This window comes from Cinclus cinclus, chromosome 9 (genome assembly GCF_963662255.1).
Source record: "Cinclus cinclus chromosome 9, bCinCin1.1, whole genome shotgun sequence".
Lineage (NCBI taxonomy): Eukaryota > Metazoa > Chordata > Aves > Passeriformes > Cinclidae > Cinclus > Cinclus cinclus.
The window spans coordinates 28,890,435-29,023,450 of record NC_085054.1 but is presented as its reverse complement, the minus strand read 5'-3'; the positions used below and the strand labels follow the sequence as shown (position 1 = coordinate 29,023,450).

At 46.5% G+C, this 133,016-nt stretch overlaps 3 protein-coding genes across 3 annotated transcripts; 2 read left to right on the top strand and 1 right to left on the bottom strand.

The window, feature by feature from the left end:
* The first annotated feature begins 31,196 nt into the window (after positions 1 to 31,196).
* Positions 31,197 to 64,146, top strand: CCDC148 (coiled-coil domain containing 148). The gene is made up of 14 exons (XM_062498608.1): positions 31,197 to 31,251; positions 32,822 to 32,943; positions 35,812 to 35,915; positions 36,511 to 36,593; positions 36,750 to 36,913; positions 37,173 to 37,268; positions 37,360 to 37,541; positions 42,625 to 42,763; positions 44,608 to 44,814; positions 57,230 to 57,370; positions 58,630 to 58,748; positions 61,238 to 61,355; positions 62,832 to 62,975; positions 64,000 to 64,146. The coding sequence occupies exons 1-14, from the start codon at positions 31,197 to 31,199 to the stop codon at positions 64,144 to 64,146; spliced, it is 1,821 nt and encodes a 606-aa protein (XP_062354592.1).
* Positions 64,147 to 66,324: 2,178 nt separating this feature from the next.
* On the bottom strand, positions 66,325 to 73,472 carry UPP2 (uridine phosphorylase 2). Its single transcript, XM_062498033.1, has 8 exons — positions 73,447 to 73,472; positions 72,743 to 72,860; positions 71,496 to 71,654; positions 69,327 to 69,441; positions 68,549 to 68,758; positions 67,176 to 67,322; positions 66,623 to 66,773; positions 66,325 to 66,574 (listed from the first exon to the last, which is right to left on the bottom strand). Exons 1-8 carry the CDS (start codon positions 73,470 to 73,472, stop codon positions 66,325 to 66,327), a joined length of 1,176 nt encoding a protein of 391 aa, XP_062354017.1.
* Positions 73,473 to 88,532: 15,060 nt separating this feature from the next.
* On the top strand, positions 88,533 to 132,016 carry ACVR1 (activin A receptor type 1). The gene is made up of 10 exons (XM_062498137.1): positions 88,533 to 88,641; positions 114,783 to 114,856; positions 115,408 to 115,674; positions 116,149 to 116,366; positions 118,746 to 118,845; positions 119,599 to 119,745; positions 121,615 to 121,890; positions 125,303 to 125,500; positions 129,539 to 129,669; positions 130,622 to 132,016. Exons 2-10 carry the CDS (start codon positions 114,805 to 114,807, stop codon positions 130,754 to 130,756), a joined length of 1,524 nt encoding a protein of 507 aa, XP_062354121.1. The 5' UTR covers positions 88,533 to 88,641; positions 114,783 to 114,804; the 3' UTR covers positions 130,757 to 132,016.
* Positions 132,017 to 133,016: the final 1,000 nt, after the last annotated feature.

Here is a 133,016-nt window from a genome sequence, read left to right as displayed (position 1 = left end):
GAAGATGCAATTCAAACGTATCTGTTTTCAAGTTCCTTCACAAAGCTGTCAGAACACTTCCAGGTAGGAGTAGTTGCCACTGGTTCCACCCTGCAGAGTGCTGCTCACCTAAGAACCAGGCAGGGACTCACATGTTCAAGCTTCCCCCAACCAAGTGACTGAAGCAGCTCTGCATTCTATCTGCCAGCCTGCAGAATGTGTTTGGATGGAGAGGCAGCAGATGACAACTTACCCACTTGCAAAGATGATGCAAGCAACTAAAAATGGATTCTGTGAAAGATGGCTCCAGCATTTACAAAAAAGGCAGGGTTTGAAGTTTCCAGATGCAGTACAGGAAGATACTCCAAACATCACACTAGAGGCTAGCCACTGTGTTCAGAGACACGTTTTCTTTGTGGATATCAGCAGTGCACAAGTTCATGCGGACTTAAGGATGAAACCAGGAAAATAAACATGTTATCTGATGAAAATATGGAAGAAACTGACTTCAGAAATTGCAGGACAAAAACCACCTGCACAGTGGTGCAGACCGAGTCTGGTAGTCAAAAGGGAAACCTACACACACCTGATCCACAGCCTGGGAAATGCGAGAGATGTGTTTAACTAACTTACCACTAAATTTAGCCCATTCCTAAGCCCTTTTTCTTTACAAAATACTTTTTTTTTTAACTTATAAAATACAGGTCCAAAAACCATTTGGTACTATGTCCTGATTAAAATCTTAAAATGTACATTACCCTAGCTTTTGATAAACATATTTTTGTTACAGTTCCTAGGAAAAGACAGTATTTTCTTTTCTTTTTTTTTTTTTTTTTTTTGGCTGATGGCTACATACTTTAACTTCACCTCAGTGAGCAGGCCAGATTCTACATCTATAAATACCTAGTTGCAACATGCTCACAAGACTAATATATTTTATAGCTTTTAAACTAACCATTCACCAGAAGGTATCAGACACATACAGCAAGGCAACCATTTCAAATAAAGACATATTTATAACCACGTCCTTCAAGGCCTGAGGCACTGTCTGTAGCTCACCTGAAAAGAAGCCTCTGTCATCTGAAGGATGTCTGGAGAGCATTTACACTCTGAAAACGTATGAAGTACGAGACGCTAAATGGCAATACATAGAGTTTTCAGTGGTTTAAGTCAACAAGGCTCCATGACTTCTAAGAAACAAGAGACCTCAAATCTGAATCTTCCCTCTGGGCCATCCCACATCCGTGCTGCTCTGTTGTGCTGAGGTATCCAAATCTACTGCCACTGAACACAGCTTCATCAGAGCACAGTGCTCAAAGGCAGCTCTCAGACTAGCAAACAGACAGCAGATTGATCTCAAGGGATAAAGTTCAGTCTCTCTTCTATCGCAGACTGAGGGGGAGGAGGGACATGCAGCATCACAGAAGGATTTTAGGTTTTCCAAACAGACTGTCAGGTGACAAGGACATTCATCAGTTACTCATTCAACCATGCACAGAAGGATAAATTCTCAGTTTGCTGTTGGAATAGATGCAATTAATGTAGGTATGAAGTCCTTCAGAACGAATATCACAGAACGACATAACCTGCACACTGACAGCTGGGAACCTGCAGCACAGGTGTGCTGTGCTGGCAGCACTGCTGCCCTGCACCCAACTCCAAACTCACAGCTGCCCCATCTCCCACCTGAAAACTCCTACAAACAGGCAAATGGCAATTCAAATGAGAATGGCTGCTAAGTACAAATATGACCACTACCAACCACAACAATGGCTACAGCTTCTGTTCAATTTCTACTTGTATTTTCTCCTAGCAAAATTATTGCTGAAGTGTGACTGTGTTATTGCTAGAGAGAATGCTCACTACCAGACTTGCCTCAGATGGAAAGATCAGCAACCCAAATCTATGTTATATGCCTTTATAAAAGTATGCTTCTCAATTCTGTCATATAGCATATTTGAATAAAAAAATATTATACAAAAATTTTTCTCAGTGATAAAAATTATCAGCTACAACCCCCATTACAGAAGACAGCTGGAGAGTTACATACTTCCACAGCTGCCCCTGTTTGGATAATGCAGTTTTTGAATGATGTGGTGTCACATGTATCCCTGAGACAGTCTGGAGCTGGACACTCAGCCTCAAACTCAACCTTACCAACCTCAGCCAAATGACTACTACAGAAATGTCAAATTGTTGCCTACCATAAACATAGATTGAGGAATACCATGGTTTTCCAATAAACATGGCTTTGGATTAGCAAAAAATTTTACTATAATGAAGTTTTATCAATTACTAAACTGCAGTTTACTCTTCCTTTGGCCCTGAAATAGAACTGCACAGCAAAACTGTTTGCTGCCAAGAACACTTCTACCTGCAAAATTTACATTTAAGCAAATGAAGCTCTCTCCTCTTTTGTTCTCCAAGCTAGAAGCTAAAACCCCCCATTAAATGTAGAAGCAAAATAAAAGAATTAGGCAACAAGCATTTGAGTTTTAAGGCCACAATTACCAATACTACCATCAGTTCTCCAATATCCCAAAGATTATTAATATTTTTCCAAGTTGTGTTTGATTTTGTTCACCCTTCAAAAGTGAAAGTGCTGGTAGTAGGATTACACGTAACTCTATAGAGAATTTAGTATTTCTACTAATGCTTTATGAAGAGATGAAGAGCTGTAAACACCAAAATTTATATATTATATCACATTTAGAGGAGATCAAGGACAACTGAGTAATTTGATGAAAACCAGAAAGAAAGATAAATGAGCCAATGTTGATGAACACAAAATCACACAACTGTTCCCATCCAAATGACCCATATGCCTTCCCGTAGCAGGGGTGACAGAAACACAGCTACAGAATTAGGCAGACTCAGGTTAAAGTGTCTGGCTAGGTAGGGAAACCTTTTTCAGACGTGCCAGAGGGGAAAAAAGTCAGGTCAATAGTACATTAAATAATGTCAATAATTGTAGCCACACTCCAAAACAGACATCCACAGTGCAAAATGTAGGCAATCCAGCATGCAGCAACAAAAAAAAAATCTGAGAGACAGAAAACTATATATTGAAGGAATGAAGATTAAGTGTGGGAATGGCCAAGAAGCAAAATAAATACTGAATGAAGGCATATGGTCCTTTGCTGATGCTCAGTTAAAACAAGGAGGAACTTAAAGAACAGCATTCACAGGCTTCCTGCTGTGTGGCAGAACTGCATTTTTATGCAGCACTACGAGATCCTAAGATGCGATTTTCTTCTCACAGTGAAAAAGATTTCTTCCTGTAAAATCTGCTAAAGGCGTGCAATTTTGTCATGAGATGGCAACACTTTGCATCGAAGTTTACCAGTTAGAGATACAATTTAGATAGCTTTCCTGCCTGAGTTCCTGAAAGACTGAAAGTATGACTCAAACGTATTTTACAAGCTAACATCAAAGCAATTTCAAATAGTTGTCACAACACCAACCTTATTTCTACCTTTTAATTCCCTGTCCCTTATTCTAGTCACATGCTAATTACTGAGCAGGGCAATTAAGCACACCAAAACCAGTAGCAGGGACTAGAACTTCAAGTGTTAGGAAAGAGCATGGGTTTGTTTTATCAAATCTGCCTAATTTTGTTCTCTGACAAGAGCACTACAGAAACACATTTCGTGTAAAGTCTTGACACTGCCACATGGGTTTGTGAGACGCAACCAAGAAAGGCCAGGTGAGAGAGCTGGGGAGAAGAGAGAAGAGCAGGGCACCTCCCGAGGAAGCTGAAGCCAAGGCAGCAGTTCCCTTTCCTGGGAAGTGGGCTCTGCCCCAGCTGTGCCCAGGTTCCCTGGCACAGCACAGAGGCTGGCACTTGTCAGCAGACCTAGCTCACACAAAGCATGGAGTGGTGGGCCAGCACACAGGGGTCAGGAACTACAGGGGGATCCAGCTTAAACAGCAAGCTCAGAACAGTTTACCCCAAGACACCAGACACCGAAGTTTGTTCATCGACCCCAGTAATACCCGATACCCAATTTGGTACCACCTCCCACACAAAACCCTGCCTCACCCACATGCCAGGTGATAACAGGGGACAGAGAGTCAAGTCCTGTATTGAAGCAGACACAGCAAAACAGCAGCTCTGAGGAAAACACACAGCTAGGAGGCCTGTAATCCAAGCACCTTCTTGTGGCAAAGAAAAGAGAGGGAAAAGAAAAACAAGATATCTTACTGATCCCTCCTGCTTCTTTCCCATTTCGCACTGCATTGAAAATGCACAATCTTCCCAGACTGCTTCACTAAAGTTTTGTGCACCCAATTTCAACCTGGATCAATTGAAAAGTCAGAAGAAAGCAACCAAAGCAATGCAAATTTAATGCAGAAGTTGCCTGTATTTGGATATAAAGCAGAGACTTTTGGGAAAAGCAATAACAGCCAAAATACTGAAGTCACTGCCGGAAAGACAAAACAATAATCAAGGATAATATTTAAGAGCTACAGCTATCTTCTTGCCAGTATCAGACAATATAAATGACATTAATTATTTAAGTGTTGCTGTCTTCTCTAAATGGAATAGCAGGGTTCCTTTTTGGCCTTTCAAATTCAAACACACACAACTTTTTAGATAATTTCACAACTACACAATAGAAAAAATTAAATGTTCACACTTAGGATTTAGATATGCCTGATAATTACTACTGATATATTTCAATACACAACTCTACCAACAGTGAAGATACAAACTCAACCAGTTATTTTCATTGTGCTGCAACACAGATCTCAGAATGAAGGGTTTAAAAGGCAGTGATCAAAAGCAAAGCCTCTCAGTAACAAGGAGGGAGTTGGAAAATTATGCAGTTTAAAGTCTTAAAAAAATACAACAATTAATTAGTGTTTTAGGGGATTTCCACTTTCAAACCTGAGAAAGCCTGCTCCTGCTTGCTCTCTGCAAGCCCAGGAGAACATCAATACACCTCAGGAAATACACTCCTGGATGACACCAGCAGAAAAGAATGCACTTCCACCACTTGCAGGATTGCTCTTTATTGCTTTTTTATGCTTACGGGGTAATTGGAGTTAGAGGCATATCTTTCCATTTTTAGAATATCTTGCTTCAGCTCCATAAGAATATTCAGTACCATTTCAGCTGGCTGCCCTTTCTGGGCTGTGAAGTGCAGCAGAGGAAGCAGCAGAGCACTGGGAAGGAGCCCAGGCCAAGCAATGCCCCTTGGGCAGGACACAGCACTGAACCTGTGGGGAAGGCAGGACTCCACTAGCACCCATTACTGTACTGCAGAGGTTGGAAATACTTGGCACACAAACCATGTATGCCACCTAAAATGAACCATTTCAGAAAGGTGCTGCAAGGCAGCTGCTAGTTGTCTTTTCAGTATCACAACGATAAATTACAGATGCTAACAGAATGCATATCCACCTAATTGCATTTGCTTGCCTATTTGTGAAAGACTACTTCAAATCCAAAATTTTTAAAATTGAGCTTTTCAGCAATAGCACAGGAGTTCTACAGAGGTTCAAACTGTTGGGTTTTTTTCCCCCTTTAACTTAATAAAGGACATTCGCTATTACTTTAGTTCTCACATAACCTGAGAGGTAAATCTGCAAATACCAGAGCAAATGTGAACATGCCCAGCAAGGAGGGGCAAAAGTAGGCTCAAAAATCTAGCTTCCACATACTGTGTTTAAAAGAACTGTGTAACACTGCAGTTCTTCTGTCAAATTAATGCCCAATAAAAACTTAATAAAAAAGCCATATATATGTGTATATATAGTCTGCACATAATTATTTCTTCAAATAAGTTTTTCAAAGAAGTTGCTTCTTAAAAATGGCAAATACATTTTGTAAGTTGTTTCTCAACAGTAATGTACCTGGTTAATTCCAAGTAACACTCAGCACACCTGAGGAATACTGTCAAAATCTTTTTTTGTATGTTTGGAAAGTAGCCCTCAGCAAGGTCATTAATGCAGACTTCAGATCAGTCCATTCTCATACAGAAGGGTAAACATGCACACACATTACCTTGTCCCATTTTTATCTGTTCTTAATACTGATGTTGCTGCTGCCTGCCTGCCAACATCCTCTTGGTGAGCCACAGGAAGGATATGCCCAGGACTAAGCAAGCAGTCCCTTGTCATTCATGGTCATCTTAAAAGACAGCATTTACTTAAAATGAATGGCCACAGTACCCTGCCCATGTGTCTTGGGGTACCATCCTGGAGAGCTGCTGTCCTTGGGCACTCGGGAAGCTGAGCACAGCTGACTTGAGGCAGGGCAGCCACCACCCAAGCACAGCACCAGAGCTGAGCAGAACCATGCCATGGTGATAACCTAGCTCAGAAGCCAGGCTTCCACCCAGGAGTGCTGTCCGGCCCACACAGGGTGCCCCAGTACCAGGGATGGCAGGAGCACCGTGGCACTGCTGGCACACCTGTGCCTCTGGGGCCAGGCCTGGCTCTGAGCCAGGAGCAGTGCCAGGGAGCCAGCCCTCACCTTGGAGAAGCCAGTCTGGTACTCTTTCAAAACCAAGATTACTACCATTACTACTCCTGTCCTGCATAGGAAGGAGAAATGAAAAAATCCAAAGACAGGAAAAGGTGGTAGAGCTGGCACAGGACAAAGCTCTGACACAAGACTTTTTACTTGTTCTGTACCTGTCACCAACAAACACCAAGTGAGACAAGCCTTTAGACTCCATTATCTATCCTCAGTTAAGTCTTCATGAAAGTGGAACTGTTTACTGGAATGGCAATATGAACTGCAGATTTTACTCTGAATTCTAAAGAGCTGATGAACAAACCTCACTGACAACCTCTTTGCAAAAGACTGAAAAACTTGCACTGGTGCTGAGTACAGCATGCTCAAAGCTACCAACTTCCAATAGAAAAAAAGGGCTTCCTTTGTAAGCTATCATTTCACTGTCTTCACAATAGACTTCTGCCATATCTGCAATTTATTAGTCACAGTCTTAATCCATCAGTGAATTGTAAGATCCACTGACCAAAGCAAAATTCAAAGGATAGGAACAGTCATGTCACCAAGAGAAGACATAGGAGTTACCCCTCTGGAGGCCGTTCAGATTTCTAACTGGAGTTGCTTCATGTAACAAAGGATGGAGGTTACAGCATAGCCATTAATGCTGCTCAGTCAATCTCCAGCAGTGGAGAAGAGAGACCTGCTAGTAGTGGCCACTCACACTTTGGGGTGTGAGCTATATTAGAAAGAGATACCACCAGAATTTTGGTCCTGTAAGATCCAGCTACTCTAGAGATCAATGGAGGCATGAATAACCAGCACAGTGGTGGGGCACAGCTATTCATTTAATGGATATGGTGACCAAAAAAAAAAAAAAAATTAAAACAGTTAAATAAAAAAGATTACTCAGCAAACTCAAAGCCTAAAAGACAGAACAGAAAAAAAAACAGTTGCCAAAATTGTCATGGAGCACATCATTATGGATTAATTCAATTTCTAAATGGAAAGATAATTCAAGTAGGCAGAACTGTAACTTAAGTGGTGCATTTGAGAAGAACCAGTCTTACAAAATAAAAAACAATGTGGTGACATGAACCAGTTGGACCCAGCAGAGCTGATGCTCCTGCTCCCAAATAAATCCATAGCTATCCAAAGCAGTGCAAGGGATGACAGTGACACACAGAGGCATGCAACTAAGCTAATAGAGGACTCCTTATCTGGGGAGCATACCTACTTTTAAAAGAGATACAAATGCAAAAGAAGGTTGACATTCCCTTGCTAGCCTAAGGGGAGAGGAGAAATCTACCTGTCTGCTGTTGGTTTCCAAGCCAAATAATAATGGAGTTATGAGAAAACTAGAGACAAGCAAGCCAACAAGGGCTTGCTAAAGCAGCACAGAAACTAAGAATGACAGAAAGGTCTGTCTGCAGAGAAAGTACAGCCAGATAACAGCCCAGCAGGTACCTCAGACTAAGGAAAACACAGTCTCTTGTCAAATGACCACGATTATGTATGCAGCCTGCTTAAGGGAGGAAAACAAAAATGTAGAATTAACACAAAACTCCATCTGGAGAGAAGTTTCTCCACTAGGAATTCCCTTGTGATTGATCATATTTAACACCAGCTAAACAACAGACCTTCCTTCATATCTTCTAAATTTGGGAGGTTTGGTAAGCCAGAAAGGCATGGGGCATTAATCTTGCCAGTGCTCTTTACCAAAGTCACAGAGAGCAACTAAAGAAGCTTTATGTGTAGACAGCAAGGTCATCACCAAGAGGCGACTGGAGAGAAGAACACAGCTGCTCCTGAGAGATGGGCACAGTGATGGCACATACTGCTGTAGAGTGCACAAAAACACACTTCCAGCAGAGAATCTCAAGTGTTGCTCCCATTAGAATGAAATGGAAGTTAACTCAGCACCTGGCACAGGCCTTGTTTCTCACATTTGCAGCTGGTTCTGCTGGTCTGCCTGAATTCAAAGGCTGTCATGATGATAAAGAAACAAAATCCTCCTTTCTCATCACCAGGAACCTTTCAAAATAGAAACTGAGAAGATACTGTTTTCTATGAATGTTTGCGTGTAAAAATAAGGATAAGGAAACATTTGAGAGAAGACCAAATAGGTCTTAAATCACCATAAATAAATTTATCACTGTAACTATAAATTAGGAAATTCCCCAGTGAAATGAACATTTTGGAAAAGTAAAGAAGTGTAGTGAATATTTGAGATTAGAATTACTGGTGGCTATTTTCTCCACTGCTGTAATTGCACTGTTAGAATCCATAGAGAAGATTTCTATCATACTGGTACATCTGACTTATTTTTTCTTATTTGTACAAATAAAATCAAGTCTACCTTAAGGGGAGTCAAACCCCTTTAATCAGAGTTAAACTAGCAGCAAGTAGCTGGCTCCTCCAGGATGTGTTTACAAGGCAGTACTGTTTTGATTCACATTCTGCTGGCATCTCTGCAACTGGAAAATGTTAAGGTCAAATCAAGGTGATTTGCTTGCTTTCCTCCTATGGTAGGGCCATTTCAGGTAGGAGTCTATAATAAAATATACACCTGTATCTTCATACAGTAGCTCAACTAAATGACAAGCAGAGCTATTATTTCATTTAGCACCCACCCCAGCACTGCCAGGTACACCTGCACACCCACACATTCAGCTTCCACCTCATCTAAAGAACGAGCTGCCATGTGAAAACCATTAGCTCAAGTCACTGTCTCCCTCCTCTAGTAGAGTGTCAAGACTTCACATTTTGGTTAAAGTTCACCCATGATAAAGAGGGATTTGATCCTGACTGTCCAGTATAGGAACAAGCCAAGGCCACAGCTGCTCTAAGCCACCCAAGTGAGTATCACAGCTCTAATTGTGCCATGATGAACAATAACCTGGGGGAGATGCTGATTGTCGCTACCCAAGTCACTCTGCACACACACGTCATCATTCTCTTTGAGTCTGCGACGTAAACCCACACAGATCCTACACTGCAGGAAGTCTGACAGACGTGCTCCTTCATCTAGCAGAAGAAATGATCAGTGTCAGCCAGGTGAGAGGCACAGTCACTGCATCTCCTAACACACACTTTGAGATAAAAAAGGCAAAACAGAAATAAACCCAGGGATTAGCACCACCTCAGTTTTACAAGCCCACTGCCAGTATACTGGACAAGACTAATCATATGAAACACCATCTTTTGTTTCAAGGAAAACTGAGTGAAAAACTGATGCACACCTAAAGCTGAAAGGGTGCCATTAGTGTTCATAAATCTATGAAGTTATAAGTCTTACAAATTCAACACATCACACCAAACTGACTCATTCATATTGAAAAAGTCCACTGATAAGAAGTCTGAGCTTTGGAGCATCCAAGGCTGTCCATCAGAAAAGGCCTTTGAAAGGCACACTAAGTCCCCAACACTACAGAACAGAGAGCTGCTCACTCCATGCACTATGTGATTCATCAGCCAAGGCATCAACAAGCACTGCATTTCAAAAAAACAGCATATCCTCAGTGACAAGCATTGTGCTCTCACTGAATTGTGCCAGTTCTGACACTGGAAAGGTCCAAGCACACGGTAAACCCAGCTATCTAGAAACCCTTCAGAACAGCTCCAATGCAGCAGAGCAGAGATCCCGACTGACAGGGACTGAGCAGTGGGTGTTCTGCACCCCGGGGCTCTCTCCCAGCCTCCACAAGGGAATGGCTTCACAAACACAGCATCTTCCAGTCTGGAATTACTACATTCAGCTAAATTATGGGAATGTAATTGTAAAGGAGATAAATCCCAGTTTACAGTATCTTTTTAAAAGTTGTGTAAAATGGAGAAATACTTTGAAGGAACACCAAGTATTAGCTGATTCCCAGAAATTTTTTTCTCATGTTCTCTAAGGAATCTTTTACAAACTCTAAGTACAAGTGATTCTTGAAACAAAAGACAATTGCAGAACAGTGGTTATTCATCTGGTGTATAGAACCAAACAAAACTCAGTTCTGAAACACAGGTCAAGCAAGATTAACAGCTTTGAATTTCAACAGACTAAACTCTTCCATAAGGATTTTCACCTCATACCTTAGTGTAAGAAATAATAAAATCCATTGACAAGTGTAAATCCAAAAGACAGCAGTACAATGGGAGGGTTGATGAAATAAATACTGTAAAAATTTAGAAAGAAGCCTGTTTAGACACCACAAGTACACCCCTGCTCTCCTCCTGCCCCAGGCTGCTATAAGTTGTCAGAGCACAGGCTCTGGGACTGGTTGTTAATTAGTTCCTGGGCATTAGCAGCATGACATAGCAGAGCTTTCACATGCAGTATTTATGTTTGTACTAGGGAAAAGGACATACCACCCTTGAATTTCTGGACTTACAAGGCATATTTGCTTCCAAGATAAAAATCTCTGTTCAGGCTATAATTCTGTGCAGGATGCAAACCATTTCAGTCAGCTAGAGGATAGTTTTAAGTCCGGAGATCAAAGGTAAGGCAGCCTCCACGAGATCCCATGCAAGGAGGGAAACAGCCAAACACAATCCATGCAGCAGCACATCCTGTCTCCCCTTCCTCCAACATGTTTAACTTTGCCCACTGAAGACTTGGAAGTGAGACAGACATGTCAAATATTTGGAAAGAAAGCCCTCACAGGTAGGTGGCTGTTTGCCATGCTGACAACAGTCACAAGTTCTTCCAAAGGCCTGCTTGTGTCAGGGAACCTGGGGAAGGAAGAACCCATTACCAGTTCCAAGAGAAGCAAGGGCAGCTCTGGAAGTGACCTGCTCAGAGTTAGCAGTTCTGTGAGAACATTCCATACAAGCAGAAGGCAGCTGTTGGCCTGTGGAACGAGGCTTTCCTGAGTGCAGCCCGGCTGAAGGAAGGGCTGTCTGAACTTTCCACACTGGGACACTCTTCCAAAGCACGATCAGTCAGCTCCCATGCACAAGGAAAAAGGTCATGTTTGTGCCTCAAAACACAGAGAGTGTCTGCACAGCAGAATCCTTTGTTTTCTCCATGCTCAATCACAGCACAAATTTGGAGAACGATCAGTTTGGAAAGACAGGATTTAGTAATCTCTGGGCAAACAGCTCCAACCCTGAGTGAAAAGCAGAGGATTCCAGGTGTTCCTGCACCAGCCCCAGCAGCCAGCCTGGCACAGGGGCTGTTATTTGGGTTGGTGCAGACTCACCTGGGCTTCCATGCAGCCACTGGTGCCCTGCGCTGGAGCTTCCACAGCAGCACACAGACCTGACCAGCACAGCCTTCACCACATGGGCACTTCTGAACTGGGAACAGCTGACCAAGTGAAAACATCATCCCACACTCTGCACTGCTGCACATAAAGCACACTTTTCAACTTCCTAAAAAAGCCCAAAAAATACTGGAATATTGCCACAGTAATACTGGAATACTGCCATAGTAAAATATTTTTGTTCTGTTGCAATATGACTCCTGTGATGCATTGAGATTGAGAGAAAACAAAGGAAAATTCTGGGAAAATTACAATAATTTGAATTATCTTTGCTATCTAAAAAAAAAGTAACTTTCTTTAATATTTCAAAATTCAGTCTGAAATATACCAATATTTATATTATACATTAAATCAACATACTAGTAATACAAAACAATTTAATAATACCGTATTAACTAATACAATTAACTGTATCACTAAAACAGCATTTGCTAGCATTCTAGCAAGGCAAATTCTTAAACTTAAGCTTGACTTCCTAAATCTAATGCACTTCACAGCTCCTAAAAGCAGAAAGCTGCGATTCAGGATATCTTCTTTTGTATCTACAACAGTAAATAAGACATTTAATATCTACCCATTATGAACAGCAGTAAATGCATTAAATTTTATAAAAACTGTTCTCCTCCTCCACTGTGTGACATTTCCAGACTGGATCAATGCAGCAGCAGCTCCCAATGGACAGTGGGTGGTTCCTTTCAGAGCACTCAAGTTGGCCAGAATAAAACTCAGTAGCTCATCAGACAAATCCAATCCCTGGATTCCACGTGCCTTGCTATTTCAACACTTTTAAACTGCATATCTTCAGGATGGGTTTTTTGTTTTGGGATTTGGGTCTTCTGTTGTTGCAGTTTTTTTATTTTTATCTCAGTGTCCATACATGACAAGGTGATTTTCTTTCCTGCTTAAAAATAACCTGTGTTCCACAAGTAAATTAAAAATCTCTGAATGTAGAAAGACTGACGACGTCAGCCTGAACAAAAAGTATCCCACTACAGGCAGTGCTCTCCACCAGAACTTCAGAACTTCCTTCAGAATTGTCAAGTTCTTGAACCACAGGAAGTTTACCTGCCAGTCTGTCTAGTCTATGAAGAACACTAAACTAGGAATTTTTTTTAAGTATCTTCTGGAAAAGAATGTATTTAGTGACAGTGAAATTTCCCAAATCTCAGTGTAAGCTGTCGCTATGATTTATGCTAAGGAACAACAGCAAAACTAACAAACCTCAGAATTTTCTTTCTTTATGTGATAGTCCAAATAATGCAGAGTGATGGGCGCATCTCACAAGCCTACAAGAGATTTCTGGGTTCAATGCTTTTTCATCTTCCATCCAAAATATAAACTTGCTCCCAGGAACAAGTGATGTACTGTGTCAGTCGTCTCACTGCCAATATTTTCAATTTCAGCTGAAATATGGAACTGGGTACTTCAATTATAAGGACAAAGCTGGATATGAAGGCTATGGACCAGCAACAGGTGGCAAGTTCTGCAGTGTATCTTCAATTAGGGCTGAATCAAATGACACAGCCCAGCAGCCCAGGTTTAGTACTGGACCAAAGCATGCTGGATTAGGTGTGTTTTAAAAAAAGGAATATTCTTGGTATCTTCTCCAGTCATTTAACCAGTTTAAGTTTTTCCTTTCTGCCTGTAAGTTCTATGGAGCATGGACTTCCCCCTACTTCACTAGGGGCCACATCCATTTGGAGTTTAGGCACTGGTATGATACAAATTAAACCTCCTTTCCCAATATGCTATAATTTCAATACTGCTGTGTTATTTCTTAGTAAGAATATATGGTAATTTTGTTTCTAAATAAAAACATGATGAAAATACTAACTCTTTCTGAGAACTGCTTCCCTATGTACCTTTAGATACCACATAAGACTCGAGCAGGAATTATCAGAACACAATTGCTGAACACCATTACATAAGCACACCTGTACACAGAATATCTCCAATTAACAGTCCAGTGCTCCACTTGTCCAAGGCCACAGAAATCAGTTACATTACATATACCACCTTGGGTTTATTTTGTGAAACATATGAAATGCTTCAGCTTTAAGCTTGTCACATTGACATGGAAGTTAAAGAACTATCATTTGTCTGAAATTGTTTCAGAGATTTCACCAATCAGATTTATCTGTATGATAACCAACATGCCAATACTTAATTCCTGGGCTACACAACAGGAAGTTCTGCCAAGGCAAGACAGTGAAGAACATGGGTTTGGAACTGAAAAGGTTTCCTGAAAAGAGCACCTAGAATTCATTGCCTGCTGCTGCCTTCCTGGGGAAGAGGATAGAAATCCACCACAAACTGGAAATCTTCTGTTCACATCAGATTTCTAGCACAGATGGCATGAAGTAAGATCATATAAAGCAAACTAAGGGATAGACTAGGTGCTTGCTATTTGGACACATGTAATGCAAATGCTCCTGAGTACATTTATAAACATCTGATAAAAGCATAGCCCAGATGATAGCCTTTGGCTTGACACACCACAGACAGAACATGAGGAGATTTTGATAAGAAGATAAAGACAGGAAAAGTTTTTGGCTCCCACAGAAACAAAGAGAAATCCAGAAAAAATTTAATGCTTCTTCCTTGCTCCTTACAACTGGACCTCATAGGACAAAAGAGGATATTTGGCATCACACCATAGCTCCTTCTTTTCCTCACTTGCTCACAGACTCTGCTACTCCTTGCCCTACCTGGCACTAGGAAAACTGCCCCTGCCTTCAGTCCCTCCACCTCCTCCCAGGACATTCTCCCTCCTGCTGCCCCTGAAGCTGGTGCCAGCCAGTCTAAAGGCATTCCTTGGACCAACCTGATGCAGAGCTACCCCTGTGCCAGCCAGCACAGGTACCCCAAGACAAGCAAATCGCATCAGGGCTCCCCTATGCCATGCTCCAAGATGTAGCTCACTCACCAAGGAATGGCAGCCTGGTGCCCTAAACACCTCTGCACAAGCTCAGTAAGCCCTAAGGGCCAGTTTAGCCCCCAGCCTGCACAGGGGCTGTGAACCACACATCCCATAGACCCTATAGCCATAAGGGAATTTCATTCACTGCCCACAACCACCAAGCCATGGCACAAACAGTAAATATATTAAAAATCCCCCCACTGAGCTGTGATGCAGAAAGCAAGTTTCAACTTGTACACCTTCAAAGAATTTACAATAAATTCCTTTCTGCTCTTTAATAATTAATTTATCACAATACCAATCAAAACATTAGATTGACTATAATGTTAATTGAAGGTTCAGAAAAACACACTACATTTCAGTTAGAACACTACATGGGGGGGTTAATTTTACTTTTTTCTTGAATAATGGTTTAATGACTCTCAAATACAGTAAAAACCCTCAGTTTCATTTTCTCCAGTAAAATAAAGACATACTTTATATTATTTCTAAAAGCAATTAAACAGGAAGTTGACTGGTCTTCAATTCCTAGTGCTAGGTAAGAAATCTCTAAAATGCTGTGCAAAGTAAAAAAAAAAGGGGGGAGGGGAGAGATCTGCAAGAGATAGTCATGAAGACATTTTGGAGAAAAACAGCAATGTCTTTTTCTTAATATATTAAAATTGCTTCAAATTAAAGTAGGAAAACACACGTATAACAAAAGTATGACTTTCTATTAAAGCTCTGCTAAAATGACACCTTTTTTAAAGATTCCATACTCAAAGAACAGATTTTCCCCAACTTTACGAGGTCATCTTTGTTCTCCTGTAAGAGTAGGATGCAATGAAGAGGACCAGGGAGATGAAGACAGCCCCAGAGATTGTGCATGAATCCCAGCAGCCAAAGGCTCTGGCAGGGAGGAAAGGCAAGGAGAGGCAGTAGTCAACTGGCCAGGCTGGCCCCAGTGTCCTGCCCTCAAACTGGCCAGACTGGCCCCAGTGTCAGGCTGGCCCCAGTGTCCTGCCCTCAAACTGGCCGGGCTGGCCCCAGTGTCAGGCTGGCCCCAGTGTCCTGCCCTAGCAGCAGACACCACTACTCTTCAGGAAGGAGGGCTGACTCACAGCCCACGCTGAAAGCATAAGTCTGTTCTGGGTCACCTCCCTGACCAGGGACATACAGTGGCTGCTCCATCGCTGAGCACCATGTCCTCCAACCTCCCATGGCCCAGCTGAGCTGCTGTAAGACACCATTCACAGACCCTTCTCCTCGCCTTTCAATGACAGAGTTGGGGACTCCACTATCAAAGAAGAAAAGAATTCATCTCCTGTGAAAGTGATGGAGTCCTTCCTTCCTCCTGAAATCCAGGCCTCTCTCATCTGCCTTGAAATAAAGGAGAGAGGTACTAAGTGCAGCAGGGGTCTGAACAGTGCTGCCAGTTGCAGAGATTTAACTGACAAGACACTAGGATTTTCTTCCGTGCAAGCAAAAGCTTTGGGAAAGTCACCAGAGGCAGTTTTCGGCTGTCTTTATCCACCTCCTCCCCTCCCTCTGCAAACCTCCCCCAAGCAGAATAAATGACTATTCTGTTTGGATAAAAGAACATGAGAAGTTACCCAATGAACTAGGACATCTCGCAGGCCTTAGGAAAAGCAGCTGAGAATCAGCAAAGCTCCCAAACATGCCCAGAGACTGCTCGATGCCATCATCCCCTCCAGCTCCATCCTGAGTTCTGCTGCCAGAGCCAGTACAGCCTGCTCCTCGGGAAGGGCCATTTCCACAGGCCCTGGCTCTGGACTTGGCTGTGTGTTCACTCTCCATCTTCACCAGAACTGAACTGCCTTGTTGTCAGTAACATTGCAATCAAGGCAGAGGCAAGCAGCAATAGTTACTGGCCATGCCCAACAGCCCTGTTTCATGTCTGGCTTTCTGGTCACTCACACATAAAGACATGCCAGGCCTTTCTCTTTTTCCCACCTTGCTACTGAAGTTGGAACCAGTGTAATTTCAGACTGACAGTAGATGCCATATTCATAAGGATTTGGCATCTTATTTTTGCTTGAGGAAATAACCAAACACCAAACCTAACCAAAAGTGCTGAAAATTCCAGAATTCTGACCTGCACCACCACTGGCTCCTCGGGAGATGTCCACACGCTCGTTGTACAAGGTAGCAAAACACGTTCTGCCTGTAGCAGCTGCTGGCAGCGGTGTCCCACACAGCCCTGGCACGGGGAGCTGCTGTTCCAGCAGGCAGGCTCCCACCACCTACTCCCGCAGCTCCGGACCCAGGGGGCACCGCCCGGCCCCTCGGAGCAGGGTCCCAGCCTGCCGGGATAACTCTCTGCTCTGTTCTGCTCAGCCATGGGAGTGGGGGGCACTGCCAGGGTCCCCCGGAGCAGGGTCCCAGCCTGCCGGGATAACTCTCTGCTCTGTTCTGCTCAGCCATGGGAGTGGGGGGCACTGCCAGGGTCCCCCGGAGCAGGGTCCCAGCCTGCCGGGATAACTCTCTGCTCTGTTCTGCTCAGCCATGGGAGTGGGGGGCACTGCCAGGGTCCCCCGGAGCAGGGTCCCAGCCTGCCGGGATAACTCTCTGCTCTGTTCTGCTCATCCACAGCAGCTCTGTGTAACCGCCCTGACACACTGATGAGACTGAAAATGACAGAAAAGGAACAGAGAGCAATACAGACTATGGCCAAAATAACAGGCTCACGACTATGCTTTTCCTGACAAGTATTATGAGTCCTGTTTGCTTTTCTAGGGGACCACATTACACTAAGTATGCCCTGGTACTGAAGTAAACTGCTCTACTGTTAAGCTCGCTGAACTCCCTGAACTAGCAAATGCTTTCCTGCATCAAACAAATAATCAAATATTGCAGGACTTGATTATTTTCAGAATCACAATTAAGGAAACAAAAATAATCCCCATTACAAAATTAAGACATTACTCACACATTCCTATCATTCAGAATATCTTTAGTTCTTCATCTGTACTAAATGTACTGAAATAATCTGCATAAAGTCAAGCAGAAGTACATTAAGTCCTTATTTACACTTTCTGTTCATTTAAAATGCAGCTTTTCTCCAAAATCTTCTCTCAGTGCATGCACACTGCTACACTAAACACCAAACATATTACTAATTAAGATAACTATTATTTGTACATAGCATATAGTATCACTGAATATAAAAAAATGCCTCAAAATGCACTACAGATACTATTTTGCTATTGCAAGAAGCGTATATAAAAAGGTAGTGTATCCTATAACTCTCCTTGTTTACACTGTGTGACTGAATTCAAGTGTTCATTATAAAAGGATCCTGCATTACTATTGAAAAATGCAAACTCCAAAAGGTGCTATCTTGTTGACATTCTAAAAAAAACTAGAACAAATTCTCCCCCCTCATTGATGACTCTCAGAAAATTTTATCCAACTGTGTTTTAAAGCAGAACTTCTGATATCAGTACTGCTATTTATGCTGAACATCTAACAAGATGAAAGGGAAAAAGACACAGTTTTCACTGGAAAGAGACTATCAGCTTTCCTACCTTAATTAAAAATATTAATAGCATCTTATTTCAGCAGCAATAGACCACTTCACAAGCAATTTCAACAGAAGGAGAAAGTTACTGCAATCTACCTTTCCACAGTCAGGTTACATTTATTTGCATATAACACTGTAATGTTTAACAGAAACATTACAGGATATAAATGCCAACAAAAAGCTTTTGCCCCCAAAACACACTCCCCCCACTTTAAACATGATGAACATGACTGAATTACTGTCTCTTCATAAACTAAACAAGTACATTTAGTAGGTTACCACATTTTTATCACAATGAGCAAACTATTTGATGTTGACCTCAAAAATACAATTAGTTAAGGGGAAAACAATATCATCCTTGTCATCTCCTAATCTCAAAAGTCCAATTTATCAAAAAATTGACAATGCTGAAAAAAACTGAAAAGCCAGTTTGTGCAACAGTAGTGTTTCAGTCCAACCACACCTTTTCCTTCAAACACTCCAATCTGGAAGCAATGACTAATATAAAACTACCAGGGAGCAGGAGGCTAGTTAGGGAAAAAAAAAGTACAAAGGTCTATGGGGCAAACAGAGGTAGTGGAGAAACACTCAGTTCCCTGCCCCTGAACTGGTGATGCCTCCTGAGCGTCAGCCGGGAGGAGAAACGGACCAGAGGGGGCTTGAGTCATCAACTCTGTTCTTTCTGTGCTGAAACAGCCTAGGCTCAGCATCAGCATTTATTTTATTGCTGCGAGACTTCATTTCCCAGCTCTCCCAGCCCGAGCCACGGCAGTCGCACTCGGTTACCGGCACCTGCAGAGCACTTTCTGTTCTCGCACACACTGCAGCGTACCCGAGGCACGGCCGGCGGCACGGCCACGGCCAGCGCGGCCACCTGTCCCCGCGGCCACGGCTGTCCCCTGCACGTACTGCTCCGCTCCCAGCCCCGCGGATGGCATCGGAGACGGGGGGAGAGAACACCGCCAAAAGTTACTACAGCCCCAAGAGCCGTGCTCCCGGTGCGCGGGCCGAGGATGCTCCGCGGCTCCCCGGTACTCGGCGACGGGAGCGCGGCTCCTTCTGCGGCCATGCGGAGGGCGAAAAAATCCGCATTTGAGCCCCGTGCAGGGAACACGGCGGCAGCGGGGTCAGGGACCTCCGGGGCGGCAGCCAAACCTTGGGACTCCCGGGAACACCGGGACGGGCGCCGGGCCCCGCGGCCGCCCCGCGCGGGCACACCGGGCCCGGCGCTGCCGGCTCGTCCCGCCCGCTGCGCCGACCCCGCCGTCCCTCGCACCGCCCGCCGCGTCCCCGCCCGGCCCGCGCGGCGCTGCGGGCACGCCGAGGCCCGGCGGCCCTGCCCGCTGCGGCTCCGCCAGGCTCGCAGCCCCCGGCGCGGCGCCGCGCACACCCCACGCACGCGGCACGGCCGCGGACACCGGCGGGCCCGGGCTCCGCGCTCCCGCCCGGCGCCCCGCAGCGCCCGAGGCAGGGGCCGGGCGGCGGCACCTCCGCCCGCAGGGCCCCTCCGGGCGGCTCCGCCGGGCTCCGGGCGGCCCCGCGGGCACGGAGAGCGGGCGGTGCTCCGCCCGCGGGTCCGCCCGAGACGACGGCTCTTCGGCACAGATGCGCCGGCGGGGACCGCCGCCTCGCCTCGCCTCAGCTTCAGCTTCACGTCCCGCACCGCCCGCCCCGCCGCCCCCTCGTCTCTCCCGCGCGGCGGCCCCGGCCCGCGGCTCCCCCGTGACCCGCACTCACCGCGCGGAGCGGCCCCGCGGCCCCGCCGGGCGCGCCCGCCCTACCCCGGGGTCTCCATGGTGGCGGCCCCGCCGCCCGCTCCGCCGGCCCCGCCCCGCCCGCGCGTCGCGTCACGCGCCGCCCGGCCCGGCGACCGCCGCCATTGGCCAGGCGCGGCCTGGGGCGGTGCCTCATTGGCTTCTGCCCCGCGTTAAACCCGCCAATGGCGGCGCGACTTGAGGTTGCTGTGGTTACCGATGCCGTGTGGGGGAGACGGCGCGAACGGGACGGGAGGGGACCGACCGACCGACCGACCGACCGACAGACAGACAGACAGACCCATCCACTGACCTGTGCCGGCTCCGCGGGGAGCGACCTGGCGGAACCCGTGCTGTGACCGGGACGGCTACGCCGGGCGAGCCCGCTGGGACGGGAGGCACCTCCGGCGCCACCCGCCGGACCCGTCGCGGTGAGCGTCCGAGCGAGGCGGGGGCGAGCCGTGTGTGGGTGGATGGAGCAACGGGTTGTAAAATGGCCGGTGCGGGGTGCCCGCGATGGCCGGGCGTGCCCGTCCCGTGGTGCCTGTCGCCTCCTGCCCTGCCGGAGCGGAGCGGGGAGCAGCCCGGAACTCCGGGGGCTGTGCCGAGCCGCAGAGCCGGACCCTGCGCCTCGGGCTCCGGGACGGCCCTGCTGGGCCAGGGAGGTTGGACCGGCCGACAGCCTGCCCTGGTCCTGTCCCACCCGTCGCATCTGGGAGCCCGTGACCCGCCGTGTCCCAGTACCGGCAGAACGCACAGACCGCTTACACCCGACGAACTAAGCCCAGGTGTTTGGTAAAGATAGGAAAACACTTTCATAGTGTTTTAACATCCCACCATTTTAAGCCGAAGTCTCTTGATCGCACGTGAGGAATTACGGATGTAGAAAAGAAAAGCTAGCAATCCTGAAAGCACTGTAAGACATTTTAATAACAGACTTTAGGTGCGTCAAATGCTTGATCAACTTTTTGCATCCCACACTTGTCCTGATCTCGCCATCTCGGCGTGCCTCCGGGCCTGACTGGATCCATTCCTCTCCTTCCACCCTCCCGAACAGACCGTTCCGGTGTATTCCAGGCGTGACTTTTCCATTTACTTATTCCTCTCCTCCCGCTCTCCCGCCCTGCAGGTACGATAGCGATCGACACTCTCCGCTTCATTGAATGACACTGTAAACGGCTAAGAGGAGCCAAAACCGAGTGGCCACTTGAATCAGCAGCTCTTGATGTGTCAAGAGGTTGTTTCATTCACCCTCTTCCCCTGCTTATTGATACAGATGCTGTAGACAGCCCGCTGTAGCATGAAAAAGTATCCACGTTGTGTCTGTTTTCTATCTAGCTCAGATTTTCTGTTTAGTGTTTGATGGGGTGGACCACAGGTTTTTTAGGCAAGAGGGCACAGAAACTCATGATGTAGTTTAACTGGTGCTAATGCTGCAGGTAGAACTATGTCCTTCCTTAGCCTGTGCTTAGGAGGGAACTGCAGGTAACAGATAGGCGGTAGCTGAATATGGAGAGTCATCTTTAAACTCATATAGTCCTTTCTCTGAATTTCCCACTTGGAATTGGCTACATGGAAGCAATGGAGGCTGTTGGTAAGACGTTTAATCTCTGAGGTTTATGTTGTTATTTGTATAATTATTTGTATATTGAGTAATGCAATAGAAACTCCTACATTCTGATGATATCCACATGGAAAATGCTTGGCAGCTGTAAACAGAAGTCTTGAGTCCTCATTGCTCTGAAAAAATCTCATGATTCATACCATGTGAACTACGTATATTACCAAACCAGAATGGTGGTCTCTGTCTAGGAAATGGGAAACAAGCGCTGAGGGGAATAACAATAGAAACTTAGTAAAATAAAGAGTAACAGGTGGGAAATCAAATGAGAGCAAAGAACTGGAGTAAAGGAAAGATGAAATGTGAAATGACTAGATCTAGAATAAAGGGAGGAGAAAATCTCAAGATGTGCGAGAGCTGTGACCTTCATTAGTTGCGAGGTTGCTCCTACTAAAGGTGTACTGGATTAATTTAATTTGTTTCAAATCAGTCTCAACTGGTTTTCACCTGTAACTTGGGTATTATTATATATTCACAGATAACAGCTTTAGGGAAATGAGGATGCTTACTTTCCCCCCAGTGACTGGAACTGTTCCTGGGTGTCACTGTTGGGGCTGCAGAAGGCCAGGGTGACAGGCAGGACAGGGGAGGTGGCACAATGCCATCTCCAGGCCTTCTGGGTTCTGGCTGCTTCCAGGTGCCCTGCATCCCTGTGGAACCAGGCATTGCAAGGTCTGTGTGTGCTTTAGAGTTTCCCTTTGGGGTGAGATGGGAAAGGGTAAGAAATACTGTTGGGAAGGAGCAAAGGATCTTGAGTTGGTTTGTTTTGGCACAGAAGAAGTAGGAGGAATTGAAAATAACATTTTGGGGTCCTGTCAGATTTGGAAATATGTTGAATGACTGTCAGTGAGGAAGAGCTATTTAATTCTGTCAGTATTAGTCATACCCTCATAGCTGGTTTATTTGTTTTGGCACCCTGAGCAGCCAATACATTATGGAATTGAGTTCTCTGTGTCCCAGTGCAGAATCCTGTCCAACAGGGATGACATAGGCTATGGAAAGGCACCCTATTTTAACTTTCCCATGCAAAGGGCTGCATGGAGGGTGAGTCTTTGATTTATTCCATTAGCTGATAGGGGCCTTTGTCAAACATACATTTAAATTCTTGCATAACTTTTTGAATCAGCAACAAACAAGTACAGTTTCTTTTTATTCACCCTCTTCTGGATGTGACTTGGAAGTGAGATGGTCTGTTTCATTCTCATTCAGTAATCCATGATTCCAGTATGTTTGCAGTTTGTAACAACCTGTCCCACGATTTCCTTTGGGACTGTACTGGTTTCTCTTGAGCCTTTAATCTGACCATAAACTGATACTGCCTGTGCTCATCTTCCAGTGCTTTGGATGACAATGTTGTTAACAGGTATTTGCTAGTTGTTTTGCTGCTGTTGCACTTCTTCAGCATTTCCAGTCATTAATGTGGTTTTTTTACTTTGTTTAATCTGTTCTGAAATTAATCCATATTTGAGTCTTACTTTGCATATATGTATTCCACAGATGTTCACAGCCCTTGCAGAACACTGACATGCATATCTTTTAATTTTAGTGGAAAACATCAGTCACAAAAACAGTGCTGCTTTGTTTCTTGGTGGTATTTTTTTGTTTTGTTTCTCTTTTTTTTTTTCTGCTTTTTGTTTTGTTTTTGTCAGTTTGGTTGGTTTGTTTTGTTTTGGGGGGGGTGTGGCTGGGGAGCGTGGTTTGGTTTCTTCTGGAAGCTATTTAACGCTGCCTGCTTTAACTGTAATCTCTTCCAGATACTGAAATTATGAAGTTTCAGGGGAAAAACAAAATCTGGAGAAGAGAGTGATGCTTGCAACAAGCTAACACAACCCCTGAACAGCTGTGTAGTGCTCACAGGCGGAGCATATATGGGGCTTTTTCCTCTCATTAAAACCTACAATTTTATTTCAAAATTTAGTGCAAGCCATTGTGTGGATGTCACAGCAACTCAGTCAATCACAATACAATTGATTTCAGCTAATTTTGAATCTGTGATTTCATTCGGTATAGAATGCACTAAATGTTCTCCTACTTTTAATTGTTTAACTGGGAGTTAAGGCAGCTAACAGGTGTGCTCCTGAGGAAAGTGGTGAGCTGATGTTTTGCTTTTTCAGTGAGGGTTTTTATAAAAGTGTTCTGTTTCAGACAGTGCCATTAAAAATTATTGCTCTGCCGTGGATAGATATTACTCTTTCCCTGTGGTAAAGCAAAATATTGAGGAAAAACTATTGGATACTGACAGGTTTTTTTTTCACTTTCTAGTTTTCTTGCATGGCTTTGAATCATCAAGTAGGAATATTTGATTGTAGATGGTGCACAATGCTCAGCCTGTGCTCTGGCTCAGGCCCAACTGCCATGGGAAGGACAATGATGCCCTGTAATGAGATCTCCAGCCAGCTTTCCCGGTGCCAGCAACAGGATCCTGCAACTGTGTAGGATCAACTGCGCATTACAGGATGGATCTAGCTTCCCCAGAAACCTCCCTGGCACATATGCCCGTATTTTTTCAGCTGGATCAATTTTCCTGAGCACATTGTTCCTGCCTGTAATGCCTGCACCAAGGAATGTGCAAGCAGCCAAGCACAGTGGGAGTGGCAGGAGCAGGAATAGTTTTGCCCTGGATGCCCGTTTCAGCAAATTGTAGGGGATTTGAGGAACAGCAGCTTGCTGACCAGTAGGGTAAGCTCGGTAACCTTTTCTTGGCAAGCCCCAGGAATCCTGTCCCAATATATTGTTTCAGCTGGTAGTGTGGTCCCAGGAGTGCGTTGTGTTTGGGGCAGCAGGAGGAGGGATGTCCTTAAGTGACCTGTGCTGCTGCAGCCAGCTAATAGTGAAATTAAGTTTCATCAGGTGTGCACCTGCGATTCAGGGCTCCTCTAGGATGTTGCAGCATCTGGAAATAGGCAGGCAGCTTGGCAACAGCCAAGCGGATGGTTTGGAGAAAAGATGGCAGGAAATGTCGAGTGGGATGCCCTGTAAAGACAAGGTCATCAGGTGTTGGTCTGTTCTGTGGGCTTTCAGGTCCTAAGCTTGTAACTGTTGTGTGAACAACCTTAAAAACACAACCAAAGCCCACAACAACTCCCCCCGAAGGCCACAAAGAAATAAAACCCTCACCACCTCAGCTTTGGGCAATGCAGGTACTTAGATCTGCTCAAGGACAGGGGGAGGTCCCCTAAAATCCTTTGCAGTTTCTACAAACTGCTACAGTTGCTGAACAGAATATTACCCGTCTTCTTACTAGTTTGTGTATGAGGCTAGAAAAAATGTTGAGAAGTTAACCAGATTGTAATTCTTACCAGAGCAGGGAAACAGAATATCAGACTGAAATCTAGAGATACATTTTCTTCGTTGCCTCCTTATTCAAAAGTATGTGCAGAAAGATTATTTGATGTATGTTTACATACTGTACATTTCTCATGGCTGTTACTGAGAGGCCTCAGACAAGGATGAGTTGCTTTTTGTAGTAGGATATCAGACAACATTATGCAATAATTTAAAGTGAAGTTGTGCCAAATGCTTCCCTGCACATAACTTTGGGAATTTGGCTTAGCAGAACTGGCAAAAGCTGTACAAAATGATACTGATGCTCCTGACAAAATAAGCTGCAATGGGTCCTAAATCACATGAATTATCTGTCCCTCTGGCTTGTCTCTCATGGGCTGCAGACAAACGTTCTGCTCTGACTCCCACGACACTGCTCAGACAGAAATCATCTGGGCTAGCTTAAGGTTCAGTGACACAGGGCAGTTGGTGCCAGCGCTACCTCACAAGGTCCCTCGGGGTCCTCTCTGCCCCATGGTGTTTGTCCTGGCTGTATGTCCCTCCTGCAGTGATGTGTGTAGCTTTGGCAGGTGAGATGCAGAATTGCTCTGAGGTTAATCACAAGTCTGCAAATGGCTGCATCTCCACACAGCCACAGCTTCTCATAGCTTAAACAGGCAAAAGGATCTTGGCTTAAGAAGAAATTGGACTTACTCAGACAGAGTCATATGTTCTTGAAGCACTGTTAATCTGTTCTGCCAACAACGTAAACTAAGCCAGCTGACTTGTGCCTGCAGTTCATTAGGAAATGTGTGTAGAAATTGGTCTGTCAGGAGAGCTGTGAGGAAGAGGCCTCCAGCAGTGGGGCAGGGAACAATTCTACACAGATTTGGGTTTGTTAAGTAAAAAACATCAGTAACAAAGCTAGCAACATTTTGAAAATGGGGGTAGGAGGAAGTGCTTTAATTAAAAATGCTACACAGAAGGCAACAGTAAACACAGAGGCATGTGTAAAAGGGGATAACAACTTTAAATTACCTTTTAAATTTTTTTTATAAGGAACTTGACTCCTGTTTCCCTTCCTGCTTTGACAAAATCTGATATCTATCTAGGTATAGAAAATAAAGCTATCATGATTCTCGAACTGTGTATTTCCAGTTGTGCATTTTTGCAGCAATGAAAACAAAATCACAGTGTTTGGTTTATCTGAAGAGCAATGGGGCTGTGATTTAACTGGAATCCAGATATGTTGAACAACCTTTTTAAGTTCAGTCTTCAGTAGGTTTTTGTTGTCCTTTTTTTTTTTTCTTTTAAAGTGACTCAATGACTTTGACCTGCTCTGAGCTTCTTTAACTGTCTTCCACTGATCTTCTGCTACTACTTAATATTGACTGTTTCAGTATCTGATGGTCAGTACATGTGATGCTCTTGCAGAACACACTGTTCTGCTGCAGCCCCTTCTGAAGTCTAGCTCCTTAACTAACCCTGCCTGTAAAATTGCATCCTGAGTCTACTTTCGAGTGGTGTTATAGTGGAATTTGTCTCTGAAATACCTGTGGTACATGCAAATCCTGCCTCCTCATAAGAAGTGCAAAACCCAGGTCCTTTGTTGTATTGCAGGGAACGTTGAGTCTCTGCGGTTTTGTATTACAGCATCTTTGCTTCTGTTGTACCAAATGAATTCTGTAGATTTAAGTGGGGTTTTTTTCTGATGGATGCAGAGCAGCGGAGTGGTGAGTTGCTTACTGCGCCATTCCAAACAGCCTTTGCACAGAGCCTAGCCAATAGCAGGTGTGCTTTACAGGCCAGGCAGCCACAGGTCAACTTAACTAAACGTTTATTATTTCTTAAGTCATGGAGAAAATTGTAGGGTCCTATAATGAAAAACTCAGCCTCACATCTTCCAATTATTCTTTCATATATTCAAGCATATTGTTTCATTTTCCAGCTTTTGTTGTACACGGAGGTAATAAATAGAAATCTAGACAGAAGAGTAATAAAAACAACATATGACACAATTCTGCTAATCTCTTGTGTTACAGAAGTCTGTAAATGATGCCTCTGAATTTTTGCCTTTAGCTCAGCAAAACTGGACTTTGTCCAGCCACATGCCAGGAATAACCCAGAGGAGTTGGGGCTGTTCCATCCCTGGAAGTGTCCCAGGCTGCACAGGGCTTGGAGCAGCCTGGGGTAGTGGAAGGTGTCCCTGCCCGTGGCAGGGGGTGGAGCTGGATGAGCTTTAAGATCCGACCCCAAATGCTCTATGATTAACTACTCAAAGCATCAGAGCGTTTCTCATCTCATTCTCTTTCATTTACACCTTGCAGTCGCCAGGTGTGCTGACTGCAGCAGGCCAGCTGTGTTTGAAAAGGGATTGTGCAAGTTTTGTTAGAAACAAAACAAAATAAAATGCCACCTGACTCACTTGAGCTGAGGTGACATGGGTGATTTAATTTCCTACCCTTTTTATGTCAACCTACCAACTTCTAAAACATTTAGTTCCTTTTTTAAATCTGCTTCTTTCAGTGCTTTTTATAAGTGATCCTAAAGTTTACTTCCTACTGTATTTTTAAAGAATATTCCAAGAATGGAGGGAGAGTAGAGTTCCCCTGTGATGTGAAGAGCCTCAGAAGGCAGATGAGCTATTCCCTGCCCCTGCAGTGTGACAAAGCAGTCCATGAAGCTGATTGTTTTAAGTGTTACTCAAATTGATCTTCCTACTTTGGATTAAGTTTTACTTAATGAGGAAGTAATGAGATTATCATAGACAAAAAGGACTATGTCCCTTTTGGGAACATAACATTTCTGAGACTTGACTTTATTTCAAAGACAGCTATAATTCTTTCTTTAGGGGAATGAAAATTTAAATTACAATCAAACAGTGGGATTTTTCTAGCAACTGTTTTGACATTAAATGATAGAAGTATTATACTGTGTATTTTCTTCCCGGGGAAAGGATTGCCTGCTGCAAGATTAACACATTCTGGATGGGTGCCATTTTCAGATAGTTCAACCAGGAGAGAAAAGATCTGATTAAAGGATCAAGCTCACTATTTGTTTATTGTTTGTACTCCCCGCCCGAACAATGGGAGTGAATCTTTGCCTTTTTTTCCCTAACGATAATTAGGATCAGAGGGTTCAACAACTGCATATTAATATTCCTTTTCTTTAAATGAAAACATGCAGTAGCTAAGCAACTGACATTTCCATTAAACTTTAAAATCTTTCAAAAGACTTTCCACAACATATTCAAGACAGAGCCAGGTATTCAAAAGAGAGCACAGAGAATAAGGGAGTTCTGTGTTTGGGGATTTTTTGAGTTTGTATTTTTTAGGAACAGCTGCTCTAATGTATAATCCCAGTTCCTGTTGATGCTGTGTTCCAAGCTCTCAGGAAGTCTGTGGTTCAGCTCTGTATTCAGTGGTGTACCCCCAGTAGTACATTACTTGAGCCATGGAGAGGCTTGAGTGTAACACCCACTGCCACAGGATTCCTCATCCTTCCTGCACACAAACCCGAGGAGTACCTGCTGTACTGCCACTGGTGATGCTATTAAACTGTGTTTTGTGGAGACTTGATTCATATTATTGATTTTTACATTTAATAATGTGAGTGATTTAAAGCACACACAGGAAATTATGTTTCAAAAGGCATGTCTGGGTCATTGAGCACTGTGCCTTCCTGCCAGAAATCCTTCTGCCCTCTGCTTGATGAGCAGCACTTTAGCTGGGAGGAAAAAATGGCATTGGTGACCCGGATCTGCAAAGATTTATGTATGCAAACTACTTGTTGAATCAAGACAGTGGAATTGGGTGCTTTTAGAAGCACTGGTTAAAGTCACTGGGAGCACTCCCTGGACTGGAGCTGATTCATCCCTGGGAGCACTCTGTGGCAGGCACCAGGCTTTGCTTCCTCCATGAATGTTGACTGACAATGGGAGTTTAATTTCTATTTAAATGAAAGGAAAGAGGATCTTGCCTCCATATTGGCTCTTCCCATATGTAAGAATAAACATAGGTCATAAAAGAAGACTCCAGCAAGGGCTTACCTTAAGAATGCACTGAAGAGTTTGGTTGAATTGGAGATGAAATCTTTTAAGAGATCACAATTTTACTGCCTAAAAGAGTTCAATGAATAGTGAAGTACTAAATTGTCAAAGGAGCAGAAACAGAGAATTGAAAAACCTTGTGCTTTTTACTGTTGCTGAAAGATTTAGCTGTGGTTGGCTGTAGGCAGAGCTGACTTGAAATTCTTGGGGAACAGATGTCTATGTACAGGGAATTTTGCTTGGTGGCTGATTGATCTTTTGCACTTTTTAAAATACATCAAGACTCCCAGGCTAGAGTCTGCAATGAAGTTTGAGCAAAGCATTGGAGCAGGGTATTGGAATTTGGGCTAAGATGGATTTTTACAGTATTGGAGAGGCTTCTAGGTACATCTGCATTAAAAGAGAATTAAATTTAACTGGCAGTGCTTTTATAATTTTGATTAGTACATTTGCTAGTTACTGAAGATAAAATGTGCATTTATATGGATCTTGTCCTCTTCCAAAACCATCTTAGCTTTCACTTTCAGTGTTTTAGTGCAGTCATAATGTTGAATAACAGAAAATAATGCATGTGAAAGGCTGAGATAAAATACAAATGTATGACATCATTGTGGAAGAGAGAAGTGGGTTGGCTTGGGGGGAATAAGGACCTGGTTCATCAAATACAGTAGCCCTAAACTTACAGAAAATGGCCAGTAATTTTTTTTTTTTTTTTTTGCATCAGTTCTGTTTTTGAGATGTATTCTCTTGGTTCCTTTTGGAAGGAGCTGAAGGCCAGGTCAATATGTGTGAAGTTTTTGTTCAAATATTGACATTAATCAGAAGCATATCAGTAGAAAGAAGATATTAACAGTTTGCCAAATGAACAAATAAATAAATAACCCACAGGGATAGCTCTGCTGCTGCTAATCTTACTAGTATCCATAGTTATTTTTCAAAATGGACAACATGTCTTGTGTTAGAAGCTTGTCATTTAAAGCTGGCCAGATGGACCCAGATTAGGATGATGGTTCCCAAAATGTGTAATGCAGGAGAATGACGCTGGTGTGGCAGCTGCGCAGGGAGCAGTAATAAAAGGTTTTAATGGAGAGAAGTGGTTCTGATGAATCCAATCTTCTTAGAGCTTTTGAGTACTCCCAATTCTCCATCAGCGTTATTTTTCCTTCATTATATGGTGAAGATGAGAGTCACTGTAGTACTCCCTTCCCAAGTTTATCAGTAGAAGCAGTGCTGAGATGCTCAGAAACCAAAATAAGCGGGCCTGAGGAAGAAGCAGAGGGCTGGATGCAAGCATCAAACAGCTCACAGGAACGTACATTGTAAACTGTCTTCAGCTGCAGTCTCACCTTTTTATTTGACTGACATGAATAGCTCTGCCAGAGTATTCTCCTTTACATCCCTTCTGCTGCTCTTCCTTCCCACCCCTGGAATTTGTAGGGATAAACTAGTTCATCTCAATAGAACAGTGAGGAAATAACTCCACAAATGAATATGTTTTGCTGTTCTATTATATGCTGTGTTGCTGCTTGCTGTGGGACCAGGCAAATGTCAAAGGTATGACAAAGAGATGGAATTCTGTGTGTATGAAATTTTGGCACAGTGTGGCTGGGTTTGAGGGAGAGGGTTCCTGGGCAGCCTTGCTGGACCTGACCTTCTCTTTCTGGTGTGACTCAGCTGTTGATTCAGTGAAGCTGAAACACCTCAGGTGGATCTATTGCTTTTATTTCTGTGCAAGACCTGGGATGACACCAGTACATGCTTAATTCAAAATAAGGGGTTTGACACATAAAAGACTTTTTTTCTTTTTCTTTTTTTTTTTTACTGTGTTGTGTAACTTGTTACATCTGAAATATGCTCTTTGACCCATGGTGAAGTGGATACTTGATACATGCTGCTCACCAAGAGCTGAGCCACTGCTGCCTGAACAACTGACCTGGTTTCACAGGTGCTACAACAAAGGGGGTTAAAGGCAATCTCCAAATATAAAAAAGAGTGATCTTTTCAGGCTCAATTTCTATAAAGCAAAGAACACCTCAAAGGCTGACCTTGTATTTGGATCAAGGGACTCATATTTTCATATTTTAAAAAGCACAAAGTAAAGAATAAATGAGCTATGCCACAGGATTACAGATTCATCAAGGAAATAGTATTTTGTTTTCTTGGCTGCTAAATGGTATGAGGCACAGGAAATCTCTACTAAAGTAAAAGATAAACCTGAGGAATTTATGTCTAACTACATTTTTAGTGAGATATACCTCTTCTCAGAAAACAATGGATATTTTTGAAAGTGTTTTTAGATTGCATCTGCAATGTTGGTATTCTCAAAACCTATGTTTGTTTCTCGGCAGGTCTTAAAAAATGCATAAAAAATAAAAATGGGTGGACTGGACCATGGAATATTGTTTTCAGATCATAGCATTAGTGGTGGAGGTATGTATGCTATTATATTTAGGCTTAATTGTTTGCTTGACTGTTTATGGAACACTCTGCCATTAATAGCCTCATATAGGAGCTGCTATGGCACTCTGGTTATGGTTTGACTTGGAAGGCACCTTAAAACCCATCCAGTGCCACCCTGCCATGGCAGGGACACCTTCTACTGTCCCAGGCTGCTCCAGCCCCAGTGTCCAGCCTTGGGCACTGCCAGGGAATCCAGGGGCAGCCACAGCTGCTCTGGGAATTCCACCCTGTGCCAGGGCTGCCCACCCTGCCGGGGAACAATTCCTTCTTTAGTCCCTGTTTGTATCCACTCTCCTGTCAGGTCCCAACTGCTGCCCCTCGTGCTGTCACATACAGATCCTGGTGAAGGAATAGATCCTTTCTGTTTCTCATGTTAACCCCCTTCACGTGGTGAGAGGCTGCAACAAAGTGTCCCTGGATTCTCCTCCAGACATCCCCACCTCTCTCAGTCTGCCTCCACAGTACAAGTGTTCCATCCCTCTGGCCGTTTCCATGGTCTCTGAGCATGGTTTCTGTGCCTCTGTGCTGGGGTCCTGGAGCTGGGCGCTGTTCTCTGCGGGGTCCTGGTGCAGAGCAGAGTGCCAGAACACCTCCCCTGGCACCCACCCAGGCTGGCTTGCTGGGCTCCAGGGGCAGTTTGCCAGCTCATGCCCAATCCTTTTGCTCTCAGGGTACCCAAGCTGCTCTCCCCAGAGCTGCTCCCATCCATTCAGTGCCCAGTCTCTGCCTGGTAGGGGCGCTCGGGAAAATCCTTCCCCGGCGAGGCATTGTCTGGAGATTGTTGTCAGGCTTTGTGTAGGCATGCAGCAAATGAAAATCCTGGGGGATGCTTGAAGGAGGCTCCTGGGCTGGCTCTGCAGGATTTATTTTACCTTTTTCCACCCTCTTAAGCCACATGTCAGGTACAGCACTTCAAACAGTGGGTTTAGCAGGGAATGCAGAAACATAATGACCAGTTTCCCTACTAAAGAAAACTAAAGCAGAGGTTGTAAGGAGATGGCCATTCCTTATCCCTGTAAGCCTCCTAGCTTTTGGAGAACGATTATCCGTGCAGAGGGCTTCTCTAGTGCTAGGGCAAGCGTTCAGGTACTGCATTTACAATGGTAATTGTACCTCAATTTTATGCCTCCTAGAAAGAAAATACTCCTGATGCTCAACCCATAGGTTGCAATAAACATTGAAGCAGTTTTCCAATCAGTGCAAGACAGATGCATTTATTGAAACTTAGGTATTTCTGAATTAGAAGTCATTACCATGCTTGTAAACACAGTTTAAAATGAATTAATAACTAAATTCACATGCAAACTATACTTTTCAAATTAACTTTTTGTAAACTGACAACTGGTTATAGTTTCTTATATAATTTCTACTAGTTTATGTTTGTTTCAAATTGTCATTCACTATCTTACAATATTGGTATGAAAACATGGAGTGTTGAAAACATTGGCTCTTATTTCTATCTATAGAGCTTTCATTCTACACCTCGCACTTGAAATATATCTCAATAATTTGAAATTACTTTGTTTTATATGATAACCAGACGATTTGGTGGTTCCTGCAAGAAATGCTCTTTGCAGCCAGAAGTACAAACCTGTTGACTACAAACATCTGTATGAACTTGCTGCAGAGGCAAAAATGGTCTCTGCACCAATTCAGTTAAAGGTATGATTTTTGTTTTGTTTTTAATGTGAATGCTTTTGAATTTCAGTGACTGTATTTCTTGTCCCCGCACCAAAGACTCTGAGAACAAATAGGGATCACAAATTTCCATAACAACGTTCAGCCAGAGGGGGTCAAATACGAAAGTTTATCATAGTTATACTGTGATTTGGATGTGTTAATGTCAATGTGTGGACTTTCTTCAGATCAGGGATGCAAAATATGTCTGGATTCTACTTCCTCAAAAGGCAGGAAAAATTAGTATTTTACTGCCTTGAGGAAATTCACCTAAACTTATTACATAATCTTGTTGGCAATGAAGAATTTGTGGGATTAAATGGAAAGGGAAGGCTGACCCAGGAAAAAAAAAGCCAAGCAAAATATATTAAGTGAGGATTTCCAAAAGCCAAGCGGAGGTAGATCTTAAAAAGATTAAAAATGTTTAATAGCCATAAAATGTAAATGTAGAGCAGACAGATGTATAAATTGGTGTAAAACATCTCAAGGGGTAAAGGCTAAAGGAGCCTTATTTAATACTAGAGATGGGTGTCAGTGAATGAGAGAAAAAACAAAATACATACTTTACAATATTGCTTCCTTTAGTGCATGTAGGTATCATATATCAAAAATTCTGGCAGATATTGCTTCATGGATTGGCAATACCAAATTCTACTGAACACATTCAAGTTTTATTTTTTCATCTTTCTTTTGTTTTTCCACTTTCTCAAGTGTTTTCCAACTGAGTAGGTAGTAAAATATATTTGGTGAAAGCTCCAGGGAGACTAATATGTGTTCCACCTACTACTTTTTGTTGCTGATTCAAGCCATTCAGATTTTGAAGAGCTGGGTTACTCTTCCTTTGAGGTAGAACCAAAGAAACAAATGGTAAATCAGTTGCTGACTGCTTAAGGAATAAAAAGACAGCACAACAGGGAAAAAAAGGGTAATATTGCAGCAGCTACACATGAATGCTGTTGCTATAAACTAAGTTCAAGAGCGTGTTAAACTATACATGCTAAAGTACTTCAACTTTTGTTTCACTTAGTTTTAGAATTGTTTTGAAGGTGTAACTATTTTCCAATTGCTTTAAATACAGCATTCTGTTTGCTTAAGTCTGATTTAATGTAAGAGTTTTCATATTGTAACAATAGAAAGAAGTTAACAGTAACATGTTCCATGAAATAGAGGAAATCAAGAGGAAACTGCAAGTAACTTTTAAAATGTGATAACATGCAAGCAGTAAAAGAGACATTATCTTTGATTCAGAAGTATTGTAACACAGTGGCTGAAAGCATGGCACAGGTGTGTTCAGGCTGCAGAGCAGGCCCACAGGCAGCTCCTGTGAACACCTCGTGTCCCATTCACACAGTTTCTGCACAGCCTCTGCTGTAGCTCCTCACCCAATACCGGTGCCAAGCACAAAGGGCCGGCCACGTTCCAGCTGGGCTCGTTCCTTGTGTGAGTGCCTAGGAACCAGGAGCACTGACCAGAGCTCCTGGGCTCACCTGGCAGGTGTGTTTCTTGTGTCTCAAGTAGGATTTGGGATTGCTGGGTGGTGGAAGGACTGGGATTGGAGAGTTTGCAAGTCTTTCCTTGTCTGTGTGAGTGCTGCAAAGGGCAATTCTACACTTTTTCCTGCTGGTGTCCCAGCCCAGCTGGGGCAGTAGTGGGAACATGCTGGATGTCTGTGGGTATCTCGGTCTCTGTGTGGGTCTCTCTGTGTCTGTGGGTGTCTCTGTGTCTCTTTCTGGGTATCTCTGGGTTTCTGTTTCTGTCTGTGGGTGTCTCTGTGTCTATCTCTGCGTCTATCTCTGTGTCTGTGGGTGTCTCTCTCTCTCTCTGTGTCTCTGTCTCTGTGGGTGCATGTCTGTGTTTCTGGCTGTGGCTGTGTTTGCTCAGTGCTCTTGTGTATGTGGACACAGAGGGGTCATGGTGGGTTTGTGCAGCTTTACCCTGGTCAGGAGATTGCAGGTTGTTTCCACCTGAGCCAAGTGGAGTCCCAGCATTTTTGACTCGGAACGTCACTCCTTTGCTGAAGTAGCTGTGGAGGGAGATGTTTATTCATTTCTCACTGTTAGGAATTAAGACAAGACTTTCCCGTGTGTTTTTGCCATAGACGATGTATGTGCATGCAGGGGGAGCTGGGAGGGGAGAGGGCTCTGTGAGGAGCTGTGGGGTGCAGGCAGGAGCTCTGGAGAAAAGCATGGCAAAGTAGCGCACAGAGAGAGGAAAGGAGCTTTGTCCTCAGCATGCTCGAGAGCCAGAGACAGTCACAGTGGCAGGAGGGTGAGAGGAAACTTCTCAGGAAACCTCTCCCTTCGTTGTTGGCTGGCCAGAGTCATCTTCCCCTTCAGCAGTCTTTCCCCTGGTTTAAGCAGGAACTCCACCTGCTTCAAAAGCAGGTATTCCTATTTTATCCAAAGTGTGAAGCAATGTTTTTGTGAAAACAGTTTGAGAGCCTCTCTAATTGGACAGATTTCATAAAAAGCTTTTTTTTTAGTAATGCCCTTTTGAAATACTTCTTCTTGACATACTTTCACTCTATCATCATCCCACATGTAAGAAAGTAAGTTTTTCATTCTCGTGCTTATCTTTCCTTAACTTTTCCTCCAGGGACATTGGGATGGGAAAGGAAAGAGCAAAACAGACTGATTTTTTTTTTTCCACTTTCTCCTCTCATTAATTGTGATTTGAAATGCAACAAACTTATTTAAAGAAAATTGGTTATATTTGAGCCCATTTTTCTTTAGAAAAGCAGGGTTTTTTTAAAAGCTATTAGGTTCATCGTTCTGTATTTGAAAGTTTCCTCGTGGAGGAATTTTGTAAAGCTGTTGAATACATTCAAAACACAACTTTTAATTTTCCCTGCAGATTAAAAAAGCGGAGCAAGTTTCAAAAATTAGCAAAGAGCAAATGCTGCTGAAACAGCATCGACAAGTGTGGTGGCAAGAGTATAAAAGACTGAGTGAGAGAAGGTAACGGCTGAGGGATCTGAGTGAGTGAATACTAAAGCGACTTCAGCAGAATTTTTGGGCTGGCATACTTGATTCAAGGAAAATTGAGGAAAAAATGTTATAGTACCTGCTCTGAAGGTGTTTTTGTGTGGGGAATGAAGGTTTGTGGTGCACATGGAGGGGGGGTCTGTGACATGAAGAGCTCACCTGGGGGCAGGGAGAACAGGGCTTGCTGCTCTCGGAGCCTCTCAGGCTGGGCTCGGAGCCGTGCAGTTCACCAGCAGCATCTGAAAACTTTGCAAGAGTACCACAGGTGTCTTTGCAAAAGTACCAGAAATTTTCAGATACTGTTCAGTTCCTTTAGAGCCTGTCTCTCAATGTGTGTGTTGAGGTCACACCGCAGAGGATATTAACAGTGCTCTTGTCTCTTACCCTGTGTACTCAGCAAGAGCATTGGTGGCTTCTTTACCATCTTTGTGTCCAAGTTCACTTCGTACCTTCCCAGGCAAAGACTTCCCTTTTAAATGTAATTATTGGAGTATTTGAGTATTCTTACAAATGTAATGAATAAGAAATTTAAGCTTCTGCAGAATACATTTAATTTAATTTCATTCAGGCAAAAAGCAGAAGAAGAAATGAAGACTTTTCTTGATAAAGAAAGCCATAAGAGCAACGTTTTTTTTAATTTGAGGAACTTGGGTAAGAATTTTTTATTAATTTCTTAATTATTTTTTGATAGTCAACATTACCTTGATTGTTTGTTTGAGTTCTTAAATCCCTTCCTTGACAGGTTTAGATTTACAGAGCACAGTGACATTTTTTTGTGTGTTTGAGAAAGCTTTCTGTTTCACACAGAGCAGAAATTGTCCAGGGAGTGGGACACTTATCAAACAAATGCTTTAGCTCCTGTCTGGCAGCTAAAGGAGGATTTGAAGCTCAAACTGACTAAAATGCAGCATTACCTCTCAAAAGAATCTTGTCAGAAACCCGAGATCAATTCAACTGAGGTGTTACAGCAGGTTGGTAATTTAACTTTATTTTTACAATTTATTACCACCATATTCTTAGCATTTTCTTTTATTTTTTTGGTGGAACTTTGTGTCTATGACACACGTGCAATGTGTGCCATAAACCCTGCTTCTTATCATGCTGTAAATCTGTACAAGATTTAAAAGTCTGTACAAGCATAGTAGTGTAGGGCTGGAAGTCTGACTGTTTCTAAGAGCTTTCACATTGTAACAAGAGGAAGAAGTAACAGGAACATGTTTCATGAAATAGATCAAATTTATGAAGAAGCAACAGAAGGCAATTTTGGAAGACCTCATCCTTGAAAGTCTGGTTTTGGAAAAAGAGATTGAAGAGTTCAAAGACAATGTAAGCTTTTTCTTATAAGTTCAAGTAGAAGTTTATTGAGGGGGTAATTATGATGCAGAGTAGTGTCCTGAGCAGCATTTCTTCACTGCAGGCATTAGTGCATTCTTCTGAAGAGAAAAATGGACTTTTCCTGGCAGTTCCTGCAGAGCTGCTGTCTCTGGAGTGCCCTTACCCTGACCTGAAGACCTTGGTGATCGAGGAGTACCAGGAGCTCGCCAGCAGCTACTGGGAGAAGATTCAGGAGGTGGATCAACAGCTGGAAGCTTTATCCAGGTACTGACACATCTCTGCACATCTTTTGTGAGATCAAATGTGTACCTGCAGTGTGACCTGCAAGCTGCAGGTGCTGTGGTGGGCTCAGCCATCGCTCTGGCTCTGCTCTGTGCAGAGCAGTGGAGGCACTCCCAGCCCTGAGCGTGAAGCCAGTCTTTGCAGGAGTTATCAGCTGAAACAATAAGCAACATGTTTGGTGGATTAAGGAACCAACAATCTGGCATGCATCAAATGTCCTTTCATATGCTCTTGCAGGAATGGAAATTACTTCTTCTGTATGATAATTACACTAGCAAGATCATGACAGAAAAGTACAGTCTTTCCAAGACACACTTCCAGAGCTTTCATCTATAAAGCAGAGAAAAAGGTCCAATCTTTTCACAAATTTTGGATCACTGTAGTAATTGTCATCACAAAGTAATGTAAAAGATGTATATAGCTCTGATTCAGATAACAAAAAGGAGAGAGATTTTTCTGTAAATAAAGATGTTTATTGAAAGAGCAGTATTCATAGTGATCTAGAAAACTAATAAACCTGTATATTAATAGTATAAAGCTTAGCCTTTCTGCTGAGGCTGTCTGGAGTCCAGGAGATACTGAGTTGCAGACACTGGATAGCCTTTGAACTCTTTTTGCTGTCTCCTGATATTCCTTTGGATGACTTCAGGTTGTCAAAAGACTGAGGAAAGGGTAGGCCAATGGAATGGTTTGGAGTAACTGGGGAGAACAGGAAGGTCCCTGAATTTCTTTGGTAGAATAATCACATGTTGCTTCTAAATCTGTGTTCTGTACACTCATGCAGTGCAGTGATTTTTCTGTCCCTGCTGCTGAATGAGTTTGATGTGCTGAAATGGGCTAAAGATGCTGAGTGCCATAGAAAGGGATGTTATGATGTACTTATTTTTTGTACAGGTTGTACAAATATTCTGTATCTTCTTCTTGTGTTACCTGAAACCCATATGTTATTACTGGAGCATCCTAGCTGTTAGAACATGATACTTATTAAAAATTGTTTTGATTTATCCTGTATTTATAGAATTTATGAAGCCACAAATGGCATATTTAAGCAGTTCTTTTGCTGCTCTCTGTTACTTTGTTACAGTTTCTCTTACAGAAGAAGTTTTGACAACCACAGTGAGAAAACCTGTGACAAATGCTAAATCACTAAATATGTACAAAGTCTTTCTAGTGGTTTTAATCAAAATTGTGTCAAAGTTTGTGATCAACAGAATTTTGATGAAAATTCATAAATTAAAATCCTTGACTCACACAGCATGTGTGCTACTGAATAATGGACAGATGTGGATATAACAACACAATTTATGAAAATGCTTGAAAAATCTGCTGTAGTATTTTCACTGATAGGTATGAGTTTAGGTCTGGAGCTAGCTGATTTTGCACCAATAAGTAAATAATTTCAGGACTTAAAGATAAAATACTGTATTTACAACGGAAAGAAATCAGTTGTAGCCTGAACACATGTGCAGTGGCACTTTGAAGGAAGGAGGTTGTAATCTCTAGATGGGAAAAACACAGTGGATGCAGCTGGGGAAGATGCTGGTGGTGGGGCAGGAATCTGCTGGGGCTGTCAGAGGCTGTAGGGCCATGGACCTGGTTTGGGCCAGTGTGCCAGTACTGAGAACTGGAAATGCAGGGAATCATAAATGAACCTTCAGCAAGCATCTCAGACATTTTATTTAAAGCTAGACCTTGGGGGCTTTTATTAGCCTTCTGGTCTCCAAATCTTTAATGTATTTATCATTTATGTTCCAATGATTTTGTCCACAACTGCATTAAAAATGAGTTTTCAATTAAAAATAAAAACAAACTTTGTTCTTATAGCATGGTTTTCTTCCAGTGTACTGCTCTGTAAAAGACTCAACTCGGTTCTTACATTTATATTGGCTAATTTTCAGGGAGATATTCTGAGTTTGTAAAGTTACAGCCTTGTGATTGAAGTATTCTATAATTCATCATGCTAGCTGTGATCCAACTGGCACAGATAATGCTGTGAGAAATGGAGTGACATGTCCTTGACCTTGGTATGTATCCCCTGATTAGTGCAGCCTTCATGAAACCTTTGCAGTTACTGTCATTGCTCGGTACCCAGGGACACCAAACATCCTCCTTTAATACATTTTTTTTTCTAATTTTTTTGATTTGAGAAGTTGCTCAGTAGCACATGATTCTATGGTAACTTGGTCACTTCAGCTGGGTCACTTGGTCACTTCACTTCCTCTGTCATCATATGTTGTACGTATAGTAAAGAAACCTTCTCTTAATACTCTGGCATTGCACATCCCATTTTTTATCAGTTCAGACTGTCTGGAACAGAGAATTTGGAAAATGCACATAGAATGTTCAAAAAACAAACTTTAGAATAAGATAATGTTCTGGGTCTGGTCTACTCTGTGTGATTTTCATTCACACTAGAAGGCCCATTGCGGTAGTCATTGATTTGAGAAAAGGAAGAAGAGCTTGTTGGTTTTTGTTTTGTTTTGTTTTTTTCCCAAGCCTTATGCAGGATTATAATATTTTATAATCCAATTTAATTTATTTTGATGTTGCTGAAACACAAATTTTTGTGTTTGGGAAATACCCTCGTCCTGAGCTATCCCACAAATTGTGGAATTGGACTGATGTGTGTTAGGATGATTCTTGAAGCACTATTATATTTCTTCCACAATTTCCAAGCATGTCTGATTTGTTTAAATCACTGAATGATGAATGGAGTATTGCAGACTCAGCACCGCATCCTCTGCAGTATCCTTTCAAAGGAATGGAAGCGGGGGACAGTCCCAGCCCAGGGTGTCTCTGGAGCAACAATGGGCAACAATGGCCATTATTAACAGTGGGGGACTGACTCACTCGGTGCAGGGTGGCACCGTGTGTGCTACTGTGGCACCGTGTGTGCCTGCAGATCCTGTGACATGGTGGCAATTAGTGTGTGGGTTATGGTGGCACTCTGGCACAGTGGCACTGTGCGCGTCGCTGTGTGCCTGCCGATGGACGCAGCAGTGCCGCTCCCCGGTGCCGGTCCCGCTGCTCCGGCACGGGCTCAGCTCCGCGGGGATTCCAGCGGGGATTCCAGCGGGGACAGGAGCTTCCCTCGGAGCAGTTTGTGTTCCTCGGAGTGTGCAGAGCCACGGATTAATGCTGGCTGAATCTGGTCCAAAGGAAGCAGCTGCCTCAGGGCTGCTGCGTGTAAGACGATTGCTGTTACAGCGCTGAATCAAAATAAAGGTTGTGCTGTGATCTGGTACAACGCTGCATACAAGGGAAGCAAGTGCTGCATTTAAAATTTGGGTCATGCATTCAGCCTGGCAAATGTTTGTCAATATCTTGACAGTGTGGAAACTTGATAATACCTTAAATATTCACGTCAAATGTGTTGACAATTTTCAGACTCGTTTTAGATGAGATATTCCTTTCTGGAATTTTACTGAGGTGTAAGTGAAGTGAATATGCTGGGCTGGATCATGCTTTTTTTTTTTTTTTTTTTTTTTTTTTTTTTTTTTTTTTTTTTTTTTTTCCCCAGTATTTGTCTATGGACAGCTGACAAAATCTCAGCACAGCTGACAAATTTTGGCGCAGCTGACAAAACAAGGCATTGGCAGTCAGTTTGTCCCTACTCACAATGAACTACTTGTAGCTCTCTCTCCAGCTGATTGCTCCCCAAAGGATCTCCCACGAAAACTTCTTGTTTTGAGCAGTGCAGAGGTTCATGGTTAGCTGGCCATCAGAGGAAAATAAATCAGAGGCAACTTGTCAGAGGTGTGGGATGGAGGAGGCAGGACCTGGTGCAGCTGCTGGGGCACCTGCCCGGTGTGCTGGTGGCACAGGAGGGCACCAGACAGGCCACGGGACTGCAGCATCTCTGCTCCTCCCTGTTCTCAGGGCATGGTGTAATGCTCCCTGACCAAGATGTGCCTTACTCTGCCCCACTCATCTTTGCAGGCAGAGCTCTATTAGTTCACCAACCTGTATGGGCAGAAATGTCCAAAACGTTACAAAACCAAATCTCAGCTCTTAGAACTACCTCACTACTGTCACTGAAGTGACATCTTCAGATGTCAGCATGTGATGTATGCCAGGACTCACAGAGGATGATAGTTCATTTCTTTAATGGTGGATCATGAAGTCTAGTTTAATTACATGTGAGTTTCTCACAAAAATCGCCTGTTTGAAGTATCTGTTCTTTCTGTCTGCATAAGGATAAGGTTGTTCCTACACTCCACTGGCTGCAGTGCAGTGGAATACTCAGGCAGTGCTGCTGGCTTGGGAAGACCAGGAGCTGCAGCAGCTGGAGGCAGCAGGAATTTGGGGGGTGGGTAAAGTCTCATGACTGCCTTCTTTTAATTATCCCTGGGCTCTTAGTCACTTCTGAAACCAGGTCACTGGGCCAGAGAGACCTTTTGGTCTGAGTCAGTGTTGCTGCTTGGATGTTAATGCTGACAATGACAGCCTGACATTAATCCCTTAGGGCCAGGAGTTCAGACTGAGGGTAAAACTGCAGCCCAGCCTGTGGTATCCTTTCAGATGGATGCTACTTCTCACTGCTCTCATTTTCTGAGACAGATGCATGCAGGCTGATTACTACAGCTCCTACTCTAAAAAATGGTGAATCCTATGCCTGCTGATGAGTTTATGGCTGTTAGGAGTTTGCTAAACTAGATCTTCATTTAGCTGCATGCAGGGATTGTCTCTTCATTCATTCCCTTTTGATCATTTATTTGGTCTCAGAGGTAGAGTCTCATCATCTTGTTCTCTTTCATACTGTCTTTTCCTTGTGGGGTCACTGATTATCCATTACTGTGGCATGTTTGAGAAACACAGTGGCATTCCCATTAAAAAGCCAGATTGGAAACAGAACAATTCACTCACATGATGACATGGCAAGTGTCATATCAACAAAGCAATGTATGTTTGCTTTATTTTATTAATCTGATTTTGTCACCTCTGACCCTACATCCAGTTTACAGCCTGAGAACTGTGAGCCCACTCAAGGCTGGGCTGCCCAGAACCAAACTCCTCCTTTTCAGTGGTTAAGTTATACTGGATGGATTATTTTGCATTCCTGTAGGAACAGTGACTGGAAGAAAGAAGATCAGTGGGTTTTCCAGATTGTTATCAATCAGTACCCAAGTTGTCTTCAGAAGAGGAGGACTTTGTACCTGGATATGCTGCAGAGGTATCTTCCCCACAAATCCAGGCAGGAGTTGGTCAGTGCTGGTTTATATATTCGTTCAATTATACAAATTCTTAAACTATGTAGTGAACAGTTATATTAAAGAATGTATGTTTGTTGAAATTTTTTCATTTTAAAATTTATTAATTAAAAATTTTATTCTGCACAGTAAAGAAGAGATATCCCTGTTTTCAAAATGCAGGAATTTTAAAACTTATCAACTCTTCAAAACAAGCATTCAGTAGATTTTATAGTATCATAGCCAAACTCACAAAAATAATTGTTTAGTGTTGCTTCTGCTGTACAGTTTTATAGCTGTGTTCTGCCACTCTGCTTCTCCTGGAGTTTTTATTTTTCATGAGGACGTACAGTCTTGTTGCATTGCCTAGGAATCGTTATTTTAATTGTTCTGTGGCACACACATAGCATGAAGAGTGGAAAGTTATCTCCTACTCTGAGGGAGAGCTATTTTTATATAAGTAATGCTTTCAAATTGATTGCTGATTCCTCTTGCACTTCACAGTGAATAAGCACATAGCAGCTAATTGAGAAACCCATTTCAAGGCCAGAACACTTCAGGATGTCATAAGGAAAGTAGGAGGCTTTTTTTATCTCTGTCTGTATTTTTAGACCATCTACTTCTCTGTGTTTGAGGAGTGTCTAGTGCAAAGGAATGACAGTGAAGTGATACTGATAGTTAGCCAGAGTTTTATTAGAAACAAAGTTCTTGTGGATTTCAGAAATTTTGCCCTGGACTGAATAGGGCTGGATAATCACATGTTTTGGACAATGCAGGTATGTTTTAAGCACAGCCACTATTAATGGGTCTCCATACTTCTTTGTAGGTTCATTTAAAATTTAAAAACACTATATTTATAAATCAAATTTCTACATTGAGCTGATACCTTTTGGTGTGTGTATTAGCATGACAACTATGGAAATGTTAAAACCCTGCTAAGAATCTGTTCTTGGAGTATGTGTGTCACATTGGAACAGCAGGCTGGAGCCTTCCTCACCTCCTTCCCTCCCTCCCTCCCTCGAGGGCAGCTCAAGGTGCAGCTTCAGCCAAGAGCTGATAGGATTATCTGTGAGCCAACATCCACCACTGCCCTACCAGAGGCCTGGAATGAGCATCTGGGATGGTCCCCTTGACACCTCTGAGCAGCCAGCCATCTCCAGAATCTCATCCATCCCAAGATATTTTGGGGATATAAGACAGGTTCAAGACTCTACTGCCTCATTCTAGGCAGTCTTACTTGATACTGCTTCCATCAAAGTGTTGAACCTTGAATATCTTCATGAACCTCACTGAATTAGGCCAAAGCAAGTGGATTTTGGATTAAACATTCCCTGTTTTTGCTAGGTGATTACTCTGGTGCTGCCACTGTGCTGATTGGTGAACTTGGATTTTATTTCCAAATTTCCTGCTAGGAAAGAAGTGAAACTGATTCCCCCTGTACTGCTTTTGTACAATTGCTGTTATTGGTGCTCTATTTCTCTGCAGATCAGAATTTGTAGGAAAAGCCTCATCTTGCTGGAAGTGCTTGACATCTCTGGATATGTATTGAAGGATCTGCTTATGTGTTACGTCCTTGAGGGCAGGGGGGACCACAGCATTTCATTTATTACCATTGCAAAAGCACAGCTGAACAAAGAGCAGTGGGCCAGGAGGATGCTGTGATGCTGCAAGGTGTCACTGCCCAGGACACCAGGAGATGGTGACATCCCTGGCACCTTGCAGAGTGCACAGGGCTGTGCTGAGGGTATTGGTGATACAAGAACTAAATCAATGACACCTGAAGTTTGCAAAAATGTCTAGGATTTTAATTTTATTAATGAATAGTTTTTAAGCCTTTCTGAAATGCCTTCCTCTTTCAGGTTGTTCATGAGAAGGCTTGGGATCACTGCCATTCCATCAGGAATCAGCGCAGAGCCTTGCTGCTAACCTGGGCTCAGGTCAGGAAAGCCTTTGTCCTTAGGGCAGTGGCAACTGCTGCTGAAGCTGCTGCTGCTCACGAGGCACAAGTGGTGCTGGCTGGTTCCAGGCAAAAGCAACTGGAGATCTGTGCTGATCTGAAAGCAAAGGTATGTTTGGTTATAAATCCGTCACTAAATCTGTATCTAACAGATGCATTCAAAATGAAGTTTTTTACACCAACACTAATCTGTTCTCAGATGAATAATGGATATGTCTGCCCTTGTGTTTATTTTTAAGAATTCTTTTTAAGGCATGAATCAATGGATCCTGTAACTTGTTCGCCCTTGTTATAGAAGGTTCACAATATTCTGATTTACTGTGGTAAGATGTGAAAAAAGATAAAAATACCTGTGTGGTTTTGGTAGAGCAAAGTGGGAGGAGGCTGGACACAAGAGGAAGATGTTATGATGTTCATGCCTAAGCTGTTTGTAGGAGGAATTCCATTTCTGGGCATGAGAGGCATGTTAAGATTTGTTTAAACTGCTCTCTGATTTTTGACTTGCACAGAAATGAACATCTGAGAACATTCATGATGTGTTATTCTCACTTTACCAATATTCTCGCTGCTGTGCCCTCACTTTTCATTGAAATACTAAAACCTTGATTTAGGTTTTCTACGAGAAGTAAAGCATGGTAAAACCTGTTCTGTGAGGCAGGATTTTGATGCTGATGCTAGTTTTTAATTAGCAATAACACAAAGCCCTTCTGTCTTGTGTTTTGGAGCTGTTTGGCATAAGAAGGTTTGAATCCAAGCAGTTTAGGGTTAGAAACTGCCTGGGCATGACTGAGTGGGGAGTACCATGCTCTGACTCCTGTGTCAGCCTTCCCTTGAGCCAAGGGCAGGAAGGAGTGGTTCTCTGGAGCTGAGGGGATGTTTGGTGTTTTTTTACCCAGGCTTTCCTTTCTGGAATGCCTGTGTGTCTCTTACCTACTCAACCTTCCAGAGATGGAAGGGCCAATTATTCCAGAACTGTGAATTTGAGTCACCTTTTTCCCCTTTGTTTCTTGTATCTCCTTCCGCATGAGAAGTAACAAGCTGGTTTTGGAGTGCTTTGTTGTCTCCATGTAGTTTAAGATTCTCACAAATACACTGAACATTGCCTGAAAGTTTTTTGGATTTTGACCTCCTGTTTCCAGGAACTCTTTGAAACTTAAGCCTATTAGGCCTACACTTTTCAAGGGTGACCTTCAAAGGCATCTTTGTTAAAATGTTGAACATTTGAACAAAACCAACTCACCTGTTTTTCAGAAAAGAGGAAGGAAAAAGGAACATTTCTTTCATTAAAGGAGGATATCATTGTGACCTTGTTTTGAAAGGGCTGGAGGGTGGAAGATGATGTTGGGCACAGAGCTCACTCATTTTCAGAGAAATTATTCTCAGTGTATCCATGGGTTCTGCTTTGGTCTGATGGGGATATGCATTTGAGAACTCTTAGTTTGCCCAGTTATAGTTCATTTTACAGACTAGTCTTTCTACATTTCTGAACTTTACAACTACAGAGTGTTGGACATGGAAAGCAGCTGCTGGCAGGTAAAAGGGAGCTCAGTCCAGTACCATTTCACACAGGTAAAACCCACCCTGAGGGGGACCCATAGGCTGGGTAAAAAGGGAGTCTGTCTCTGAGGGAAGAGAGTGTGGAACTGGAAATCAGGGATTAGGGTTGTTCTTCCACCTTTTCTTTTTCGCCATTGATTGACTTAACATTTTGCATTTCAGTACATTTCACATCAGGAAATCTTACTTATTTCCTCTTCCAGAGGGGCAGTGTAGCTGCTACAATGATTTACCTGTGAGTAAACCCTGGGTGTGCTCGTGAGGAGTGCGTTTGTCTGAGAGGGGCAGAGATCTCCTTCATTACAACAGCAGGTTTCAGAGAGAGCCACAACATTTATGGTGACCCCACCTGTGAAAGGAACTGATGGCACACACATGGAAAGAGATGTAATATCTGACAGGATGTGCACTGGTTTAGTCACTGCAATAACCCCACGATATCACCCAACTTTTATCCAGTTCTCTTCCTCTGTCAACAACAAGTCAAAGGGGCAGCAGACTGACTAAAGAATACATGATTTAAAGCTGGTTTAAATGCACTAGAAGCACCTATGCCATTGGTGACACTCTGGGCCTTGTGACTGACAGGGAGGGATAATTAAAAGGAAAAGTAGCAGAGAAGTTAAATTAATATTTATAGCAGTTTCTACTTGGGGAAAGGACTTTCCAATTTTTTATTCCATCTTCCATCTCACAGAAGATCAATCTGTGTCCTTAGCAGAATTCAGAGTCCCTAAGGAAGAACTTTGGAAGAACTCAAGAAGCTCAGGTGAAATAAATCACGGGGGCCATATGGTGGCCATCTGAAGGAAATAAAATGTGAAATGGATAATGCTGGGGAGGATACACCGTACATTCTTAAAGAGTAAATGTGCCTGTACACATCTTTAACACCCCTGTTTGCCAGGGGAAAGCAAACAGAACAAACCCTGAGGAGTTGCACTTTGATGGGTGATCAGGGGTCACTCAGGTCTGCTGTGCTTTGTGCTGTGGGAATCTGATCTACCCAGGGCTCTGCAGCAGAGAGAGCCTGTAAAACAAATTCTCTCTATAAAATTCCTTTTCCTAAACAACACAGAGAGGCAACATTTTCCATGTTGCAAGGTAGGTAAGGCATGAAGTGAAGAGTGGTCTTTGCAGAGGACTGGGAGGGTGCTGCCTCACAGCTGGGGTTTGAAGTATTTGCTGTATTACATCACAAATTCAGCTGAGGTCTGCATGCATTCCAAACATTACTTTTCTATTGAATCTATCTTTGTAATCTGGTACTTTCCATCTTCATATGAAATTATTTTAAAAGAAGACTAGAGGGAAGACCTTCTGCAGCAGACATTAGGGCGTGCTGCTTGGGGGGCTTTTTCTTACTCAGCACAAAGCTGTGTGCCTGCTTGCCTTTAAAGCTCTCTTCCCTTTGTTTTGTGCTCCAGGATTAATCCCCGCTCCAGTGATAAGATCTTTTGCAACACATTGTGAATTTTGGGAGAGCAGCTCTTGCATTTCTTATCCTGGCAGAAACGAAGATAAATTAATTTCTAAAAGAAAAGCATCAGGTGGAATTAACAGGGGTACTGCAAATTGTATAAAGCATCTTGCAGACTGTTTTCCTTCTCTTTTCCTGTATTGTAAGAAAGGATGTGACAGTAAACTTAGGAAAAAATATTTCCCTATTCAGCATGGAGTCAAATCACTCGTTTAAATGCTGTGACTATCAGAGGAGATCAGCATTGAAGTATTACAACTGAATGTAAAAAAAAATCCACACGGGCATGACATCCAGTTCTTTGACTATAATCTGACCATTTTGAAGGAAACTTTTAAAAATAATAAATATTTTAATAGTAAGCTACTTAAAAGAATGGTTTTCTTTTTCAGAAGTGTTGTCTATTCACCACTGAGTTGAGCCATCCATTTGTTTGGCATAAAAAATACAAGGAAGTTATGATAACCTAAATTTTAAATATAGCTGCTCATGTTTGTGGTGAACTGAAGAGCTGTAGGGTGCTATAGTATATCTCCAAAGTGGATGTGAGCAAGTGTCTAAGACTATAACATTCATCAAAGATGAGCCAGCCTTGATTCAGTAACAAGTTTTCAATCCAGACCTAATGAGTCTAGGTTTGATAGTCTGAGGTTAGCACAGCACTGACATGTCGTGTCTTTTGGGTCAAACAAAGCTGATGCACAATACATGTGAAGCACTTGCAGAGGTTGTTTGCCTTGCTTGCCCTTCCACCATTGTTTTCCCCGTACCCTGTTGTTATTCCTGATCTGTCCTCCTCCTGCTGGAATCTCCTCCCACTGCATTTCTGACATTTGCCTGTGGCTGCTCTGGGCAGGCCTGGAGTGCCTGCAGATCCCTGCACTCCAGGGAAGCTCCTGGGGCCCTTTGCCAAAGCCCTGAGCACATTCCTTGGGATTCCTCCAGGGACACTGGCACAGATTGGTTCTTGATCCACTGGGCTGAAGCTGCAGGCTTTTGGGAGCAGGGGCTGCAGGGTACAGTGCATGGGAGGAGACCATGGGCAGATTGGTGAGCTCTGAGATCCAATGGAACAGCCCCCAGCAGCCCAGAAGTTCAACTGCTCAGAGGAGCATGCAGGGGCTCAGCCTGGGCTGTGACCTGCTCCATACCTATCTGCTGGGTCTGCCAAAGCCTGTGAGATCTGGTGTTTGAGACAAGCACTTCTCTCTCAAAACTGCTTGGGATTGTCCAGTGGTACCCAAAGTTGCTTGAGGATGGATTACTAGACAAGTAGCCAGCTCCTGCTAATGGTGGTTTCTTAGAATGATCTTCTTCAGTGAAGAAAGTGACACCTCAGGCAAGTAGAGCTGCACCAGAATTTTGCAGTTGTAGAGGATCAAAGGAGCTCTCCTCCATATGATGGCAGATGGGTCTAGAAGAGAGAATTCTGTATCTAAAGGAAGCAATTTAGATAAGTAGTTGTAAATAGAAATGCAGCCTACTTAAGGTTATACATGTGTGAATATTTAAGCCTATGTAGTATTTACACATGTCAATAAAATGTTGACATTCCCATTGTCAAGAGCAGAAAGATGTTCTCAAGAATGCTGGATGAGGAAAGAGAGGAACTACAGGGACAAGCTGTGAGAAGTAACTGTTCACACACTTGGACCAAAGATGATGTGACATGCTGTCAGCCCCAGGGATCTGACATTGCTGCTGTTCTGGATCCCAAATTTTACCAGTGCTGATCAGCCCTTGGGGCCAGTTTCCTCACTGGAATTGGTTTGTGGTGTTCCTCCTCAGGCCATAACTGAGGGTTGTGCTCAAGTGCTTTTCTTTCATAATCCTTTTTCAAATGTAAACACTTATACAATTGAAATATATACAGAATATACAACAATATTCTGCTGATGATCGAATCAGTTACTTTTAGCCACTTCTCTGGTATTTATTTTTTTAACCTCTTAGAGGCAGCCTGTGGCGCACAAGCTACTCAAGGCTACCAGTTAAAAATCTGTTAGGGATGTGAACCTCCATTGTTCTTCTAACCAGAGCCAGAATGAGTTTATCTTCTGAGATCAGCAAACTTTTAAATGTATTATTTCATAATTATCCTACTGCCAAATGCTCTAATGCTGCCTTAATTCTTCTCCTAGGTCTTGCGTAGGCCAGTCAGATGCAGAAATTTTTAGCATTCATTGCTTGTCATTCAAGACCCTGTGGAGTCTGGATATGATTCCATGTGCTGCTCTGAAGTTTTCAGGGTTGAAGAATTCCCAGTTTAGACAGAAAGGGGCAGATTTTTAGAGCTGAAAGTTCCTGGAACCTTCAGACACCACCTGTTAATGGCACACGAGTTTGCTGTGGACAAGATATGGGTACCTGCTGATGTCAGAACTTCTCACCTGACTATGTGGTCTCAGGACTGTCCAGGAACACAAGGAGTTCTCTGCCAGGACAGGAGAGCTGGGTTGTGTTCCAGGGAGAAGGAGCCCCCTCCTCTCTGCTGCCCAGCTTTGGCTTGGAGCAGTTCTGGCTGGGGTTTGTATTTACTGCTCAGAGTTTGCACAGGTTTGAATGCTGTGAATGTCATGGACCCCAGAGTTCTGAGCATTGAACCACAGACAGCAGGACATGCCTGGGACTCTGCCATCAGCATCTGAACAAAACATGTGAACAGCACTGGCTCTTGCTGAGTGTTGCTGCTTGATGGGATATGTGATATGGAGCCTCTGTGCAAACCTGAACTTCTTCCACCTCCTTCTGCAGTCCCTGACGTGTTATCTTTTTAAAACCTTTGTGGCAGTTCAGGAGGTTACTGGCACCTGAGAAAAGAAAAATTATACATACCACACTTAGAAAAAAGCACTCTCAAATTTAAAAAATGATGGCTTTTTCATATTGCTTGGATGAATTTGCCCTCCCCTGTAAGAATTCAGACTCCAGGGAACTGTTCTTAATATACACTTTAATTTTTTCCCTTTTATAAGCTCCAGTATTCACACCCTGGGGCACCCATCTCATTAGCTTTCCATTTAGGAATAGATGCATAGACTTCCTATTCTTATTGTATTTCCAGAAATAACACTGTTAATATTTTATATTTCAGTGTGTGATGGCTTTGAATAGTACAAATCTTTTATTATTGCCAGTTAACACAATTACACATCAGTAGCAGGTCTCCTATACATCCCGATTTCCTTGGCAGTATCAGCTTTGTTGGGGCACAATTTGCTTGTGACTTCTGAAGTCTTGGCAAGCAAATCCTACCTGGAGATGTGTGAGGTGCCCCCTGCACTCTCCCCAGTGCCTGTGCTGGGAGCTGCTGGGACTCCTGCACGTGGGCATTTTCCATCGTGCCCCCACCCCCTGTGTGTGCCCAGCACTGCAGGGTCAGGTTCTATAGGTCCTGGCAGTGCTGTGCCTTGTCCAGGACCAGCTGCAGCAGCTCTGTCCTGTAGATGGGAATGGCCACAACTCCATCCCTCACCTTCTGCCCGGTCCTGGCACACAGGGAAATGTTTGAGCAGCTGAGCTGGAGTTTGTATTGAGGCTGAAGTTGCAATCCTACTATTTCTTCTGCACGTGACTTCTTATCACTTAATCACCTTTTGCATCTGCTTTCCTTTTTTCTCTTTTTCAGAACACACTATGAAGACATAGCTCTAAAATGGCCATTTCTCTATAAACAGGATTCCTTTGGTGACCAACTTATTCTGAGGCTGCAGCCCTTATTTTAAAAATGTGAAGGCAAAATGTTATAGCTGATGTGGTTTAAATCCAAATTTACAATTGAGAGGCATTTTTCCCTCTCTGTGCCTTGTGGCTTCCATCTGGAAGAATGAAGAGGTGTCTCTGGCTTGCCATAAATGGGATAACTCTCAATTCTATATTCAGCAAGACCCTGAGCAGGGGAGATGATGATGCAGGGAAGCTGGGAAGGGAGGAAAAGCCTGGAGCTGGTTTGGGCAGCAGATCACTGTGGTTATCTGAACATGCACATTTCTCAAGATATATTTGGACTCTGTGCTGAGAACAGGTGAGCAGCTGCAGCAGGGTTGGAGCTGACTGAACAGTGCTGTGGAAGGCGGCGGTGCTGGATCTCGTACAATGCAGTGCTCTTCCTTCCCAGAGCTTATTTCTGGTTCTCAGTGACTGCTTGGGCTCTGCCTGGACTGCCCCAAAAGCCGCTGGGCTTGTTTGTGGTCCAAGGGTACCTTCAGTACCATGTCCTCCCGACATGGAGCTTTACCACCCAATTGCAGTGTTATCAGTGCTTGTAGTGATTTTTGTTTTAGGTGACAAGCATAGCCCAACACTGAGCTCAGGCAGCCTGTGCTGGCCCTGTGGGGAGCATGGTACAGTGCTTTGTGGCTCCTGCTCACTGGGACCTCCCACCTGCTCTGTACAACCTGGAGGAGCTGTGGGACAAATATGGGGAGACCTGTGTTTTTTTATGCATGGGTTTTTAAAAATACTGAATTCCTTTAAATAGTATTTGAATCTCTAGTCATGTCATAATCCCATTTTGCTGTTTGTGACCATGCAGCCCTGACCTGCAGCTGTTGTGTTTCTGCGATCCCACCATGAACAGCCTGGCTCTGTTCTGCCATGGGCTTCTATGGCTAGCCAAATTTTGTGGTTCTTTTTTGTAATTTCTTCTACCATGTACAATCTTCACTTGTGAAGTTACTTTTCTTGAAGAAACCCCCTAATTTTTTTCCCAGGGATTCTTAAAATAAGTTGTGAATAATCTGAAGAAGAAAAAGAAACTTGCAAACCACAGTATAAATGAAAGATGAGAAGAAGTGATTCAGAGATTAATAAAATTCTGGGAGATTCTAGGAGAGCATCTAGATTGTGTCATTTTACAAGGTTGAAAAAGTGAACTGGAAAACATCAGAATGGGGATCTCAGAGGATTTTCCTTTTATGCCTTCAATTATGACAAACAGTGCTGGCTTTATTACAAAATTACTGGGAGTTTTGGCATAGAACTCAGATTCTAGAAGCTTAGTATGCCTGTGTGGCACAGAGGGATCTGAGCTCTGGACAGTCATTTCTGACACTGCTCCTCCTGGGTCTTTGCATCCTTTTGTTTCCTCGTGCAAGTTTTCCTCCATTTCTAGAGGCTGATGTTGCCTCCTCGCTCTGGCCAGCTGCCCTGTGCTCCTGTGTGAGGAGCTTGATGCCACCTCTTGTGCCACCACAGGCAGCTTCAAGGTCTGTTTATAACAGATCACGGCTGCTTGAAGAGAGAACCCCACATGGTGCAGTGGTATTGTGCATTGTTTTGTCTTTAAAATAGTTATATCTGTAACACTGGGTGAATGGTAAATACATTATTGCTATTCAGATGTTAGAGTGAAAGAACTAATTTATTACTTTAATTAGTTTGTAGTGTACTTTACATTATTGTAATATGCAATACTGAAATAATGAACTGGAAAAAGGTGTGTGTGCATTCTGTTCAGCATAGCAATTTAATAATTCACTTGGCAAAATCTCCTCTAATATTACATGAACTATGAAACGTACTTGAAATGCCAACTGTAATTAAAAACTTTCAAAACTTAATGTTGGCTGTGCTTGTACTGCTAAAATGAAGACTGTTTTGTGGAACAGGCAATGGGAGAGCTAGGTTTCAGTGTATTTTCAATATTAGTTTAACTGCTAGGATTTATTTTAATATTTAAATTCAACATTTACTGTTGACACAGTAAAATACACCCTTCTGATTTCGAGCTCATAGGAATGGAAGAATGCAATCAAGAGCAGGTTATACTTTTCTGTGCAGTCTGTGGTACCAGATTTCTGCTATAGTGAAGCAGAATTATTGTTTGGGAGGTTTTTTTGTTCTCCAGACTTGCATGATCCTGCCTCTGGAGATAAAAACCTGAGGAACGCAGCAGGCCTTCTTGGCACACTTCAATTGCAGGAATGCTGGCAATTCAGCACCAGGTGGTCACTTTTAACCAGCAGAACACAGAAAGCCAGGAAAAGCTCTCTGCAGAGATTGCCCAGCCCCTGTGCCCCGGCCCTGCCTGCCCAGGACGCTGTCCCTTGGCACAGAGCAGCTCCTGCTGTGCCAGGGTGGGACTGCACAGAGCAGGAAATCCCCTCTGTGCTGCCTCACCACGAGCCAGAGCCCTCCTCCTCCTCTCTGACCTGTGCCACATGCACAGGGCTGCCTTGGGAATCTCTCCTGCCACCTCCTGTGGATGTGGATTCCCCTGTGGATATGTATTTCCCCTGGGACTGCTCTCTGGCACAGAGGATTTTAATGTTCAAATATGGTTTAAAAAGTGAAATATACTGTTATTTGAAGCACCTGTCTAATTCTTGTTACTTCTTACACTTTACCTCTGCTGTGTTAAGAACATTTTATCCTATATGATTTTAACTCTTCTGGGAAAGGCCACGGCATAAGGCCAGCCTACAGAATCACAGTCCCATTTTATACATATTTTGCAAGCATTACTTTTCTGGCTTCTACCAATGTTCCTTTTTTTTGTTATGTTTTGTTTTGTTTTGTTTTTTGGGGGGGCTGGGAATGTTGCAATTATGTTGTTTTTTGTCATAACTATATTTTTTTTAAAGGAAATTCTTCTTCTGCTGTAATGAAAAGACATGGATTAGACAAACGTGGGAGGGAGTAGGGCTAATCTAAACATTTCATGTGCTGGATACAGAAAGTAATAGCTTGGTATTATGAAAAACTATAGTGGAACTCTCCTCTCGTATCCTTGTTGCCCATTTTCCTGATTGGCCTTGGGCTCATACATTCAAAATCCTAACTAAAAAATGAAAAAGTAGATTCAGAATTGAAATTTCAAAAGTGGAAAGCATGTTGTACCCCCTGAGCCAATGTATATATTAGTAGTGATTTAGGGCAGAGCAGGGAGTGCTGCAGGAGGGGAGATGCACACTGAGTTATTTGCCTATCATTTCTGTCTGGGGAACACTATTGTGTGATTAATGCTTTGTCAGCTTAGTGAAGCTCTGAATTTGATACTTGATTCTGCTCATTTGTTTGTACATAACCTGTCAGAAATCTAGATTGTACCCCAATACTGATTTGTGGCTTGGCTCAAAAGGCTGAAATGAAAGAGCTGCGTGGAAACAACCTGAGGAGGAGACCATGGCATGTCACAAAGTCAGGGTGCCACACACACCACATAAACTGCTGCTAATAAGATGGATTAATAGGGAGGTTTCAGATGATTTCAGGACAAATTTATGTCTGCTCACTGCTTCAGTGTGGTTTGCTCCCTTCAGTCAGTTGTGATCGCCCCAGACTCCCTGCAGGGTTTGCTCTTGTTCTCCATGCACATTTCCAGGCACTTGGCTCCCCTGAAATTCCAGGGAAATGCAGCTTTTGTTGAGACCAATTTATGGTCTTGCCATACCAATGGCTGCAGTCAAACAACCAAACAAGTCCCTGGTTAACAATAAATGAATATCCAGAGAAGAGCACTAGAGGATCAGAGAGTTGTTAGGCATGGAGGAAACTGAAGCTGCATCATGAACTGCACCCAGTGGCATTGACCTCAGTACTGGAGACCATTTGAAAGGAGGGGCAAGCAGGATGTAGGGAAATCCAAGCTTACAAAAAGCAATTTTTTTGTTATATAATCTGTTACCTCATATCAGTTGAGAAAATCTGTGATGTTATTACAGAAGTTTAAAGCTCCTTCAAATGCTCCTGCAGCTTATCCCAGCTCCAGTCTGAGTATGCTTTTAGCAGATTTCATTCACTGCTTGCTTGTTGTTAGATTTGAAATCTTTCTATACATGGTTTATGCTTCGGTGTACTTCAAAAGCAAGGTAGAAAGGATTGCATGTACTTCTGACTCCTTTTCAACACATTCCTTTTTGAGTTCAGCAGCGTGGCATGTGAAGGGTAACTGAAACAATTTACCATTTTATTTTAGATTCTTTAAGGGCTAAACTGCATGAGCAGGCTGCTGGTGAAATTGCTACATTAAGATATCAATTTAGACAGCCCTGGCGTCACAAGTTTCATGTGTGTGGGAAGCTGGATTTGGATGCTGCAGCTGAGGCTGAAGGGACCACTCCAGACTTCGAGGTCACCCCTGCCCAAGCAGGGTCAGTACAGCTGGTGACCCAGGACCTGGTTGAATACAGGTTTAAACAGCTCCACACCCTCCCTGACCAGAATGTTCTAGCATTCATGCAGCCTCTCAGTAGGAAACTGACGGGTGCATTGAAATTTCAGGTGTTTCAGTCTGTACCTGTTGTTTTCCCTCCTGTCACTGGGCACCTCTGGAAGAGCCTGGCTCTGTCCTCTTTACACCCTCTGCATTTTCAGGTCATTTTCACATTATCACTTTGTCTGCTTCCCACCAGTAGCCACAGCATTGTTCAGGGTATTGCAAAGAAAAAAGGTATTATTATTTTAGCAAGAAGCAGGGCAAGCATGGCATTCAGAGATGCAGCTCTCGGAGAACCTTGGACAATGGGGAATGCTGGATTTCTAAACAAAACATCCTTTATGATCACAAACCAGAATAATTAATAGTCTGCACACCTAGCCAGTGAAATGCAGTAAAGGTAGAAAAATTATAAGCATTTTAATATCTTTGTATTAAAGTGCTGTAGTGTAGAAAACCATCTGAAAAATAGCTTCAGTGCTTGTTCCTTAGTGGGATGAAGAGTTCTGTTAGTGTTTGACAAATCCATTGCAAAAAGAGCTGGCAAGCCAACAGAAAGGAGACATCATTAATCCTGTAGAAAGCAGCATGAAGCAGATGAGCACACAAATGCTCGGGGCAGCACCGAGGGGATCGGGCTGGCTGGGATGGGACACTGCAGATGAGTCCTTGCCATGGCCAGGCTGGGCACAAGTTGTCTTCTTTAACCAACACAGTCAGGATCGTGCCAGAAAGGGATTTTTGGCACGCTGGGCTGGGGGGTTCATGCCAGCCCCAGGAGGGTTTTTAGGAAATGTGGCAGGCTCTGCCCTGTTCTGCCCTGCCAGGCATCACTGCCTCCTCTCCCCCACAGCAGTGGGGTGCCAGGCATGCAGGATCCCTTGGGGTCTGAGCAGGGCAGGGGTCCCAGACTGGGCTGCACTGTCTGGACCTGACACAGATGAAGTCCCTGGAGTGAGCCCTGGGTGGAAGCAAGGTGCTGGTACAGGAGTGCCTGTGCTAGAGGCTGTGAATGGACTCTGCTCGGGGACTCTTGGTCTCCATCCCTTCATAGGTTCTAAGTGCTGGAGGGAGATGTGAATTACTGAGATGGTTTTAGCAATTTTGCCTAAAACCTTTTCATGTGTGATTTTATTGCACATTATGCCATCAGTTGGGAACTGCACATGAACATGTAGAAAGGTGGTGCTTGCTAAATGGTTGTGTTGTTGATAAGATTATAAATCTTATTTTGTAAGCAGATTACATGGGTTTCCTTCCCAGTCTCAGCTTGGCAGATCCATGTTGCACAGTCTGCTGCAGGGCTGTCTCTTCAACTGTTTCTTCCAGGTTCTACAGTGGAAAGCACAGCAGGAAGAAGCTGCTAAGCTAGAAGCTGCTGTAGCTGCCAGAAGAAAAGAAAAGGAAGATGAGAGAGAAAGGCTGCAGAGAGAACAGGAAACCATTCGTAGAGCTCAGGATAAAGAGAAAGTATGAGAAACTTATACATTTTTGCATATATTAATGTGTACCATTGCTTCTAAAATCTATAACTGATCTCATAGCACGGGTATTCTTGTGCAGTATTAAGTATTGATGTAGAGATGGGCAAATGGTTAGTCAGGTCTTGCTCCTGTCATTTTAACTCTAAAGCTGCCTGATCTGACACACCAGTTATGTTACTCTATTGCATTTCTTAGACAAAAAAGACTCAGCAAGTCCCTGTGTCTGTCATCAAACCAGCACAGAGGCAGGGCTGGGTCTGACTGCACAGCTCTGTGCTCTGAGCAGCATGGCAGCCTCGGAGCTGCGTGCTGCAGTGCAGCAGGGGAGCTGACAACGCAGAGCCTGCAGCACTGCAGGGGCTGCAGGGCACCCTGGGGGACAGGGACAGTGCTCCCAAGGATTGTGTGCTGACTCCTTGGGAAATGGCCTGGATGCAACTTCACAGAAACTCAGAAATGCGCTGTAGTGAATGTAATGCTTTAGAAAATCAAGCTGTGTCACAAGTATTTGTGTTGGCCTTTCTACCCAAGTGATATAGCAAAAATCCATGTGGTCGTTCCACTGAGATTTTGCCTCTGAATCCAGTGGCACAAAGAGGGACATTTAGTGAGGGTTTGCTGCTTAGGTCATGAGTAGCTTTGCTGCTGTTTCTCTTTTTGTTCCAGCTTGTTCTGTGTATTTGCCTTTGTGCACAAAATGTTTGTAGTGGCAGGTGGCTCTGACACCAGAGGGAAGGAAGAGGCTTAGGGAGGCAGTGCTGACCCAACCACCACCAATATTCATTATATCTGTAAATATTCTGGTTGTGCAAACTTTTCTCTTGCTGTGTGTAATGTCTATATTGAGCAGCCCTCTGCCTATGCAGCTGTTTGGGGTCAGCAGTCATGTGTTTCATTGTAGTATTTTACATACTAGATCCTTAGAAGAGCTGATAACCTTATACTGCAGCTGTTTTTCTGAGGAATGCAAGCAGAATGGAAATGGTAGTCTTCAGATTGTGGTGGAAAAATATATTCAAATTAGTGTTCACAGTCTGATTTTATTACTTTTGTTGTGGGGGCTCCACACCTTCTCGCTCTCCTAGTAAATATTCCGTTAGCTTGTAATGCTCTAAAATAGAAATTTTATTCTAAAAGTATCAAAATTGAAATCTCTAACTTAATGCTTTTCTTACTTGTTTTGTTCTCACTGCCTGGGCTCTGGAATGAGTGTTAATTTGTTTGTTGTATTTGTTCAAACTCTAGCTGAAAAAATACTGGGCTGAGAAAGAGCTCAAGTGGCAAGAACAGGAGGAGAGAGATCTACAACATCTGGAGGAATTGAGAAAATTAATGGCTGAACAAGCAGCCAAAGACAGAGAAAGGTAAAAGAAATTAAATGTGAATACCTACAGTATCAATAGGATCTTCTTATAATCAATTTGCTTTGATCTCCTGACTTTCTTTTTTAGAATAAATTCAGGATAAGTATTTTTTTTTCCTTTCTGTTTGGCAAATGCTTCAAACTACTTAGTAAGGTTGTATCCTAGGTGATTGTATCCTTTTAATGTGGTATCAACAACTACCAACTGCATTTAAGTCTTTCCATGCTTCAAAAATTAGCATCCAAAAAAGCAAGTGTTTGTTGCTACCAGTCCACTTCTCTTTTATCTGTGCAGTGAATTTTAGTCAGACTCTCCATCAGGTCCCTGAGCTAGGAAATGGTTTGAAAATACATCATATATTCTAAAAGAATGTTCTCCCCCCCCAAAAGCAATATATTTGGCATTGCTCTTGCAGAGTGAAAATAAAATTGGCATGGAATTGTGCAAATATTTGCACTGACTGCCTATGGGAAACAGGCTGGCACAGTCCTGCTCTGCAGGGAAACACCTGCCGTGTTCTACCCCAGCACCTGCACTGCTGCCAGCCTGGCCCCACATTCCTAGGGAAGGTAAGGACTGCTCTGTGCCAGGATTTTATGTGATTGACCCACAGGAGAGGGTGATGGCCACTGTTAGCCAAGGGTTCAATTCTCCAGGGCCGGGGTGTGGGCGCTGCATCTCCCCCGTGCACCTCCCTCGTCCCACCTCAGAGCCCTCACACACTCCCCTGAAACTCTCCTGGACTTCCCAGACACAGGAGTTCATTATTTCCTATTGAATATTTATGAGACAGCGTCTGAAAGCAGAGTTTTAATGAAAATATGCTTATCAAAAATTACACAAATGTGTACCTGCAATGCTACAAAAGGTGCCTTTACTGAAATGAATTAGTTATGCTCATTTATCAGCTAGTGATTTATTATAATTTTACTCACTGTGGTGCTTAAAAGAAAAATTGAGTATTACAATATTTTGATTTTGAGTTTTTCTATAAAATTAACTATAAGTAGAAGAAACAGTAGCTAAAATGTTGCTGAGTGTAACAGAATGAAAGAGAATGAACGATTTCATTTATATGTGGACAGGGTGAAACCAAAGCTTGAGTAAACATTGGAAGCCAGGTATAAAAACGTATTGGAATGGTGTTCCAAAATAGGAAGATTATGTGCAGTTGAGTATGTATTTCCAAGGGTGTCTGCCTTCCCTGGGTGTGGATTTTAGCTGTGCCATTGCCCGCTGACAATGAACTTCATGTGTGCTAATGCTGTGCCCTCTGCAGCCTGTGGAGGACAGCAGCGCAGCCATGGGGACATGACCCTCGGCCCTCGTGGTGCTCCCTGGCTGCTCCCTGTCAGTCGGCATCACCTGGACTAGCCCAAACTGGCCATGGAATGGCTGCTTTTTATTAAATGTTCTCCATATGAAAATCAGGTTAGGCTTTTCCCCTGGTACAGAACAACCCCTGAGCACTAGTGCTGTAGCATTTCTCTGCCTAAACTACAGTGAACATGGTGAGGAACTGGAAGCCTCTCTGAGGGTACACTCAGGCATCCTTGTACCACTATCTTGAGATAAATTTTTTTGTATTGCTAACTGTGATTGGGTAATTGACAGAGGTCTGTGCAGAACTGCAGGTTCAGTTCTGATTGTTGCCATTTATATCACAGTTATATACTCCTTTGAGCTTACTAAAATTTGGAGAGTAAGAAAATAGCAATACATGTTTTATTGTAGTTGAAGCAACTTTCTTGTCTCAATTTCTCTGAAGACAAACTCAGATTGGAAGGGCAAAAGGAAGATAATTCTCCAAATTCAAAGCTGGCATTGGCAAGTCCTGTAGAAGAGGCATCCCAACAAATATCTATAGCTCCATAAGGAACAGGCTCTGCACAATGGTCTAAAAATGTCTGCAGTGAAAGGTGGAAGCACAGCAGTGCCATGGGTAAAGTTCTGGAGTTACTGGTGTGAACCTCCAGCTTTTTCCTTTGGAAGAAGGGTGGAAGTCTTAAGGTTTATTTCTTTTTCTAGTGACAAGATTGGGAGTGAGGTGTTTCTTTTAATGGAAAGGATTATAGGAAAGATTTCTTCTGCCATGCACAGATGTGAGAGAACATTTATTCTTGGCAAAGAAAATGGAGGAGAAAAAAGAGTACCAGGGCTATATAAAGCATGCTTGAGAAAATCTGTGGTCTAGACGTGGAATCTGTAAGGTTAGCCAAGCTGTTTAAAAGAACAGCTGACCAACCAAAATCCACCAAAACAAATAAAAAAGCACAACTCCTCAAACTCCCCTTCCCCAAAAATCCCAAACCAAAAAACTCCAACAAAAAGAGCACATTGAAATGAAAAAGCACTTTTGCCTGAGGGGTTTTGATGGAGCACCGCAGCATCCCGAGGCGGGTGCAGAGGAGATGAGAGCAGGTTCTGAGCTGGAGTGGCACCCCAGCAGTGGAGCAGTGTCACTGCCCAGGGCCCCCTGTGCTCGGCAGGGTACAGTTCCGACGAGCCCTGCTGGAGAAGCGGCTGCAGGAGAGGAAGGAGCTGGCCCTGCTCCGGGCCCGGCAGCAGCAGGACAAGGAGAAGCGCCTGGAAGCACTCCGGCAGCAGGTGGGTGTGGGCTGGGTACTACCCATAGACTGCCAGGGCAGGCACAGATAGAGAGCAGGCTCTCAAAAGAAAGAAAGGAACAAGGTAAAAGGCACTTCAGATCTGGCTAACAGTAATTTTCTCCTGTTATCAATCCTGTGTCCTTTGTAGCTCTGACAACAGCAACATTATGACGTTAAATTGTACTGTAGGAACTGCTGATATCTGAGAGGAGATAGAGAAGGTTTTTTCCAGGTTGGATGTGATTTTTCTTCTGTGATTTTTTCTGGGTTTTGTTTGTTTTAATAACTTTAAGTCTGCCTTGAGTCTTAGGCAAGATTTATGAGCAATTTATATTCTTTTCAAATTGTGAAATTTACACATAACTTACTTGGACAACTTTCTTCAGAGGCATTTGAGTCTCTGAATCTTTAGCACATTGCTTTTAAAAAGACACCCATAAAATGCTTGCTATAGTAAAGGCAGGGCTAGGGTAATTTTTTTTTTTTTTTTTTTTTTTTTACTTCTGATTTTTGGAAGAGTAATTTTGTCTTAATTTACATTTCTGTATGTAATCTCCTTGTTTTTTCTCCAAAGAGGCTGGTCGGTAGTTGTGGTCAGTTGAGCTCTTCCCACTGACTCAATTCTCTTGCCAGACTACAAAATGCTTCTAGAAGGGCCTTTGCCTGGGATGATGATGCTCCCATTTCATTATACTTCTCTGACCAACATTTATTCTCTGTTTCACACTAAAGAAATATTGCTTCATAAAGTATGTACATTGTTTGTGGGGTTAGGGGGGCAGGGGGAGAGGAAAGATTTTTACTAAAGTCATTTGGGCAGTAATACAAAGATGACTTTTTATTAAAGAGATGGGTGAAAAAATTATCTTAGGCAATTTAAAGTATTTTTTTCTACTTTTAGCCATTATTCATATGGGCTTCTGACTTTAGTTACTTTGCTCATGCATCTTCCTGTATTTTTCCAAAGTATTATTAGCCTGTATCTGAACATTTTAACACAAAAAAAGTAAACAGTGAAAAAATATTAACTCTGGAACAATACAGTGTCTTGGAGTCTTTGATATTGATCTAGTGACAGGAAATTGCACAGTTAAAGCAGTTACACTTCAGAAAAACGCAGAGCTGTATTTTTCAGGGCATATCACTCAATGCTGATGCCCATGACTGTAAAAATTGTGAGCTATCATCCTGAAAAACTTTGTTTCCATTGGAAGAAAAAGAAGAAAATCTGGACTTGCAGGAGTTGTGGGCACTGCAGAATGATGAGGCTGCTGGATCCTTGTGGAGACCGGGTTGGACACTGGAGCTGGCGTCAGTGACTGGTGCTTGTGTCTCACACTTGCTGCAGCTGGGACCCTGTTTGGCTGCAGAGACAGTGAATGATGGTGTTCTCAAAGGTGTTACTGATATTGACCTGTTCTGGCCTTAGCTCCACACAGACAGAGTAATTGTTTCTTTCATACCCTGCCTTTAGGTTGCCGTTGTTGCCAAATTAGATCCAGCCAGAGCAGTGGCTGACACAGTGGCATCCAAAGCTCGGATGGGCGTTGGAAGCAAGCAGGAGTTTTTTGATCTGCAGCAGCCCCTGTTCAGACTGCACACGTACAGTGAAGAGCAGGTAATGGCTGCAGTCCTGCTGAGTAAATGAACTGGGAGCTGAGCTGACTGTGCTCGTGTTTCAGGGCACTCAGGTAGCTGAAGAGGCTGCTCCCTCAATTTCAAATGCGCTCCAGGAACGCAAGGAATCTTGGTATCTTTAGATTCCCTCACAGCTCCCTCTCTGCTCGGTCAATGCATTTGCAGTTATTCCCACTCTGGAATTTGACAATTATTTACAAAAAAGAGAAGAGCTATAGTACAATTCTGTGGTGTGAAAGCTTTTTTTTTTTTTTTGACATTGAATAAGATGAAATTTAACAATGTCTTCAGCTAGAGTTGTCCAGCACTTCCCATTTTAAGACATTTTGGTAATGGGAAGATGCGGACTTTGTTAGGTTATTAAAATTCCCCAAATCTGACCGGTGTACAAGGTTCTGACAAATCTTAACTTAAACCTGCTCTGAACATATATATTTGAATATGTATATTTGGGTCTATGCCTAAAATCTCAGCATGCTCATTCTGTTTCAACTCCAGACAGCTTTGGTGCTGCTCAGGCTGCAGTTTGTGATCCCTGCCCAGCAGATCCCTGTGCTGCTTCCCAGTGCTGCAGGGCTGTGGATCATGTTCGCATTGCTGGTCTCCAGCAGCTCTGGGCACTGAGGGGGGGGTTATGCTGGGGCTTCTTCGAAGTGTTGCTCTTTCTTGTACTTCCATTGCAGTCCCACTGCAGAACACGGAACAGGAATTGGGAAGAGGCTTACAAATTTTGTCAGATAAACTTTTGACAAATTTCAGGAGTAATTTCCCTGGGATTAATTATCATTCTGACAAACGGAAGTGGCGCTGCCATGTAAGCACAAGGCATCACTGTGAGAAAAACCATAAAGGCATTTGAAGCACTTGGATTCCATAGGAACAACCAGGAGGAGATTGGAGTCTGCTGTGCTTGGGGCTGTGTGCATAGAGAACATGAGGGAAGGCAGCAGCTCCTCAGGGAACCTTCTGGCTTCTACTGATCATTGCTGTGTTTTTTTCAACAGGTCATTTCTGACCCCAGGCTCCGTGTTGAGCTCGCTCTCCGAGAAGCTGGGCTGCACAAAACACTTTATGCAAGAGAGGTTTTGTCAAAACTTCCTCCACCAAAGCTTCCAAGAAGAGACATGGAATCTACTGCTTTTAAAATGTAGAGCACCTCTCATCTGAGGGGCAGAGGAGCATCAGGGGTCTGGTCTGGCCCGCAATACACAAACCTTAAATCAATTCCCTTTGGTGTGTCCTAGAACTGCTCAGTTCCATGTATGTGCAGCCATTCCAAAACACTCCAAACCCTTCTGAGCTGTGCTGTGTCACACTGCACCTGCCTGGTGCAGGACAGGCTGGGCTGTGTGCTGGTGTCCTGTGATTGTCCGTGGCCCTTTCCACTGGGAGCTGGGACACCTTGCTTAAGAACTCCTATGCACAGCACAGCCAATCTCATGTGCAACACCTTGAGTAGGAATTCTGGGGTTTAATTGGCAGCAGAAGTCCAAAATAGCTTTGCACGGCAGTTACTTTTATTATGTTACATGAATAAATTCCACAGTTTTCTTTCCAGGTTTCTTGAGAATTTGATTCTTTCAATTATAAAGTCTTCATTGCCTTGAATGTTTCTGATATTCCTTGATTATGATAAGATGAAACTTAGACATTTTTCTATATTTAGAAGGCAACTTGCTGCATCATATTACTGCAAACCAGTCATACAATTTCATATTGCAGATTAGTTTTTCAGTATAAATTATAAATAGATCTTTATTTCTTTATTTTCTGGTGTGACACACTCCTGAAAGTGAGCACAGGGTCAGCCCAGGAGCAGCATAATCCCAGTGTTGCAGCTGAGTTTAGCAGGGAAATGCTGCAGAACCTGCCCTGAGCTGGGGGAGTGATGTCTTCTGGGCTCAGCCTCTGTGTGCTTGTGCTAAAATTACAGTTCTGTGTATGTTTGTGCTTTTTATTTTGGGGTAACTCATTATTTTAAAAAACACACTTGGCCCCCTCACAACTAGCTGGATATTATTCCTGTGGGGAGACCAGCAGTGCTTTGCTGTGGGGAACAGACTGGCTGTCAGACAATTCCCAGGAAGGCATCATCCCAAACCTAGGCAGATGACTTTTTTTCCTTGCCCTTAAAAGCATATATACAAAATAAAAAAATTTACACCACTGAAATTGAGATTATAGTTGTCATATTTTATAAATACCAAGATGCTAATGAAAAAGAAAGTTTAAAGGGAGCAGACATTGGTTTTGAAATACTAGGCACAGATTTTTGGGCGGAGACTTGTAGTTGTTTTCATGTCTGTAGTTTCTCAGGGTAGCTACTAAGTAGAAGTCTATAGAAGCCGGGGCTACCCCAGTGCAACAATAAATCAGGGCCTTTAGTGATACAGTGAGGCCAGAATCAGGGTTTGGGGGTGTGGTTTTCATGTAACAGTGGAGCATAGAGAACATGCAGGTCAGTAAAAGGGTATTTCACACAGCACAACCAAGGCTGCTCATGCCAGGAGGGCTCTGCAGACCCCTTGGCTGTTCCCCAGCCTGGCCAGACACCTCTTTACTGCTCCTGTGGGAAGGAGGTGGATGTTCCACCCTACTTCATAATCCTCACCTTAGCATTGGTCACAAGAGCTGATCAGAACAGAACCCGTCAGGAAATGCAGATGCTTATTGGTTTTCAATTACATTGGTTTTCATGATAAATCTTTCTACACTTAAACAAAAGAAATCTTCCAAGTTACTCACGTGAAAATAGTAATTTAAAAAGGTTGATGGTAAATAGGTTTCTCAACCTGCACCTCTTGCAGCCCTGCTTTGTGGGTTTGGCTGGGTAGGGGTGGCAGTTCAGAGCTCAGCTGTCTTTATGCCAGGGATGGGCAGCTCACTCTCAGTCGTACTTTTATAAAGCTTGATGAGAATTTCTCTGTGAAAACTAAGTTATTTGGTTACAAGATAGACTACTTATTTGTGAATTTTGGTAGTGAGAAAAGTGTATTTAATGTTAACCAGTGCCTGAAGGTCAGGTGCTCGGCTGACCACAGCAGGGTACTGTGGTGTCCTTCTTGCACTCAGACTCTGACATGTGCCTGTTTGTGACATCATTAAATACTGTAGGAATGAAAATCAGGATGGCCTTTGTAACAGCAGTAACAATAATGGTCATAAATATGGATTAATTTTCACGTCATTGACTTAGGTTTTGTCTTTATGCCCAAAGCAAAGGGATGTCCTTCACGGAAGGTCACTGTGGACAGGAGTGACCCAAACAGGACAGTTCTTCACGGCTGCTGGAGTCGGGAGTGAGGAACCTGCAGCTCAGTTCCGCAGCCTCAATTCCTCGTCAGCGCAGATCTCATCGGTGCGGTTCCAGCGGCGCTGCGGACCGGCAGCTCCCGGTGTCCGCTGGTCCGGGCAGCTCCCGGTGTCCGCTGGTTCTGGGCAGCTCCCGGTGTCCGCTGGTCCGGGCAGCTCCCGGTGTCCGCTGGTCCGGGCAGCTCCCGGTGTCCACTGGTCCGGGCAGCTCCGCTCTCCGCGTGCCTCGGGCAGCTCCCGGTCCCGGAGCTGTCCCGATCCCCGGAGCTGCTCCGGTCCCGGTTCCCGGGCAGCGCCGGTGCCTCGGGCTGTCACCGTCGGTCCGTGGGGCACAGACCCAGGCGCTTGCGGATGAAGGCGGCGATCAGGCGCTGCGGCCGCTGCTGGTACTCCCACAGCACCTCGTGGGACGCCCGGATCTGGTCCCCCTCCAGCCGGTCCAGGAGCGCCACACACACCACGGCGGCTGTAGGAGGCAGGAGCGCGATCACCTCACAGCCCTGCCCGGCCCCTCCTGCCCTGCCCTGCCCTCACAGCCGGACCCGGCGGCCGCGGTTCCGCTGTCCCGGGCTGTGTCCCGGGCTGTGTCCCGGGCTGTGCCCCGCAAAGCCGCAGGAAGATGCTCCAGCAGGGCCGGTACCTGCGGTGGGACCAGGAGAGACGTGAGGGGAGCAAGCTGTTGGTTTGTCCAGCACGCACTCAGGTCTTCTAATGCTCACTTGGGTTTTATTGAGCTATGAAATTTGCTTTAGTGTCATTTTCTAGACAAAATCTTTAGGGATGTGTGTTTGGCCTTCTGGCGCCAAACAGGACGCTTGGAGGAGGTTGAGCCCGTGTGTGGGGAGGGGATGGAAGCAACAGGACTCACCTTTGAGGCCACACAGTCCACACAGGGCAGCGAATGCCGTGGACTCCATCTCAATATTCCTCACTCCAGCGTCATAAGCCCTCCTTAAGTACTCCAACTTTTTTTCACTGGAAAAAGAGCATAATGCACCATCTAATCTCCCCTGACCTGGAAAGGAAGCAGAGAAATGTCACTGTTGGCTTTGCAAAGGGTCATGGGCCACAATGCGTAGGTGCAAATGGGAAGTCCAGCAGTGCCCACATTCTATCTGAGGCCCGCAAAGTTTTCCTGTGAGTGGCTGGTTAATTTGTATTCCCCTCAGTGTTAAAGCCAGTGTGATTGTCTCTGTATAGGGGAGAGAATGATGCAGGTTTCAACATGGGTGAAAGGTGGAGTAAGCCCACGGGTGGGAGGTACCAGGGGATGCTGTGCTCTGTGGAGACATGACATTGCTGCATATCTGCTGTGAAGGTCTGCCAGGTTAAATCCCAAAAATGCCAATTGACGGTAGAAGAGGTACAGCAAGCTGTGCAGAATGGGAGCACTGAGGAGAGGAAACCCCTTTAATGTGGGCTTAATTTTTCTTCAGGGACTGCTGTGGATGGAAGCTGGAGCTGCTTACAGAGGCACTCCTGGTGTGGGCAGCACTGGTGCTGGTTGGGGAGCTGGGCCCAGGGCACTGGTGCTCCCCTACTGCAGCTCCAGGTACCACTGCAGCAGGACTAACCCTGTGTTTGCTGTGGGCACCCATCCCTACCCTCTCCTCTAATCCCTGTCTTGCTGTGTGCTCAGAGCAGACCTGTGCCCCATGCAGCTCCTCCTCTTGCAGTGGCTGAAGGCCATGGGGCAGGTAAATGCTTACCTGTGGCTGGGCCAGTCTGGGACTGCCCTTCAGTTTATTGCTGCTCCTAGTTTAATCCTCTCAAATGGCTTTTTGTTTAAATAAAATACGGACTTGAGCAATACACAGATGGCTGCATCTGCAAGCAGATCTAAAGGTTTATAAACAGTGCTTAGATTATTAATTCTTAATTTAATTTGTTTCATCTACTCTGCAATCAGCATTAAATTTTGCAAAGGAAATGGTTCCAGAGTAACCAAAGTTTGTTTATGGAAATCTCACAGGCAACCTAATGTTTTCGTAGTGTTTGTTAGTTCTGAAGTAACAGTCTTGCTGTAGGGGAACAGCTTGGTGGCAAGCTCAGCAAGATGTGAGCAGAGGTACTGTGTGTTCTGAGGGTGCCCCCTGCTCTGCCTGGGTCCCCCAGCACCACATCTGGGTCTCTGGCTGCAGCCCTCCTGGGGCCTGGGTTCTCTGCATAGCTTTGTCCATGGAAGAGTGGAAAGACTTGGCATTGGGTGTGGTGAGGAAGGACAGACGAAGCTGGCTTTACCTTCATAGAAGTCGTAGGTGCACATGGTATGGCCAATGAGCGTGGGGAAGTCGGGAATGTCCCTGCTGCAGGCCAGCAGCTCCTCCGCAAGGTCCTTGTCCAGCTCGGTGCTCCGCACCACCACATCATCCAGTACCACCTGCTCGAAACGTGGCTGGAAGGAGGAGTCCACTGCCGTGTCAGTGATCACAACAGACCCAGCCTTGATCCCTGTGGAAATGGAAGCTGAGGCTGCCAGTGCTCAGTACACCTGTGCCCTGCTGCCAAACCTCAGCACAGCAGGGAAATCTCAATAGATCTATCTTTTCAGTGAGGAAAAAAGATGTGAGAGAATAATTGAAATTCATGAAGCAGCAGAGACGTACAAGTAAAATGTACAGAGTCAGCACAAGGTAAGTGATTGTGAGAATGTGCTGAGTGACAGCTTAGCTGCTTCTGGCTTGCAGAGATCATGCACCCCCAGCAGTTTGTGCAGGCATGGGCAGCACTACTGCCGCAGCCGGGGAACAAGGATTCATTTGGGCCACCACTAATCCAAGTTTTCTGTTTGGAAAGTGACACTTGGCTGTAGTGGAATCTGGGACTTGGTACACTCTGAGAATGTGCACTCTGCCAAGCCAGTTGCTACAAGTTTTCTGGGTTTAACCCAAAACAATATGCCATGTTTGATATTTAGAGACCTGACAAAATGCTAAAGTTCAGAACTGCATGACCTATTGCTGAGAGTTCTTTTTAATAATAGCTGTTTTGCTCTGAAGAAAGAGCATGAATCGCTTACCTAAGCCCCCAGAAGTACCGATGCGTATAATAGTAATGTCCCGGCATTTTGCATGGTGCAGCAGTTTGATCAGCTCATGAAGCATAATGGAAATGGAAGGGATGCCCATTCCATGCTGTTGGAAGGAGAGAAAAGAGAAGCATCAGTCCCCATGAGGCTGTGGCAGGTGACAGGTACATGACTGCAATGAGCTCAGGGATATGCTGTGACATTTTCTTCTGGTGATCCCAACAGCAATTTTTTTGAGAGGGAAGAGACATCTTGGGGTCTATTTGGTCTGTCCTGGTGAGGTGCCTAACCTCCTCCCCTAGATGCTTTAAAAGTTGTTCAAGTAGAGCTGGTGTTCATCCCTGGGGACCCTGTGTGGGCACACAGATGATGCCTGTCCTTCAAGGAGGGTCCACAAATACAACATCTGAATGCTCCAAGACCTCTTTCATGCACTGCCAATCCTTACACGATGTGCTGACTTGCACTTTGTTGTGTCCTGCTCATGCTCTGGGAATGGTGAATTTCAGTGAGGACACCTGAGCCTTCACTTCTCTGTGTGCCTTCCAGCCTGTCCTCACCCCACACTGGAGCATCTTCGCTATACTGCTGGGCACAAAGGCCAATGGAAAGGTTTGTGTCCCTCGGTGAGAACAGGCTTCAGGGTGAGGTGTTTGCTGTGTGCCTTGCAGGCTGCCTGTCCCTCTTCGTGGCTCACATTCCTTGGTCTGCTGCCCTCCTGTCCCCAACATCTGCCTGGCTACCAGGTCCCCACTGCTGGCACTGGGTTGTTCCCATCCTCTCTCCACAGACAGTACTGCCCTATTCCCATCTCTGCTGCTGACCCCCAGAGCTGGCAGATGTTCTGCAGGCCTGGAACTGCTAGGACTTCTGCTGAATCTGCCCAGTGCTCCTTCGCTTGGTAATCTGTCTTCTGCTCCATTGCTAGACCAACATCCTTTCCTTAGCTTAACTTTTAACTACAAAAAGTGTTTGGTGCTGTGGAGTTTTGTTTTTCCTCTTGCCTCACATTTTTTTGGTTTTGATGTCATCTTCAAAAAGCGGAAGGAAGCACATATGGAAGCGCTGTTGATTAAGGTACACATCCAGTTTTTTGTTGCTTTGTCTCCTTTCTCTTGGCTGTGGGACCAATGCTGTTTCCCTTGTATCATGTTTTAAATATGAAACCTTTTTTCATGTTGTTATTCTGGAACATCAGCCTGGCTTATTCGCCAATGCCTAAAAAATTTATTCTCATTGTAAATATTCAGAGCTGGAATCTGTGTTCCTGCCTCTGTGTGTTTGAGCTCAGTTGTGTTTCTAAGCAACTTGCAGAAATGTGAGGTTGGCAGCTGCTCTGCATGATGCTCCTTGAGCTGACCATGCGCTCTGCTCCATGTCCCTTTCTGCACTGGCCAAAGCTGGTGCATGGCCACAAGCTCAGTAAGGATTTCCTTCTGGCCATGTCCCTGCTGCTGCCAGGCTGGGGAACAGCAAATCTTGTGGTGGTTCCCCCGCCTTGGATCCTCTCAGATGGATTCCCTCAGGCTTGATTCACTTGGTCAGGATTGGTTTGGTTTTGGCAGAGGGAGCTCTGTTGTGTGAGTGATTTCATCACCTGTGAATCACATTTCAGACTAATATTGTGCCCGAAGAAATGGTGTCAGGACCAAGCCTTTGGGCATGAGTGCTCTCCAGCACAGCCCGTGTTTGCTTTTCCCTTTGTTCAGTGCCAAAAATCCTGCTCTAAAAGAATCATTAATGATAAGGCCAGGTTTTTCTTTTAGAGCTTATATCAATGCAATACTCCCAGCAACGTTTCATAGTTCATGTGAGGTGAGAAGCGGTTTTGCCTCCCAAACTGAGCTGAGCGGAACACGTGCAGGTCTGTTGTTAGTGCGGCATTTCCAAATGGAGAGCGCGGATTCTGGGGAACGCCGTTCAAACAGAAACAGCTTTGCCACGGCTGGGAGCTTGCACTGGTGGCAGCGGCTGAACAGTGAAAAGAGGAAGAAGTCTGCTGGTGGGTGTTGGGGGAAGCAAAGGCACGCGAGGGAGGGGTGGTGCCAGCCCCACTGCCACGGCCGGGCAGACGGAGCTCACGGCGTGCGGCCGTGGGACCCTGGCACGGACAGGGCACGGCAGCAGCCCCACGGCCCCTGAGCACGGCGCAGGACTCACACTGATGGAGAGCACGGGCCCTGCCCGGTACATGGCGAAGCGGTCCGAGCCCGCGCAGATGTCAGCCACGTCCTCCCCGGCCCCCGGCAGCCCCAGCTCCCGCTGCATGAACTGGGCAAACTCCCGCATCCTGTTCGGGCTGCCGCCAACGCAGACAAACTGGAAATAAAACATCAGGGTTGGTACTTAGCTACAAACTGGAAATAAAACGTCAGGGCTGGTACTTAGCTACAACAAGTGCCGAGAGTCAGCCTGATCGTGGCACTGGTGGCAGTGCCGGGCACGTCTTCCCAGAGAAAGCGGGGTGCCACTTCCTCACCATCAGTCCAGAGACGCTGAGCAGCTGAGGGTCACAAAACCCTCAGGAGTTAACACAAGACCCAGGCCGCCACTCTGGCAGGGTGGTAACTACCCTGGGTCTGAGCAGCCATACAGCTGCACATACTCGGGTATCAGTCCTAGGCAAGAAAATCTAAAATAATTCAGCAAATTTGAGTTGGTAGTGATACCACTGATAGCAAAGCAAACCCAGATATTGGAGGAGCTCATTACTTAATTTATTCTATGAACAGTGCTGACTGCAATTAGTGAGCACTGCTGATGGACACAGAGGCCATAAAGTCAGGGAGTAAAAAGGACAAATTTTACATATTAAAGGAAAATATGCTTGCTGAAGGTAGGAGGAGGATGAGTGTGCAGCTGCCAGGGCAGTGCTGCTGATCCTGCTGCCAGGGTGCAGGGCAGCAGGAGCCCATGCTGTGCTGTGCCAGGCTGCTCCAGCCCTGGGCCCCGAGGCTCTTCCCCCGCATGACTAGGGAAAGACTGGTTTCAAATGAAAGAGGATGCCATCGTGACAAGTCAGTTTTGACAGCAATTCACAGCCAAAAATGATATGACATCCTCCTTCCCTTGTCTCCAGCAGATGACGATCAAGATGCTTTAGACAAATGCCTCCCCTGTCTGTCCTCCAACATGGGGCCAATATAAAATCAGGTTTTACAGAGCTACAGGTTTTTAAAAGAGTAATTTTCTGCTGTGCTTTCTGCCCAAAACAAACAAGGACAGACAACCTCCTTGCCCAAGCTGCTTTGGCAGCTGAGTCCCTTAGCTGAGCAGTCAGACCCCACCCTGCAGGAGCTCTGGCAGCAGCAGGGCCCAGCATGGGCCGGCAGCACCATGGGATGCACACACAGCTGGAGAGCCTGTGCAGGGGGAGCTGCTGCCTAGCTTTTGGACCTGCTCTTTACCTTTATGTCCCCAAACATTGCTTGCAGGTCGTGCGTCTTTGTTCCTAAGTCCAAGTGGTACAGGATGTCCTCCTCCAACAAATCCAGGTGTGGGTTTTTAACAAGGACAAGCCCACTTCTGCAGGGAGACAGTGAGGAGATGGGTTGGGGCACCAGGCGGTGCCCGCAGGCAGGGGGACAGGAATAAGTGGGACACAGGGCAGCCTGGAAGGTTCATGTGGGTACACACAGCCTTGGACAAGGGATGGGACAGGGACAAGCCAGCTGTTTGTGGTGTTTGGACCAGGTGCTTTTCTGCACCAGGTAACCTCTTGGACATGTCTAAGAGGTCTAAGATATATTATATCTATATATTTGGCCAAAAAAGTCTCAATATTTATCAATTTGTCAAAGGCAACCTTAGCTCTTTCCTTCATAGAGTTTTCCCAGCAATGTCCAGGGGTGATATACTGTGCTATTTTCTATGTGACAGTTTATTAAGCTCTTAGCAAATCAGGATTTCACACTTGTCCCAAATAACTGCCTGGCAGGGTGAGTACAGACACTGCAGACAGCCAGAGTGCTGTCCCTTTCCACCTGCTCTAAGAGATGGGAAGCAACTAACTAACACTGCAGGTTAGTTTTATAAATGAGGCTTAAACGAAACCCAGAGAACATTTTACTTCTCTTATTAAAACAAGTTCAGATGTTTCCCTGTTACTCACCCCGGGTAAGCTGTTGTTTCAGTCATAGCAGCTCTGCCAGAGTCAGCTGAAAGCGATACCCTGCCGAAAAAGGTAAGGAAAACACTGCCTGTGTCCTCAGCTGCCGAGGTATAGAGCTCAGAAGAGGTTTCAAGGGGCTCTGCAGGAGGTTAAATACCTCCTGTGTTTTGTGCAGCTCCCAAGGTCAACAGTGGCCAGTGCCTCCCCCCACCTACTCCTGTGTTCACCCAGGTGCCAAGGTTGCTCCTTGGCTGGCACGGTTCCTCCCAGGTTGGCTTTTCGGGCAGGTGCGTCACCAATAACCTTGACTGGCAACCCTAGGGCTAGGGTTGGTGACCTGCTGGCCCTCTGGCCGGTGCCCTTGTTCCCTCTGGCCGGCGGGGTGGGCACCGGGCACGTGGCTGCACATGTGCACCCTGTGGAGATGGCTTGTCCCAGCTGGATGTTGCTGTGCTCCCACCCCAGCTGCATTTCTTGGCCCTGGACAAGGACTGAAAGGCACTGACAGCCTGGCCACTGCTGCTGGCTGAGCTGCTCTCTGGCCCCAGAAGGTGCAAATCCAAAAGTCCCTGCATTTGTCTGGGATGCACCAAAATGGGATTTGGGCCACAGTCAGTCTCCAGCCCTGCTCAGAACAGCCCCTGGACTACCAGGCTGGCCTGGGGAGGCTGATTTCACTCCCAGCAATGCCCAGAGAGCACTGTTGGCTGTCATGGTCCGTCCAGCCTCTCTGAGCCCAGGAGCCTGTCAGAGCAGTGTGCAGTGTGCCAGGGCCAGCCTTGCACAGGCCCCAGTCCAGGGCAGCCAGAGGCCTTGTGGGGCTGTGGGATGAGTGTGTGCTGCTCCCGCAAGAGCAGGAGGAGACTGGACATACTGCTCCTGCTTCCTGTCCCAGCAACAGGAGGCACTGCCCTGGGAGATAATTGATGCAGCTGCTTGAGGGGCAGAATCTGGCATTTTGCTGTTGGAGTCTGGGAGTTGTCAATAGAAGCTCTGATAATGAGAGAAGTGCTAGATACTTAATTACTGGGTGAAAGCATATTGTGTAGGGCTCACTTGCACTCTGCATTCAGGCAGTGACGCTGTCCTGCTTTCCTAATGGGGAAAGACAGAAATTGTTGTAGCTGAGGAACCCTTTCCCTGAGCAAATGCCCATTTTGCTACCCATCCAAACCCTTTAAATTGCAAAACCCTGGATAAAAATAAGCAAACATTGCAAGCCAGTGGCCTGGAACATGTAAATTGGGTACCTTGCCCAAGATAGGGTCAGAATAGCTCTGAGAAGAGGAAGGAACAGAGCTCTCAGAGATATTTCAGGCTTGGTGGAGTCATACCAAAGGCAGGCTGAAAGGATTTCTCTGCCTTGATGACGTTCTCCCTCACTGGATGCTGTTCACATATGCTTGCCAAAAATGACTTATTACTGATGCTCTGCTGCACTTCCGAAAGGACTGGAGACTCTTTTGCCTTTCAGAAAGCACCAGATTTCCGCGAGGGGCACAGAAAAAGTTTCCTTGGCGCTGCACACACCTTCTGCTTGCCAAAGTCATTTAGTGCAATTGCTGTGGTTTCAGCACACAGCTGATTGTGCACTGGGCTCCACACAGAGCTTCCAGTTGTGTCCAGTGAGTTTCCTGATCTGGGGAACAGAAGCAGAAGGTTTGCTGCTGTTTGCCAGAAGAGGCTGGGAATGCTCCGAGAGGGGTGAGATCACGCTGAGGTTTCCTGTAGATTCTCCTCCTTCTCTGGTCTTGTTTGGTGGAGGAACATGAGGCCCAGCATGGGCTGGGCAGGGCTTTCATCAGGGAACGAGGGTTCAGCAGAATGGTGGATGGATGGGTGGACACATGGACAGACAGCTGGACACCTGAGTGGCCCTGTGGAAGGGCCTGAGTGCTCCCACACACTGCCTGGGCTGGTAAAGGCAGTGTTTCTGTGTCTCCCTTCCATGGCAGGGGATTTCTGGGCACATGTGGAAGGGTCCACACCTGCACAGCTCAAACCATCCCATGATAAAACAACTTTCCCAAGCACATGAACAACTTCTTAAATATTTTCTTATGAAAAATGTTGTTCCAGCACAGCCAGCTGGGATATCCCTGCCTGGTGATCAGCAAAGCCCCTGCCCTGCCCTGCCCTGCTGCAGCCTCTTCCCCTGGTGTGCTTGGTCCCAGGCGGGGGCCTCCCCTATGCTGGCAAAAGGAACAAGATTTTGGAGGGTGACCCTGCTGACTGAGCAGGGACAGAGTCCTCTGGAGCCACAGCTCTATCTGTAATGTCAGGCTTAGAACTGGTGGGCAAGCCATGTTCATGTGCTGTTTGTCCCTGCTGTGCCCAAGGTAAAAGGAACCAGTCTGTTCTGTTTAAGTAAACATAATTGCACCAAGGGAAATGGTTGCATTGTGCTTTTGGCTTCCCAGAAGTGACATTGACCGCATTGGTGACAGCTGCCACCACCGTGGCCATTCTGGTTTCAGGGCCTGTCTGGCTCAGCTCAGCTCCCTGCCTGGCCAGTGCAAGAAGTCCCTCACCTTTGGTTCCTTTATCTGATTATTTTTCCCATGGTTGTTCTTTGGGATGTCTTCCAGTAAATCCCAAACTGAAGTGTGGATGTTCTTTTTCTACCTCTCCTGCTTGCCATGGCAGAGGCTGCAGAATGGAATGGAATGGAATGGAATGGAATGGAATGGAATGGAATGGAATGGAATGGAATGGAATGGAATAGAATAATATGAATGGAATCAAAGAGAATAATGGACTAGGATAGGGTAAAACACTGAAATAAAATGCTTTCAGTTGAAAGGGACCTGCAGTACTGCTCTAGCCCAGCTGCCTGCCTGTTTCTTCTGCTTGAGGCAGCATGGGGAGGTGGGGATGGTGAGAAGCAAAGAGCACTGCCCCAAGTGAGTGTTTGTTTGTGACTGATTCTGAGCTAAATTCAGACTCTCCAAGTGCCAGGCAGTGGAGCTGTTACCATATGTGCTAGAGATGACAAATAAAGCAGGATGAACTATACAGCACTGTAACATATGGCAGTGTAGACAGGCTCTCGGCAAGGGAAGAGCTGGGGAGAGCCAGCACTCCCGCCCATCCGACACCTCTTGTCATGTTAAATGCAATTTTAGAACAGACAGCGATGGCAGCCTGTGCTCGGCAGGGAGCTCGCACCCCGTGTCCTGCCAGGGCTCTGCAGCCTTGCTCCGTGCCAACCCTTCTCCCCTCGTCTCTCCCTTCCCTCCCGCGGTGCTGCTGCTGCTGCAGCTCCCCGGATGGATGAGATGATGCTGATGGACGAGATATTCCAGCAGCCTGGAGCTCAGCCCTGTCTGTGGCCGCCGGCTCGGGCTAGCAGAAGGGGCAGGGGTGCCCGTCCAGGAGCTCCTCCAGCACCACCCGGCAGGGATGTGAGCCTGTGCTCAGCTCACAGCTCTGCTTCAATAACAGAGAGCTGATGAGCATTCGCACTCCGAGGGATGTCTCGTGCATTCCTCCAGCGCTGATTGCTGGCAGCCGGCAAAAGGGAGCAGCAGAAGCACCGGGGAGTGTTTTACCTGACAGAAGGGAGGCCATGTGCCAGCAGCTCCAAGATTTCCTGCTTCCCTTACCCGCCCTGTGCTGCAGAGCCAGCAAAGCGAACACAGGCAGCAAAATGTGGATTTTTATCAGCTGTTTGCTCTGGCTCCGTGTTTTGCCTTGTTTATTATTGGTATAAGGCTGCTCTTGGCATTGGGAGCAGACAGTAAAACACTCTCCAAAGGAGCCAGGCTCCACAAACCCTCGGGGCGTTCGAGTGACTGCAGCTTGTCAGGACGTGTTTCCCCTGAGGGGAAGCACTACGCAAAGCCATTTATTTCAGGCAGAAATCAGCTGCCTGACCTGTGTCACTGTTCACGATTTATTCAGGAGCTGCTGATGTGCCAGTCCCGTGGCACATACAGGAGGGGCTGGGAGCGCAGCCCCTCCACTGTAGGAATGTCCCTTAGACTTGTGGACAAGTCACTTTTCCCACCATTCCCTCTCTGCAGCCTTGCCCATGGTGGGTGGGATTCACCCTGGGAACAGGCAGGGATTGCCTGCCCTGCCTCAGAGCTGCCAGGGCAGGCGGGGGGCTGTGCCCATGCTCTGTACCCTGCTGCAGTGCCCAGGAGGTGAGGACACCAGGTCTGCCCTTGCACGTTCAAGGAGCACCAGGCTGGCCCCACACATGCCTTGGCAAAATGGCTCTGCATGGGTTTAAACCCAGTAGGCTGGTGCTGGTTTGCTGCTGACTTGCTGCAGGAGCAGCGGTCCTGTTCCATCTCTGCCTGGCTCCACATGGGTTGCTGCTGCCCATCCTGGACAGACTCCTTCCCTGGCCCCATATGGATCCACTTCAGCAGGAAATGTTGCTTCTGGCATCCTGCTTCTCCCAAGGCTGGGTTCCTTTAGTACCTCCAGGCAGGATAAAATTGAAGTGAGAAGGAAGATGAACAGTGGGGCAGTTTGGCAACAGGGACCCCTCATTCTCTCTGGGTAGGTTCCCCCTTGCCTTCTTCCATGCTGCTTTTTGTTCCCTTCACACTGCAGGGAAGCTCCAGAGCTGCTCCATCCCTCCCCACCCCACAGGGACGGGTGAAATATTGCCTGCTGGGAGTACACACAAAGGTTTGTGTAAATGGCCAGTGTGCTGAGACAGAGCAGGGTTGTGGCTCCAGAGACCGGCTGTGGTGGGAGCAGATACAGAATCAGCAGTGGAACCTGCAAGGGAGCCCTCTCTGCTTGCTCTCTTCTTGTCCAGTGCTTCTCTGCTCCCCAGGCTTTGAATCCAGATGGTGCCCTGGAGTTTTTCTCTCCTTTTCTTTTTCTTACATGGGTATTTTTATCCTTTTGTCTTTTGCTCTTTGGGCTTGTGGGTGCCTGTTGCAGCCGCCAGTGCCTGTGGGTGCAGGCAGGAGGGAGGGCTGGGAGGAGATTCGGCTGCAATAATGCAAATGATGCAAGGCCTATGCACAGTTCATAAAGCCATGCTGCTTGTCAAGCCAAATCACGCCTCAGAAACAGGACAGGGAACAAATTCCCATCAGGAAACATGTGGGGGCTTGGGTGGCTGAGCCCCAGCACCGTACCCCCCCAAGCTGCCCTCCTGCCCATGTGCCCCACACTGATGGAGTACCCACAGCTGGTGCAGGGCTGGAGCTCTGGTGGTCCTCATGAGGGGGTCCTTGGCCCCGGCATTGTGGTGGTCTTGGAGGTAGCTGCTGCATCACCTCAAGTGCTGGATTTGTCAGGATCTGAGCTCACGGAGCACGGCTGTTCAGATACTTTCCTGCACTCCATGGGGGATTTGGGGCTTCCGTGCAAAGGCAGACAGGCACTGGCCCCAGTATTTCAAAACAAAGCATCCAGACCCTACTTTATCCAACTTTATTGAGAAGGAAACAGCTAAAGGGAATAAATGCTGGTTCCAGAGGAGGCACTTAGTTCTGCTGGTGCTGGCTCTGCATTTCCTGTGGAGATACATGGAAGACCCCAGCAAAACCATCCCTACCTTTCTTTCTTCTTCCTTGTACCCAGGTAAACTGAGCAAGCTTGAGGTTTGGGGTTTTGCTTTTTTCAAACAATTCCTTTCGTTTTCACATTTTATTATATTCTCTATCCCCATGTCCTTTCTCCTTCTTCTCCAGGAAGGCGGGAGAGGGAGAGTTTGTCCTGCACCCCTCCCTGACCTGCTGTCCTACTCCACCAACATTGGAGCCCGAGCCAGCAGTGAGCAGGCAGAGACTACGGAGCTGGAGACAGGTGTGAGAAGCATAATAGGGATTAAAAAGAATCACATGAAAATCAAAGTGCTCTCTTGCAGCCTTCAAGACAGAACCCTGACTTTCTCTGCATCTCTGAGGACCAAGGACCTTGATGCAAGTGCCTTGATACATCTGGTACCTCCATGCTTCACCAAGGTTTTTAAGGTTTAAAACCACCTTACTCAGGTGTCGGGGCAGGGCGGGCTGGGATGGCACTGCTGGCTGTGCTGCCAGAGGAGATTCTCAGCAGGAGCATCTCTGTGCCAGTGCCCCTTGCTGGGCTGAGGAGTCCTATGGGTGCCCAGTAGGCTCTGTGCAGGTGCTGAGGATGGCAGGACAGCCCAGCTCCTTTCTGAGCCTGGGAGAGGTGGTACTGTTTCACTGGTTGATGGCAGAGCTGTTCTAGCTATGCTGCATTTGTAACACGCAATAATACTGTGCATTTCCCTTGTGTGGAAAAGTCAGGACCGGAAGCAAAGCCCTGTGGTGGAAGGCAGGCCTCTCCAGCATCCCGCATGGGAATGCAAAAGCACTTCATGTGTCAGCACTGCTTGCACTGGTCTGCAGAATATATGAAGAGATATTCTAAAACACCTGAATTGTGATTTAAATGACAGGCACAGAGCATTAATCTCTGTCAGATAAAGCAGAGGCAGATCTGGAGCCCGTCTGCATCGGGATGTGCATTGCTACACCTGGGGAGTGGGCAGGGATCCCCTTCAGCTCCCAGGCCCCTCCTGGTGCTGGAAGGCTCCGGGTGGATGTCTGTGTGTCCCAGAGCCGGCAAGTGGAGTGGAGACAGCTCCGTCACCCCATCCCTCCTGCCCGCTCCTTGCTGCCCGGCCCCAGCACTGCCTGACAGGGAAAAGCCACGGCTAACGAGGGGATTCATGACGGATTCTAAATCCCGTTAATTTTCAGAGCATGTTTCCAGGCGCCTTTCAGCGTCTCCGGCTCGAGATTGGAGGAAAGGAGACAAGTGCCACCTTGTGTGGAAACGTTTGTCCATGCAGCGGGCACTGACGGAATTCCTTTCTCCCGTTTCTTTTTGGTGGCGTCACTGCGAACTCCTCCCAAAGGCAGAACGCAGGCAGCCCCCGCACAGCTCCTGCCAACTGTATATATCTGTATAAAAGCCGCAGCAGCACGAAGCCCTTCCAGAGGTGGGGACGGAGGATGCAGCTTGCTCAGTTACAGCAAGTGAAACCCCCAGGAACAGGAGGGGTGCCAGGGGGTGAGAGGCTGGACAAGACCTGGAAACGTGCCCTGGCAGCCCAGAGACCTCTCTTTGTCCTGGGCTGACCCCAGCGTGGGCAGCAGGGGAGAGGGGGATTCTGCCCCTCTGTGCAGGTGAGACCCCACCTGCAGAGCTGCCTCAGCCCTGGGCTCTGACATCAGAGGGACCTGGAACTGCTGGAGAGAGTCCAGAGGAACCACGGAGCTGCTCCAGGGCTGGAGCCTCCCTGCTATGGGGCCATGCTGGGAGAGCTGGGAATGTTCCCCTGGAGAAGGGAAGGATCCAGGGAGAGCTCAGAGCCCCTTGCAGGGCCTGAAGGGGCTTCAGGAGAGCTGGGGACTAACTTTTTAGCAGAGCCTGTTGTGACAGGACAAGGTATAAACTAAAAGAGGAGAGAGAGAGAGAGATTTAGATTAGAGATTAGGAAGAAGTTCTTGGCAGTGAGGGTGGTGAGGCCCTGGCACAGGTTGCCCAGAGAAGCTGTAGCTGCCCATCCCTGGAAGTGTTTACACAGCAGTTTGTGCCTGCTTCCCATCCCCTCACCCAGCTCTCACTGTGCTCTGGAGCTGAGCTGGGGCAGCAGCACCCTGCTATGTGCCACACCACATTCCAGCCATAGTTGATCCCACAGGAGAACTGTGCTCCCAGAAAGGACCCTGAAGGTTGCAGCCAGCTGGGTTGTGCTGGGCTCACCCAGGGAGAAGGACACAAGGCAGGCTGTATCCTCAGCCATGCCAGTCACACAAGAGTTGAAGAAATCTGGGCCCTCCCAAAGTGGTTTATTTAAATACAACAGCATTTGATGGCACACGCTGGCTGTGCTGGGCTGTCTGCCCTCTGATACACTGCTAGGTTATTTCTGTCAGCTCCAGTATTGACAGACATTCTCCCTTTCCAGCTGTCCAGAAGCATCACAGCAAGCAGTCTTCAGTTTCCTGTCACGAGTCAGACGATTAATTACTTGTCTTCCCCTAACCAGCCTCTTAATCAGCTATTGAAGAGGAAAACAAACTTGATGCCTGGACTTAGGAGAACAGAATGATGAGAGCTGTCCTCCCAATGGCTGCTGCTCCCTCAGCCTGTCCTCCCTATCAGCTGCTCAGGCCCTGTCCCTTGCTGCTCTGACCCCACTCCTTGTGCTATGGAGGCATCAAAGTCCTGGTCTCTGCTGGTATCAGCTGAAACCACACATCCAGCACCTCCTCTCCCTCCTGGGTCTGCAGTCCACCTCTTTCCCCATTGTCTGCTCTTAGGACAGAAGAGCACATATCAAGGCTGCTCCAAAGTACCCAGTATGGTTTTCTGGCTCAGAACCTGGCCACTGTCTCCAAGCAGAAGCAACCTGTCACAGAAAGGTGCAGGTGATGAGACCTTCCTGAGCCTGCGTGAGGTGGGGAGTCTTGAGACACAAGTGGTGCCTGAGATGGCTGCTGGCCCCTGCTTTGCTCCTGCAGAGGCAAGGGTTCCCTTGGTTCAATCATAGGGAGAGAGATCTGGAGACTGGCTCAAAAATCAGCAGGCTTTAAAAAAGGGATTTTTTTTCTGTATTGTCCAACTGAGTCTTTGGAATTTGCATCTCGAGCTGCTTGCTGTGGCCCTAAGGGTCAGAAGCTTCTCTTCTGGTTCTGCACAGCCCCCGGGGTGTCCAGTGTGCCCAGGACCTATGGCTTTGGGATGAACTGCTGCTGTCCTCCTGCTGTGCCCTGGTGCAGGTGGATCAAATCAGCTCTCTGGGGTTGCTGTAGCAAAGGGTAAGTAGAACAGGAGCAGGAGGAAGAGACTCCTTGGTGACAGTTGAAGGTGCTTTATGCTTCTTCAAAAGCCGGGAACATCTTTATTAGATGGCTGCAGGGCTGGGGCTTTCTGTTTCTGAGTCGTCTCGCCCTACTCCCTGTTGGAAGAAGGAGCATCCCAGGGCAGCCTGGCACCGTGGGCTCAGGGGAGGCGCTGGGGGCCAGGGTCCCATGTGGGCACAGCGGGCTGTGCTTGCTATCCCTCTTGCCTTTCAGGCTGCATTTGTGGGCTGGCTGCCGGGGCTGTCGAGGGAGCAGCAGGAGCATCCGAACACGCACCCTGGCACAGGTGGGACTGAATCCAGCACTTCGAAGCACCCTCTCCAGCTGCTGCCTGTGGCTGGAGTCAGGGCAGACTGGTGACTGAGCCTTGTCCTTCTCCTCTTTTCTCCTCTCCCCTGCCACATGGAGCAGTTGGACAAACTCTCCACTGCCCTGCATGTGCTGGCACTCTGTGGGCAGCCAGCACTGGCAACCCTCCTGGAGCCCCGGTGTGATGTGCTGGTACTGAAGTTGATGCTGGTACCGGTGTTTGTGCTGGTACTGGTGCCGGTACCGGTGCTGGTGCTGGTGCTGGTTCTGGTACCGGTGCCGGCACCAGCACCAGTGTTTGTGCTGGTACCGGTGCTGGTGCCAGGGCTGTTGCCTCTCCCCGACCACCCCCGAGCTCCTGTTCGCCCAGCCTGGCACAGCCCCAAGCGAGCAGGGAAGGCTTTGGGAGCCACAGCTGGGCCTGGCAAGGGGACACGAACAACATGTGTTACAAGTCCTGGAACTTAAATATTTTGCTGCTGTAAATGTTAGCAACGAGAGCTCTCGTTACATTTGAATGCCAGATGACAGAAGCAGAGGCCAAAAAAAGCTCCTTCCCAGCCCAGCAGGAGGAGAAGGGGCGGCTGTGCCAGCAGGACACAGGTCTGGCACTGGGGACACCCACTGTGGGCAAGGATGGGCACGGGGACAGCCTGGCTTCAGTGCCTCGTGGAGAAGGGACTGCTGGTACCCTGGGCAACATGATGAGCACGGCACCAGGCAGGGCTCTGAGAGGGGCACTGGGCTGGGGCAGCGAGCGGGTCACCAGCCCCCAAGGGACAGAGAGCTCTTCCGTGTCCACGTTTGGTGTTTGAAATGGAAACGAGCTCGCCAGCATTTCCACCCTGATCCCCGGTGCCTCAGTAGTGAAAGCTCCATGGGCTAAACCTTGGTCTGCAAAGGGTTCCCCTCTCAGCTGGGGAGTAGCTTTCATCGTTCATGTTTCGGTGTAATTTCAATAAATTCCAGTTGGCTGTTCCTGAATAACACCCGGAGCAGAAAGGAACTGTGCAGCCCTGTGAAGTGAATCTTTGCAATTAGAGAACTTGAGCACTTTTTGGTGGGCGTTTTGCTGAAAACAAAGCACTGCATGTGATGGGTTTGGAAAGCACAGGACTAATTACCCGTGCTATTTTAAAAAATGGCATGAAAATGAGTTATGCTGCTAATGCTTAGATGCAAGAACATGGTCTGCTTAATTTAATAATACTGTGTAATTTGTGTAAAACCAAATTGGTAGTAATTATACATTATTGTTAATTACTTGGAGCTGGGTTCTCCTCTCTGTGCTCATGCTGACTTGCACCTGGCTCCCCAGTGCCCCAAAGTCCATGGGGTTTGTGATGTGAGGATGCACACGAGGTAAGGACCTGACAAAGGAGAGCTGTGGAAGGTAATGGGGTTGAGGCCCTCTCCAGAGCTGCTGGGACAGCAGGCATGTCCCCGTGCTGTCCCCACACTCCTGGAGTGTCCTGGGGGAGTGAGAGGAGCCCTGCATGCCGTGGGGCTGCTGGGACAGGCTTCACCGGCTGCTCCCAGCCCCAGTGCGGCTCCTCTGTGACTCACACGCCTGACTCACAGACGCCTGATGAAATACATGTACTCCCAGCCACATTTATCACAGCTAACTACTAGAACGAGCTCATTAATTTCAAACCCCAGTGGTTCCTGGGCTTTTCTCAGCAGCTGTGCTCAGGCCAGTTGCTGCGCTGGGAGGGGTGGTGATGCAACTTCACGACGTTGCAACTGCCAGGTTTGCTTGTTTGCATGCATATATGCAGATATATATTTAGAAATTTCCTCGAGGCAGAAGAAAATAATTCATGACAAGCAACAGCATGGAAGGTCACCTGGATTATTTCTTCTGTACCGCAGCTCACCTCTAGCATATAAGCAAAGTCTTTAAGTGCTGATGTTAATAATGCTCAAGAGTTAAAAACCTCAGCAGCTCTGAAGGCAATTATCAGGCTGGCTTTGTCATGCACAGCCTCATTTTTTGTGCTGTAATAAAATGATATTTTACTGTGTATTCTAGAAGGAATAGCAGTGTTTATTAATAGTGTTTGGGGGTTTTTTTTGTTTGGTTTTTTTTTTTTTTTTTTTTTTTTGCTGTTGGGCTCTGTCTGTCCCCAGGGCCCTCCCTGTGTGGTGCTGCTGGCCTGGGCTGGACCCCCAGCCCTGCCTGCTCCCCTCTGTTGGTCTGGGGCAGCGCTCGCTGCTCTGCAGAGCTTGAAAAGGCACAGGAGTCTAAAGGGAGGAGTTTTACAAATGAGGGGCCTGCTCTGGTCTCCAGCAGCCCCCTCTGTGAAACATTTCCTCCATGGCATCTTTCCGCTGCATGAGCTGTTTCTATACTCCCAGAGCATTGCAAGGCAGTCTGACTTGAAATCCCAACTGCTCCAGAGAGAGGCAGAATTTATGAAGAACCAAGGCAGTTGAAGTTACCATGGAAATTGTTTCAAAACACAGAAGGCAAATTTTGGTATACTTGCAGTCTTGGGAGGTTTTTCTGTGTGGAAGGATGACAGGGTGAACCTGTCCCATAGCTCAGGGTATGCTCTGTGTGAGTTGTGTTCTGGGGCCCACACACTTCTGAAGACCGCAATATTTGCATGACATCAATATGTTTATTCTGATGTCTGTGGGTGGCAATTTGTGCCCACAGTGCTCTTTTCACATGGACATGCCATTATTACACCTGATTAATGCAAACATTGTCCAGGAAGAGTTTCCAGACTCTTCCCCAGCATGGAAAAAGCCACATGAGGTTCTCCTGCTGCGAACTGGAAAACCCCAAATTTAAACACACTCTACTCCTTGCAAAGCTGTGCAAAGTCAGCTGTGTATGAATGCCCCCATCAAATCCACTCCACCTTTCCTTGGGGGACTGTAAAATAGCTGACAAGCCACATGCTTTACCAGCCTCACTGTGCCAGCATGGCATCTGAGGCACAGAGACAGCCCCGTGATCCTCCCCAAATCTCAGAACTGGTACTTCTGACTCTGAGATGGCACTGCCAGCCACTAACCCTAACACTTTGTCATCATATCCCTCTCAGACTGCACCCCTGGTTTTCTCCCCAAATAATGTTATTACAGATAAAATTCTGCTTACAGCTGGAATTCCCTATCAACAATCATGTTACCTATAGAAAAGGTAATTGAAAAAACCCTGCACTGCTTGTAAAGCAAATTTATTTGTAAGGATGCTTATGATGATAAATAAGAAGTTGCATTCAAAAGAACAGAACAATATCATGTTTATAGGTTATGCCGAGATCACTTCAGTAACCTAATTCTTCCCTCTGTTTCACTATTAATTAGAAATCAGTGGCATTTAAACTGTACCTGATCCAGCTACAGGACGCTGTGGGCAGGAGCTGCCTAATCCCAGTTCCCAGCACTGGTTCCCCCCGTGGCTGTGAACGAGCACTTAGCAACAGCTGTCCCTTGGTGAGCCATGCGTGGGTTACTCAATGACAGCTTCCAAAATTCATATTCTTCTACCAGATGTGAAGTAGAAACTTTTTCATGCAAAGTGCTCCTAAGACATGCAGCTCCTCATGTCTCCTGGGAACCCCGCAGGCATCAGTGAGGGGTGGCTCAACCCAGCAGTGCCACCCCTTCCTGGGAGCTCGGATAACCACATGGGCTACTGCTGTCAAAAGTGCTTTAGGCTGCAAATAAGCAGGTGGGTGTTCAGAAGTGTTGGCTGCCAACACCACCTGTGGGGCCTCAAGGGAAACTTGGCACTTCTGGAAATGTAGCTATTTGGTTAAATTTTGAAAAGCTGTATTAGATACCCAACCTTTAGTCTCCTCTTTTGGAAAATGGTCCTTGTTAGAGCTGTATTTTCTGCGGAGGAACACCTACACTTGAGCTACTTGAATGTCACATTCAGCTACTTGGCAGTACACTGTGGAAAATCACTGGCCTTGTGCTGTTGAGCCAAATGTAGACCTATTTGTATTTTTAAGGGAATTGGTATTCTTTTCTCTGTTTGAAACATTCCTATTACTCATAGTGAGTCAAATCCTGGCCCCATTTGGAGGGCTGTGCATAAATGGGCTGTGCGCACAAAGCAGCCTCATTGGGAGCACTTTCCAAACCCTCCATCCACCTGCCTTTTCTCGAGAGAATGAGTATTTTCCTCCTGCCCTGGCACCACAACCGTGATTGCTACCCATGCTGTCCCAGCCTGACTCATGCCACATCTCCATTCTCCTGTTTTACTCCCCTGAGTTCCTCACCTCCTGTCTTTCAGGTGCTCATGGTGCTGCTTGGGAAACACTGCACGTGTGGAGGAAAAGAACAACCACATCCCTTGTGACACAGGAACAGAATCACAGAGAGTCAGGTTGGAAAAGACCTCCGAGATCATTGAGTCTGACCTGGGACCAGCCCCCACCTTGTCACTCAGGCCAGAGCACTCAGTGCCACGTCCAGTTGTTCCAGGGCTCTGTGTCCATCCAGCAGAGCTGTGCCCGCAGCAGTGCCCAGGAACACAGACACAGCCTGGCCCAGGGACATGCAGGGTGAGCCTCAGGGACCATGAGGGCAGCCCCAGCTGATCCTGAGGAAATGGAACAGCTGAGAGAATGGGGTCACCCAGTCTGACCCACTGGGGTGGTGGGACTTGCCCTCCTCAGTGCCTGCCAGGGCTCTGGCATCCCAGCACTGCCCTGGGGAAACCCAGAGCAGCGCTGGGGCACACGCCCTGTGCCATGGCACTGGGCAGAACCTATGTGGGGCAATCAGGTCAATAATACTGGGGAATTTCTCATATACTTCGTCTGTTCAGGATTGTTTGGACTTATTTAAAATGTAGGATGTCATGTCCTTAATCCAACACATCATAATGTAAGAGCTCTGTTGACAGTAACTGGATGCAGTTATTCTGGCAACCCGCTTCATTTTCCCATTTAGGAAGAAGCCTGTGCCTTTCCAGGCACCTCAGTGATGTTGGCTTAGTGCAGCTGGCACGGGGACATTGGTTCCACCCAAAGTCAGGGTGTTTGCCTCACGGTGACCTTAACATACCGGAAGGTGTTCCTACCTGTGGCAGGGGTAGAACAAGATGGGCTTTAAGATCCCTTCCAATCCAAACCATTCTAGGATTCTGAAGTACCATGGTTAGAAGAATATATGGTTTTGGGGAATTAGTTCAGGTGGATGATGGAGGGTTAAAACTTCAAGATGATGAAGACACCTTCAACCTTAAAAAATATGACGTGACTATAACTACGTTACAAATAATTTGGTGTGAAAATTGGAGTCAGATAATTTTTCTATAAAATTAAGTACATCAGTCTTGCACCACGATATTCGCAGTCTGACTCAGCCCTGGGGTGCTGTGTCCAGCTCTGGCTTCTCAGCACAGTAGGGACAGGAGCTCCTGGAGCATCAGCGCCCAGGAATGGCTGAGGGAGCTGGGGCTGCTCAGCCTGGAGAGGAGCCCGAGCTGAGAGGGGCCTCAGCCCCTGGTGTCCCTGGGTGTCCCTGTCTGTCCCAGTCCGTCCCAGTGTGTCCCTGTGCGTAGGGAGGGCTCTGCTCCGGACCCAGCAGTAGTACCACAGCTCCGGGCAGGGGCTGAGCCCAGGAACTGCCCCGGCAGAGGAGGCACAGCCGCTCCACATCCCAGAGCCACCCGGACACCGCTGCGCCCGCAGCTCTGGGACGGCCCTGCTGGAGCAGGGAGCGGCACCGGTGACCCCGGGTCCTGCCAGTCCGACCCACTCCGGGATCCAGGGGCTCTGGATGCTTCTGGCCCTCGTTCCCGGACACCGGCACAGATTTCGGCTCACCCGAACCCGAACCCGAACCCGAACCCGAACCCGAACCCGAACCCGAACCCGAACCCGAACCCGCCGTGGCCCCGCGCGGCCGGCAGGGGGCGCGGTGGGCGGCGGGCGGAAGTGACGCGCGGCCATTGCCGGTGCGGGCGCTGCCCCGCCCGCGCTCCTTTGTCAGCGGAGCCGCCGCCCGCGGCCGCCCCCGGCCCCGCCGGCCCGAGCGGGGCAGCGCCGCAGCACGGCCAGCTCCGTCCGTCCCGCTCCGTCCCGCCGGCCCAGCGGTGAGTCCCCCCGCAGCAGGTCGGTGCCGCCGCCCGGGCGGGCTCGCTGGGGGCGGCGCGCCGGGGATGCCGGGTCCGGGCGGGGGCCGCTCCGAGGCCCCGCGGGGCTCGGGCCGTGCGGGATCGCTGCGGTGCCGCGGGGAGCGCGGCGCTGGGGCTTTCCCTTTACTCTGCGGTGTATGAACTTGCGCTATTCTTAGCCGGGTAGAGTTAATGTCCTTGGCGGGGGCTGCCGCGGGGCTGCAGGGAGCTTGCCCAGGTGGGAGGCGCGGAGCGCAGCGAGCTCCCCGTCGATATGCTGGCTCTGCCCGCGTCAACACGCTGAAATTCCGAGCTGTGATAGGTACAGGAAAGTTACAGGCCAAAGTCCCCGGCGTCAGTTCATCTGCTAAGGGTGGTTGTGCTGTGTCCGGAGCTGCTGGTGCGGGGAGGCAGCGGGTCCTGAGCCCCCCGGGATCCGCAGCCCGCCCTGGACACGATGGGGACACGATGGATGGGGACACGATGGCACCTGGCTTCTGCCGGGACTCCGGCTGGGCACGGAGCACAGCCCTGGAGCAGACAGTCCTCTGGGCCCGCTCAGGTGTGCACGTTAACCTGGAGGCTCTAAACACGCAGGCTGGGCCATGGATAGTGGGGGAAGCTGCTCAGGCAGTCTTCCCAACTCTCTCTTATAATAACTTGTTTCTAGCAGTACTTTTACATAAATTGAAACTAAGCAACTTTGTTTTACAGTAACTGGGGGAGCAGTTCACCTTCAGCAGGTTCTCAAAGCGCTGGGGTTCATGTGGGTGTGCTGGAGGCACCTCAGGATGTTACTGGTGGGAACTTCCAGGTTCTGGACTGAGCTGCAGAACTGGCACGTTTGTACAGAAGCACTTTTTAGAACGAGGCATTGAGCTCTCAGAAAAGCACAGGTTGTTTTTCCAAACCTTGTGTGTATTTATGGTCTGCATTCAAGCCCATCTCAGCTTCTCCTTGAAGAAGACTCCTGTGGCTATAGCAGTTAGCACAAGTCTATTTTTAAACTTTCACTTTTCTTTTGTTTCCTGTAATACAATCTTTGCTATAATTCTTATACTCATCTTCAGAGGGACAGTGGTGACCTGGAATACAGCAGGCACTTTGCAAATACTCTGCAAGCCCTGTCCTTGAAGGGCTGGAGCTGTTTGAAGAGTGCTGGGGTGCCTTGCAATTGAAATGGGAAAGTTGGAAGTCCTGGCTGTGGAGAGCTCTCAAGTGCACGCTGGGGCCTTTGATGACCGAAACTTTTTTTTTTTTTGGGGGGGGGGAGGGGGTGGGTGTTAGAGATCTGTTTTAAGGGAACAAAAAGTTCCTGTGTGCCCTGTGCTCTCCCCAGGAGGTGTTAAGTGTGTGCAGTGGTTTCAGAGGTTTGCCTTTCCTCAGGATTTGTTTGCTGGGATAAGACCTGCATTCCTTTGTTTCAGGGGGTGGGTGTGTGCTCCTTGCCCAGTGGCACGGGACTGGGGAGTAGCTCCTGACTGTAACTCTTGGCCCGTTTGTCTCCTCACTGAGTGAGAGGTGTGTTCTGTTCTGTCTTCATTTTGGGACAAACTTTAAGGTCTGTTACTGTGACTTAGTTCACGCCTCAACCTCCTCAGTTTGTAAATAATCAGCTCTTACAAGCCTAAACCACGGATAGGACAGAATTATATCAGGTGTGGCTGTTATTTAAATGAAACGACTTGAGGCGAAAAAAACCCCCATTATATGTTTTTACTTTTAAGTCTTATAATTTGTCTCAAAGTTTCAGGCTGGGAAAGGGAAATCCTACTGACCTGGTGCTGATGGTGTTTCCAGAGGTGTTGCTCATATTCTCTGCCTAAATTCCACTGCCCAGGAACTGTTGTTAACTGGGGTTTTTAAAAATGATTTATTAGGAAATAAATTTAGAAAATTATTTATTAGGAAAATATTTTAGTTGCAGAGCTGTTGAGTTTGCTGCCTCACATTTATACTCTGTAGAGAATAGGAGGGCTGTGTTAGTGACTGACAAAATTGGTGAGGGCGGGCCCTGGATGGTGTGTGCAGAGGTTCAGCCTCGCCCTCCATGGGCACTGCTCAAAGTGGTTTTGGCCACATTGTGTTCCTGGAGCTTGCAATTCAACACGCTTTGAGATGCAAGAAAGTTATTGCATGCCTCAGTAGCTGAATATTTGATATTCTGGTGATCGTTCATGCTCTTAGCACGTATGAAGTTGGTTGCATTTTTTTCTGCTGAGGTGACCTGCTAAAGATCACCTCTAACACTGAGCAGAAAGATCCTTTTGCAGGAGAATGCAGGAGTGTGGAGGAGCTGAGGTGAAAGGGGAGGGCTAAATATAGCCATTTCCTGCAGAACTTAATCTGCTTTTGAGGCTTGCTTTCCAAATGGAACTGGTGTCTTCCAAGCCCTCAGTGAGGGTAGGAAGAGAACATGGGTGGGGAAAAGAACACCCGTGGGGTGTTGTGAGTGGGTTGTGTTTGTGGTTTTTGTTTTTTCCAGCCAGCTGGTACTCTGAAGTCATGCTTAAATTTAATGAAAGCCCGATGCTAAAATAGGATCTAGGGACAGCCGTTGTGAAATAATTAGGCACCCGTTCAGCCCTTCTTGTCCCTGCCAAATAAAGCTACTTGAATTCATTTACATTCTTGGTATTGGAACTCTCAAATGGACATCTTGGTACCTGCTCTAGTGTGTATGAACAGGTTAAAAACTTGTCCCACTCACCTGTGCAGCTGTCAGGAGCTCCAGCAGACTGCAGTGGTGGTACTGATTGCTGGGTGCCTCTGTGTATGAGGATTCATGGATATCATGGAGGTGGGCGGCAGGCTGGCTTCAGCCAGGGTGTGCATGTGGGTTAGAGGATGGATTAGTTACTTTAGCACCTGATGACAGTCAAGATTGGAGAGTTTAACAGCATCTTAGTTACAGAGATATAAGATGCTATCAAAATCCTCACCTTTTAAGCACTTCTGTGGTGAAGTTGTGTGGCCACATGTTGGGAGTGTAAGGCATTTATATCCTGTTCATGCCTGTACCTATCAGTAAAAATCAGGAATGATGGTCAGCTGCAGCAGTGTTGGAAAGCTGAATTCACATGTGTTTGAAAACTCGCTTGGGATCACAAATTTATAAAATGTTGTTGATTACAAAATGTATGGAATTCCATGGAAATGCTTTCAAGAAATTCCTTTTTCACCCACTATGTTTGGAGCCAAAACACAGTTTCAGAGTAAGGCTTTCAAAGGCATAGAAGTGCAGTCCAATAACAGTGAGTGGTTGTAGTGCAATAGTTTTCTGTGCTACATTGGACCCTGAGTTTGCATGTGACCCAATCTCAGGTGATGGTAATCCCCTCCTTAACATGCGGTCTTCTGGAATTGTGTGTGTGCGGTGCTCACAGGTTCCTATTACAGAGTGATTTGCATCTGCAGATTGAGGTTGTTGAGAACACACCCAGATTTCTGCTCTGGTGAGAAGATGCACAGAGAAGGAGCTGTGGTTATAAAGGAGAGTTGAAGCACAGCTCTGCCATGAGCTGCATGGGATGCTGTTTTCTGGAGAGACTGGGAGGAGTGTGCTCCAGTGCAGTGAGTGCCCGGTTGTTCCTTTGTGTGGGATGAAGCAGCACTGCAGGTCACAAGTGCTGCTGTCTCTGCCACCACTTCAGGTGCTGCCGTTCCCTGGAAGGCCAGAGCTGACCTTGTGATTCATCTGCTCCTGAGTACTCAGCATCAGGGGCTGGCTCAGCGTGCCAGGGAGTGCAGATCCTCTGTGACGGGGCTCTTCTGATGTGCTCCTGCCCTGATGCAGTGCCTCACCTTGCTGGCTGTGCCAGCTCTGCCCGGCGGTGTGCTGGGGCCAGGGCTCCTTGGGCACAGCATTCTCTGGTGACAACCTGCTTTGTGTTCCTCGTGCCTGCAAACTGGTGTGCCACCAGCTCTGAAACACCTCTCAAGCCCCCCCCAGATCAAGGCCCCTTGTCCCAAGGGATGGAGTTTGCTTTGAACACAAAGGCACTGTAAATCCTTGAGCAATTGGGATAATCAGTGTCCTTCAGCTCCACAGTTTCTTCAAGCTTGGGACCTGTTTCAGTTTTATAGGATGTTGGCTCAGCATGGTTTTGCAAGGCTGGGTGAGGTGGTGTGTAAATAAACTGATTTGCTAAGGGGGGGAAATGCTTGAAAGGAAATACTGTAGAGATCTTAAAGTCACAGTTGACATGAGTAAATGAGAAGGGATGATCTTAGGTAATTCCTTATTATGTAAGAAATGAGGAATGCCAGGGCTAATCAGTGGTCAGCAGCTTTAAAATTAAAACCAATGACTTTTTGTGTGGTGCCTGTTTAAGCTAGACTGATTGTGGTGGGATATTCAGACTTATTCTTCTTTTGAGGAGCCGTTGGATCTGTCGGTAGGCCTGTGGGGGGGCAGTGAATGCAGTGACTCAGATGCAGTTTTGGGCTTGGGAATTTACCTCTGACTGGGTTGGGGGCAGAGGAGGGTGGAAGAACGACCCTTTTATGCTTTGTCCTTTTGCATTTTCCTGAGCATCTGCTGCTGGTCTCTTCTGGAGTCAGGTTATTGCTGCTTAGGGGTGCATGTTGTTGGTTGTTCTTCCCTTTGGCATGCAGAGGCAGCTCAGGGGCTCTCACCCAAAAAGTCCTGTTGCTACTGCATCCCGCCTTCTGAAACACTCCTGGAGGGTCAGATCAAGTCACTGTTCCCTGCCTGTGATGCTACTGGAAAGATGGGTCTGAAAGTGTCTGGAGTTTGTAGTAGAGTAACTCCAGTCTGCTTTAGGGAAAGGAATGCTCTGGCTTTGTTAAGGAAAGCTTATTAAAGCCAAGACCTCCAGTTTGGTGATTGTCCAAGGCTGCCTTTGGAGTCATTTGTGTTGTCTGAAATAATCAAGATGGAAATAGAAGACTGTGGGGGGGAACAGCAAAAGTTGTTATCTGGGCCTTTTTATGGAAGATTTGTTGTTGCAACACTTAACCCTCTGTCGCGAGTGCCTGGAATGTTCCTTCTCAGTGTGCTGAAGCTGGTCATCCTGTTGAGTGGAAACTGGTAGGAGGACTTGTTCCTTGTCTTCCAGAGCAGTTGTAGTGAGCTGTGCTCACCCAGGACTTTCTCGTTCCGACTGCAAACCTTACTTCTGCTAATGAGCTGCAGAAGAGAGGCCAACAAACACCTCTTCTAATTGCAGGTCTGCAGTTTGCCTGGCGAGGATGCTGTGACAGCAGGAGCGGGCTGGCAGCCTCTGGTGGGGAGCTCGGAGCCTACGAGTGGCTTCCCTTTGAAGTGCTGGAAGCTGCTGATCCCTGCTCTCAGCAGGGCCCTCCAGCCCTCCCCTGGAATGCCTTGGGGTTCCTGGCTCCGTGCTCCGAGGCACTTGGGGCTGTGGTTGTGCAAACCTTTCTGCCAGCTACTCATGGCAGGGGAGCAGGTCCTGCTTCTCCTCCTCCGTGTGCTGTTCTTTCTCCTGTTCTGGCATCTCTGACCGTGTGGGGTACACTGGATAAGGCTTTCATTTGGTTAAAACTAAGTCTGCCTTTGCCAGGTTACTTCTAACCCGGGTTAATTCCCAGGTTTTTTTTCCTTGTGCTGGGGCTGAGGAGGGGTCTGTGAGGGTGTGAGTGGCTGAGCAGATGCAGAGGGCTGTGAGCTGCTTTGGGTGCTGTGAAGGCTGGTGCCTGGCTCGAGTGCACCATGGAGTGTTTAGTGTGCCTTTGCCTGGTGGATCTGCTGTGCTCTGCTCTTGCAGCTTTCCTTGCTGCTGGCTGTGACTCCAGGACGTGCTTGGACACGTTTTTGGTGGCCCCACATGCCTGCCTGCCCTCCCTTCTCTGCAGGATGGTGACCAGCAGTGGCCAGCCTGTGCCCCAAAGTGCCCATGCTGCTCAGCCTGCCAGGGCAGGTGATGTCCTATGCTGTCAGGTGCTGTGGAATGCCATGTAGAAGAGATGAGAGCAAAATCTCCCTAGGAACAAATGTAAAATTAAACAAAATGCGTGTTTGTATTAGTCAGCCTAAACCAGACTCTGCTATTTAGGGCTCTCCATTGCAATAAACTTGTCTCTTGTATTTGTGTGGGAGGACTGCAACAATTAAAGTAATTTTAAGGTGGAATCTTAAAACTGAAACAAAACGAAAAGGTAATGGTTTGGTTTAAGAGAATATGAATTGTATTAAGTTATAATACTCCTCTGTTAGAGAAGAGATAGGTGACAGGCTGCTGGTTGGTTATTGGTAAGAGCTGTGTCCATGCTGCATGTCCATGCTAAGCATTAAAACTCTGCTTGACTTCATAAAGAGCAATATTTTTTTATGCTTTTTAATCCATTAAATTGCAGTCCTTACTGCTGCTGGAGTGAACTGCCTGCTGCAGCTGCAGTTGTGAGTAGCAGCCTGCTAAAACATTGACTTTGATGGCATGGGCTGGGCAAATCCCAGGCTGGAGTGATAAACAGCATAGAGAATAAAAATTTTCTGGTCCCCAGAAGTTGCTGAATAAAACTTAAAGAGTAACTGCTAAAAAATATTAAAAGATAGAAGGATATGTGCACAGCATGATAAAAGTGAGTGGAACCAGTGGGGGGAAATAAAGAGGAAAAAAAAAGGGACTGTTCCATCTAATTGCGGGGTCAGGAGGATGATCTGGCAGTGGAGTTTGTGGAAGTCTGTCTTGTAGGATTGCCCTGTGTGCTGCTCCTTATTTTCTGTTGTCAGAACAAAAACATGTACAACTTGTAGTGCACCAGTCTGAGTGTTAAATTAACGAATTTCAGTCTGCTTAGGAGTGGAATTGCAATAAGTTGTGAATTTTAAAAAAGGCTATTTTAAATTTGAATTCTAAATACTTGCTCAAGTTAAATGATAAGAAAGGGCATTTGAGAAGTACCCTTCGCACATGAAAAAAGTGCTGATCCTTGTGAATTTAAAAAGAACCCACGACAAAATGGAGGGGCATGTTCTCTTGGTGATTGTGATTACAGTAGAAAAATAAATGCTTAGAAAACTTAGGAAATTCTTTTCTGGACAAGCATTCTTACGAGAATTGATCTGAGTAACTTTTATTCCACTTGACCTTTATTTTTGGACTGAGTTGCAAAACCTGTCTAGAGCCTGAGTCTAAATGAAATGATGATGATGAAAATTGCCATGCAACCACCTTTCCACTCCACCCGTTTTCCTCCTGGCGGGTGGCTAGGTGTGTCGGTGGTGTGGGACCATCTCTGCTTATCTCTGGGCTGGCAGCCGTCCTCCCTGCAGAGGTAGCCCGGGATGTTGCTTTGATGTCCTGTTCTGTCAGGCAGAGCCCTTCAGCTGAGTGGGGCAGCGCTGTGTGCCCAGCCCAGCTTGCAGACACCGGCTGTGGGAGCACGGGGACATCTCTGCACTTTGCATCAGGGTTAAAGCCTTTCAGTCTTGGCTCTCCTCCAGCTTCTTTGCATAATTCCAACCCGTCTCTGTCCAGAAAGAAACATTCAAGTTATTTGAAGTCACTGGAATAGCAGGAAAAGCTCCACCTGAAAGGCTGCTCAGCAAGGTGGGCTGTGTTCCCCCACCTCAAATCCCTGTGTCGTGTGCTGTGCAGCTGGCTGCTGCCTCCTTGGTCTTTCCCCCTTGTCTACATACTGTGATTTCCCCCTTCTCATGCATCCTGCTCTTGGCTTTTGCTGTTGAGCCTGTGTGCATCTTAAATTCTTGAACAGCTCTGTGGCATGGCTTTTGCTCTCCCACATTCATTGGTTGTCAGTTGGGCCTTTACAAGTGTGCCAGAAATGCCACGTAGACACTTTTGTGTGTTTGTGGACCTGGCATGTTTGCATCAGCCTCCAGAAGAGAATAATCTGAGTAACATGTCCCAGCTTGCTGAAACAATAGGGTGTTTTTTCTGTCTTGGTGTAGGTATTTTACACATTTGTAAGACTCGTGTCATACCTCTAAAGCAAACCTGGGCATGGCTATTCTGCAAAACCTGTTCTAAAATCCAAACCTATTTATTCCCTTCTATCCATACAGCTTCCTTATGACACAAGTAGTATTTTGAAGAATTAGTGAATCAATATAACTGTTCCTAAATTATGGAAATAAAAACCTAAGCACCATCAGAAGTCTGAAAGAAATACGGTATTTCCATGCCTGATGCAAAAGTCACATGTTTTAATGACTGGAAAAGTCTTTGACTTCATCTTTTTGGGATTTGATCCTGGACATTGTTTAGACATTCAGAGAAAATATGTATTGGACTTCCATGTGGAACAGTGTCCAGGATTGTGAGGGAACTTTGTCTTGTTTCTCCATTAGGAAAGCCAGAATGCCAGGCAGTGAGGAGCCAGAACAACAAACTGGATTTTGAAGCCCAGTTTTCTTACACAGTTCCTGGAATCTCTGGTGAGGAATTGGAGTTCCTGAGGCTGCAGTGCAGTTTTATGCCTTCTGTAACAAAGGATGTGTGAGAAGTAAAACCTATTTTATTTCCAGTCTGGGGATTTGTAAAACTTTGACATGCAGCCCAATTATAATTATGTTGGTTTAGTTCCCAAAGTGGACGCTCTTTATTCTAAAAGAGGCCCTACTGTGTGCAACCAGGAGTATTGAAGGCCCTGAAGTGTTAGTGTTTGAATGGTTTTGGCTTAGCTTTAAAATAAATATCTGCTGGATATGGAGCTCAGGGGAGTGAACTAAAGCAAATGGAAAAGGTGAATTAACTGGAAGCTGTTCCGCAAGGCTGGGTCCATAGAGCCACAACACAGCAGCAGATGGAGGCAGAAGAAAGGCTTTTTGAGAGCTCGCTTGTGTTTTGAGCCTGATGGGAGGTAGGTGCCATTCAGAGGCTGCTGTTCCTCTGCAAGAGCTTGTTCGGTCATCACTGTTCTTGCTCTGCAGCATCAGTCCTGGGTGGCCACAGCAAGTTTCCTGTGAGTTCCTGCACTGCTCCCACAAGGAGAAGCGAGACCCATTCCTGGCAGCTTTGGAAAGACTGCAGTGTTTGTCTCCTGGTCCTTAATGGTTCTTTTGAGACCTGAGTGAAAACATCGACAGGTTCCCTTCCTGAAGACAGAGATTCACAGTTTTTCCTGTCTGTGATGGAAACCTGGAAAGAAGAGCATGTGTGCTTCTTTAGGTGTGTGTGCCACTGGGTGACTGAGCAAAACAAATTGGCAAATCCTTGTTTTTCTGGGGAGGGAAGGAGGCTCACACAGAGCTTTTGGCCACCTCCTGGTGGGAATTCACGTGCCCTGGCTCAGGGGCTGCAGGGTTTGTGCGGTGAAGAGCCCCAGTGCTGGGGGCGAGGGTGGTCTCTGCTGTTGGGTCTCCTGTAGGAGGGTTCTGGAGAACCAGGATGGTGTTTGGCCCCTGTTACGGATACAAGTAACCAGGGGGTTGGTGTGATGGAGAGGCACTCGGGGACACTGTGGGGCTCAGGACTCCATCAGAGGAGGGAATGGCAAAGGGCCAGGCGTGTGGCTGAGTGTCTCTAACAGAGTAAGTTACTGCTTGGCAGCTGATAATAAGTGCTGTTCACCTCTGCACATGCTGCTGGTTCTGGGAGTGTGGGTGAAACAATGGCTGGAAACACATCAGTGAGGTCTCGGGTGAGCTGCCTTCTTCTGGTGGCCACAGGTCACTCACTGGTCACTGTGGTGCCCCGGCATCGTGGCAAGTCAGGAGAAGTATGATGGCCAAGGGTTGCTGTGTTTGGCCTGGGATGGATGTGCCTGAGAAGTTTCCAGGGGCACAAGAGGCCACAGTGGCTACTGTGTGAAGAAGAAAACCAAGGCCAAAGGAACCAGGCTTGTATGGCCAATATGAGTTAGAGCTGAGCGTGAAGGTGGCTTTTCTGGTATAGTAGTTGGTCACTTTGCTGAGACACCAAGGAGATATTTGAGCATCTGATCTTAAAGGGAGATTCTGTTGATTCTCTGATCTTGAAAGGCTACTTTCTTACAAAACAAATGAACAAAAACCCAACAAAGAACATGTCTTCTCTGTTAAAGTAATTTAAAATATTTAAGTACAGTAAAGAAACATAAAAAATGAAAAAAAAAAAGCATCTGATTTATATTCTGAATTAAGAACAAGCAAGCTAAAACTTAGACCTTTTTTGGAAAGATTTGAGGAATTCATGAGATTTTCATTGCTCAGCTGACCCACCCCTGAAGGTTGTGCAGAAATAGGCCGTACCTTTGGGGTTGTGCATCTGGAGTGTAAAAGTTAAAATTACTTTAAATGGCTAAACTGTTTTGGGTTTAATTTAATTTGTGTTTTTGTTTACTTGTTTTTCATAAAACCCCACAGTAAATGCTAAATAAAGTTTGTTGAATGCTCAGCCCAGCTGCATCATGAGGAAGGTTTAAAGGTGATTAAACTCTCCCTCCCCCTCAGAGATCTTTTAAGTGTTGCAGATCTTCCACCCTGCCATGGTAGTGTGGGGGCATGCACAGGGACTCCCAAAAGCTGCAGAGCTGATCCAGGAGCTGGGAAGCAGCTCCTTGTCTGGTCTCCTCTGTCAGGTCACCCAGACAAGCTCACCTGGCTGGCTTTGGTAAGCTCAGCTCAGGAGCTGCACGTCCTGTGTCCTTGGGCCTTACTGGCCTAAAGGCCTTGGGAATTTTTCTTGCATAAATAGCACGGCCAGGCCGCTGTAAACCTACTTTCCAGTTAAAAATAAACTTTAAAATATTGTATTTATAAGAGTAAATAATCAAAACAAGTGTATCCTTTTCCATAAAAAATGGGGACCTGAGTTTCTGGATGTTGGAGTAGAGGGATGGAGAGGGAGATAGCCTTTAAAGACTGTATTTAGTTAGTCTTAACAAGATGTTTATTTGTCTTTAACAGCAATTGAACCTTTCCTAGAAAAAAATAAAAATAATTACAAAATCAGACCTAAAATTGGTTATTTAAGTTGCACTCAACTTCCTAACTTAAATCACCTTGATCAACTTGGAAACATTTAAATACACACCAAAACCTGAAATGAATATTTTACACGTACAAATGTAAAATGCTGTTTTGAAAACTTCAGGTAACTAGGTAAAATTCCAAGTGTGTAGGTTGTGGGGGGATTTTTTTTGTTTGTTTGTTTTAAACCTTGAATTTTGAATCATTATGCTCACACAATTAATTGCTCAGTTGGGTTTATTTTTCATTTCTGTACTGTTCTTTTCCTGGTAGTAGTCCAGACAAAGTTCTGTCCCGAGTATGTCCCTGCTCAGGTGGAGTGAAATACTCGCTGTGTTGCTGAGGTCAGTCAGTGTGGTGTTCCTTGCTGGGAGCAGCCCGTGCAGCCCAGCTGGATTTTTGGGTGGCCAGGGGTTGCTGTCTCCCAGGAGCCGTGCAGACCTGCAGAGTGCTCTGGCTTCTCCAGCCCTCCCTAGAATTGCCAGTTTGGCAACTATGCCCTGGGAGGTTTACCACAGAATTATTTTGAAGCTGTTTGATTTCTTTGCAGCCCTGCTGTGGGAACTCAGTGCTTTTGGGTTTGTTTTGTGGGTTGTTCTGACTGCTCCGAGCTGGTGCTGCTGGTACCTCTGTCATGGTGCAGTGACATCTCGGCCCTTTGCATGGGTGACAGCAGAGCTGTTCAAACATCCCCTGCCCTCTTCTCCTCACCTGGTGGCAGGTGAGCTCAGGCTGTGCTGATTTGGTCAAATTCAGACATGGAGCAGAGCCTGTGTTGGGAACTGGGGTTCCCAGCAGTTTGCAGACAAGACCTGCCTTGTGGTCCAGCCTTGCCTGTGGTGCCGGGAGCAGCCTGTGCCTCTGGGTGTGTGGAGGTGGGACGGTGGCAGGACTCCGAGCAAGGAGCACTGAGAGCTGCAGGGACATGTGGGGTTTATGGCTGCTGGAGGAGGTAATGTACACTGCAGGTCCAAAAATAGGTGTCTGTGAGCAGCTGTGGGTGAGGAGTCCTGTCTGAGCAGAGCTCTTAGCTAAAGCTCAGCTGGTGCTCGTGGGGTTTCTTGCTGCAGTGTGTTTGTATCAGTAGGGCAGTGTTAACTGGTGTCCAGCAACCCTTGTCTTCCCCAAATGATCGCTTTTAGGAGCTTGGAGTGAGTGGGAAAGTGATCACGGTGTTAAGAAGGGGAACAGAAAAGAGACAAAATCAAAGTGCTTTTCTTGGTTAAGTAGTTTTGCCACGTAACTTGTGTAGGTAGCTGCAGTTCAGTTTCCTGCATGGTCATGAATTGGGAGAATGCTGCTGCAGTGCTCTTGGAATTCCGGGAAATCCTAGGTGCAGCAGATTTTGACTGCATAAATGTGTCTTCATGAGAAACCAACCCGACCAACAACCAAACTCACACAATAGCAGCTCACTGGTTTTAGCTTCAGACTCTGCTAGCCCACGTTGTGATTATCTTTGCTCTGGAAAGCTATGAGGAATATTGGATGGTGTGTCCTGAAAACGGTGAGAGGAACATGTAGGAAGTCCTTGCCATCAGACTACAGTGGGACACGTCAGCCCAAAGCTCTGGTACACAGAGCTCGGTCTTGTCCATGTTTGTGGTGAATGTTCCCAGACAAAGGGCTCTGCAGATCAGTAGGGATGACTTCTTTTTTTCACTAGCTCATGCTGTCAAGTGAGTTCATATTATTCAGTCAATTCTGGGGGTTTTGGAGATGATTTAGTAATTCCTGTTTTTTTCAGCCTACTGTCAGAAAAATAATGTATTAAAAGTGTTGATAGAGAATTAGTTTATTCAGCTCAGAGCTGCTTGTTAGCTGGCAGTGCTCGGCTTCCTTTGGAGTCCTGGCTGCTGCAGGGCAGGCTGGGGACCCGCGGGGACAGGGGCTGGTGTCACTGCTGCTGAGTGCCATGCTGAGAGTTAATGCTGCTTTTCAGAGGGGAAATGGCTAATGTGTGAGTAGGTACCTTGTGAACAAGCAACAGCTGGGTGCAAAGCAAAAATCTGCTAAAACATGACTAATTTCTGAGTGTTGCATAGAGTTTCTGTCTGTATTCAGCAGCAAATTACCATTTTGAGCTTCTGCTGCTGTTGCTTCCCTGGAGCTGGCATGAGCTGTGTGTTTGAACCGCGGGTCATTGCCATGAGACTGTCAAAGCTCTGCTACAATGTGGGGGTTGGCTCTCCGTCCTTGCGCTTGCAACACAGCCCATTCTGTTCAGCAAGAACTGTTTTAATTGGGTTCCACTCTGTGCTATGTTAAAGCTCTGACACTGGGCACAGAAACCCGTGACACTTGTTTTGTTTGTTCCTGAAAACATACACTTCATTCTGCTTTGGCCATTCAGATTGGTTTTACATGATTGTCAGCTGAAAATAATGCTGGGATTGGCAGCAGCATGGCAGCTTCCTGCAGCCCGGACCCAGCAGTGGGGTAGCTCGTCCAGGGGAGCTGGGAAGTGAGAATTCCTGCTCTGAGAGCGTGGGTTGCTTAGCAGGCAGCAGCGTGGTCTTGGGACAGGGCAGTCCCAGCACCTCGGCTGGCCTTGGCAGCTCCGTGTGCTGGGTGCTCCAGGACAGCAGAGCTGGGTCACTCCGGGGACCATCTCGGCCACCATGGGCTGGCCCTGCTGTCCCTGAGCACCCAGCTGGGCTGGGGCCAGCTGTGGGTGAGGCCAGGAGAGCCTGGCTGTGTAGCTGCAGCGGGTTGGCTGCTTAGAAAATAACCAGTAGTCATGACTTCTGTTAATTAACTACTAAGAGTTAAATAAATGTTGTTGGAAAAACTAGTCTGTGTTTATTTGGCACGTCTCTTTCCAGCCCAGGCTGGTGCTAGTTGGTACACGCTCCGCTGCTGAGCCTGTCTGCAGCGTGGTTTTATGTTTTCCATCTGTATTGATTTTCATGATTCATTGACCATGATCTAAGCAAAAAAGCACACTTAAATGACACTGGAGACAGCTGTCTGTTAAAGTAGGACCTTTATGTAGTCTGAAATGGCGCCAGGTTTTTCTTTCATTACTTTATCAAGTAACACACACCAGTAATATTCTTTAATTTTCTTTTCTAGGTCACTGGTGTGTCACCTCTCTTTTGTGTAAGCAGCAGATGGTAAATTCTTACTCTAAACTTTCCTATCGGTTTTGCTCCTGTTATTTTTCTGATAATCATTTGAGGTTATTCTGGAATGGAAGGGGGCCTTACGTTGTGTTTGGGAGTCTTTATGAAGGACTCCGTTCTTCCCCCTGTAAAGCTGTTTTGGAAGGTACATGTGGGAAGTCCAGATAAAAGCAGAAACTGTAAAGCTTGGGAAGCTGATGTGTAGCTTTTTCCAGTTATAATCTGTCTCTCTTTGTATGGCAAGCTGAAGTTCCAGATGTTGTTTTGGCTTGGAGATAGCGGGTAGGGGAAAAATAAGCATTCTAATGTTAACAGAGTCAGCCTGTCTGGATGTGAGCTGACAGGAAAAGGGAGAGATAAAACCTTCATTAATGGTGTGTGCAGTGCTGGAGGGCCAGGGTGGCTGTCCCTGGAAAGCAGTGCTGGGCTGGCAGTGCCCGGTGCCAGCTGTGGGGCTGGCAGCTGCTGGGCTGGGGCCACCAGTGACCCCGAGGGCTGGGCAGTCCCCCTTCTCCTGGTAAAAGTGAATTCTTACCCCTCTTGGGTCCTGCTTGCCCTCAGCAGCGGCCTCTGGGTTTTGGGGGATGCAGAGCTGAGGTGAAGGGCTGCTGGTTGAACATGCTTTTGGGGTCAGGTAGCTCTATGGCTCTTACCCACCCTGGGCTCTGTCTTGGGGCACCAGTGGATTTTTTTGACTCTTGTTCCTGCCAGGAGCTCCATTTATTAGTGTGTTGCAGAGTGGTTTGGGCATGTGTGTACTGGATTTCTTCTGGGGGGAGCTAAGCTGTGAGCTCAATTCCTGGTATATGGCATGTGGGCATCAGGTTCTGTCTGAGCCTCTTCTGGGCAGCTTGGAGCCACATGTGGTAGCACCTTCCAGTGAGGGGACCAAGGTAAGAGTGCTGAAATGCATGTTAGGAGTACGTGTGGTGGCCAGAAAAAGGATTTCCTGGATTAGTCCATAGGTTATGTGTATAATAGTCTGTCCATTTTCTGTGTTATACTAAATGGATAAATATACTGTGTCCTGTGTCTCTCATACTTGTTTGTCCTGTCAGGCCTATTTCCAAAATGTATGAGCAGATTATTTTTAATTAATCGCTGCAGTTCTGCTGACTTCCTCTTTAATCTTTCCTTTTTTTCCTCTTTCATTATTGAGTCAAGGAAGTAACAGTTTCTGGTCAATGGCCCATCCCTGCCGTGGTGTGGGGTCCTCTGGGGCTCTGTGGCCTTGGAGAGCAGTTCTGGTGGGAATGCTCAGCTCACTTGCCTTAATACCATGAGGCTAAAAGGGAATAGTGCTGACCCTGACTCATCGGAGGCACAGAGGAGCTGAGCTGCTGCAGTCCTTCTGGTGTCTGAAGTCTTGGTGTTTGCTGCTTGGAGCTGGGATAGCCTTGTCCTCATCAGTTTGTGTAAGTTACTGGGACGAGGGTCTGGGTGGGAGGCAGAGAGGGGAGCTGTCGTGGCAGACTAGGGGATCCCTGGAGCATGAACAGTGTTGGCCAGCTGGATTTGCGTGTCAGCACAGGCCAGGGTCAGAGTGGTTTGACCCTTTTTGGTCTTGTTTTTGTCTCACAAGTGGGAGCACCTGTCTGGAGCTGGCTGGCTGACCAGCTGTGATGGTGTACCTGACACCCCACAAATACCATCCTGAGAGATCCATTGGGCTGGGATGTGCCAGACACATCAGAATGAAGGGCCTGCTGCATGCCTGGTGGAGGAAGATGCAGAAAGGGAGTTGGGTGTGGGAGACTGCTGCTGCCTACCTTTGTGCTGCTCACATTCCTCACTGGGGCCCGCAGGCAGCACTGGGGTGTCTTGCTCATGTGGTTCATGACTCAAGCCAAGCCCAGATGTGTTCATGCCCAGTCTGGCCTATTTTCTGAGAATAATTTTGGATACCTCAGTCCATTTTATTGTGGTTTTCTTAGTGTCTAGTCCAGCTGAAGTTCAGATGGAGCTGCTCTAATTGAATGCTCACAGGCAGACATGGCAGCTTCTGCTTTCCTTCTGCAGCTGTGTTCCTGCTAACTTCAGAACACTCACAATTAGAGCCACACTGGTGAGAACCTGGGGTAGGGTTTTAATGATGCTTTTTTTTTTTTTATAGTGGAAAGTTTTGGAGCATGATTGAAACTCAGAAGAGTCTGTCTTGTGGGCAGAAGATGAGTAAAAATGCTGAAGGTTTCTGTGAAGTCAGATCTGGCCTTGTTGACCAACCTGGCTTTCCATTTCCACTGAGCAGTGAGTGGTAGGGACATGGAAGCCTTTGTGTAGTGACCTTTAGACCTTTCCTTCAGCATTACCTGGCTGACAGGTTGATGACAGTTACTACTCAGAGTATCCAAAATTTATTTCCTCGTGCCTTTGAGGGTGCTTTAGTGCCTTTTGACTCTTTGTAGGAACAGTGTATAGCAGGTTATTTGTGGGAAGTACATTCACTCCTCTTAACTTGAGCTTTCCTCTGAGGAAAATGGCTTGATGTTGTTGGCAAAAGAGTGGAATGGTAACCTGCTCTGTGTGAGAGTGCTGCCTCCTGTCCTGTTCAGAATGATCCCTTCCTCCATCACAGCCCAAGAGTGAGGAGGGCTGTTGGCCCAAAGCATATTTGGGTGTTCAGGAGCATTTGGTGAAGGTGGTCTTTGCCTCACTGTGCTCAGTGTGTTACATTCAGTTATGGCTGGATGCTCTGGGGCTGTGGACCTTGGAAACAGCCAGTGGATGTGTGTCACAAGCTCACTGGAACCCTGAATGTGGCCTTGTTCCCAGCTGCTGCTAGGTGTGCTGCTCCTGGGCAGGCTGTGCACAGCTCCAAAGCCAGCCTGCTCCCAGAGAGAGCTTGAGCTTTCACTGTGCCTCACATCTGCAGCTGTGTGTGTGTGAGGTCAGCCATGGGAATTCACCTGTTAAATAGGGATGAGACTGGCTGCTTTTAGCTTCTGCAGCAGCATTTAAACCAAAAGTGTATGAATCTGTGGGGTGGTTTTCTGAAGATCTGCAAGTATAGTTGGGTTTGGCAAGGCCATGTGAGATGTGTGAGTTTGACAACATACAGCTAAATAGGTGGAAAGGGAATACTCAATGCAGCTCGGGAAATCAGTGTCAGAGTTGTGTATAATTGGGATACGTTTGGTGTTAGGAGAGCTGACCAGGTGCCTGATGATTGGAGTGAGTGGTGCAGGCACTGATGGACATCTGTGATGGGGAGCCCTGGTACCAGGAGGGACACAAGGGTTTGCCTGAGGGGTCAAAGTGGATACAGCTGCAACAGCAACTGAGGAATGCCAGGACAAAGTGATTTGTGAAGTTATATCTGTTTTAGGACACAGGCTTGAATGTCAGATGGATCAGTGCCCCAGGTGAGGCTGGCACAGGTAAGATATGAGTGGAACAGAGACCTGTGGTGGAGGCTGTGGTACCTTCTAAGGCTCAGGTGAGAAAGGGGGACAGCTTGCAGGATGCTTTGGGGGAGAGAAAAGGGTAAAGCTGTGAACTGCAGCAGTGAAGTTAATGCTGCTGATGTGGGAAGTGCAGAAATAGCACTGGAAGGTTTGAGGAGGGAGAAAAGCCTGAGCTGGTCTTCACCTTACTGTCCTCTCCAAGTCAGCTTTGGGTTGCACTCACCTTAGTGAGTGCCCTCACTGGTGTTCCTGGATTTCCTGAGGCTCTGGTCACCCCTGCTCCCCGGGGTCCATTTGCACAGTGCTGGTGGCAGACAGGAGGCTGTGGAGTACCAGGGCTGGAATAGCACCTGCTTTGTTTGTATCCTGGGTTGAAGAACAGAATGATGGGGCTCTGGCCTGCCCAAACAGGCAAGACCAAACTGTAGAACAGTACTGCTAAAATTCTGGGGTGGTTTAGTGTAATCTCTGAAGATTTGACTTTCTCGTGCAGCAGGGTATTCCTTCTTCTTGGGATTGCTAATTGCATTCAGTTTTCTGGAGTCCAGAGTAATAGTTTCTGAAATGCCGTGCTGAGAGGAAATGCTGTTTCATGACCCTTGCCTATGGAATGTCAGGAACTGCTGTTCTCAGGCCAATTGCTCTATAAATGTTGGTTACTTTTCTTTGGCTGGCTGAGGCCAGGAGCAGTTAAGCTGTAAGTGGGGTGCAGAATGAACACCTGACTTTTCCATGTCCCTTAATCTTTCGGACTTGGTAGCAGCCCATCACTCCTGAGGAATGCTGCTCTAATCCCAGTGTAATCCCTCAGCAGTGAGCCCGAGGTGTGAAGCCAGGCTCCCCTTGTCTCCCTTGGTACCCCTGCCATGGTATTGTGTTCCCTTCCCTTGCCCTGCTCAAGTTCATAGATTTATATATATACACAAATAAAAATACGTGTATGTTTATTGTATATGCAGCTTTGGTGGTTCTATTTTAACTAGTGGCTGTGTTTGCTGTGTCATGTTACCATTGTATTACTCTGATAATGCAGTGAAAATAATTTAAAAAAGTTTTGGCTAATTTTTATCAAATACCCCAAACTGCATTCAGAGTAGGGTGTTTGGGCTAAAGGCAGAAGTAGAATATTCTTGTGGTGATGACCCTGTGAAAATAACTGTGGAGGTTCAGGTTTACCCAGGGTAAATGTGCAAAATCTCGCTGGGATTATTGATGTGCAAATGAGGATCCTCACTGGAGTGAAATACCAGCACAGCTGAGGGGTCACCTGGAGAGTGCTGGGGCCAAGGGAGCTTCCAGCAGCCTCACTCGGTTTGGCTCTGAGTGATCTGGCCTGATAGCATCAGGGACTTCGAATAAAAAGCATTTGCACCTCTCTAGGTCCCTGCATGTGTGAAAACACGCTGAGACTATAGGGAGATGCTGCTTAATTAATGCATTTGTAAGAACTAGACGACATTGTTAATCTTGCAGCAGGGTGTGCCCTAGTGAGAGATGGTCTCTAAAAGCTGTGCACATCATCAGACCCAGGCTTCTCTGCAACCCAGAATAAAGAAATATTGAGTATTTAAAATTTGTGTAAAGGAAAGCGGAAAACTAGGGGAAAAAATGTAGCTCCTTTTAACTTACTTTATTTTAAGGAAAAAATAGGACTTTCGTTAGTGATAACCAAACCAAAGATTTGTTTTTGGAAATGTTTATTTTGGTTGGCTGGAGTGTGCTGCAGAAACTCTGAACAGACAAGCTATATAATATTTAACTAGTTACTAAAAAGCATTTGAAAATGATTAGCAATCAGTGATCTCATTTAGAGTGTGAGTTCAACTGTCTGGGTTTCTGGTTGAGATTACTCTCTGGCAGAGCTGTGTTTATTTGGGGAGCCAGGGGTGTTTTGGATGCAGTGCTTTCACTGCAGGCTGCTGGCTCTGGTTTATTTGGGGAGCAGGAGTGTTTTGGATGCAGTGCTTTCACTGTGGGGTGCTGGCTCTGGTTTATTTGGGGGGAGCAGGAGTGTTTTGGATGCAGTGCTTTCACTGTGGGGTGCTGGCTCTGGTTTATTTGGGGAGCAGGAGTGTTTTGGATGCAGTGCTTTCACTGTGGGGTGCTGGCTCTGGTTTATTTGGGGGGAGCAGGAGTGTTTTGGATGCAGTGCTTTCACTGTGGGGTGCTGGCTCTGGTTTATTTGGGGAGCAGGAGTGTTTTGGATGCAGTGCTTTCACTGTGGGGTGCTGGTTCTGTGGACAGGGGCTCTCAGGGCCATAGCAGAGCCACAGCCCAGTGGCACTCATGTGGGGCTGAGTGTTTGTGTCTGTCCTGGTTTTCCCCCTGCCAGGACAGGCCAGGGTACAGCAGGAGCAGTGTGTGATGGGCAATCCCCAAACACTTGGAGCTGTGTTCCTGCCTGAGCTCCATCACACACTGCACAGATAACATCTGCAGTAATCACACTGCTGCTGCCTGGAGGAAAGCAGGCCAAGCCTCGGAGGGGTAGGCTTTGAGTAAGTTAAAGTCACTGTTACTGGGTGCATTTCAGGTTAGTGTGGCTATTCCAATCCTTTTTATCTAAACTATTCAGAAACAGCTTTTACAGGCAATTCCCGATAATCTGTCAGTTGAAAATACTTGTTTTTTGGGACTTACAGCTGCTGGATAAATCCAGGTGTTCTGTTTGGATAGAGTTTGTGTCTTCATGGGCAGTTTTGTGCTGAAGTGTGAGAGTATGGTGTCTTTGGGGAGAGAACCATTCCAGGGGAGAAGTGTGGCAGTCTGGCAGCAAGATGTGCAGGGGTGTTCTCCTTGCCTCCTGAGCCCCAGGTGCAGCACAGAGGAAATCACCAGACGTTGATGGGGATTTTCCTCACTTTGTGGCATCTGAAATAGCCTTGGCAGAGTGGTATTAAAGGTTGTATGTGGCTATGACTTGTGTCTAACAGGGAAAGTGTCCGAGGAGCTTTGCAGCTGTGCAATGGAGCCTTTTTCCTGTTACAGATGCAATGTTCCCCTCTGGCAGGAGCTGTCTGTCTGCCATGTGAGAGAGAATACCTGCACAGCAAGAAAATATGTGTAGCATAATAAAGGAGCACCTTTGTTGATATGTGAAATGCATGAGAAGCCACAGTAATTCATGTGTATCTAAGTGTCTGAGCAGATACCTGTGAGGTGAAACCTGCCCCTGAGCATTGCCCTGGGTGGCTCAGGGCCTGCAGACTCCTGTGTGTTCATGGTGAGCTGTTCCTGTGCACACGTAGAATTGCACACCTCTTTCCAGGTGGTCCCAGTGGGACATGATCAGTGAAGCACAGACAGGGGTTTGTGAATGAATGGCTGCTGTTCAGCCATGTTGCTGATGCAGGCTCTGCAGGGGCAGGCTATTCATGGGGCACTGCTAATCCTTGAGAGCTGCCTGCTGCTGGATTTATTTACCCCACAAGGCAGAAAATGATATGGAAGGATACACACATGTCTTCAAAGGCACTGGGAAGCTGCAGATCAATTTAAAAGTGTCTGTGCTTGCTTCATTGTTTGAGTAAGCCCTGTGTCAGTGGATTGCCTAAGACCCCTGTCCTGATGCAATACCTGCACACCTCCTGAGCTTTTCCACTGGGGCAAGTGCCTTCTGTGTTCTGCCTCCTGCAGCCACGGCGAGGTTCTGCTGCCCACATGGCAGTACTGAATGGCTGTGTTGGAAAAGCTCTCTAAGATCATGAGGTCAAACCGTTCTTCCAGCAGTACCAAGGGCACTACTAACGCAATGTGCCACATCTGCACAACTTTTAAATCCCTCCAGGGATGGAGAATTTTACCACTGCCCTGGACAGTGCCAGGCAGCCTGTGCCAACGCTGGTTAACCCTTTCCATGAAGGAATTTTCCCCAGCATGCAACCTGAACCTCCCCTGGTACAGCTTGATGCCGTTTCCTCTCATCATGTCCCTGTTGCCTGGGAGCAGGCTTTGTTTATTTTTATATGACACTCGTGCTTTGCTACCTTTTCCTTTTCTTTTAAGAACCAAGGGGCTGGCTCTTTGTGAACATGTCAGAGTTACTGACTGGGAGAACCTTCCAGGACACTTTACACTGCCTTTGGTGTGGTGGTTTTGTTGTTACTCAGCAGTGTTGTGATTTTGCTTTGTACACAAGTACAGAAGAACCAGTATCCCATCCTTCACTCTTTCTGTGTTTGCAGCCGCTTGAATCCGAGACATTTGGCCTTTCTGGGTAGCACTTCGACACATTTTTGGAGCCGCGAAGCCTGGATGAGTGCCTTGTGCCTTTGCAGGTGGGCACCAAATGGAGTTGGTGGCTGGCTTCCATCTTCTGAATTCTGGCAACCAAGTTTATACCATAAGAAAGGGCTGGCCAAGGTGGTCGGTCTCTGACGCAAGGAATGCCTTTGTGGGGCTGCTCGGGGTTGCACCTCCTTTGTGTGAGCTTCAATTAAAGAGCAAGCTGTGAATTACTGCTTTTGAACGCACATTTCTCCTTCTGAAGACACAGCTGTGGATGAATTCAACTCGTGTGTGGCTGTTGTGGATGGCACAACTGTGATCCAGTATTATGGATGTTTTCTTTTGATAGGAATCTGGTGAGGTACATGCAAAATATGTACAGCCCTTGGGCTCTTGGCAGGGGCCACTGGGACTGCCAGCGATATCTGGGTGCTTCTGATCTCATCCGGAAAGTCTGAGCTGGTTCATGTTCCCATGTCTGTGTCATATGGAGGTAAATGCAGCCTGGAGTCCTGCACTAATGGGCTTGCTCTGTCTGCTGCAGTCTGTGCTCACTGGTGGCACTGGGGACCAAAGGCCATTTCCTGGCTGCCTGCAGGGCCCCTTGTGGTGTTTTGAGTTGTCTCAACTGGTTCTTCTCTCCCTGTGGCCTCTTGCAGCTGCTGTCCCGACAGCCCTAGTACAGAACTTCACCCCACGTTGCTGTCAGGCCATACAGGAATGATTTGGCAGGACACAGTTTTATTAGGAAGAAAGGAGAGAGCAGTATTAGCTGTGAAAGTGGAACAGGCATTGGGGTTTCAGGGTGGATTTTGCAGTGTTGGGACTTCATGACTACAAATCTTAAAGATTCTATTGACTCTGTTACCTGAACCAGTTGTATGTATGTCTGTGTGTTATGTTGGATGTCTTCATCATGTGTTTGATCTGCCTTGGCTTATTGTTCATTTGGGCTTCCAAAGCCAGTTTAAAGGGCTCCTTTGGAATCCAAAGCTGGCCTTGGAGCAGATGCTGGTCTGCCCAGGAGTCAGGGTCCCTTCCTTGTCTGCACTGCATGGCAGGTTTGTTTGGAAATCTGGGAGCTGTCACTTAGAAAGAGACTTTTCCATCAACAGCAAGTTCTGATTTTCCAATGATAATGTGCTTTTGCAGGAGGAGGTAAAACCCAAAGGATTCACTTTTCCCTGTATGTGGCTGAAGCTCATATATGTCCTCATACATGATCCTCATAACTGGGATCCCTGTTGTTATCCCTGCGTCCCGGGCTGGGATCCCTGTTGCTATCCCTGCATCCCGGGCTCGGATCCCTGCCCATGTTCCCAATGCCCTCTAGTGGCTTCTGCTGCTGTGCTGTGGTTCCATAGGGCACAGCCTGCAGCTCCAATCAAACGGCAAAATCCTTGTGTCTCCAAAGGAAAATACCTTTTGTGTATTTTTGCTGGTTGCTTGTAAATTCATCTGTATTTATTTGGGTTAAATACCAACCCTTCCCTTGGGAAAAAAGTTCTAGTGAATTCAGACACCTGATAGTAACTGGATATCTTATAGATTTTTAAATCCATAGCAGTTTTCTGTGGGAATTTATTAAAGGATGTTTTGTTCTTTACATTAAAATGTATATTTTCTTTCTCTCTAAACAAGCAGTAACTGGAAGGCGTGTGCTTGCTGCTGTCACTTGAACCAGACTTTGATGCTTATGTATGTGCATTAATTGCTTTGAAAAAGTATTTTTTTTAAGCAGTGGGACCAACACCTTTGAACTCATGCTCTCAAATAATTTTTGAGGGAAAAATAGTATTTTGTGAAGGTCAGAGTCTCCTTCCCTGTGCAGTCTCCACCACAGCTGACCTGCTCGAGGTGTGTCTGGGCCATGCCAAGGGCTCTGAGCCCTGCCAGAAGCCCCAGAGTGTCCTGGGCTGCACAGGCGTGGTGCAGGTCTGGTTTGGTGGTGAGAACACGGGCTGGGTGTGGTACAGGTAGGCTGCTGCAAATGTGCACAGCTCTTCTCAGCTGGTGAGATACTCCTTGAGGCTTTTGGGAAAATGAATGGCTGCAAGAATAGCTTCATGGAAGCAGGGTTTAAATTGAAGTATTGGACTTTTTTCCTTGGGAGGACTATGCATACTGTGAAATGCATAAAATCTGTTCAAAGTCCAATATGGTTTCTTTGCCTCTTTGGGGGAGTGGGTCTGATTTCCATCCTCATCCTCCCTCTGAATACAGGGCAGGGGCTTGTGTGTACAAATATACTTGTGTATATACAAATATACTTGTGTATATTTGTTTGTTTTCAGGAGCTCATAGACTGCTTGAAAAGGCAGCAGATAAGTACATGACCCAGGCAGAGTTTTCCTGGTGTGTGTGCTTTGTGTACCTTCAGTCCCACACTGTAGCCAGGTCCTGGCAGAGCAGAGCAGAGCTGGGCTGGCTGCAGGGCCCTGCTGCTCTCCCTCAGCCAGGGCTGGCACAGCCAAAGGGGGCTGCCCTGGTGTGGGGGTCTCAGGGCTGCCCAGTCTGCTGCAGAGGTGGGACAGCTCCCACCAGTGCAAAAACAGCCCATGCTGGTTTTAACTGGGCCAGAGGCTGCAGCCCTGGGTTACCTGTGGAAGGGTGCTGGTGCTGCTGGTTAACTTCTGAACCTGCTCAGCAGTGTTAAACTCAGTTTTTGTCTTTTTCAAGCCCCTGTTCCTTGAGCTGGGTGTCCCTGCTGTCCAAAGGGCTCTCCTAGGGGACCTGTCCCTGCTGGGATTCCTGGAGCTTCCCCTGCTCCCATCCATGCAGCCCCTGGGGTGGCTTTGGGTCTTTGAGCTCCCAGTGTGTGGAAGGAAGGAGGGCAGGTCCCTGACAGCTTTGTCTGGACTTGCTGGGTGAGCAGGCACAGAGCCAGGGCTGCTCCAGCAGTTCTGCCCAGGGCAGGGATCCCCACACCAGCCTGCCTGGGGAGCAGGGCACCCCTTGGAGCTGGTCTGGGGCATTGGGTCACTGAGAGCCCCTTGGAGAGCTCTCCTCTGCTTTAGACTGCCTGTGTGGATGGCTCCCTGCTCATATGTGTTAGACTTCGCTTGGTGATGTTTGGTGAAGGTTGAATATCAGCAGGTGTTAGGGATCCTTGGGGTGTATCAAGGACAGGTAAGGGAAGTATCCTTGCAGAATGGGTCCTTGGAAGGGTTGTTCTGGGAGGGGAGATGGTCAGCACTGCCTGGGCTTTTCTGTGAAGGCAAAAACTGAATACTTGGGTCAGAAATTCATGATCATTTTAACTGATGACAAATCAATTACTGAAAACAAATCCATGTCAGGAAATAAATTCAGAGGTAATGGCTTGGCTTTCCTCACTGAGCACTTAAGAAGTGCTAATGATTTGAAAAGGCGCAACAGAAGAGATCTGAAAGGAAAATGGCAATATCAGATTTATTTTCAATTTTCATCTGCTTCAATTAGATTTAAATCTGAAAAATGAAGACAAATACCTGCACGTAAGGAGCATGGTAATGGCTCAGTGGCTTATCAAGCAGAACTTTGGTTTGCATCTACTGCTTCCTGCTGCTTTTGACTGGAATTTTGTTCCATGTGACTAGGCCAGAGAGTCTCTGTAGGAACCCACCAGCAACCCACCAGGACAGACAAACCATTCCAATCCCCAGCCCCATCTGTTGGGTTAAGTCCTAAGAAACTGCACAAAAGTTTCTTTGCAGAAGCCTTGTCTCACAGTAAAAAGTGGACTAGAGAGTGATCTGTCACTTTCTTGTAAGGACCAAGTATCATGCAAAGATTGGAAATGCAAAGGCAAATTCACTCCTTTATTTCCTGTTTTAGAGGGAGCATGTGCCTCTGCTTTATGCTGAAATCAGCCTGAACTGTGCACAAGGTGTAGTTACCTGTCTTCAGCAGCAGGGAAATGGGCTTGGGCCATCAGAGGGAAAATCCTTGGAGAAGCAACTTAAACTGGGAAATTACTCTTCAGGGACCAGCATCTTCTTTAAATATATCTCGATCTTTTTCTTGCCATCCAGCAATGGCTTTTGCTGGTTAATGGAACTTATTCTGAGTTTTCTGGTGGAGATCTTTTCTGTTTCCCCTCAAATCCCAGATAATACAGTTTTACAGACCACCTTGTCAATTCACAATAATTTTAATAACTGGTTCAAAGAACGCTTCATCTGTATTACATTCCTGCTTGGTACTGGGGAGGGTTCATACTTCCCTACTACAAGCTTTTCTACACAGTAGCTGCATGTGATATTGCTGTGAATCTAAAAAGACATTGCAGTAAATGCACAGACTTTATAAGTGAAGGGAATTATTTAGGAAACAAGACAGAGTTAAAAGGAGAGCAGTCAACACTGGGTTATGTTTTGTGTAAGGAATTGGTGAAAGACCTTGCTAAACACTGCTTTTGGGGTGGTTGCATTTTTAGTCAACAGTGGAAGAACTCTCACAGAGCTCTCATGTCTCTCCTTTCTGCAGCTCCAGGGTGGTTGATGGAGTTATGATTCTCCCTGTACTGATGGTGATGGCGTTCCCATCTCCAAGCTGGCAAGGTGAGTGCTGTGTGGGCTCAGTTTCCAGTGTGTGTTTGGTCACTCTGATTGCTCCAGTGAGGGCATTGGCTCTGGAAAGGGACTTCTGGGACTGCTTTACATAGCTGTGTGCACGTGAAGCTTTTCTGACACGCATTGTGTTTAAGGTTTGTCTCAGAAAAAGGGGAATGCTATTTCCACTGCCATGGAAAGGCAGGAAAGGTTCATTTGAAGATCTCTTGGATGTTTTGAGAGATGAGCCCCTGAAAGATGTGTACTCACTGCTTCACAGCCAGCCTTTGGAAAACATTGGCTTTCTGGGAGTAACTTGGTTTTCTCAGTTTTAAATTTTAACTTACTTGAGAGAGGTCTCTAGTGTCTGCTGTGGCATATCCTTGTCAGCTGAAATAGCTGAATTAGAATCGTTACCTCCTACTTAGTGGTTCTTCAGCACTACCTGAAAACAGTGTCACTTCCCTTAAGAAGATGTGATTGTCTCATGATTTCATTACCTCTAACTGAAGCTGTTAAGGACAGGACGATGCTTTTTCCTGGATTCTTCCCTTTTGCAGACGATGAAGGGAAGCTGAAGATGGTCCCCTACGAATGTGTGTGTGAAGGCATATCCTGTGGGAATGGGGATCGGTGCCAAGGCCAGCGCTGCTTTGCTTCCCTGAGCATTAACGACGGGGCTAAGGTTTACCAGAAGGGCTGCTTCCAGGTCTATGAGCAAAGGAAAATGACGTGCAAAACTCCTCCATCCCCCAACCAGGCCGTGGAGTGCTGCCAGGGACACCTGTGCAACATGAACATCACTGCACAGCTGCCCTCTTCCAAAGGTGAGATCTTCATCAGCAGTGCATTTGGAGAAGGAGGAGAGGGTTGGCTTTGGTCTGCTGTGCTGGGAGAGAGATGGCTCCAGTGCTGGTGAAGGAAGGGTTTGGGGACACAGGATGCCCTTTGTGCCCTGGCCCCACCTTGGGGCCTGCTGGCACACACCTGATGCCCACGGGGTGATTGGTGTGTGCCTGGGGCAGTGAGGGGGCTGCAGTGTGTGGTTGGGGTCAGCATGGAGGTACTGCCTGTGGGAAGTGGCTCTGTGCAGGTGGGGGCTGTGCTGTTCCATGGGGAGCACATCCCCCATGCAGGTGTGCTCACACCTGGCTGTGGCACAGCCTCTGTCACACTGTGTGGGCACTGAGGTCAGGGTTGGTGTCAGTGCTAGTGGCTTTAAAGACATTCTCTGGGAATCTGCAAATTATTTTTTTTTCTCTTTCTTTTCATGCTTTTTCCCTTCCCCCCTCTCTTCCAAGGGCAAACCTTTCAAGGAGAGGCTGCAGGTTACAGCATGGAGACACTAATCATCGTTATCCTGGCTCCTGTGGTAGTGCTGATAGTTTTTTCTGCAGTAGCTGTGCTGATCATACGGAGAATACAGAAGAATCACATGGAGAGGCTCAATTCCAGGGATGCAGAGTATGGCACAATCGAGGGTCTCATAGCCTCCAACGTGGGGGACAGCACGTTGGCAGTAAGTGACCTCCCTGTGTGCAGGCTGAGAGTTCTCCTTTCTTCCTTCCCTCTGCCCACATCACTAAGAGCATGTTTTGCTACCAGAGGATGCCACTTGGTCTCAGGACTTGAGTGGTGCTGTTCCTGTGCTCCCAGAGCTGTAGTATTGATGAATTCTCACCAATAGATGGGTTTGGCAAGTGTAGGGCCTTTGACGTGGAGAACTGCTCTAAACTGTGTTCTGGAACCAATATCAGCACATCAAAACAGAGTGCCTGGCTGTTGTGCTGGGGGGCCTGAAGTAATGGGAGAAGTGAAGAACTGTGCTGCATGTTTGATGTACAGCAGCCTGAGGGGTTGGAGATGTGATGCTAGGTGAGAAAGAAAATACAGATAATTTTGGTGTTTAAAACTTTCAGACCTGACTGGCATGGTCTCGGTAGCGGGACTCTGGGATGACTGGGATATCAGTGACATTTTGTTGATGGAAGAGCAGTGGGAGTTCTAAGACATGTGCAATGCTTACTCAGAGGTCAGTTTTCAAAGTACACTCTTGCTCATGTGGTCTCTGGAGAATACAGTGAGCTGGGAAGTGTTCCCTTTCTGCAGGGTGACTGCCCCTTCCCCCTTCCCTGAGACCAGAGCACAAATGTCTCAGCAGCTGTCCTCACTTTATCTGAGCAGAGCAAGTAAAGCTGCAGGCAGATGGAGTGTTTGTTTCTGAAGCAGTGCAGAGTTTTCCTCTCCTTGCATTGCTGAGAGAAAATGGCCCCAACATTAAGAGGCTGGAAAACATTTTCTATTTTGGTGCTGTCCCACCATAATGTGCATTCACTGCAGGGTTGAAGAGTGACCTATGTCTGTTAATATTTTTAATTTTTTTTCCCCTTTTTTTGTAGGGCCATTGGGTCTCTTCAATCAGCCCACAAAGCTTAATTCCATGTTACTGGTTTAAAACAGCCATTCTTAATATGCAGCATGGCCCAGGCATGTGTGCAGCTGGAGATCTGCCCTTAAGCACCGACTCCCAACTTTTACCAGCTCTTCTGTCTTATCTGGGCAAGATCATTTCGAGCCATTTGCTGACCTTTTGTGCTTCTAGTTACTTAATGTTACTTGGAAATGGTGATAAAACCTTCGAAGAATAAATGGGAATTCTGTTTGGAAGAGCTGTGAGGGCTGGGTCTGGTGGAGCTGTCAGACCCTCAGCCGTGGTGCCAGCACTGCTGCTCTGCCTCCCAGTGTGGCTGATGTTCAAGATGTAGTTGGTAGTTCCTGTGCCTAAATGTCCATCTAAACAGCAAATCTTCTGGATTCCAGATTTTTCTTCTCTATTGTGGTTTAAGTTGCTGGTTTTGTCACACATTAAATAAGTTTACATTTAGGATTAGTCTCAGCAGTGTAGCAAGTGCTTAAAGCCCTAAGCTGCTTAGTGGGCATGGAAGGAGCTCTGGCTTCTTCAAATCTTGTTTTTACAGTTGCTGTAGATAAGTTTGGGGGTGTTTTTTTTGTTTTTGTTGCTTTTGTTTTGCCTCTGAGTCAAGCATGAAGGAAAATGAGCCCTCAGTTTGTGTTAAAAAGTAAGGTAGTCTCTGTCACTCCTAGGTTATCTTTTTCTTGAACACTCATTAAGAGGTTGTTAGAAGAAATGAGATTCATTGATATCTGGTTCAAGCACAGCAATGCAGTTTTCTGGAAATAATAGAAAGTTGATTTTACTTAGGCTTTTTATCCTATTGTTCTTTGTAAAGAAAGAGTCCAACAGTTGTTAATGCTTTGAACTAATACAAAACTCCTTGCTGTAAAAGTTGCTGGGCATTAGCATTTTACAAGGCTAATGGGATTTTAACATTCAGTCAGGATCTCACTGATGTTTATTATAAGCTTACAACTCAAAGTCTGCTTTCTACGCACTAGAAATACCAGAAACTGGTAAAGTTTATAAGAAAGATTTGTTAGAGAAGTTTTTCTGGAGTATCAATGGCAAATCTTGTGTAAGTGATGTTGGGAAATCCCCTCACCTTGTTTATTTGAAAACTGGTTTTGGTTTTAAATACCTGCACCAAGCTTGAATAACTATCAGAAACAGAACTGAGAGAACATAATGTAGGTGAAAGAAGAGTGAAGTGCTGAAAAAGGCTGGAATCTCATGACAGAGGATGGCTGGTAGGCCAGGGGTGGGCTTCCAGTGCACAGACATCTATTGTCATATATTTATTACACTTACTAAACAAATAATGACTTTCTAAACAAATGCTCTTTTACCCCCAGTGACAAAATGGCATCCCCAGAGCCCCAGACATACCCCTGAGCTTTAACCTAACCTGTCCTTTGTGCATGTGAAGAGGGAAAAACGGGGTTTCTCATGGGTTCTGAACTTCTGCTTTTCCAAAAACAGGATTTGTTGGACCATTCCTGCACATCTGGAAGTGGCTCTGGACTTCCTTTCTTGGTGCAGAGAACGGTGGCTCGCCAGATCACACTTGTGGAGTGTGTAGGTCAGTGTCTTCTGTGCTTAGCTTTTTGTAGGACTTCAGTGTTAAGTTTCAGGATTCATTAAATTTTTCATCGGCATATTTTTATTATTAATTGAGTAGTCTCAAATTTGAGTTTAGGAAGCATTTGGGTCAAAGATAGCTGGAGGCATTGACGTTGAGCCAAGAGGATGTGCAGGCACTGAAGAGGTGAGGAAGCATTGGGGTGAAAAGCTTGGCTTGCTCTCTGTGTGTCCTGATCTCCACAGGACAGGGCTCGGGGTTGGTGAGTTTTTTAATCCTTTCTTTTGTTTGTGGGTGAGTTTGGGTTTTTGTTTGCTTTAAATCATCATTTAGTGTTTCTGCAAGGGCTGATGATGGGATGGAAATGCAAAGGCTGTATCCCCAGCATTGCGTTTCCTTCCTGTCCTCACTGCAGAATTCATAGCTTTGTGTTGTGCACACTGAGCTTGCCACGTGCTGCCCAAGTCACTTCAGCTGCAAAAGTACTTTCACTGGTGATGGTTGAATGGTGACACCTCCCAGTTCAAACGCTCTGTGCTGCACTGGTGTGCAGGGAGGAGACATCCACAGTCACAGGGCTTGCAGGCAAAACAAACAGTAAAAATGAGGGGTACAGGAGCTCAGTGTGACTCCAGTGGTGAGAAGTGCAGGCAGGGGTGATTACCTGGTGTGATGTCTGGTTTGTGCCAGTGGAGTTCTGCCTGCTGAGGGCTGTTTGTTATTGACAGCTTCTCCTGTGTTTTCTCCCACCAGGAAAGGGCCGTTACGGAGAAGTTTGGAGAGGTCAGTGGCAAGGAGAAAATGTTGCTGTGAAGATCTTCTCTTCTAGGGATGAAAAGTCCTGGTTCAGGGAAACTGAGCTGTACAACACTGTACTGCTGAGGCACGAGAATATTTTAGGTAAGTAGGACAAGCACATTCTGTATCCTGGAGTGTCTGGAGTAAAGGTGAGTTACCTGGACAGGTCACCTGTGAAGTGATTGCACGCTCACCTAGAGCTTACAGTCTCTGGCTTCTTGTGTTGAGATCAATAGCTGAAGAGAGATTTTTCAGGGAGACAATTCCAGGAGGGGCTGAGTCTCCAATGGGGAATGTGTCAGAGCAGCTGTGGCTCTGTGCTCTGCAGCATTCCAGCAGGAAGCTGTTAATGATCAATCGGGTGCTGGCAGCTGGGCACGGACAGCAGTGGAGGTGCCGCAGACCCCTGTGGAAGGGACTGGCTCTTGCAGCTCTGAGTCCTGCACAGGGTGTCAGGGGGAGCTCTGGGTCTGTGTTGGGTTGTAATCCCTGCAGGAATGGAGGGAGAAAAGGTGGGGAGGAGTTTATAATGAGATTTAGGGATTTGAATACTTTATGGCTAAGTAAAGTGCAATATGAATCCAGTGTTCTCTTCTGTTTCACTGTTCTTCTCAGGGTGAGAGTAAGCTCTTGCTGTTTAAACTTCAGCTATAGCTGCATGATGTATCTTTTCCTATGTAAAGAGGAAAGTAAATGAACCTTGTGCATCACTCATAGCTCATGTGCTTGGTTCTGAGAACCGGGAAAGTGGCTTTATTGTGATGGGCGATGTCTGAGGTTTAAGCAGCTCTTTGATTCCTAACAAATGTGCCCTTCTGTCAGCAGTGTGCCACCTCTGCAAATAAAATCAGCAGCCCATTTCCTGAGTGCTGACACTGCCTCACCCATAATCTGTCTTCAGTCAGTTTTCCTTCAGCTCCTTATTCTTGCTTCCTGTCAGAGAATGTTTCCTGGCTCGCTAGCTCACCCTGCTAGACATTTGTGTGTTTCCTGAAGCAGTTCCTTTCTTACTCCAAAAATAATTTGGTGGCCTCCTGGAATGTGAATTATTGAACTTCCCAAGAGAGCAAGTGACTTAGCTGAAATTACATTGCAGATTTCCCTTGGTGCTCTGCCTGTGTTTAGTCTTTCTTGATAACTGTCAAATTTGTTTGCTTTTTTAGAGACTTTTTTAGATGCAATATTAAACAATGTCACAGATTACAGAAATGTCATATTGTGCACAAGTCTTACTTGAGAGAAAGCAGTGGGTGTTCTTTCTGACAAATGTATGTGAGCTTTTCATAAACCTGGTTTGTTCCTCTGACTTGGGAATAAAACTTTAGTTGTTTCCAGCTAAAGCTGTGGGGGTCACTGTGGATGTATGCGGAGGTAAAAGGAAGGGAGCTTCCCTTGAATTTGGGGTTCAGTTTTAAGATCTGACATTTTTGAAGGTGGTTCTTGAGGCTCATGACTTTTGAACAGAAAAATTTCTCTGTTTCTTCATAGAAGGTCATTGTGGTTGGGCTACACATTTAACCCTTTTCTCAGCAGCCTGCACTGGCTGCCTGTGGACTCTGAAAATGGAAATGGTTGTTCATGGCTTGATGTTCGAGGTGTTTCTGCTTTCCAGTGTGACCCTCTCAAGTGGGCAGCAGCAAAAGTGCTACAGACTTGGTGTCTTTCTGTTTGACTGGGAACTTCCTGACCCCCAAGTCCTTCAAACGGAAGGAAAAATAAAAATATTTTTAAGGTATGGGGTCCTAACAAGTAGATTTTTTTGTGTGACTAGCAAATATATAAAGTACTGGTTCACTTTATCAAGAATATTCAGAGCTGGAAGGGACCCACAAGGATCATGGAGTCACGAGTGGATGGTCTGTGTGGGGTCAAACCCACAACCCTGCTCTGACCAGCTGAGCTGCTTTTCTCAGGGCATTTTGGAGGAGCTCTGTCAGTTCATTTCCTTGTTTCTCCTTCTTCTCCCTGCAGGTTTTATTGCATCCGATATGACTTCCAGGAACTCGAGCACGCAGCTGTGGCTGATCACGCACTACCATGAGATGGGCTCTCTGTACGACTACCTGCAGCTGACCACGCTGGACACGGTGAGCTGCCTGCGCATCGTGCTGTCCATCGCCAGCGGCCTGGCGCACCTGCACATCGAGATCTTCGGCACGCAGGGCAAGCCCGCCATCTCCCACCGCGACCTCAAGAGCAAGAACATCCTCGTCAAGAAGAATGGGCAGTGCTGCATCGCCGACCTGGGTGAGAGCGGCCCCCGCTGCACAGAGCTGGGCTATGGGGGGCTGCTGGGGGTCCTTGGGGCGCTGTGTCCGTGAGTCCGGAGTGACGCCGTGAGTCCGGAGTGACCCTTGGGGCAGTGACCCCGTGAGTCCGGAGTGACCCTTGGGGCGGTGTGTCCGTGACCCCGCAGTGACCCCGCAGTGACCCCACAGTGACCTTGGGGCGGTGTGTCCGTGACCCCGCAGTGACCCCACAGTGACCTTGGGGCGGTGTGTCTGTGACCCCGCAGTGACCTTGGGGCGGTGTGTCCGTGACCCCGCGCTGCCCATCCCGTGCCGGCGTTCCCCGCAGTGCCCGCCAGGTGGCGCCTGCAGCCCAGCCTGGCCTCGGGACCTTCCCGGGGTTCGGATGTCCAAGGCCATTCCCGGATCCCGGAGGGTGCAGGGGTACGCTGCATTTCTGAAATGTGTGTCCTCCCCCAGGCTGCGTGAGCCGGGCACTGTGGCACTGCCGTGGCTCTGTGCTGCCTGGGAGGTGCAGTGGGTTCCCTGGGACAGCTGGTTTGGAATGGGAGCACCATGCGCGGGTGCTGGGAGCAGTCACTGCACTGGGACTTGTTCACACCTTGGAGGGATGTCTGACAGTAACTTACTTTTCTTTTCTCTGAAGGAGAGGGAGAAAATAGTGGTAAAACAGGATTGGGGCACCATTGCCTAGGCAAAAATGTACTGGGAGACGGGAATTTTTAAAATAATAATTCTACTGCATAGTTTCTGTCACTTGTGCCTGAGGGACTTGAGATACAGACAGGGAAAACATGAAAGCCACATACTTGGGCCTCTAGAAATTTGCTGTGGCAATAGTAACAAATGGAGCAGTAAGTTGAAAATATAAAGTGTCGGAGACTGGCTTTTAAATAAATCTGTATATCACTCTGAGAAGGGGCAGCGCATCCTGGCATTGATTGACATGGCACTGGTACAGTGAAATCTGTTACACTATTTATCCAGAGATTTCAGATGTTTGAGGGATTCTTCCAAGAGAGCACAGCAGTAAACACTTCCTGATGAGTTTTTATGGTGGTTACAATAGCTATTTTTTAAATGTGAACTCCTCAGACATGTATCTGTCACATTTTTCCTATGTTCCTCCTCTGTAAGGAAAGTTCACCAACGAATTTTTTGCTTCAGGCATGCATCCCTGCCCTTTCCTCTGTGAGCCTCTGTCTTGTTCCACCCTCTGGTCTGTTCCTCTCAGGATGTGGAGCTGGGAGCTGCTCTGCCTGTGATACCCCCAGGACCAGGATCTGCAGCACCAGCAGTGCATGGCTGAGATGTGCAGGAGCTGTGTGACAAAGGCCAGGAATGGATGTCACTGCTGCTCAGTCTGTCAGCTGGGGAGAAGTTCTGCCTTTGTCCTTCCACAACATGGATGAGTTTGTCCTTCCAGTGCTGGCTCTGAGCTGAGCAGCTCTGGGGGACAGCACAGGGTCTGTAGGGTCATGACAGAGCAGCAGGTCCTGCAGGGTCCTGGAAAGGTGTGGTCAAACCAATATGTTCCTTTTGAAGAGCTGGTATCTTACAGCAGGAGCTGCCGTGCTCTGAGAGCCCCTGGGGCACAGAAGGAGGGATCTGCTCCCAGGGGATCTGGAGGGGAGCAGGATCTGCTCCCAGCTCCCAAGAGCTTGGGTGCCCCTGTGGTGGGAGGCAGTTACGACACTGTGCCCCCTGACCCCACTGCCTCTCCTCCTTGCTCTGTGCTGTGCTGGTGTTGACTTGCCTCCCTCAGCTGTAAACCTTGACCTGTCAGCCTCTGGAATCTGTTTTGCTCAGTTTGGATGAAGCTTTACAATTTTTATCAAAAAAAGAGTAGATAATAAGATAAAAATAACCCTAGATAAGTAGTTTGATTTGGAAAAAAAAAGATTTTTATCAAAGTGTTCCTTGAGCTCTTGATGTTTTCAGAGTTGGCCAGGAAATGTGGTTTCTAACCTTTGTTTGCTGCTGCAAGCTTTTTTTAAAGGAAAAATTGTAAACCATAGATACTATATAATATAATCTCACCTGAGTTTAAAATAGTACATAAAAGTGTATATGTGTGTGTCAGTATTTGACAAATATTGGATATGGGAGCAGGCTTCTTCTCATGAGTCTGGGCCATGAGATGGCACATAAAGTGTCCCTGAGAAGGGTGGGGACAGACATTTTGGCAGCGCTTGTTGTGATAGGCCAAGGGAGGTGGTTTGAAATGGAAAGAGGGTCGATTTACATGTAGAAGTTTTATATGTAAGAAGTTTTATACAGGGAAGGTGCCCAGAGCAGCTGTGGCTGCCCCTGGATCCCTGGCAGTGCCCAAGGTTGGACATTGAGGCTGGAGCAGCCTGGGACAGTGGGAGCTGTCCCTGCCATGGCAGGGTGGCACTGGATGGGCTCTGAGATCCTTTCCAATCCAAAGTGTCCTGTGATCTTTCTAGAGGTGCCATAAGCACATCTTTATCAGCTTGAAATGTCTTGAGGTGCGTTTGAATTGTTGAAAAGTGTTTTCCAAATTTTTGTTACCTTAAAGAACAGGCTGTTTTTTTTGGAAAGAAAAGCAAATGAATGATCTGGTGATAGGTTAGTTTTTGTGAGACTGAGGTAAAAAGCCTTTTAAGGTTTACCTAAAATAAACTCCTGTTAAGTGTAAATAGCCTATGTCATTCTTAGAAGATTTGTTGAGGAAATTAAGAGGAGTTTGTGTCGCCCTCTCTGTCGTTTGGCTCTGCCATGCAGCCACTGCTGCTCAATTTGCAGTGCTCTCTGTTTACCGTGGCCAAATGAGTGCTCTGTGCATTTCCAAATTTACAGTCATTTGGTCCCTCACATAATGTTCTCTGCTTAAATGTTTAGTAATTAGTAGAAACCAGGTAGAGTGGTTTTGTCTGACTCATTTTAGATCTGCTTGAGGATGTTTATTTTTCAAGCTGCTGCAAATATGGTGTTTTTTGTTTTCCAGCTTTATTTTTTTAACTTGCATGTATCCTTCATGCAGTGTTTTTCTTCTCCCTTCCCCACAGTTCGGGTGTATCCACCTACCCAAAAGGTCTATAAATAAATTTGAATGCTGGGTAAAATTGTTTTCTTCTAAGCAGCAGCTGTTTGGCCTCTGTGTATCTGTGCCCAGAGTGCTGGGGACATCCAGTGGCTGCAAAACACTTCATGACAGTGTTTTGCAAGAGTGCAATAAAATGCTTGATGATAATCCCCTAGGAGATAATAGGCCTGTCTGCAGCCTCCGGGCTGGTTTTGCTGATTTTGGAGCTGACCCCATTGGTCTTTGGCCAGTTGGGCCCTTGGCTCCTTCTCATCTGACAGGGTCAGTGCTCCCAGGGCCTTTAGGGTGTGCTGCTACAGTTGAAGGGGACCTAACAGTGACTTCTTTTTGTGTCCTTCAGGCCTCGCAGTGATGCATTCCCAAAGCACAAACCAGCTGGACGTGGGGAACAACCCCCGTGTGGGCACCAAGCGCTACATGGCTCCAGAGGTGCTGGATGAGACAATCCAGGCTGACTGCTTCGACTCCTACAAGAGGGTGGACATCTGGGCCTTTGGGCTGGTCCTCTGGGAGGTGGCCAGGCGCATGGTTAGCAATGGTGAGTGCCTGGGACTCCTTCCCTTGCCTCTAGGAGAGGTAATTCACAGCAAAGTGCACAGGAACGTGCTGGGCCTCCACTATGGTTTGATTCCTGAAACGTTGAGGAGGCTGTTGGTGAGCTGGGTACAGTGGCTTAATCCTGTTGCCATTTCTGCTAAAGCAGAGAAGAGAATCCCCTGCTCATTTTAAGTCCTGGTGAGAGCTAATTCATGCCAAATAGCTAAGTTAACATTTTATCTTCTATTCTTCTTCCTTGTGTCATTAAACCGTAGTGAATATTTGTAGGTGTTTGTTTCTCATGACAAGCCCTAAAGGACAGGAAGAAAGTACACAGGAAGAGCAGAAGGTATCATAGTTCAGGACTGCATTTGCTTTCCCGAGTTGAAATGTATCTCTGGGCTGTGCACAGGCCCAGTTTTGGTACTGGACACAGGTGCTACTGCAGCAGCTGCAGCTCACAGACGCTTTTCCTGAGCTTCACTTGAGCCAGCAAGGGTGGATGGTGCTGGCAGCTTCACCAGGTTGGTGTGGAGCTCATGGGAGTGCAGACATACCTGTGCTTATAGGTGCATGCTTTGGGAATTTAATTCTGACTGAGCTCAGTGCCCCCATAGAAACACTTCAGGTGATGCAGATCTGTCTCTGTTTTGCTCATGTCAGGACAGTCTGAAGTTTCAGGGGCTGGTGATACTGATTGCAGAGATCCAGCACAGAACCAGCTGCTCTGCACTGCTGGCTGTTGCTGTAAGTGATTCCATGCCCTAGCACAGGTTGGGGTAGAGTAAAGATCATCCCTCACCTCTGTGCATTGAGCTGTGTGGGAATCATTGCTGGTCAGGGGGTCGCTCTGATAACCCTGTATGTTTGCTTGGCAGTGAGACTTGGGCATTGGGAGTGAGCCTGCAGGAGCAAGGGTGTGGTGGTGTCTTGGAGGACCAGAGGCACTCAGCAGCTCCCTGTGCTCTCCTGGGCTCATGGGCTGCCTTCCAGGACTTGGCCTGATTAGTGCTTCAGCTCACAGACACTTTGAAGTTGTTCTAACATGACTGCTAAGTCTGGTAGTTCTTAATTTTTGTTTATTTATTCTAATTTATTTTCTTTATTTGAAATCTTACCCATTGATCCTCCAGGTGACACAGTGGTTGTATTTTCTTGTTTAGTATGCGGAGGAAGATGTGACAGGAAGCCCCTTTGGCACAAATAAATGCCTGTGTGTTGTCTGTGTGGTGCAGGAGGAGCCAGCCAGCATTTTCACGGTACTCAGAATGTGATTTCAGTGATTTCAGACCCAAAGCTGTGTTTGCCTCTCTTCAAACAGAGCAGTGCTGGTTCCCTGGAGAATGTCCCCTGCTCTTGGAATGTGCTTGCCTTGGTTTGCATTCACCTGGTGCCTGGCACTCACAGCTCAGCTCCTTGGGAATTGTCATGGTTGTTCCAGAGCTGTGCTCTTGTTCAGCAATGACAATAACACCAGAAGCTCAAGGTGATTCCTACTCAAAGGAACCTTGTGCCGGGTTGAGCAGTGAGATTTGTGCATGCACAGGACAAGCTGGACTTAAAGTCAGCTGAGGGCTGTGGACATGCTCCCAGGGCTGGAGCCCCTCTGCTCTGGAGCCAGGCTGGGACAGCTGGAAATATTCCCCTTGAGAGGAGAAGGATCCAGGAAGAGCTCAGAGCCCCTTGCAGGGCCTAAAGGGGTTCCAGGAGAGCTGGAGAGGGACTGGGGACAAGGGAATGGCTCCCACTGCCAGAGGGCAGGGGTGGGTGGGATATTGGGAAGAAAAACTTCTTGGCTGGGAAGGAGGTGAGGCCCTGGCACAGAATTCCCGGAGCAACTGTGGCTGCCCCTGGATCCCTGCATTGTCCAAGGGCAGGTTGGACATTGGGGCTTGGAGCAGCCTGGGACAGTGGGAGGTGTCCCTGCCATGGCAGGGGTGGGTGGGATGGGCTGTAGGCTCTCTTCCAACCCAAACCATGCTGGGAGTCTGTGAAGTTCCAAGGAGTAAAGGTAAGAAACAGAAACCAGTGCAGTTCCTGTGAGTTGTAATTGGTTGAAGAACAGAAAGCCACAGCCCCAGCAGAGCATTGGGTGTGCTGGAAGTGCCAGAAGTCAGCTCCAAGTTGTGCAGGAGCTGTGCAGGCTCTGGGCTCTGCTGAAGGAGAGCTGGGGTGTCCTAGGCAGCGTGTCACGGGTCAGTGATGCTGTGGGACAGAGGTTGAGTGGCTCCCTGGCACCACAGAAGCTCCCAGGAGGCTGGAGAGCAGCTCAGAGCACTGCACAGGCACTACTGGAGTAAAGGCCAGAGCCTTTCCTTTGTCTCCAGTATTGCATGTCTTCTGCTGCAGGCAGTTACGTGCCCTGGGCTTGGGAAAGACCACGTGCCGTGAGTGAGAGCCAGGCTCCCCACAGTGCTAAAGTTCATCTGTAGTGGCCTCGTGGCCCTGGCAGTGTGCTCAGAGCTGTGACGCAGCTGGGTTGGGTGTTTGCCTGATGTCAAGCCCTGGCTTTACCTGTAGGCATGGCAGCAAGGGCACAGAGGAGGTTGTGTTGTGAGGTGTCATAGTAAACTGAGTTCTGGAGTGAGGCAGGAGAAAGGTGAAGATAGGAATTCAGGCCAGGAGGTGATATTTGGTAAATGCAGCTGGGAATGGCTGTGAGCAGGAGGGTGGGTGATGCTGCTTTACACAGCACATGTCACCTGTCCTGTGTCCATGTCAGAATAGCACCAGGCAAACTCTGCAGCCTACCTAGTGCTTCTGATGGGAGCCAGCTCTCCAAATTATCCTCCTCTTCTCCAAGGCACTTGGAATTTCCTGAAGACTGTTTCCCTTTCTGATTAAGCATCGCAGACAGAGCTTTACAGATTTTTGCAGAGTATGCACAGGAGTATCTATGGCACTTTGATCTTCATCTCCAGTAGATCCAGAAAACTAAAATTCAACTGTTGTAGGAAAGATTAAGAACCTTTTTTCAGCTTCAGGGTATCCAAAGCAGCAGAGATTCTCCTGGATTTCGTGTCTGGCTGTGGGACAGCAGATTTCAGTCTGTTGTTGGTCTCAGCTGTCAGCAGGGACCAACATTTGATGTTCCTGCTGGACACAGAGGGCCTCATTAGCTCTGCCTTTTTCCACACTGCTGACCCATATGCCTGTCTTTGAACACCAGTTTGTAAATTGGCTTCCTGAGAAAGGAAGGCTCCCTGTAGATGGTTTGTGAGCCTGATGCAGTGAGGGAGAAGAGAGCTGCCCATGTGTTCTGGGGAGCAGGCAGAGGGGCTCCAGCCTGGGAACACACACACACAGACCCTGCTTTCAGTGCCAAACCCTAGCACATGGCCAGGTTGGTGGTTTCAAGGCCAGGCTGGACACTGGGGCTTGGAGCACCCTGGGACAGTGGCAGGGGTGGAATGGGATGGGCTCTAAGGTCCCTCCCAACCCAAACCAGGCTGGGGTTTTATGGAGATGCATTGAGCTCTCGGGTGTTAGGCTTTGTGATGGCATGTGGTGCCAGTTACCCTGGGGATTTTACTGTTTTCATAACAAGGAATGAAATGCTCTGAAGCACCATCTTAAGGGTCTGTGGATGCTGACATGGATATTGGACTCTTTCAGGAATTACAAAAGCACCAAAGTGTGTGTTGAACCTGTTAGAAACCCCAGTGCAGACCTTACATTTTTCCATTTGCTGGTAGAAATCCCAGGTTTTGGTAGGCAGGAAAAGCTGCATGTGTTACAAAACTTAGGATTTTGGCAAGGGATTTACTTCTCATCCTTTCAGCTCTAGCATCTGCAAAGTGGGCACAGTATAGCTCATACTTTGTGGACTTGCAATGTGAGCCAATTAATTAGTGTTTTGAGTAGAAAAAGCTGTTCTTGGGGCAGTGAGTGCTGTTCTGTTGTTTCAGAGGCTGCATGACACTGTAGGGTTGACTTCTAAAGGGGTTTTGTGCCTATTAGGTGGGTTGTGTGTTCCCTGTGTCCTTGCAGAAATGCTGTTCACTCACACAGTCTGTGATGTCTGTTTGTGTCTCACCAGGTATTGTGGAGGACTACAAACCACCCTTTTATGACTTGGTTCCCAACGACCCCAGTTTTGAAGATATGAGGAAAGTGGTCTGTGTGGATCAGCAGAGGCCCAACATTCCCAACAGATGGTTCTCAGACCCGGTCAGTGTGCTGCTGGTCTCTCTTGGATGCAGTCCTGGAAGCTTTTTCAGTTGTCACTTGCTAGGGGGATCTTGATGGCCATGTCAGGAGCATCTGAGAGCATCCCTGCCTGTGCAGGGTTTGGGATGTGCTGGCCTGGCTTGGGGAGCACTGAGCCAGCTGGCCACTGCCAGGTCTGGGCTAGTCACAGATGGCCCTTCTGGAACATGATCTAGCAAAACCTTTCAGGTGCTTTTCCTGGTGGCTGTTCTCCCTCCGAGGGGAGGTGAAGGGAGAGAAGCTGGTCCAGGGCTTTCTGTGGCTTGCAGTCACACACAGCAGAGTGATGGGCTCTCCTGCCTACAAGATATGGGCTGTTGTTATTTTGGAAAGACTGATGCTAATCTTTATTTTTCTTCTTCAGTATCAGTCTGGCCTCTCCAGGCTGTCCAGCTGTTTTGTCCTTACCCCTGGAGCTGTGGAAGTCAGTCTGAAATCTGCAGGGCTGGGCAGGGCAGAGGGCCCATCTCTGAGGTTTGGGTGTGGAGCTGTGCCCTGTGCTGGCAGCCCAGCTCGTTAAATCTTGCTGGGCATGATGAAAACACAGGCAGAACTTCTGTACCTTCTCAGCTGCCTTCATGGGTCTGCATGAGTTGGTTTCATTGAAGAGAAATTCTGTGTAGTGTTTGCTTAATTAGCAAAAACCCCAACACTCCCTTGTTCAAAGCTACACTAGCTGGTCACTCCAGTCAGCCCACGGGCCAATTGTGCTCTTGCTTTAATCAGGTTACCAGACTTCAGGAGCTTTTCAAAACATGGAAGCTCTGTATTTGATAAATAGTGGGAAGCTCTGAAAATTGAGTATTCATTAGGCAATGAAGCCTCTCTGTGTGAGTGCTTGGCCCCAGCCAGTGCTGTCTTGGCTTGTTCTTTGTGCCTGACCCTGTGTTGTGTGGTTTCTGTTCTTCCCCAGACGTTGACATCCCTTGCCAAGCTGATGAAGGAATGCTGGTACCAGAACCCCTCGGCCAGACTGACAGCCCTGCGCATCAAAAAGACTTTGACCAAAATTGACAATTCCTTAGACAAACTGAAAGCTGACTGTTGACCTCTCCTCATGGTGCTGTCCCGGCAGGAAGGCACTTGGCTGGCCCAGAGGGTCTGGCCAGGCAGTTCCTGCCCCTGGTCCCCAAGGGCTGCTGGAGCAGGAGTTTGGGAGCAGCTGGGGGACCCCGGGCCGTGCAGGACCTCACCTGGGCGAGCGCTGAGGACTCAGCTGGATGTGCTGTGGCTGAGCTAGTGGCCTGAAGGAAGACAGAGAAATCCTAAGACAAGATCAGGGCATTAAACAATGGCTTTGAACAGCTTCTTTTTCTTTTCTTTTCTTTTCTTTTCTTTTCTTTTCTTTTCTTTTCTTTTCTTTTCTTTTCTTTTCTTTTCTTTTCTTTTCTTTTCTTTTCTTTTCTTTTCTTTTCTTTTCTTTTCTTTTCTTTTCTTTTCTTTTCTTTTCTTTTCTTTTCTTTTCTTTTCTTTTCTTTTCTTTTCCCCCCCCTTTTCTTTTTTTTTATTTTTTTATTTTAATTCTCCTAATCACTCCCAAGGTGAACACATGGAAGTGGTAAATTTTAATCAGCAATATTGCCTGTGCTTCTCTTCTTTATTGCACTAGGAATTCTTTGCATTCCTTACTTGCACTGTCACTGTTAATTTTAACGACATGACTTGCCAAAAATATGATTGGCTGTATCCTGAATTGATCTATGCCTGAGTAATAGGAAAAGAATTCGGTAACCTGAAAATGTAACTGTCAGACTTTAGCTGCATTTTACATGTGTACTGATGTTTACAATAATGCTGAACATTAGGAATTTCTTGTTTATCCAAAACTTGCAAATTATTTATTACTAGTGCACTTGCCAGTTTTTTAAACTGTAAAATAAGTGCATAAAGTTAAAGCTTATTTTTATGTGGCCTCTTTCATGATTTCTTACACAGATGTTTTTGTAACACGATGTAACCTGAAACATGAATTGTTTTCTGTATTATCATATTACACCTCGATAGTCACATTTTAAGTGCTTCACATTTGTAGGTGTGTGGTCTTTACCATATTTTCAGTTGGAATATGGAACGTATATATAGCCATTTCCCACAGGACCTTGTATCTGGCATCTTACTGATCTGGGAAAGGAAAGCAGTGGAGGAGTTAACTAGAATATTAGGTCATGAATGCTGTGGGGAAAATGCATTTTATTTCTTCTAAGCTATATAATATGCATTTAAACTCTGCCAGAAAAATAACTATTTTGTTTTAATCTACTTTTTCTATTTAGTAGTTATTTGTATAAATTAAATAGAATGTTTTCAAGTCAAACGTCGCAGTGTTTTAATTGTGTTCAGCGGTCAGGTGTCCCCTTGGGGACCTTGGGCTGTTCCCAGTGGCTGCTCCTGCCCCACCGACGCTGAGGCTCCAGAGGGGCAGCAGGGAGGTGCTGGGCTCTCCTCAGACATGACTTGGCTGTGTCCCAGTGCCCCAGCCCAGACAGAGGGCCAGGGGCAGAGGTGGAAGTCCAGTGTGCAGTGTGAGCTGGAGTGTATGGTCAGGGTTTTGGTTGAGTTTTCACCTCTCCAGTGTTTTCCAGTGCAGGGCTTGGGGGACAGAGACAATCTGTTGTGCTGAGGGTTAGTGACAGCTCTGTGCTGATGGGAGCTGGGCTGTGTCCCTCAAACACTGCCATACTGAGTCACAGCATCTTACTGGGCATCAGGAAGACGGTCCTGTTAAATACCTGCTCCAGCTCTTTGCACTGTAGCATCCTCTGCAAAGTGCTGTGTTCTAGAGCAGCTCGGGGCTCCACTGTGGTCCCTTCGGATTTTCCAGCCCCGGGGCTGGATGCTGGCTGTCAGCTGTGCTGGGGCTGCGGCAAGAACACCACAGTTCTCTCTCTGCCCCGCTGTCAGGGGATTGTGCAGAGCCACAAGGTCCCCCCCGAGCCTCCTTTTCTCCAGGCTGAGCTCCTTTCCTGCTTCCTCAGCCCCTCCTGCGGCTCCAGCCCCTTCCCAGCTCCATTCCCTACTTTGGACACACAGGGGATAATGGACTAAAGGATAACCACAACCCATAGGAACACCCCAGTAATGCTCTCTATCCTGTGTTAGGTAAAGAAGATTATCCAGAAAAGCTGCTGGCAGGGTAACAGAGTCTGTCAGTGCAGAGTCCTGGGCACTCCTGGGGGTGCTGGCCAAGGTCAGTGCTGCTGCTCGCAGGACTGCCTTCTGCACAGCGAACCATCCAGGGTTTATTTTAAATTTCACTTTCACCCCCTGCTACTGAGGTACTTTTGATCCAGGCATTGACTGAACTGTTT

Excerpts from the sequence above, each read along its gene's own strand:
- CCDC148 (XM_062498608.1), top strand. The coding sequence starts at position 31,197 with ATGGGTGGACTGGACCATGGAATATTGTTTTCAGATCATAGCATTAGT. Across the intron at positions 32,944-35,811 it reads CTGCACCAATTCAGTTAAAG|ATTAAAAAAGCGGAGCAAGT; the intron begins GTATGATTTTTG and ends TTTTCCCTGCAG. Across the intron at positions 58,749-61,237 it reads GCAGCCAAAGACAGAGAAAG|GGTACAGTTCCGACGAGCCC; the intron begins GTAAAAGAAATT and ends TGTGCTCGGCAG.
- UPP2 (XM_062498033.1), bottom strand. The coding sequence starts at position 73,472 with ATGACTGAAACAACAGCTTACCCGGG. Across the intron at positions 68,759-69,326 it reads CGGTACTTCTGGGGGCTTAG|GGATCAAGGCTGGGTCTGTT; the intron begins GTAAGCGATTCA and ends CCATTTCCACAG. Across the intron at positions 67,323-68,548 it reads CACCTACGACTTCTATGAAG|GTCAGGGGAGATTAGATGGT; the intron begins GTAAAGCCAGCT and ends CTTCCTTTCCAG.
- ACVR1 (XM_062498137.1), top strand. The coding sequence starts at position 114,805 with ATGATTCTCCCTGTACTGATGGTGATGGCGTTCCCATCTCCAAGCTGG. Across the intron at positions 118,846-119,598 it reads CACACTTGTGGAGTGTGTAG|GAAAGGGCCGTTACGGAGAA; the intron begins GTCAGTGTCTTC and ends TTCTCCCACCAG. Across the intron at positions 121,891-125,302 it reads GTGCTGCATCGCCGACCTGG|GCCTCGCAGTGATGCATTCC; the intron begins GTGAGAGCGGCC and ends TGTGTCCTTCAG.